Source organism: Pseudonaja textilis, chromosome 1 (assembly GCF_049901715.1).
Source record: "Pseudonaja textilis isolate UNSWEBS1 chromosome 1, rPseTex1.2, whole genome shotgun sequence".
Taxonomy (NCBI): Eukaryota; Metazoa; Chordata; class Lepidosauria; order Squamata; family Elapidae; genus Pseudonaja; species Pseudonaja textilis.
Window position 1 is genome coordinate 253116305 of NC_141990.1, and position 144179 is coordinate 253260483.

General features: G+C 37.9%; 1 long non-coding RNA gene across 1 annotated transcript; it reads right to left on the reverse strand.

Moving 5' to 3' along the window:
• Positions 1 to 23970: 23970 nt before the first annotated feature.
• LOC148128152 (uncharacterized) lies at positions 23971 to 84010 on the reverse strand. Its single transcript, XR_015741379.1, has 4 exons — positions 83915 to 84010; positions 81827 to 81939; positions 42890 to 42983; positions 23971 to 23990 (listed from the first exon to the last, which is right to left on the reverse strand). It is a non-coding gene; the product is annotated as an uncharacterized LOC148128152 (long non-coding RNA).
• Between the last annotated feature and the right edge of the window lie 60169 nt (positions 84011 to 144179).

The following is a 144179-nucleotide window of genomic DNA, read 5'->3' on the forward strand; positions in this document are numbered from 1 at the left end:
CTCTACTGTGGGACTTCCATATACAGACTGACAAAGTTTTGGAATGCAATACCCTGGATATCACGATTGTGGAGAAGAAAAAAGTGTGGATTGTTGACATTGCTATACCTGGTGACAGTAGAATGGATGAGAAACAACTTGAAAAAATCACCAGATATCAGGTCTTGAAAATCGGACTGCAGAGCCTCTGGCATAAACCAATGCAGGTAGTTCCAGTGGTACTCGGCACACTGGGTGCTGTGCCTAAAGACCTAAGCAAACACTTAAAAACAATTGGCACTGACAAAACCACCATTGGTCAGTTGCAGAAGGCCACCTTACTGGGATCTGCTCTCATAATCTACTGATACATCACACAGTCCTAAACACTTGGGAAGGGTGATTTGTGATATGAAACCCAGCATAGTTATCTTGTTTGCTGTGTATACTGTCATTTTTGGTGTGAATAATAATAATAATAATAATAATAATAATAATAATAATAGTAGTAGTAGTAGTAGTAGTAGTAGTAGTAGTAGTAGTAATAGAATGACTGTGGCAAAGGCAAGCAAGGATTGTACCAATAGTAATAGGCACTTTGGGTACAATCCCAAAACAACTGGAGAACCATTGGCATTGACAAATTTGCCATTAGTCAATTGCAAAAGGCAGCTTTACTTGGACAGTTTCCATCCTGCGATTATATCTTTAACACCATCAAACATCTAGATCTGCCTATCCCAGGTCCTTGATAAGGACTCGATAGGTAGATAAAAATGCCAAGTCCAGTCTGAATATCTGGCTGACTGTGCAATGATCATCATCATCAACAACAATAATGATTGCAAACTCCTCACATTACTCTGAATTATGTTTCATTTGATTGATATTTAAGTTGATGTGACTTTCAGCATTTAAAAACTTGCCTTTCTGTCATATGAACAACTTTTGGAAATATTTTGGGGTTACATCTAAGCTCTACAGAAGCCTCTTATAGTCCCGATCATAAATTTAAGCACTCTTTCTTAATGAGACAAAAGAAAGACTAACTTCATAGCATTAATACATGATAATTTGAAAATAAATTATGGTGGATTCAGTGCGTGATAAATCTGTGTTGGCTAAAATCTTGGGTTTGATCATGTTCTTGGTATAGTGAAGAAGTAACAAAATAGCACTGAAATGGAATATTTGAATGGCCACCTGGAACACTCCTCCATAGGAACCTCCAAGCATTCTACAGAGTTTGTGTCTTTCAAAAGTATGATTTACATCAGAAAAAGGGAGAGAGAGGAAGTAGTCAGAAAATCTGGCAGGTTTGTAATTGAAAAATAATATGATCTGTAAAATCCTGTAAACATTTGTTCATAGCTTGTATAAATAATTAGTTATCCCTATAATTGTCTTTTGGTAGCTGGGTAAATAGAATTTACTTTGTTTGAGTGGGGATATTTGAAGCAACAGAGACTCTCTTTTCTGCACCCACAAGTCCTTCATTTTGGCATAGACATGAGACATCCTGTGTGATGTCAACAAGTGCATTTGGCTCTCCAAGGCCTTTTCCCAAGGTGAGGATTAGAAAGCATCAAATGCTGTCGGAGAGAGAAGGAAATCTCATGTAATGCTTTTGTTCTGCTAACAGCTATGTAAAGAGCTGCCTGGGAGTTTTGGAATGGAATCTGTCATCACTTTAATCCTGCTCTAGAAAATTGTGATGGAGACAGCACAAAGGATGATGTCATGAACAGACCCACAAGAGAACTGATCCCCCACCATCACTGTTGTCTTCCAATCAAGTTTTGTCTTTTTCAAATTCCAGCTTCTAATTGGTTAGGCTATAGATTGGCATCTTGGCTTCCCCTCCCATCCAGCTGTGTTAATATCTGCAACCCAGATATACGAGCAGTAAAGCTAATACAGAAGGGAGCCTGTTCAGTGCTATCCACAGACTTCAGAGGCATTTTTGTGCACTCTGTCTTTGGCATCATGCGCAGGAAATTCCTCTCTGGTCTGTACAATGCAATAAACAAGCCTCCTGTGTATCAGTTTAAGCTTTTAGCACTTCCATTTCATCCTAGGGAGAGCAATAAATCTGCAAAGAATATGTCCATTTGCTTTTTCAGTGTCTTGATACATCCCTATGTGAAGTCAGAATGCATTCGGCACCTGTTGCTGTGCAAGGCCTTAAAACCTGACAATTACTGATGATATATGTATATCTAAACCATGATAGCTAAGTTTTGAGGTTTGCTGATTGAGGATATACTGTACATGTGATATTAAAGCTGAACATAAGACTGAGAAATCAGAAATCTTGGGTTTTGATTTTATTATATAACCAACCTATCTCTGCAAATATTTTGTTCAATATCCATTGACTCTACGGACTTTTCATTTATTCTCGAGGTGGGAGTGGAGAGTTTATTACGGTGTTTGTATGTTGCTGTTCCAAATGTGTTTCAAACTAAACAGTATTTCCTTTCCTGATATGAATGGTATTCCTTGCATGTATGGGCAGAGAGATGTTATTAGGGAAAACGGCATCTTGATTCTATCGATAAAAGGGATTAAAGAAAAAACTGTAAAACAAACAGCTACAACAATGCAAGCAATCTTTTGCTGCTGGGAACAGCAAAAGATTGCTTGCATACTTTTCTGGGGGAGGAGAATTAGGGAAGAGGAAAAGAAATTCTGTTTGTGTTGATGTTTCTTAAGACATTTCAAATGCAAAGGAACTGAAAAGCAAAGGAGTGGAGTCTGAATATGCACAAACTGCCTATGGTTATTTAATTTTAAATGTTTGTGTATAATCACAGATGTTACAAGAGATTATAAAGAACTAAGAGATGGAGAGCAACTGCAAATCACAACTGCAATACTACGGTTGATCAAAAATTCAGGCCTTTCTCTTTTTTTCATGGTTATAGGTTTTAAAAAAAGATAGAGTGTTAATTGATAAAGAAACCAAAATAGAAAATTAGAAAACAAAAAGGAATTGGAAAGGAATAAAAGTAAAAGATCAGAAAAGAAAAGAAAAAAGTAAAGAAAATAGGAAAAGAATCACTCACAACTTTCTTTGGTATAGATGTAAGAATATACCAAACTCTTATTCTAAATTTACCATTTGTTTATTTTATCTCAACACTCCATATAATAACCATCAATTTCCAAAATCATTTTTTTTAGTTTCTTGCAAAAAAGCTCATTAATGTTTTTGAAGTAGAAAAAAAATAGGTTTCAAGCACCTCTTACTTTTCCTATAATTATGATGTTACTTAGTTTTTGGTGTGTGGCTTATGTTAATATATTATGTTAAATTAAATAATAAATAAATAATAATTTCACTGTGTGCTTACTAAGCAGCGATTGTAATTTCACACAACAGGGCCTTCCATATAGTTCCTGCTCTGCTGGTCTTTGTTATCCTGACCTCTTAGTCTCTTATCCTAAATTATCATTCCACTCTGAAATCATGTGAGCCAAAGTTATTTTTGGTTTAGTATTTGGGTTTGCTTCTGTTGCCATAAAAACATCGACTGATTATTTTAAGCCATACTAACAACTTTTGGTACATCTTATCTTGGGCAGTAAGTTTTGTGAAACTTACTGCCCAAAATAAGATGTACCAGTAAGATGTATTCAAAACTATGGGCTGAAAATGGTAAGCGCACCCCCAGTTATTATCCCCATTTCTGCTCTTTTTTGCTGCTATTATGCTGATTAGCTCTGAGATAGTGGAAAGAGGAAAGCAGATTTAAAAAAAACACCACAAACCTTTTAGCTATTTGGTACAGTTAATCAAGAAGAAGCAAATATATTATAGACCAGTGGTTCTCAACCTTTTCTGCACCATGGCCCCTCTTTAAATACCTTTTGTGGCCATGGACTATGGGCCATAGACTCCTCCAAGACTTTATTCAAGATTTAAATCATAACATTTATTCTTCATGGAGCACCTGTGATGAAATTGTGCCCTGCCCCCAGAGACCTGGGGACCACAGGCTGAGAACCACTGTCATAGACAATTGTATATAGCATACACCAGCTAGACTTGCTTTGATCTGAAGGCAAGGAACCATCTCTTCTGGTGATGTTATAAACTAAATAGCAATAGCACTTAGTGGTTTACAGAGTCAGCATATTGACCCCAACAATCTGAGTCCTCATTTTACTGATCTGAGTCAATCTTGAGCTGATCAAGATCGAACTCCCGGCAGGTGGCAGAATTAACCAGCAATGCTGCATTCTAACCATTATGCCACCATGAGTCTTAGCATGGTATGGTTTATACTCTGAAATAGGCTTATTATGGGTTGAAAACAAAAAGTAGATGGTGAAAAAGACAAACACTTTTGCAAATTAAGTCATGTATTTCCAGTTTTAGAAACAGTGTCAACATGTCTTGTGTTGAACAATTGTGATGTCCATGTTTACTCTGATTGCAATGCACACCTTGCAATTTTTGGGGGCTAATTGAGGAAGACAAAAACAAATGGATCCCTCTCAGATCTGCTCCTGCATTGGGTTTTTTTTGGGGGGACACCAAATAATGTGAAGAAATGTGTATATTTCCAATAAGTCTGTTTCATCAAGTCTTAAAAAATGGCCCCATAGAAACCCCTGTCAAAAGTGTCTTTCAGGCTAGTGTATGGAAACCAAGTTGGGAGCCAGGAGAAGAAGTACGCCTTCAGTAGCTGGAAAGAAAACTCTTTGCATTGCCCAGAAGTAACTCGACCCTTCCTTCAAAATGGTTTCTTCCTGGGATGCGCTTTAAGATAGGCAATACTGAATCTCTCTGTATGTTTGAAAAAATATTGTGGGCAAAAAATGATAGTTAAAAGGGCCCACTGTTTTGAATATTAGACCAGTCTTCAAATATTTGAAAGCTCCAACCTTTAATAATCCTGCCAGTTGTTTATGGTCCCTCTAATTATTTGCTGAAAAACTCTGTCAATAGCAGATATTTTTCTTAAACAGCATTACAGTAATTCCCTTTTTTTTTTTTTGGGCTTTGGCTTTCTACATGGATGAAATCCCTTCCACCCACCTCCTCTCTCTCCCAGCCTTCCTCCCAGGGAGACACTGCAGGAGTAAGGCAAAGTCGTTCACTGGGAATTCTCAAGAGGACAATGATTAAGTGGGGGGAATAAATCACTAGAGACCCAACACACAATTTAAAAGCTCTAGCCACCAGTGGTGGCCCCAAAAGGTGCAGGTATTAGTGACAGAAAGCAGGAGGTGTTTGGCATTCCAGAGGCCTGCTCAGGGCACAGAGGTTTGTTTATATTTCTATTCCACTGACTCCTGTGAAATGCCCTCTGTCTGAACAAGGAACACACATCGAGCTTGGGAAAGCATGTCTGGTATTTCTTGAACCTTCAGTGTTCTGATGTTCGAAAAGGTAATTTGTGGTGAGAATTACATGGGATTACAGCGTCACAAGTCCAGGCACTGTTGCTCCAATCAACGTTCTATAATTACACTGTGATCATTATTACCATCCTTTTGGCAGCAGGGGATTAAGGTGTCCTAAAAGGTTGGGAGGTGGAATCAATTCTCTGTCCTCTCCCCCTGTTTCCCTCTCCTGAAGTTGCACAGATCGTCAGGATATCTGACACCCATCTTTTAAGGAACGGCTTTGATGTGGTATAAGAAGAAACATGTGTCTAGAAAGACACATGTTGGGAATTGTGATTAAAAAAGATTTGAAAAGTTATATAAAATGTTATAGTAATCTATGTTTCTAATTTCTATTTACTATTTTTTGATAATAGCACCAGAAATTTATACAGATGTACATGCAATATGAAAATAATACTCATTGAACAGCTACATAATTAGAAATGTTCAGTTAGAAATTATCAAAATATACTGTTTTCTAATCTAGACTATATACATGCTTGTTCTGAAGCTCATGGGATTTTTGACTTAATTACCCATCTGAGATGATTTTGGCACACATGCAAAAGAAGCCTTCCCTGGACAAAAATAATCACAATTAACATGGAATTCTGAAGATCACCTTACCATGTAGATATCAATGTATAGTATATATTCATCTATTGAATTATTTCCAACAAAGAAGAGGGCAATAGGAAGATATATTCTACTAACAGTTGTGAAAAAGGTAGCAGAATAGTAACCAGAAGCCAGTGTAAAGCATCTAACCCATCTAGAATCACCTTGCAGCAAAGGGGGAAGCAAACACATTTAATAAATAACAACAACAACAACTTTGAGTTGTTGGACTTGACATGTATGCAAGGCTGCTGACAGGATTTTTTTCAAGTGGTAGAAACATTGACTAATTGCATGGCATCATTGGACACTATGATGCACTATAACAAGCACTTTGTATGTATAGATTTCTTTCTGATTTTGGTTGTAAACAAAAATTATTGCATAGCATCGGGTATACAAAGGCTTTCTCCTATATGGTCTAAGGATGGGAATATTGTTTCCTGCATACAAATTATAATTTGATGCAACAGTGAACTACAGAACTGAATGAAAGCAATGTATAAATTGTTTCTCATGATGAGAGAAAGCCATTCTCTTCCCTATCATGTGTTCATATGTTTCATTTAATTTGCAAACCTCCAGTAATGTTATCTATCAAAAAGATTTTATAAATTGGCTTTGATTTATCTGCTGACATGACCACAGCTCTTCCCATGACTTTCGGGATTCAAAATAAAAGCATTTTAAAATAAAGTGCAATTCCCAGTCAGAGGAAAAATGCCAGTCCTGTTATAGATAGGGCCAAGGAAACCCACCCATATTTCCCTCTGCTAGTACATGATGACGGAGGCAGTATGCAGGAGATGTGCCTTATTATATATTGTGGCAGTGGTCCACTGGAATGGGATCCTTTCAGAGATCCATGTGGTGCCCACCCAGTTGGCATTCCAGAAGGCCCTGAAGCTGTGGTTTTATCCTAGGTTTTATCTACATATTTGTGTCAAGAAACTGTATCCCTGGCTTGCATTATTTCATTTTTATTGAAATAAAAATTATTTACATTTTTACAATTATTACATTGAGAGATGACTAGAGTTGATTTCGAGTTTGGCAGTCCCTAAATTGAAGTAAGTAAGTAAGTAAGCAAGCAAGCAAGCAAGCAAGCAAGCAAGCAAGCAAGCAAGCAAGCAAGCAAGTAGAGATCTACTGATGCAATACAGAACATCTGCCGCCAGTCTGAATAAACAATACTAGCTTGATGATCCAATGGTCATGCTCAATACAAATGTAAGTTTCTCTATTAATATCTTCGTATCTTAGAATTAAGTCTCCCCTAAGTATCACTGATATGGACCCCTTTTGCATAGCAACATAGTGGGTCATGTTAGACTAATACACTTCAAAAGACAACTACAATACTTCTTTAGGAAAAAGTAACTGATACTGTATAGTAACATCCAATGATAGAGGTGGATGTTACTTGTAAAGAGGAGACTCATTAAAAAAGGTAGTTGAAAGGAATTTTGACAGTGGAAGTCTGATAAGGACCTTTATTCAACTTGCAAGAATTTCAACTAGAGTGATGGTATCCAGATGTATGCTTTTCCAGATGTGAAGACTTCCAATTACTGCCTGTTTTCTGTTCTCTCGACATTGAAGGGGGAAAGTAAAGGGAACAAGGTGCTTTCCATAGCATTGGCTTTTTTTTAAAAAAAAAAAACTTTCTTCCCTTAGTATTTATTCTAAATATTTTGAAAGCTTTGACAATTAGTGAGCCATTCTGAATGTCTTGGACCTGGAAGGAGTCATAGTTTCTTCACAATTGCAGAATGCTCTGAGTATATAAAAAGCAGACAAAATGAAATGATAGATAAAGCTGTTGACTTCTACACATTTTTTCTATATTCTTGGGAACTGAACTTATGATGCCATCAAAATGGCCTGAAAGTTGTGCAGTTGATTATATTTTAATAAAAGATATCATAGTATCTTTCTGAGCATCAATTCGATGTTCATGACATACGAGTTGTACTAGTAAAGCAGCTAAGTATCCTATTCATAAGAGAAGGAGGATCTTTTTAAAATGAGTGGACTCTTCACCCTTAAGTATTACTTAATGTTTCAGTAAAGAAATTTATAGTGACAAGTTTTTTGGGCAAAAATAATCTAAATTACCCACAGCAGGTGGCAGCAACTGGCTAATTTGTGTGATCTAGAAATAAGGTAAGGGGTGGATCTGGTTAGTTTTGGGGATGGAAAACGTACTATCAGGAAATCCAAGGTCTGTAGGTCAGATGGAGGGAGTTTGTATGTGTAAAAAGTAATTCGGAAAGAAAGAAATGACATATCATTTTCATATTGCTGCTAATAAAACTACAGGGATATATCCATCTAATTACTGGAACTCAAGCTTGATTGGGGGGAGACTTAAAAAAGTATTATCTGAATTATATATTGATATGCCAGGAGAAGCCAACTTTAACTACTTCTATAATTATAACCAGGCATGCCACTGCTTTTTTTTTTTTTTAGAATAGTGGAGAGATAAAAATATAGTTTTGGAAAAAACAAAGGAGTAGTCTTCTTCTTCTTCTTCTTCTTCTTCTTCTTCTTCTTCTTCTTCTTCTTCTTCTTCTTCTTCTTCTTCTTCTTCTTCTTCTTCTTCTTCTTCTTCTTCCTCTTCCTCTTCCTCTTCCTCTTCCTCTCTTCCTCCTCTTCTTCTCCTCCTCCTCCTCCTCCTCCTCCTCTCCTTCCCTCCTCCTCCTCCTCCTCCTCCTCCTCCTCCTCCTCCTCCTCCTTCCTTTCTTCTCCTTCTCCCCCCCTCCATTCCCCCCTCATTCCTGGGAGAGACTATGTAATGATACATTTAAGCCTGATGGTAGATTATGATTGGGAAAACTGTAGATTTGAAAAGGAATTGGTGATATTGGTTTTAAAAGCACAAAAAACTGAGATAGATGCATCTGAAGAAACATGGGAATGATCTGTTGTCCCTTTTCCAGGTTGGCACTCCTGACCTTACAAATCCGAAATGCAGTCTTTCAGGGCAGAGGGCATGACACTCACACAAATTTGTGTCCCAGCAGTCTTTCCCTTTAGAACACAAGTGCACATGGTACATCCCTGTAGCAAACTGAAGTGTGAGATACAGTACAGACCCACATGTTCTGGCACTGTTATTGATAAAAGCCTGTGGACATACAAGGTCAACAGGAGCCTGGAAATAGAGCAGGGTCATTGCTTAAGGAGGGAGGGAGAAACTCCTAATAGTGCCATTTAATTTAGTTGCCATCAACCCTAAGTAGACAACAAACAGGAAATAGTATCTCTAAAGCATGACATGAAATAGTATTGCTGTCACCTTGGATAAGGAAATCCAACATTTTTAGAAGCGGCTGCTGATTTAAACAGCCTGTGGGGTCAAACTCTGCTTCCTATAGTCCTTTGATAATTCTGCTGATAGGGATGCCTGCGCTATAAATACCCTCAATCAATATATCTCTCCTGCTGCTGAAAGCAGACATGTTCACATATCACAGCAGATGGGAAGGGAGCAAATAATATTTGTCTTGCCTTTCAAATTGATTTCCTGTTGGGGCAAGGCAGAGTGTGTCCATATGTTAATCAGATCACTCAGAGAGATAGCAGAGTTCAGGTCAACAGCCCACCACTCGACATGCAAGAAAAGCAAGAAGAAAAGCTTTTCATGATCCAAAAGGGATCAGAGAAAGGGAAAAATATATAAATGGGCCAAAGTGATGTTCTGGACTAAGGGAGGGCTATCATGGAAGACAGTGAAGAATGTAGAACTGCAAGGGCAACTTACACACTTCAGTCTTTGGGAAGGTCAAAAGTTTGATGGAATTCATTGTGACTTTGAAACAACCACTATCTCAGACCAATTTTAGAAATCTATGTTTTTCCTTTTTTAAAAAAGGCTATATTTTGTAAGATATTGAATGCCAATAAGCTGAATGTTCTGCTGTCTTTACTTCATTGCAAAGAAGACATGATGATGTCTAATTTGTTATTGAAAGACCTCACTGTTTCTGGTGGGGCAATGATCATTATAGTCCACTGTTAGGGGTCCACCAGTGCTGATACCTTGGATTGGAACCTCTCTTTTATTGATGTCTGCATATATGGCAGAAAGAGATATTAGCAATGCCATGATTAGGGGAAAAATGATGTTTTGCTCCAGTGCAATGTTACACTGAGACATTGTGCGATATGTCGCAATGAAAGGTAGCTCCTACACAGCTGTTCCACCTTATAATAAAAGGATTGCCATTATGGTTTTGAAAGTAAAACTATTGGTAAATCTGGTCACCGCTTGCAATCTGGTTTTCAGATGTCTAGTGCACCATATTTGGCTAGCTCTATCAGGAAGAACCCAAGTTCAGATCTTGCTCCATCTATACATAAATACTAATATAGAGGTTATAATTATAGCCCCCTTAGCTTTAAGGAGAAGGTACTGGCAAATCACTTTTCAAAAACGTTGCCAGGAAAACTGTGTGGATCGGTCCATATAATTATCAAGAGTAAAGACTGACTTGGAAAACTTACCAATATTGACCTATTGTACAGGTAATGCGTATACATATGAATACTTATATTGTATATAAAAATGTTAAATATCATACTAGTCAGTCAGTATCAGAGGTGGTATTCAGCAGGTTCTGACCAGTTCTGGAGAACCAGTGGCTGAAATTTTGAGTTGTTTGGAGAACTGGCAAATACCACCTCTGACTGGCCCTGTCCCCATCTATTCTCTGCCTCCTGAATCCCATCTGATTGGCTGGATCTTCTTTTGTTGCCCTGCACAGGAGAATGGAGCTGGAAAGCAGGTTAGTTGGGTGAGGAGGGAATGGAGATTTTGCAGTAACCTTCCCCTGGAGTGGGATGGGAATGGAGATTTTACAGTATCTTTCCCCTGCCAAGCCCACCAAGCACGCCCACCAAGCCACGCCATGCCCACCAAGCCATGCCCACAGAACCAGTAGTACATTTTTTTTGAATCCCATGACTTAGTATATATTTCTCTGTCTGATTTTATGAAGCCATGTTAATGCTATGCATTAGATAAACCTTCATCAACCAAGTACACTCCAGGTATATGGTATATTCAGGAAAGGTTTCCTGGACTTTAGGTGAATCTGGAGAGCAACCATCCAAGGAGATATGGCAGCCCCTGGCTTTAGAAGAGGAGATGGAAGTCCCATTTCCTCAAGTGATTTCTCTATTAGCAGCGTAGCTGATTTGTGTAATGTAGTTTGTGACTTTCTATTGCATAGTCTTCAAAACATTTACCTGATTGATCAGAATCCCCAAATTTGTCTGGAGAAGTCAAGATTAATAGAAATCTAATTTTCTGTTGAAAAATCATCTGGAAGCATTGTTCTATTTTGTTCACAACATTTACATTTATGAGCATCCCAGAACAAATTTTAAATAACATAGTATCTTTCCATTAATACAGAGCAAACTAGTGCAGAATGGAGTAATTGATTTAACAATATTCTGGTTGGAATTCCTTAATGGGGGGAGGGGGAGGCAAGGGATAGTTAACTATTTATAGTTAAGCCATTCAACTATAAGTAGCTGTGAATTTAGCTTGCAATTGCATAATATATCCCACAGGGTTGTTAAATACACATTAGTTAGGTACAAAGCCCTATTTTCATTCTTCTTGGTGACTACATTTAAATAGCTGATATATACAATTCCGTAGGTTGTCAAAAGTCAAAGGTCTGGTAGCACCTTTTCAGACTAACAAATCTGATTAAAGGGTTTGTAGTTATCCTCCTATAATGTCCATAGGTTGAGTATCTCAACATAGATGTGTATATTTTCTTGCTGTCTTATGCAAAGTGTCGAAATATGAGAGAAAACGGGTTTTTCTGCTCCTCAGGCTAGTTGCAATGACTGAAAAATTTCTTATGGCTGTATTGTCATGAGATAAGGTAACACAGATTGATTGAACGGACAATGCTGAAAAAATATGTCTCCTGAATAATTCTCCCCTAGTTCACTGTTTAGTGGGAGAAAAATTCTTGTCTTATAGTACTGTATATAATATAACACAGCCTTTCCAAACTTGGTGCCAAGCAGATTTGTTGAACTTCAACTACATTAATTTCCAGCTAGCATGACCAATTTGGGATTTCTCAGGGTATAAAAATATGACATAGGTACAATTTCCAGACTTTCTCCCTCCCGTGCATAGTTGCTTGTTTTGATACTCTAAAAATAAAGCACCAAATGATTTGAAATATACAAATGATACCATTTGGGAGATGACAATAAAGACTTAGAAAGGCTCATTATGAAAGCAAAAAGAAAAATAGAAAAGAACAATCTAGGTTAATGTTGAATATTAAAAAGACAAATAAGCATGATAGTGAAGAAATGATGATGCAGTTTTGTTTTCTTGGGTTTAATAATAGATACAGTAAAGATGGACATGCTGGAGAAATAAAGAATTTATTACTCTTGAGAGATAAGGTTCCTGGAAGTACAAATCTTGACAAGATTGTATAGAATTAAGAATTTCTATGACAACAAAGATCAGAACACTGAAAATAATTGATTTTCACTGGCAATATGAACAAGAGAAGTAAGGTAGATTCCTTCAAATTATGGATTTAGAAACAGTTACTAACACTAACCATGGACTGGAAGAGGAACCATTTGTCTGGCCCTGGGTTAAAATAAGATTGACTACTCCTTTATAATGGGAGTGGATCATGGACTAGAAAGAATGATTATAGTTTGCAAGAAAGGAGAGACATTCGATAAGAAGGATAGATATGATAGGAAAAAAGAGAGAGGCTGCAAGGTCATTGGTGTTAGGAGAAGGGACAAACTGAAATGATGGGGTTTTGTCCATACAGTTGTTAAAAGGTCAGATTTGGCTCAAGGACACTTAACTGTGACCAAAACCAAAAAATCTGAGAATTAAAATCTGACATGTTTGGAGGTCATCAGGTTTTCTCCTTTCTTCATAATATTAAAGAGAGAGAGGGGGGGGGGGAGGAAGGGAGGGAGAGAGAGACACACACAGAGAGAGAGAGAGACAGAGACAGAGACAGAGACAGAGACAGAGAGAAACAGAGAAAGAGACAGAGAGAGAGAGCTTGTGACTCCAAATCAGTGATGAGTTGTGTGGGAAAGCACCATTCAGAATGGGGATATGCACTATTATTTTGCAGGGATAAAATATCACACACACTGCTGAAATTCATCCATGCGTTTCCCATGGTGCACGGGTATGGTTGCTATAAGATCCGCAAATCAGCTTTCAGCGGCAAGAAAATGACTGAGAATGAGCAAGAAAGGGAGCACCTGCTTGTCATCTGTGGGAAATTTCTAAAAAAAAATGTATTCTGTTCCCAGGGTAATTTGTCTGACTAGCTCTAATAAAGCAGGATAGCCTCAAGAAAAGATACATGGAATTCAAGCACAGTAGGACGTTCCCAAGTGAGCGTGTTTTTGGGAGAATATTTTTTCTGGTGGACATTCTTTCTCAGATAATATGTATTGATGCAATGGGGTTATACCAAGGGCATATTTGCATTACAGGAAATCCCTTTACTGTTTTGTGTCATTTTGGAGCACAAGCGTTATAGCACATTTTTCTGTATGCGCCAGTTCTTTGCATTTTAATACACATTTTCCCACTTATATACAGTGAGCACGTTTTCATTGTGTTGGATTTCTCTTGGGATGAGACTGACCCAAGGGAGCGGTACAAAATTAGCTGCATAAAATAAGCACAAGGAGAAAAAAACTGAATGGTGAACAATATTTTCATCAGGCCAAATGTGAAGTTAGTGTCATGGGATTTCAGGCCACATATATTTCTGTTAGAATGAAAGATGAAGTAATCCTTCCCAAACACATACATGTTTAAATAAAAGTTGGTTCAAAAGTAGTTCCCCAGAGGAATTTATCAGAGAGGGAAAGATAAGGGTATCAGGAATTGCAAGATCTCTCTGTGTTTGTGATGGGTGATAGTCATTTTTTTTAAAAAAACCATGGGTAATAGTCTTTTTAAAGAAGAAGCCCACCAAGGCGAGATATTCACTTCTGAAGAAGGGAGCGTGAAGAATGTTTTCTTCTAGCAGAGCCTTAATATAATCAATAAGATCTACCCATATTTTGATATGTTCCTAAATTCTTGATTGTCCTTTCTGCCTTCCTCTTGGATTTGATTGGCTGATTTCTCCTTCACAGGCTTGATGTCATAGTTTGCACAAACACTTTAACTTAGCGGCAATTTGTAACAGAGCTATTCAATCATAATATTCCATTATTTTGCAGTGTGAAAACGTTGTTGAACAGTATGCTCAAATGAATGAGATTATAGTAATGCTTTGCATGATAGGAATTTTAATGCTGTCCTAATCCCATTATAAGAACTAATGTTCCAAGGAGCCAAAAGCAGCATGGATATCAAGCATTATCCCTCAGCCAGCTATCAATTCTAGAATTCATATCTTCTTTGTATTCACAATAATGAAATCCATGAGAAAGTACATTTGAGATTCTCTGGATCAACAATCCTGTAGAATTTGGAGCCTCTCAAATGATGCTGACCTACAATTTTCAGCAGCCCAAATCAACCTGGACAATGATGAGTGCTAACTAGGAATGTAAGGCTAACAAAATCTGGATGGCTGCAAGTTTTCCATCTGTGATCTAGACTTTAGTTTAATTCACTATGCAGGACAAAATTTATAGTGAGAGACACCAAATCAGTATTCTGACAGATGTGTATCCATCCTTTCCTTAATAATTCTTGATAATTAAATAAATTAAAGAAGATAATTACATCTTCTTCATCACATTTTAATCAATATTTGAAGAGTGTAACCACTCTTCACCTTAATCTTCTCTTCTTTATATTAAACAAATACACTTATTTCAATCATTCCCCACATTTTCCCTACGATACTGTTTGATGTTTTTCATATTCACTCAATTTCTTTCATTGCCTGTCTTTTTAAAATTTACATTCTTTTCATGCAATTGAAAATTTAGTTTGTTTTTTCATAGTTGCTTTGTTCTGCCGGGTTGTATTCTATTTCTGCATGACTAAGGCACGTATCCCTTTTTTATATATACGGTTCCCAAGCTATGTCTTCTGTATCTTATTCTTCGGGTCTTCAATTTTTTTTGTATCCATGGAAAAGACATCATATTTCTTTCTATGGTAGTTCATTTATAATTGAATTATTCAAAGAACTCCAGTGGTTTAATATTCAAACTCTTAATACTGTTCTGATATTTTTTGCCATGCAATTGGTCTTCTGTCAAGTAAAGGTAATATTTGAAGCATTATTCATTTGTTGCTTTATTTCTGTGATGATATTCTTAAGATGCATCTTGGTAGACACTCAGATGTTTAAATTCTAAAATAAGAAATTGAATAAATAAGGTTGCTCCAAACATGGCATTATCAATTCACTTCCTGAAATTCTAGATTCATTTTTTTTTTGATCTGATAAAATTCATTGAAGGACTAAATCTGTCTTGTTTTACATGCACAGTTTGAAATACCACTTCCAGCACTGTTGAGTGTCTGCTAATACACTTACAAGTACTGGGGCATACATCATTCTCATCAGACAGAAGAATGGCACTTCTCTGCTTGTTATCTGCTACTCATCCTACTCCACTGCCCTGCTGTAGATCTGGTTGTTTGAAAAAAGGAAATTGCAATAATCCAATTATGCTCAGATAATTCTTCCTGGAGCATTATTTCAAAATGTTCAGGTACTGATATTTATCAATTGCTAAAAAAGGATGCATAATGTTGGGACAGGAACCTCACTGTATGGGAGTTGAGAAGTTCCTGCTGTCCACAATCACTGCTATATATCTTAGTTGATGTAAAAAGAGACTGCCAGGGAGATGGACTTAATATTTTATTTACAGCTTCAAGGTTAAGAACAGTGTTCTGAACTGAGGAAAATGGAAGCCAATGTAAATATATTAAGATATATTCCAGGAATCTCTTGCTAGAGTTAATATAATATTAGCAACACTCCTGACCACTTATAGTTTTGGAACCCTATAAATGTTATATATTATCATAACTAAATGTGTATAGTTTTAACAAATAACACTTTGCGAAGAGGAAATATGTAATTAGTGATAATTGTTAAAATATTGCAAGAAGAATGAATTTTATTGATCCTCCTCGATGAAATTAAGTCTGTTGTCATTAATCACTGATCAGAAAGCAGAAACCACATACTTCAGGGCATGTAAAGTAGCTCGGTAATGGATTAAGAAAAAAATACTATTAGTAAAGAAAATAGAAGAGGAAAACAGTGGATAAGAGGATTGGATGGGATCATATAAGTTATTGGAATGTTTTGGAAGTGTTAAGAGGCAGGTAGAGATGATGAACATTAGTTCATGTAATCATCAGTCTGACTCTGTGGCAATGAATAACCAAAGTAACTAAAAAGCATTGGAACCCTATACCCAAGATGGCAAACCTATGGCACGAGTGCCAGAGGTGGCACGCAGGGCCCTCTCTGTGGGCACGCGACCCATTGTCCCAGTTCAGCTCTGCCGTGAATGCGTGCATGTACCTCCTGCTGGAAAGCTAATTTTCAAGTCTCTGCAGTGCATGCGCGGTGGGCATGGTGCATGTGGGGATGGGCTGTATGCATGCACAGGGGATGGTGCGCCTCTTCTGGGGTGGAATGCATGCATGGGGACACATTCATATTGCATATTTTGGGGATGCACATGCGCACTTTGGGCACTAATTGTTGAAAGGGTTAACTATCACTGCCCTATACCCTTATTATTGGTATTAGATTATATGATTTGTTTCAGTTTCCAAATTAGCTAAAACTAATATTTTATGCATTGCCTACTCAGAAGTATGTCCAACAAATTTCATGGAATTAAACCTCTCAGATAAATATATGATTACCATTCAGGAGAAATACATTTAGTAAATATCTGTAGACTAAAAGGCAGTCTTGTCTACTGCAATTACCTGGGTGTACAGAAGCATCAGCAGATCCTTCACTGTCACCACCAATAAGTGTATTTCAGGATAAAGGTAGTTGGGATGTTAATTGCAAAAAGGCACATTTTAAATATATAATTGCCCAAGATACCTGCATAGAGGTGGGAAATAGGTTTGGAAATGGGTTCCTGGTGCAAATAGTAGACTGGAAACGTGGGTAAATAGTGAATAAAGTCTGGGTATATGCATATGTGTTTCTGCATTTCTTTCATGTGACATCTCCTTGTTTGTGTTTATGGTGCATTGGGAAGAAAAGGATAGGCTGAATAGACTCTGTTTTGATGATCAAGAAAGAGGAAACTTAGAACAGAAGTTTCTGAGTTGCTGCCTTACCATCTCTCCCATCACGATGCATTGTGGAACTAATTTTCTGGAATTCCATAAAAAATCTGGATCTGTCTCATTGTTCAACTCCACTTTTCTTCTGGTGGTTTTTCCCAGAATGCTAAATTTGATCCTCTTCTATTCTGTTTTGGATAGTTGTCCTAATGATGGATAGATCTATTTTCCCTAACATTCTGTTGGATAGAAAAGAACAAAAATACCAGCTTACCCTAGTCTACCAGTTGCATGTTTTCCTGGACTAAGAGGTACTAAAGATTTCTTAGATTAGATTATCATGGATTAGAATATCATAATTCATTTTAAATGGGTTTGCCTTTGAAGATAATCAGGATCTGTAGCTGGCATGGAATGTTGTACCTGCTTGCTGACCAGCATCAACTAATTTAGCAGAGTAACATCAATTTTCCAGGAATTGTACTGATTGCCAGTAGGTTCTCTGGCCCAATTGTTTTATAGCTTGGGGTCCTGTTATCTCTGATACTGTTTTCTTCTATATAAATAAGGTCCAAAATTCTCATCAAGGATGTACCTTAACATCTTAATCCAGACCAAATTGCAAAAGTTCTAGATAGTTAATAGAATATCAAATTATCTTTCTTTGAAATGACACTCATACAACCCACATACATAAGGAATGGAGACCTTCCTGAAGTTTTTATGGTGCGGGATCTAAAATAACTTATCTGAAAAATGTATTAATGTGATATATGTAGTTAGCTGAGTAATTATAGTGATGTAAAAAAGCTAGAAAAAAATTGAGCTCAAATTGTTGAGTGATTCAGAGGATTTTAAAGATTTTAAAGATTCAGTTGAATCCATAACTTTCCAATTATTTCCTGGGACTGATGGATAAACATTTAGGAAAGCCCCGTGGAACACTTTTTTATATGTGATAACTACAGGAAGATTATTTATGCACAAAGATTTGGCAATTCTCAGAATGGAGGAATGGTTGATAAAGATGACTTTCTAAAATGTCTTATTTGTTAGATTGAAGAAAAGATAATATCTACATTTATTGGTGATTGGAAACTCCTTATGAACATTTTGTGTAAAAAAGAAAAACATGAATTTGTGATTTATGGTTTTAATATTTAGATAAGATAGATTATAGAAAGAGATCATCATGATGTAATTTTATTTATTTATTTATTGAATTTATATTGCTGCCTATTCACCCTTGGGACTCAAGTTAGCTTACAGAATATAAAACCACATTTAATACAATAAAACTAACAAAAAGAATCAAATAAATTAATATAGTACAATATAACAAAATCACCTCCATCTCCCATGTCCCGGCAACAGCAGATCACCTGAACCGTTTAATGGGCTCTACCCTCCTCTGAGTTCCCCAGGCCTGCTGGCAGAACCAGGTCTTCAGCACCTTCCAGAAGAGTATTAGTGTGGGGGCCATTCTAATCTCTGAGGGAATGATCCAGAGAGAGGGAGCCCCCACAGAGAAGGCTCTTCTGGGTCCCACTAGGTGTATCTCCCTCAGGGATGGGACCCATAGCATTCCCTGCCTCCTCGCTTTGATAGGTTGGGTAGATGTGACTGGCAAGAGAAAGTCCCTCAGATAATTTTAGAGAGAGAAGTTAAAACATAATTGTACCTGTAAGTGCTATGAAGAAGAGAAGTTACTTCTCTTTATTTTTCTTTATATCCTTTTTTCCTCTACCTTTCTTGTATTTTTTCTTCTTGCATTTTTAGCTTTTCTTTATTCTTTCTATTTCTTATTTTTCATTCTATTTTTGTTTGTATCCAGTCTTACCATTATTGTTAAAACTTTTAATTCAATTATATGTATAATTACATTATTATAACAGCATAATTATGACAGTGCTTATTTGGTTAGATGTTACACTGATATTGAGACACCAATACTTTCTAAATATTATCAAAAGGCTTTTCAAAAATCTAATATTAATCAAATATTATTATTTGATTTTTTTAAAATCTCAAGTTTATCAGCACAGATTCTAAGTCACAAAACAATGTCATAATTGGTGTGAATTTCTTTGGAAAGATGTGATGTTGAAATATGATAACAAATCTGTCTTTGATTCATTTTTTTAGTTTAAATTCAAGGCTAATTCCCCCATAAATGTGACTTTTAAATATTTTAAAAATATTTTAAACTCCTTGATATAAAGGATACTATTTTAATCAGCCTCTGCAAGGAATAAATAGTGCCATATGTTCCTTCACATCCATTTGCCAGTAGTTGATCATGATGTTATAATGGCTGGCACACTTAACCAGATATTCAGACTGGATGTGGCATTATTGAGTCCTTCCAATAGAATCTGGAATAGGAACAGAGGTGGTATTCAGCAGGTTCTGACCAGTTCTGGAGAACTGGTAGCGGACATTTTGAGTAGTTCAGAGAACCAGCAGAACTCTAACTGGCCCCACCCCATCTATTCTCTGCCTCCCAAGTCCCAGCTGATTGGCTGGGTCTTCTTTTGTTGTCCTGCACAGGAGAATGGAGCTGGAAAGCAGGTTAGCGGGGTGGGAAGGCAATGGGATTTTCCAGTAACCTTCCCCCAGAAGTGGGGTGGAGATTTTGCAGTATCCTTTCCCTACCTTGCCCACCAAGCCATGCCACACCCACCAAGCAGCGCCCACAGAACTGTAAAATTTTTTGAATCCGACCACTGGATAGGAAGATGTTGCTATTTAATAATATTAAAAAATATTATTGCAGGATGTAACTGTAACTGTGTGTTGTTGGCAAACACGTTATGAGTCTGTAGTTTCCAGGTGCATTTTCTTTCTCCTTCTGAATTAGGAATGTCCTTCTAGTTAGCCATTTTTCATTTTCTGGTGTTTCCAAATCCCTACTCATCTGGTCTGGCAAGTCAGCTTTAGATTTGTCAATGCTAATATAACAATAACCACAATCCATCTGATCTAGGAGCCCTTTTGTTTTTGACCTTCTCTAATTGCTTTTGGATCAACTCCTCAAATATTCTAATATATTCCATACTGAGTACCTTTATTGAATTTTCAGCTTGCTTGAAATTATTTTCTATTGTTGCAATTCCTATTGTTTTCTCACAAATTTTCACAAAGCTTAGGAAGTTGCAACATACATCAGCCAGTTTGTTTGGACCAATGATTCCATTGGAATAATTTTAACAGCTTCATTAATATTTTTCATTATTTTAGCCAAGGTTTTCTTATTAATTTGATTTAATTTTGGCAAACATTCTTTCAGCTTCTTTAATTTGGTCCTTGATTTTCCAACCTAGTCCTTGATTAACAAATAGCGCTTGCAGTTCTTTAGCAACTTCAATTTCTTCTCCCTGTTTTTCATTAAAAATGAATATTGGCTGTTATTATTATATGATGTGAAATCACAGCTGCCAGTTCTTTAGCTGGTATTGGCCTTCATATGTATCATGTACTTCCCAAAAACCTAATGTCTAATGTATTGGTATGATATATGCGTGGATCCAAGTGTGGCCTTTTGTAATGGACAGATGGAAATATTGTCATGATGCAGATTTTCTAAGTGTCGTCCAATATTTTTTTTGAATGGTTTATTCTTTGGTATTATTATTGTCATCTCTTTTATTCATTAAACATGAAACTCAGTCAACTGAACATTTAAAAATGTATCACAAATATCATAATTATTAAATAATTATTATTATTGTGATGCATTTTTTTAATCATCGCCACTGTGGTGGGTTCCCTGTTACCCCTCCACTTCACTCCATATGAGTTAAGAGAAGCACTAGTGGCAGATTGCCTGCAGGACAATACAAACTCTCATGTAGCATAGTTGTTTGTTCAGGCACAAACAATAGAGACATGTTGTCATTACCATTTGCCAGAAACTCAAGGCTTTTGCTCTCCCCCACAGTCCCACTTTTCTTCTTCTCTCCTTTAGTGCCCACAACAAAGGATACATTCCCCCCCCCCCACCTCCCATTGAATTGATCTGTGGTGTGGCAGTGTCATTTAGAGGAGAAATTATTGGAGGCAGAGTGGATTGTAACAATGGGGGCCTTGTGCCAGACACATGATGGATCAGTGAGGGCTGTTGGTAGCTTTAAGGAATACAACAGCTCTCTGGCAGGTGCTCTCTTTGTTTACAGACCCCAGTCTTAGACAGTTTTCACAGATGAGTTCATGTCATTTTGCTCAGGCTCTTTTGCATGACATTCTGTGATTGTGACATTGGTCAAGTGTCCAACCCATCTTTTCTGGTACCCCACTAGAGCCCCTTCTGTAACACAACCCTTTCTTGCTGAGATATCTCACTGGCCATATGGCCCCAAGCTAGAGTAACTTTTGAAGGAAACATAATAACATAATGTTTATTCTGCTAATAGAGGTTTGACAGACCCCACTGATTCTGATGTTGCTACTTTAAAGCATTATTCAGAAAAGCCATTAAAGCTTATTGAGAGAACATTTATTTATGAGTGTTATTTCCCTCTTTTTTTGGCCTTATACAGAATTTTTGCTGATCAAGTAAGAGCTATCTTTGAATACAGCACTTACAGTTTTGTTTTATTTTTACATCTATGAATATACAGAGTATTTAATTATAAGTTAGTTGTTAAAGAAAACTCTTTATTATCAGACTAATATTGGAGATATTGTTTAATTAGACATCAAGATTGACAAAAAGGTATGTATTGCTTGATTTAATACTGCTTTAGGTCTTAATAGTGACACAATAAACATATATTTTACTCATTGTTTCGCTCTAGTTTTCTTGCTTTCCTCTGAACAAAATCAAGAGTACAGGTAGTCCTCAACTTACAACAGTTCATTCAATAACTGTTTGAAGTCATAATGATACAGAAAAAAATGACTCATGGCCATTTTTCATGCTTATGACCGTTGCAGCATCCCTATAGTCACGTGATTTACATTTGTATGCTGTACATCCACCTCACATTTATGATGGTTGCAGTGTCCTGAGGTCATGTGATCACCTTTTGCAACCTTCTGACAAGCAAAGTCAATGGGGAAACCAGAGTCATGTAACAACCGTGTTACAATTGAGCAACTGCATTGATTCACTTAACAAATCAAGAAAAGTTGTAAAATGGGGCAAAACTCACTTTAAAAAATTCTCACTTAGCAGCATAAACGTTGGGTTCAATTGTGGTCATAAATAGAGGACTATCTATATGCTTTTACAAATATTTGTTGGCAAATATATTATACAGAAGCCAGCCAGTTTAAACTGAGTGGAGATTATCCATTTCCAATAAGGATGTATGGACATTTAATGTAATCTGGTGAAAATGAAAACTGTTGAAATGCAATTATTATTTAAACTGTATCTTTTCCAAGGTAGTCTATATCTTAGGGTACATTTGCAGGTTTCAAGAAGGCTTCGCCATAACAAATACCTACGCCAAAAAACTCTTAGTGCAAAGCTGTAGTTTTGTTGTTGTTTTAAATCAGAATGTTTGAGTTCCATAGGGTGAATTTCTACACAAATGATTCAAACCAGGTTACTGTTAAAAAACTGGTGATGTAGTTAATTGTCCAAATTTTATGGCAAGTTACAGCATGCTTAGTTTAATAGCAAATAAAGAGGCAGGGACCATGTTCAAGTATCAGTAGGCTCATATGTGGCCAATAAGCCAAGGACAAGATCTGGTTGCTCTTAAACATACTTATTTAATATTAAAATCAAGCTTCATTTATTTAATTCTAACTTTATATCAGTCCATTTTGCCGTGACTCAATAAAACCATTTACCAGATTGAGGGAAACAAATATTTTCCCTGTGAATTTTGGCAACAATAATTCCAAGCATCCTACAACTGCCTCTGAAGTCAGTACAACATGAAATATTAGTCCTCTTCCATCAGCAAGGAGTTGCTTTTCTTGAAGTGCGGTGTGATGCATATCTCTTTATATAACTTTCACAGAAGGCTAGTTCAAGCATGGCAGAAGCAGATTAAAGAACTGAAATTTGGTTCCCAGTTTCCCTGATACAATGCCTGGAAAGTAGCTTACATGTGTATTGACAGGAAGCACAGCTAGTTGGTTTTGACTTGGTTGGCAGACATAAATTGTTCCCGTAGCACTATTGGTACAAGTCCACATTCCTGCTGCTGCGGCTCTGAAGATCAGGCCTTAGAGGAAAGGAATATACACCACCAAAATATTTGAAACATATATAAGAATAAAAGATTTGAAAGGCTGAGCACTGGGTAAAACGTAGGATGATTTAATGACTCCAAAAGTGTTCCAAGTGCAGCTGGATTTGACAAATGCAGTTCAGGAGTTTCCCCCTCCAAATTACAATAATTGTGTAGAAGACTGATGTTACATTAGTGCTAAAACAGTGTCATCTGTAACTGTATTAGCCCTGGCCAATGAACTGTAAAGACCATACTGAGAGTTTGTTTAGATTTTTTGCAAACAGCCATGTTTGTAATGCTTTTAATTATAATATATCCTTGCATAATTAGGACCTGTCACATGAAAAATACAGAGAAATCCAATGATTCAATGGTGAAGCCCCCTCCTCAAGGGGTAAAATGGAGGTACATGGCTAGGGCTAGTTATATTCCATACACATGGAAATTTGCTTGGATTGCTTAATTAGAGCAATAAGATGGTGAACACCTGGTTGGGTGGTCAGGCTCTGATTCATCTCCAGGATCTGAAAGGATCAAAATAGGGAAGAGCATGAAATGAGGTTTATTGACATTTGGCCCAGATAAGCACATTTTTCACTGAAAAGTAAAGCATCAGTCCTAACCCTCTATTATATGCATTGGGCTGAAATGTTGACAATCCCGTCTCTGTTCAGACAGCTATTTGGGACCATTGCCCTGCCACAGGAATATGAAACACAACATTTGAAGGGTTGTCTTTACAGCAGGGGAAGGAAAGGAGTCAAATCATCTCAATTGGCTTATTTTGGCTAAAAGCTGACATGGACCAAGGAGTAAAAAGACAAGGGGAAGAAAACCCCTAGTTAACTGCCATAACCAGCACATAACCATAACCATTGTAGTTTACACAAACCAGATGATTGAAAGCATCCTTATTGTTCCCGACACTGTTGTGTAGATTGCGTGAATACAATTCAAATTGCAACCTTCCTCAATATAATCTAGAAAGGCAGACTGTAAAAGTGCAACTTTCTGTATGAAAAAAACTCCCCTAACATGAAACATTGCTTCTTTTGTTCCTGAGTTTTGCTAAATCTTGTTTGATTATATTTTTAAATTTTGTAGACCCTTCTCTTGACAATCTATTGCTTATTTAAGAATTATGGGCTGATGGAAACAATGAAATATGAAAGTCAAATCTTTATTAGAAATTGGACCAACATTCCTTCTACATTTGTTACTAACCTGTTTTTAGGTAAAATAATAATAAAGATTTTGTCTATGGCCCTGTCAGAGCTTGAGTCCATGAAGGAAGACGAGCTGGAGCTGGGGCAGATGGAGGTCGAGGGGGCAGTTTCATTGGCTTTGGAGGAACGTGGGAGGAGCGGGATGAGGCCTGGGGTGGCTTGCCAGCAGGGAAGAACAGCGGCAGGACAACTGAGAGAGAGGGGAACAGAGGGCAGGTAGTGGTGATGAGAAGTGACAGAGTTCAGATAATGAGCAAGGACTGTCCCTTCCTGATCCCCGAACAGGGAGAATGGAGAGGAGGCAGGAGCAATGCAGGCCAACCTGAAGACTCAGGAGGAGAGCACCCCGTCCCTCTTCACAAGGCACGCCTGGGGACTGAGACTTAAAGAGGTGCTGTGGGGAGGGGGGTTTGTCGGGAACAAGCACTGAATTCGTGGAGTTTTGTGTGCCGTTGCTGACGTTTGGATTTTGCTGGACTTCTTGCCTTCTTGCTGCTTTGTTTCTTTGCCTTGCTGGACTTCCTGCCTTGAAGCCATTGTGCTAAGAGTGTTTTGCTGGACTATTCACAGTCAGAGGCTTATTTTACCTATGTAGTTGTAGGGTTGGCTAACACAATCATATACATGAGGAACAGAATAGTAAAATAATTTTATGAGCAGATTTCCATGTGCTTTAGATGGATAATAACTAAGGGAACCATCCCTCCCCAATAAATTATGGATTGTGGAATTAAAAACCATTTCAATCACAAAGATCCTTGGCCAGGCAAATTTTCATTTACCTGTGTTGGAATGTATTGGATCATGAGTACATACTTGATCATTTCAAGTCTGCATATTAAAAAGAACTGATACCTTCAAATTAATCCTAATACTTTTTACACTACTGTGGAACTTTTTTACTTCCACTTCACAGTTATTAATTTTATGGCAAGAATCAAAAGCAGAGGAATCAAGCGGTGGGTGTGTGAATTAGTGAAAAGTGTTGCAGTTTTGCCAGTTTTGCATGACTATGTTGTACATATAAAAAGTCTATGCCATTAAGGTCTTCTATGCCTAATACCATGGGGACGTCATCACTTGAGATTTTCAAGAAGAGATTGGACTGCCATTTGTCAGAAATGGTGTAGGTACTCCCGCTTGGGCGGGGGGTTGGACTAGATGACCTACAAGGTCCCTTCCAACTCTTGATTATCTGTTATCTGTTACCACTTGAAGTTCCATGGCACCTTTTAAAACCCTAACCAGTATAATATAACATAATAATTTGCAATACTACATTGGCTGGTAAATCTAACCAGTCACCTTTCTAAGGCACCTAGAATGTGTTTCTCATATTATCTGCTCCATGCTGTCTTGGTTTGTAGGAGAACAAGGAACATCACTTAACTTGCAGATAAAAATAGAATACATTGTACACCATCTTTGCTCTTTGGAACCCTCTTTTTTAAGGATACCCCACCCCCGCTTTTTTTGCCCCAGCTATATTTGACAAGTTTGCTTTCAGCAGATATGACAGGCACTGGTGGGGGTCACTGGCCCAATTCCACATTTCCACATTTGGCTTGCTCTGGGTTCACTGGCCTGAACTAATATCTCCAAAGGAGGTTGTATTACTGAACATTGTGAGGTGTTTTTTTTTATAAAAAAACACATTAAACATGCATTGGTGGTTCCCCTCTGCTTATCTGACAGCTGTAGAAAAATAAAGAAAATTCGGTTTGAACTTTTAACAAGCAGGGGTTTAATTTATGTCCAGTACTTTTGTTCCCCGTTTTCTTTTCCATTTACCAATTGCGAAGCTTAGGAGAGTTAATAATATGGAGAGATTTCTATTTTATGTGTCCACGTGCCTTCCTGCGCCCGTGTCCAAGGGACAGAGCCAATGCTACAGAAAGGAAAAGAGTTTTCAGATGGAAATTTGATTAAACAATACAATCATCTGTCTCACAATCTGTTTTTATATCTATCTATCTATCTATCTATCTATCTATCTATCTATCTATCTATCTATCTATCTATCTATCTAGAAAATGTTTTTTTTCTTTTTAGAGAGTTATATACACAATACACAAAGGGTGAGAGATCTCATGAATGCTAAGGGAAAGGGTTTGGCATCTTCTGCCTTTCTTCTTCTTGTTGTTCTTTCTGTGTAAGTTAAGACCAAAAACTCCAATACAATCAGAAAACACAGATGTTGCTTGGAGCATATTTGATGACTTTTTGAAATAATTGAGAACAATGACTTTTATTTTCAGTGCAACAATAGGGGCTCAGGACAGACAAATTGAGCAAGACACCAGAGAGCCACCCGCCCTCATTTGCCTGCTTTGATGGTTTTTGTTTTTCCTTATGGTGGAGAAAAAGCATTTTAGAAGAAAGCTGCAATTATAAATGGAAAATCTTTTTTCCCCCCTTTAGTTGTATATTTCACTGGATCCTATTGCTTTTAAACTCTTAAAATCAAGTTGGAATTGAGAAACAGAAGAGTGCTCTAATAAAACTAAGTGGGTTGGAAAAAATTCAGAGCGAGATTGCATATTTAGGTTCCACTGATTTCAACAAGAAAGAGCCACTGGTGGCTGCCTGCAATTTGGCAGTTCAAATCTCACCAGGCTTAAGGTTGACTCAGCCTTCCCTCCTTCCTACGTTGTTAAAATGAGGACCCAGATTGTTGAGGGCAATATGCTGACTGTAAACTGTTTAGAGAGAACTGTAAAGGAGTGTAAAGCGGTATATAAGTCTAAGTGCTATTGCTATAACCCAGTCCTGAGAATGCCAACAAAGAAATAAACCTCTTTAAGCTCATTGTGATAAGGCACTTCCAAACATGCCCTGATTTTGTTTTTATTCCACCTTAAAATTGATCAGGGCTATTTTAACTATATGCAGACACCATAATGCAGAAATATAGGCATGCTTAAATATTTGCAAGGCTGTGGAGCTCACAGAGATAGGCAATCAATACTTATTCTTGGCCAAGTGTTAATAATGTAGAAGTAGAAACCAAGCTGTGCATTCTTGTCAACGAAGAATTATTGCCTTTTCCTGACCCCTTGGTTTCATACCTAAAGATGTCTCTCCATCACTATTAAACAAACAGTAATAAATTGCTAGCATAATGGTATTTTTATAACATTCCAATTTTTTGCTAGTAACTTACTGAGATTCGTTTAGGAAAGTCATAATATTTTAGGGCATCTCAAGAGCTTGGGGGGTGGGTTTAGATGACCCAACCATCCTTTCCAACAAGAAAAAAAATCATCTTTTTTGACATGCAAGGAAACAAATTATTGCTACTTCTGCAGAGAATCAGTCACTGGCAGGAAACACTGGAAATTATCACGATAGTAAAAACTCAATGATTACATTATGGTCAGTGGGGGCTTGCTTTAACCCATAGTTATGACAAGGCCTCTCCTTTGGAGGAGTCATTATCCTGTTAGTGTACTAAGACACTATTGCAAGAAACCAAGAAACAAATTATCTGAAAATCCCGCTCTGAACAATTTATAGATATGAATTTCAAAAACAAAAAAAGGAAGAGAGAGAGAGAGAAGGAAGGAAGGAAGGAAAGAAAGAAGGAAGGAAAGAAGGAAGCTATAGAATTTTCCCATATCCTTGAAAGAAATATTGTGATGTTTCAGTGTATTCAAAGAGGTGGAAAACATGAGCCATGAATCTTGGGCTAACACTTCTGGATGTATGTTGGCATATGTTTTCTATTTCATGTGATGAGTTCTTTTATGAAGCAGAGATACTCACACATCAGGGTTAGTTAATGTCATGCATTGAGAAGGAGTAGAAAGTTGTGCTTTTCTCTAGACTACAGTACTAATGGTGTGGATTGTCTTCAAAGAGGCCAGGAGCAGTAGTGAACAAGAAGTAGCTTGCTCAGAAAGGGTCCATTGAAGACATATTACCCAAGACCTTGAAACATCTGCAGCTGGCACTGTAACAAATGATGGCAGAATCTCTAATCAGAGCGGTTTTCCTTCCTTCCTGGCTGTCTGCCTTCCTTCCGTAAAATATTTAATTTTAGTTCATTTTAGCACTGTTAATGTGTACACTTTGTTGCAGCTGGACAAAAATATTTGCTCAAGTTAATGTTCCTCTTACAGAGATACACTTTATTAAAATAAATATATTTATTTATATTTAAATAAATTTAAATATAAATTTAATTTGTACTCATTATTTTTGGTTATGAGCAAGGGGGATACAATTTGATTTCTTATTTTGGTTGTCTATTTTAAAGGCTAAATGTTGTAAATTATATCTTTCTCTGTGGATGGATCGCTAGTTTAAAAATAAATTATGTAAAAATTAAATGAATCTGCATTCTGAAAAAAAAGGAATATGATTTCATCCTTCCTTACACTGTATTCTTATGGTGATAAAGAAAATGGGAGTTATAGTTCAACACACTCAGAGGTACTGAGCTGGAAATGCTATTAAACAGTTCACTTGTTTTTCTACATAACTACTCTAGTATGTGTGAACTATGTATGATGCTATTTGGGATTTAGGGAGGGATTACACAAAAGCCAGAATATATGAATTGATTGGCCTCTTGTTTTCCTTTAGTCTACAACCATATGTGGCTGCTTACCAAATGCACAGTTTAACATGCAACAGCTTTTTTCCAGATTTCAGTTTCTTTTTACTTTTTCTGTAGTCAAAGATTATTCATTCCCAGCCACCTGTTTGGCCTTGTAGTCTTCTCCTCCTCCATCTTTACAACACAAAAGAGTTCCAGAGCCATGAGAGAATAACAAAAGGTAATCAATCCACTCAACTGCCTTAATGACTCTCTGGGTACCATTAATGTGAAGCTCTTAACTTCCCTGTGGGTGATTGTCACACTGATCTCATTGCATTCATGGCTGCCCATTACTTTATTATCATTTATTCATTAGGCTGGCATGATCCAACCCTTAACTTCTACAATAAGAATCAGGAAGGCACAGCTTGTCAGTTTGCTGCGACTTGAAATTGTCTGGTCTATTGAAATGCTAAATTTTACAATTTATACTATTATCTGAACAAAGACAAGACTCTCTTCTCTCTCTCTCTGTCTCTCTCTCTCTCTCCTATCTATCTATCTATCTATCTATCTATCTATCTATCTATCTATCTATCTATCTATCTATCTATCTATCTATCTATCATTCTCCATCCTTCCTTCCTCCCATCCATCTATCCATCCATCCATCCCTAGAGAACAATTTAATAACAAGGGATTTTCATCAAAATGTTATGATATGGATCTTTTACTAGTCCTTCTACTCTACCCCCAAAGTGTTGCTTTTTCAGCCAAAATAATCTATTTTTTCTAAAGTTTTTGTTTGTTTGCTAGCAAAAAAAAATGGTTTCCTCAAGACTGGTGATATTTTCTTCTTGCACAAATGGCATTTGTCTACATAAGCACACAGAGGATTGCATTTGTAATGTTTATAAGTAGGACTCAGCAGTAAAATGTAGCAATGTGACCCTCAAGTTCTCAAACAAAACTTTTAACCCTCATTGTTATTTTAGATTCCTCTATATTTTCCTTTTCTTTTGGAGGAAATCTTCAAATTCTACCCCAGAAAATACAACTGAGTGTCCTAAGAACTAGAGATAATGGATATTACTGTAGTATATGGTATCCCAAGAAGAATAACAATAAACATACAGATTTTCACTGAAAGAAGAACATTTTCACTGTTTTTAAAGCAAAACTGTTAGCTGGAATAAAAATTTGGTACTTTCTGTGTTTTTATCTCTCTTTTAATTTACTTCTATCAGAGATAAAGGGTATTGGGGTCTTCTTTAACTTTCTTCCAGTTCCATCTCAATTGTGCTTTACTGTCCACTGTCCTACCAAGAAGATTTATTCATTAACACTTTACCCATTGTAGAAACAAACAAGAAGATGAAGGATTTGGTCAACCATCCTACAATTAACCAATCAGCATGGATCATTTAATAGGCCCAACTTTTATTCCTGATAGAAATAACAAAAAAGAGGAGATATGAGTGCCAAGCAGCTTCCAATTATCTGATCTTAATAGAGTTCGGTAAACAATAATTAAAATGGTAGCTACTTGGTATTTATTGATGAAAATTTGGTTCATCAGAGTGGTCTTCCCAGAGATGGCCTTGGGTAGCTATGCAGTGATGCCACTTGCTATGCCAATATCAAGCTTGAAAAGTATTCTTTTCTATTATGCCTTAGCTTTTTTCTACCCAGGAGACATACTTTGAATCTTGGGAGTATGACATGGGCACTCTCATAAAATGGCTGCCATAATGAAAGAGATAAAATTACTCAAGGCAGTCTCAAACTACCAATTTACCAGGGGACAAACAATCAAGATACTTTGGAAGTTTTGAGGTGGAAAGAGTTGCAAAGGAAGCACTGGGCTGCAATTGTAAATGATGTTTATTTTTTAAAGAATATTAAAAGGTATCAAAGGAGATGTTGTTAATTTTATCTTTTGAAGTGCAGAAAAAATGATGTTTGGTTGTAAATTTAAGAAAGCTTTCAGCAACAAGAAAGTTTCGTAGCAAAATATGTAGCTAGGGTAAGAATCTCTAGATTCATTCTGGCTGCTCAGTTAATGATCATAGTTAATAAACACCATTCTTTTGTCTCTCCCATATAAAATTATCATTCTACACACTTAGCAATAAATGCAGCAGAAGCAACTTATTAGCATGAGACTTGTTTCTTACTGTAGCAAATGTTGCTTTAATATATTACTAGGAAATGGGAGCAAACATCCCTGATAGTATACATTTTTTTCTTTTCTTTTTTCTTTTGGCAAAGTAAATGGGAAATCATATGATAATGTAAAGTTAACAGATGGGAAAATTGGGGGACAGTTAAAGGATTAACAAAGAAAACAAAAAAGAAATGACAGAAGCAAAACAGAGAAACTCTGGCAAGGAACAGATTTCAGAAGACATTTGCCAAATACACACTTTTGTTTTTCATGGTGAGACATATGTAACTTGATTTTCTCTCTGTTTTGGATGAGAATGTGAACACATGCTGGGCATTAATAAATCTTTTTGCAGTCACAATAGGCAAATACCAAACTTGATGTACATTTGCTCAGTTGATTGAAATTCTTTTTGATGCTTAAAAATAAATATTAGCCGGGCGATTAGGGATTCATGACTAGGGAACTGTTCCAAAGCACATAAACCAAAGTTCATACCAATAGAAGAAGGGTTCCCTGCACTCCTTTCTTCTATAATCATCAAAGGTTGAGGAACTTCTGAGAACTTTGAAGGACGTGGGGCGTTTCTGTGTGTTTCTGTGTGAACTGCTAAGGAAGACAGATTGCCAGAACTCGAGTCCGTATGTGGATGGAGGAACAATTTAGTATGCAAGCCAGGGGAATTGCCAAGTTTGGTCAGTTCATCAAACCTATTTTCCAGTAGCAGCTTCTAGGTGGCTCCGGATCCTTATTAGCAGAAAAGGGATTATACCTTCTTTTCCTCTTCTTCCTAGGCTCCAGCAATGGTGTGCTGATGTGTGAAAGCTTATTATGTCTTTGTTCATACTAAGTTATCTAATTGATGACTACCAGTACAATCACAATTCTGCATATTGATATCAAAGATTATGCTCCACTGATTCACTCACTATGGTTTGCTGCTGGATTGCATGGATTAAACAAAGGGTTTTAATTAGAATGGTGTTCGATTAAAGATTTGAGCAGTCTTGCAAGAATGAGAATGTGACAGCATTTTATAAACTAATATTCCTCCAGAAGCTCACTATCTCCCTTTCTAAAAGAATATATGGCTTACTGGTTAGATAAATGGGTTGGAAACTCTTTCTCAAAGTTTTAGATATCTCTTTAGATGAACAGATCCTCCTTTTGGTGGTTGGATAAAATAGCATTCTTCCAGCTAAGACTGCAAGCAAAGATTGATAAAGAAAAAAAGGAGAAGGAGATTACATTATTTGAAATGTAAAGATGGCGAAAGTCTTATTTGCTTTCAAGAGGCTTGTGTATATTAGCAAATTAGCTCTATACCCGTGCTTCTCTATGAAACTATGTGATCAGGCTTAGTTTTGGGGGTGGAAAATAAGGGGGAAAATGTGCCTCTGCCTACCAGCATCCATCGGTATTCATCTGGCTAGCCTCCTGTCAGTGGGTGAGAGACATGGAAACTGAAACAGTATTTGCTGTATGAGCAAGAAGGAGCAAGGAGCCTGGGAGTGGCTTAGCTCTACTCTTCTGTACTAAAGCTGGTTACTGCTGTGAAACTAAAACTGAAACTCCTCTCCTCTGCTTGTCTTTTGCATTTGGAACAGATTTCTTTTCAGGTGGGGAGGGGAAGTAGAACTCCTTAGCATCAGAGCATGTTATTATTAATATACGAAATATCAATGCTCTGATGGTCATTTCAAAAAATCCTTTCTTAGTGAGCACGTAGAGGAGCCAAGATTTTGGTCAAAACTCTATACTTCAGTTGTTAGAAGACACCTTGTATTTTTGAGCTAAACAATGTACCATTGAATGATGAAGAGGTCTGTTTTAATTTTTTGCTCACAGTTTGTAATGTTTCCATTGGCCCTTCCTTTGGAGAGAGAGAGAGAGAGAGAGAGAGAGAGAGAGAGAGAGAGAGATACACGAATAACAGAGTTGGAAGGTACCCTTGAGGTCTTCTAGTCCTATCCCCCCGCTCAAGCAGGATACCCTATGCCATTTCAGACAAATAGCTGCCCAATCTCTTCTTAAAAATCTCCAGTGTTGAAGCACCCACAACAGTGGTGGGATTCACATGTTTTTACTACTGGTTCTGTGGGCATGGCTTGGTGGGTGTGGCAGGGGAAGGATACTGTAAAATCTCCAGTCAGAGGTGGTATTTGTCAGTCCTCTGAACTACCCAAAATTTCCGCTACCACTTCTCCAGAACTGGTCAGAACCTGCTGAATACCACCTCTGGCCCACAATTTCTGGAGGCAAGTCGTTCCACTGATTAATAGTTCTAACTGTCAGGAAATTTCTCCTTAGTTGTAGGTTGGTTCCCTCTTTGACTAATTTCCATCAATTGCTTCTTATCCTACCTACATATTTTTGACATATTTTGATATTGATTCTAGTTTTACTTCACTGTATTACAACCTGAGAAGCACAAAAATGGGATGAAAGTATATGAATAAACCAGTAAACAAATGGATACTCAAAAGTGAAAGGCATGCAGTATGATAGGACCTACATGATTCAGGGACATGCTATTTGAAGGACCATCTATCCTCCATTACATCAAGTGATTGATTTGATTTTATTGCTGCTGCCATGGGTAGTGGTGGGGGGCATTTTATGGTTTTTTTTTATGTTGTGGATTTTTTTTAATGTTGTAAGCCACTCAGAATCACCTGAGTGGCTTACAACCTGTGCGTAAGTTGGGTGACCATATAAATTTCCGCAATAAATAAAATAAGTGAATAAAATAAAATCTATAAACTTTTTATACTTCCTATTAGGAGAAAACATGAAAAACCAAACTAACCAAAACTAATATAAGTTTTCACAGCACAAAGCCATGAAAATTATAATGATAGATTGAAGCATTTAGGTGCCCTTCACAGTGTGCTTTAATGAGCTTGGCATGTTTTTGAAGTACAGATCTTGCCAAACTGTTGTTCTCTTGTTCTTATATACATAATCACATAGCTATAGCTAAATCAAGTAATAAGGTCAAATACAAATAACCCCATAGAAACTTCAGAGCTTTCCTATTGTACAGTCACATTTCTCTTAGCTCTGCAGCAAGATAATTTGCTAATTTTGGGCCTGCGTTTAATGCCACAGAATTAAAACAATGATAGCATGGAAAATATAAAAGGCATCTTGAGAATTGAGTTTATATTTAAATTTAGACTTCTCAGGATGCAGTGATGAAGAATAAGGGTGGAAATACTTTTGAAGAATACTGTGCTAAAACTGAAGGGCTCTGAGCCATGGATTAAAAATAAAACAGAAATGAAAACCTACTGCTTTCAGTCTTCCATATTTCTTCAGTGTCTGAATGTGCATTTTTTAAATACTTCTGGAGACTCTGTGTATTTTGAATGGCAATTTATTATCTGTGGGAAAGTACAAGTCCATAGCCTAGCTTAAACCACTTTTGCACCAAATGAAAATAACAAAAAATATTAATTTGGTAAAAAGGCCCAAACGTCTAGATGAGGGATGAGTGGAAAAGTGACAGATGAGCTGGCAAAGGGATGAAGGCTGGAGAGAATGAAGGTCTTTCCTACCATTATTAAAAATTATAAAGCAGCTAGAAAATGTCCATAGCTTAAAACATGTTAGTATGCAGGAGAGCTTCAGAAATCAAGTACTTTGCCAGCCCTGTTTCTTATCGGAGGCTGCTTTGTTTTGCCAACCCTATCCCTATTTTGCCTCTTCTTTCCATTCACCATAAAATCTTGCATCATGCATTTCCTGAGGCAGAAAAAAGGTCAGGCCCACGGTGATGTCTGCCTACCATGCTTGGCCTTCTGTTCTCTCAGATTAGGTGATGTGAGGAGCTAAGGTCAGATCAGAACAGCATGTATTGGCCATTTCAGGCTAACGTGGGTGTGCTCCCTCCTGTGCAGTGCTCTGTTAGCTTTGTGTACTCTGTCTAAAGAGCTGAACAGCACTGTGTGAAATGTAAAGAAAGCTACTTGCTGCTGTTTGAAACAGCATAACTGGGAAATAGTGTAATGATGAACTGGCGTTAATAGGAAAATTGTGCAATAGGGAAATATTGTACCAAGTAGAATATCCTAACAAGTTTAAGTAGCTAACACTGAAACAACATGGCTTAGCCCCTCCCTCATTGCCGCCAGAATAAAACCCAAAGGAATCTGGAAGTTGGTATTGCCTATCTAAACAGAGGGGAAGAAACCTCAGGGAGAGCCTCGCCTAATTATACCTACCTTTTGTCATTATATAACTCCAAACATCCAGCTTTTTGTTTTCTGTAGCTAGGAACTGATGTAGCTTTTTGCTGTCTCACATGTCTTAGTTTGTGTCCAAATTAGATCATTTCTCATTCTCCACAAATCAGTGAAAAACCCTCATTTCTTCTTTTTAAGTTTGGTGCACAAGGAAAGAGAGGCAGAGGCTGTCAGAAAGGTTAACAGGACTTATTGGCTACAATGTAACCCAGCCGGGCGTATCGCCACTAACTCGGCAGCCGGCTGACAGGCGACAGTTGAGCCAGTTTATAGTGAGCTATCAAGAGGGCTCAGCCAATCAGTGATGGTTCTGGTTCCCGCTCAAGCAGTGGACCAGAGTGAAGACTGTCACTGGATATAACATTCCTCCCCCCTGGAATTGCGCATGCGTAGTGCTCCAGGTAGGTGGGTTGCCGCCTCACTCTCTTGGATCTTCTTAGTCTGGCCAGAGTCACTGACGGGGGATGATCGGCTGCAGTGCTGGCATCTTCCATCGGGACCAATGTTGGCTCTCTCCCCTGGGTGGCCTCTGAGGGTGACCAGTTGGTTTCATTGGGCAGCAGGCAAGCTTCAGCCACTGGTGGTGCATCTGGCTCAGGTAAGTCCCTTGTGCGTGACTGCTGTTCGGGTGTTGGCCTGTTGTCCTTGGTCAGTTCTTCGATCCCTGTGGCATTGGTGTTGTCTTGGGCTGGACCTGCAGGAGTATTCCAATGACTCCTTAGCTGGTCCATGTGTCGGCGCCATAGTCTCCCATCAGCCATCCGCTCCCTATAGGACTTGGGGCCTGTTATTCTCTCCACCCAGCCTGGCAACCATAGGGGATTGCCGGCATAGTTGCAGCCATAGACTGGGTTGCTTAGTCTAAATTCCCGTGTTTTGCTACTGGAATCCAGAGATGTGCTAGGAGCATAGGCTGGGTGGAGTCTGTCCAGGGTCATTCTCAACCTCCTGCCCATTAGCAGTTCAGCTGGGGATAGATTAGTCTGAGCATTTGGGGTGGTGTGCTGTGTTAGGTGGTATAAGGCAATTTTAGAAAACCAATTCCTCCCAGTCATCCTCCCCAGGGCTTCCTTGGCTGATATTACAGCTCTCTCAGCCCTCCCATTAGCAGCAGGGTGGAAAGGGGAGATTAAGGCATGCCTGATTCCCCTTTGGGACAGGAATAGTTCGAAGGGAGAGGAGGTAAACTGTGGGGCATTTTCTGATACCAGGATGTCAGGATACCCATGGGTCCCAAACAAAGCAACCAGAACGCCAGACACTTCTTCAGTTGTGGTGGACTTTAGGAGAGCTAGCTCGACCCATTTTGAGTAGGAGTCCACTACCACTAAAAAGGTTTTTCCCTGCACCGGGCCTGCTATGTCAATGTGGACTCTAGACCATGGAGACTTCGTGTCTTCCCATTCGCTGGTGGCAGCAGGAGGAGGAGCAGGTCTTGATAACTGACATGCCTGACAGCCCTGCACCTTCCTGGTGACTGCCTCATCGAGACCCGGCCACCAGACATAACTTCATGCTAGGGCCTTCATCCTAGTGATGCCCGGGTGCCCTTCATGCAATACAGCTATGATCCGGGGCTTCAGGTCTCGAGGAATGACCACCCTGTTTCCCCACAACAAGCAGCCTTTCAGTACACTCAGTTCCAGGTGGCGTGCTTTGAAAGGGCGGAGATCCACCAAGACAGGGTCTCTGGGCCACCCCCTTCTAACCCAGTCCAAAACTTTATTCAATTGAGGGTCTTTGGAGGAAAAATGGGCAATGTCATTGGCATTCAAAGGCAATTGCAGATCCCCAATTAGGAAAATGGCTGTTGTAGGTGCGGGGTCATCAACCAAAATGGGTAAGGGGCATCTGCTTAAAGCATCAGCGTGGGCTACTTGCTTCCCAGGTCTGTAAAGCAATTTGAAATTATAAGCAGACAAAAAAATAGTCCATCTTGTCATTCTGGGTGACATAATTTGGGGGCTGGGTTTGTCACCAGCCAGTATACCTAGGAGAGGCTTGTGGTCAGTAATGAGCTTGAAATGGTGGCCGTATAAGTACTCATGGAATTTTTTGACTGAAGCCACAGCAGCAAGGGCCTCCTTGTCAATTTGTGCATAGTTTTGTTCTGTTTTAGACAGTGTTCTGGAAAAATAAGCAATAGGGGCTTCCTGGCCATTAGGCAGTCTGTGGCCTAAGACTGCCCCAATGCCGAAAGGAGAGGCATCACAAACGAGCACTAAAGGAAGGGCTTTGTTAAATTGCATTAATACAGAATCTGAAGTGAGTAGGGCTTTAACAGCCTTGAAAGAGGCCTGTTCATTTGGTCCCCAAGTCCAAGTAGCGGTAGAGTCCAAAAGCCTATGTAATGGTTCAGCTATAGTGGCCTTGTGAGGTAAGAATGAACTGTAAAAGTTAAGTAAGCCTAAAAAGGCTTGCAGCTCTGTCTTATTTGTAGGAGCTGGAGCATCCTGGATGACTTTAACTTTGGATTCAATGGGGTGAATCCCTGCAGAATCAATATGATAGCCCCAAAAGTCAATTTGGGAAGTGGCAAAAATGCATTTTTCCTGTTTAGTTTGAGTCCAGTATCTTTAAAACATTGCAGAACTCTTTGTAAGTGCTGTAAATGTTCTTGTGCACTATCTGAGGCAATGAGAATGTCATCAAAATAGGGGATGACTCCTGGTATGTTGTAAAGTAAGTGCTCCATTATTGATTGGAAAATGCCAGGGGCCACACTAACACCAAATTGGAGAGGTTTGTATTTAAAAGTGCCCCTGTGCGTTATGATGGTTTGTGCTTCTGCTGTCTGGTCATCTACAGGGAACTGTTGGTAAGCCTGTGTCATGTCAAGCTTTGTAAAAATGGAGCTTTTGCCCAAGGCATGTAGTAGGTGTTGTATGATGGGTACTGGGTACGCATTGGGTTATAGACCTCTGTTTATGGTCGATTTATAGTCCGAACAAAGGAAAATTGAACCATCTTGTTTCAGAGGTATTACTATGGGTGTTTCCCATTTGGAGAAATCAATGGGTTCTAGAACCCCTTGGGCTAATAGCTGGGCATCCACTTTTGCACGTAGGGCTAATGGGATACTCTGCAGCTTGAGCCTTATCGGAGCCACCCTGTGGGTCTAAATTTAGGGTAATGGGTGTGCCATTATAGCAGCCAAGCTTATCATCGAAAACTGCTGAAAAGTTTATAAGCAGTTGTTCTCAATTGGAAGTATAGATGGAATTGATGCCAGTTACTTGCAGCCCTAGGGAATTGAACCAATCTTGCCCTAATAAGCTTGGCAGGTACCCATTATTGATTACCAGAGGTAAAAGTCCATTAAAATGATGGAATTGAATGTGGAACTTGCCTGTCCCGATGACTGGAATAGTCTGGCCCTGGTAGTCCCTCAAGGCCAACTTGCAGGGTGTCAGCTGTTGCTTGGTGATGTCTGGAACCAGTTGCTTCAGAGTGTCCCAGGACAGGATGGAGAGGGAGGAGCCAGTGTCCACCTCCATGTGGCATGGCTTTCCTTCTAAAAGAAGATCAACATTAATTTTATTAATATTAAAGCATTGTGGTAGTGACTCAGCTCTGGGATATGCTTTGGTAACTGCAAAGCAATCTTCCTTGAATCTGAAAGCTTTTGTCTGTGTTTGGTTGCGGGGTGGCTGATTCAGATTTCTGGTGGCTTGGCAAATTCTTGCCAAGTGCCCCTTCCTCTGGTACTTCAGGCAGATCATGTTTCTGAAGCGACAGGTGGCTCTTGGATGGTTTCCCCCACAGCTGAGGCAGATGACTTGTGGCGTGCTTGGTCTTCTCTCAGCTGGGTTGCCTTTTCTTTGGGGTGTCAGAGGCACTCTTAGACGGTCCACTTCTTCTTCCCCCTGGAAGTTCTTGGCTTCGAATGTGTCTTCATAGTGGACTGCTGCATTTGCCTTGACACCTGGGAGGCTGCCTGAGTTTTGGAGTTCAGCCACAGATAGATTTGACAGTTCTGCAGCTTGAGCCTCTTCGATCACTTGCTTCAGGTTAAAGTCTGCTTTTGCTAAGAGGTGCCTCTCTAGTCAGAGGTCTCTTACCCCACAGACCAGCTGATTCAGTAGCATGTTGTCAAATTGGTTTCTGAATCCGCAGTGCAGGGCAGCCGATCTGAGTGCCACCATGTACTCGCTGACGGATTCTCCCTCTGCTTGGGTTCTCCTCCAAAATGCATGGCGGCGGGTGATGTGGGATGGTCTGGAAGCCTAGTGATTGCTGAGGACCTCCTGCAGTTCTTCCCAGAAAGCTTTCACCATTTGTGGAGCCAGTAGGGCAGTGGTGGTGTCGAAGACCATAGCTCTGCAGAAGCTTAAGAAATAAGCTTTCGTTCTGTTTGCAGGGATATCTGTCAGGTTGGCGGCATCCATCATGCACTCAAAATGATTGATATACAATGTCCATGTTTCTGAAGCGGGGTGGAATGGTGGGAAGTTGGGAGGTGCTGCCACCATCTGGGGTTAGCTTAGTGGCAGCCTTGTTAACCTTACTAGTGCTTCAGCTCTGTGACTCTTCAGCTCTCTTTGTTGCCTCAGAAAATGCCTCATTTCGCTAACATCTCACCTTCATCGCCAGTTTAAAGTTTGGCGCACAAGGAAAGAGAGGCAGAGGCTGTCAGAAAGGTTAACAGGCTTTATTGGCCACAATGTAACCCAGCCGGGCGTACCGCCGCTAACTCGGCAGTCGGCTGACAAGTGACAGCTGAGCCAGTTTGAAAGCTCCCTTTTATAGCGAGCTGTCAAGAGGGCTCAGCCAATCAGCAATGGCTCTGGTTTCCATTCAAGCAGCGGACCAGAGTGAAGACTGTTGCTGGATATAACACTTCTATTTGTGGATTTTAGAATACTTGATGTCCTCACAGCTCGTTCTGATCTTTGCACAGCTAGATCAGAGGGTTCAGTTCTTCAGGTTCAAAATGAGTTTCTTTTGATAATTCATTTTTTAAACAGCTCTTTAACCTGATGGAAATTTTTAAAGCTGTTGGAGGACCTGTGCTGATCAGTTTCACTCTATGAAACAAATTTACTCAGAAGTTTATTCCACCTTAAACCATCTGAGTTTACTTTTAAAAGATGCATAATATGCACACACACACACACACACACACACACACACATGTATATATTTCATAAAGTATTCTTTCTAGACATGCATGTTTACGTTTTTTAAAAACCTCAAAATATCCAGTTTTAAAGCATTTTGCCCTCAGATGTATATTTTTATATGTATTTATTCTTTTTAGTCCATCAACTTCTTTTGGAGCACTCATCACTTTTAAAAATGCTCCTGGAAGTAGAAGATGTCTAGTCATCAAAGTCTTCTCCATATCTTGGGCTGTGATTGCCCTTATGCTGCATGTTAGTGGGAAGTAACAGTAAGTCCCTCATCACTATAGCATATTTTCTAGCTATGGTGAGTAAAAGGTCTGTGTGGAGCTATTATAGCATGTGAATGCTGTAGACAAGGGTTAGGCAATCTGGAATTTTAATTACATATTTGGATGCACTGACAAAATGTCAGTTATGGAAGACTTGCCTATTCATAAACCACATTATGTCATGATAGTCACTTGATTATCAGAAAGTGAACTAGCTCTTTCCAGCTCCTCTTCCCTGCTGCTAAATCTCAACTCAATGGAACCTTTATAGCGTTCAAAGGAAAATGTAATCCTTGAAACTGGGTGTTGTTTTCTAAAATGCCAGTTGCCCAATTAATTAATTAATTAATTGCAAGATTCCCCCCCTAAAAAGTCAGATGGTTTAAAGAATTTAGTATGTATTAAGGGAGCAGCTTGATGGCATATTTGATGCTTATAGTTAGCTATCCTGCTGAGTTTATAAATATCAATAAACTCAGTTGTGACACTGCATGGATAGAATAATGTGCATGTTGAGTTCAGGGTAGTAAGGTTGTAATTCTTAAGCCTTGGAATTAAGTAGAGCTTCCCACTTAATGCAACTCAGTGAGAAGATTGGCATTTAGCCAATTTTAGGTTTTAAATGGTTGATCATTTTCCATAATTTTTCCATAACATACAGCATTGGGAAAACTTTGGATAGTCTAGATGGCTGTAATTGTTTTTATTTTTATTGACTGTATCTTTAGAGATGCACATTTTTGGGGGGGAAATACTTGAATGACTTTACCACTTCAGTAAACCATTTGTGGTCTGAAACTAGATTACAATGCTGTGTATCAGTAGCAGCAAAGAGGAATATTGTCAGGTAAATGTTTTTAGGAATACAGTTTGTGGTTTTATATACAGATATCAGAAAGTATGTCTCTTTGCTGATACACAATCAGCCTCCAGGAAATGATGCTTGTATATTAAATGACTCAGAGTGAAAGCAAATTGATACAAATAATAAAAAGCAGAGCTTGCTACTGTATAAAACATTGACATCAACAGGGTTGATACTGGTTCCAAGTGACAAAGATTTAACAGGGTCTAAATTTCTCAAACATGTGTAATTTGCGGAACTAAGGAGACCCACAGTAGACTGTGATGCTGAGGAATACCACTCTGACAAAATGTGAGAAATTCTGCTAGATTATTTCCAGTTTTGAGAATGTTGTGCTTTGCAGTCTTTTAATTATTTACTGCACAGGCACTTTCTCATGGGGATGGACTTTGTTTACATTCTTCTCTTCCAGGGTGGGCTCTTCAGCCAAAACAACTATCAGTCAGCAAAAGGGAAAAAGCCCATAGCCTGTCCTTGACATGCCCAGTTGGGGCAGGGGAGGAGCACAGCTGGGGAATGAAACCATTTCCTCTGATTTTGTTCTGCAATGAGCTGCTAAACATGAGCCACCAATAGCAGCCAAGCTAGGACAGAACTGCACTCTGTGAAAACACAGTGTCCTGCCATCTTTAAGAAAATATGACTATGACTTCCTGCAGAGTGAATTAAAAAGGACGTGACCTCTGGCTGTTCATTCTATGGGTAGGAGTAATGCCAAAAATATCCTTGGAGCTTGATTTAAAAATAAAACCTAAAGCTAAAGATGTAATTAATGTCTAAAAACATCATATATACTCACACAAATACATGCCTACACACATATCACATTCTTCCCTTTCAGGATAAGCAATATTATGAATGTGTACTAATGAGCCAAATAAATTAAAGACAAGATAGGAATCCAAATTAAAACATCTCAGACAGATGGACATCCAAGTGTCTGTTTGGATTCGCCCACTAAAAAGCACCCCACTGCTTACCGGCTCTATGCTCAAGCTGCCTCTTCTAGTAGGAAGTTTCATTTTGACATCTGCCTTTCTGTGATTTAAATTCATTATTTTGTAGTCTTGTACTCTGGAATGATAGAAAACAAGTCTTGACCTTCTGTGTGATATCTTTTTAGGCATTTTTTCTCAAGGATAACTTTTTCCAATCACTTCAAATTCTTCCTTTAGGGTTTAATTTTTAACCCTGTAAGTATCATTACTGATCATTTCTGAATATATTTCAATTTGTGTGGCTCCTTTTTAAAACATGTTTGGAACTGGACAAAATGCGTGGAGTTTGACCAACATAGATATAAATGGAACTATTTCTTCCAGAATGTTGGAAATTAATCTTAATGTAGATTATAACTGTGTTTCGTTTTTTCCCCTCCACTTTATACTGTTGACTCATACTCAATATGCAATCAACCAGTATTCCAATATATTTTCCACAAACATTATTACTAAGCTATGCTAGACCTGTGCATTTGATTTCCATTTCTAAACAAACTTTCATTCTGTTATTTTTAGTCCACTTTCTTAATTAAAAAAAGTTGTTTTGAATGTTATTTCCAGTCTTTAGAACACCAAACAATTCATCTATCTGACATTAGTTATTCCATCCAATTTTTGCCACCTGCAGATTTGATAAGCAATTTTTCACCTCTTAAATCATTCATAAAAACATTGGAGAATACAAGATTAATCTTGTGGATTTCACTTAATCCTTCAGATTTAAGAGGAATCATTGATGAACATGACTTTTGAGCTTCTAATTGTCAAGAATTCTAGTAATGTTCTATCTTGTTTATAAGAGTGTAATGCTTTGCTGAAATACTAATAGTTTATTCAAGGTATACCCTGCCCAGCTTTCAGAGATTGGGTGGTTTGTCTTAAAATTAAGACAAGTTACTTTTACACCATCCCCACAATCTACTAATCCCCCAAGTGAGACCAGGTGAACTTGTCAAGACCTGATGCTTACTTTTGATAATTGCACAAAAATGGTTTGATTATCTGATATAGAATCTTTCCAGATCTCGATGCCAAACTGACTGCTGTAATTTCATGGATTCTCTGTCTCCACTTTTTGAAAATAGGCACATTTGTCTTCTTTCAGTAGTAGGTACCTTACACATTCCACAAAAATAATGTAATAAATTTCAGTTAGACCATCAGTAAATTTCTTTAGCACCCTAGATTCCAACCTAGATCTGGATATTCAAAATAATATGCTATGTGACCAATATTTCTATTAAATTCATGTTTCAATTCTACCCTTGTTTTTCCCAATTTCCTGGTGAAATACTTTTTTTGTTGGAAACCCTGAAACAGAAGAGTGGCTGAGTACTTTGGTTTTCTTTTGTTAACTGCTAGAATTTTGTTCTGAGAATTTTGAGCAACTGATATACTAATACTTTTCCGAGGCATTCTTTTTTTGGTCAATTTTTTTATTTTTTTAACAACAAACATAAACAAACACAAACATAAAACAAATGAAACCATCTTTCCATTGTACAGTGTGTCAGTTGGTACATATCTTCTGTACACAATATCAACAGTCTTTCCCCTCTACATTTAAATTATAATTCATATTATATCAGCTATGCCTATTATATTATATTGTTATTAACACCTTATCAGACTTTAATTATAAATTCACATCATTCTTTTTGAGCAAATCCCAACTATTACATGACCTAATATGTAATATCATTTGTTTCATTATAATCAATTATAACATATCATTACCTTATCTTGTCATTACTATTATGTCATATGTATATTATAATATATTTTATTTCCCTATTTTCTTATCTAGCCATTGATAAAATAAATCCCAGATTTTATAATATTCTTTATCTTCTTGTTTTCTGAGGCATTCTTGATGCTCTGAGCTTGCTTATTTTCTTGCAGAGATTTCATTACCCTAACATCATTGGTGCTAGTAATGAGTGCTATTTGCTGTCAGTTTATATTCTAGTTATTTGCCTGTCTGTGTAGGTGGGGATGGTCTTAGGGATTCTTTGGTTGGGCTGTTTACTGACAGCTCTTTGGCAGTTTCTTGATTGGGGTATTGCTTACTTGATTGTTGGTCTGAAGTTAACCTTGGAGTTAATCTATGCTGATTATTGGTGGAGAGGTGCTGAAGTCTTTTTCTCTTTTGGGCTGCTTGTACATAGTCTACAGATGTTGTCAATGTCTACGTGTCTATTGATAGCTGATTTGTTAGAGTGCCATCAGAATCCCATAGAATTTCTAGAGGCTTCTAGAAATTCTCTGGCATTTTTGGACTTCACCTGCTCTGTCACATTTTCCCAATTGAAACTATGGTTAAATCTGTCTCTATGTTATGAAATTAAAGAAGTTTTGTCATGTCTTCAGACTGGCAGTTGGTGTTCATGGAAGCATTCTGCCAGTCTTCTGCTCCTTTTCTTTTGCTTTTGGAAACATCTTTCAGATCTTCTTGAAATCACTTTTTTTAAGTCACTGATTTTAATTTACCTATGTGCTCTTACCATAGCACCACTTGGATTTTGAAGCCTACTGCAACTTCTATATTACTATTGCATCTGTTTCTTTTGAAGAAATAATATTTCTCAGTTGCTATATTCCAATTATGGGAGTTATGTCACCAGGTCTCTATTATGTCTATTAATTTGTATATATCTTCCTGTATTCATAAATCAAGATACTGGTGATTTTATTTCTTTTTCATACTTTCATATTTCTTTTTTCATGCATTTTTGTATAGACAATAAGGGCCATGTGCCAATGTTCTTTATGTTTTTTCATTGTTTCACAAGACTCATTATAAAAACATTTTTGCCTTTTCCTATAATGTACAAGCCCCTTGTGCTGTCCAGACAGTATATAGTTAATTGGGAATTGGGATAGTTAATTGGGAATTGGGAGATGTCCCCTTAAGGGAATCCATCATGGGAAATGTAGTTCATGTCATGTGGTCACATCTGTAATCCTGATTGGTCACTGAACTGACCCTTGGTTGGGTTGGGGGAGTTTCCTTTACTCTTGCTCAGACCCCAGCATTGTGCGGGTGTCTCATCCTTTGGTCCATCATTATGGGATGAAGATAACTGTATTTTTACTTTTCTATCTTTTAACTGCTGGCTAGAACACTCCCATATAAGATTGTTACTTCAGAGTTTTGCTTCCAGCACCTATAGGATTCAGATGAAAGCCTTTCTGATCAGGCTTGTCATGTTCAGGCAAACCATAATTTTATAAGATCTTGTGAAGTGCAGCTATTCTTGTGACAATGGCCTATTATCCAGATAACCCTGCCCATGGTCATTTGCAGGGTTCTCTTTATTTTTCTCATTGTCTTGAATGGATGTAAGGATAGATAAAAACACCAGTTGAGCCTACAGAGATTTCAGTTTGCTTCTGAGACTCCAGAAGAAGAAGAAGAAGAAGAAGAAGAAGAAGAAGAAGAAGAAGAAGAAGAAGAAGAAGAAGAAGAAGAAGAAGAAGAAGAAGAAGAAGAAGAAGAAGAAGAAGAAGAAGAAGAAGAAGAAGAAGAAGAAGAAGAAGAAGAAGAAGAAGAAGAAGAAAAAACGTGATGGAACAGGAGACAGAGTGATGGATCTCACTCTGTCTCCTGGTGAGTTCAACATCTATGCAGTTATTTCCAGGATCATTTGTCCCTGTATGAATTAATAAAAAGGGATATTTGATAAGTAGATTTAGATACATTTTCAACGGTTTTGTTTACTTCATCTTGTGAAGTATACAATGGCAAATTGTACACTTCACAAGATGAGTCCTATTGTTATGTTTATTTTATTTCTTCATACTAGTGAATGACCAGTTAATACACCACTTCCCTTCATCTTCTTGCAAGGAATAACTATAATCTCTTTGCCTTTTAGAGATCTACCACTCTGTCTCCTCTTCCATCATGCTCCTTCTTCTGCGGTCTCAGAATCAATTTCCTTTTTTGAAGAATCAAGACTATTTCTGAATTTCAGAGATACTTTATCATATTCTGCATTTCCTGCTGCTGGATGTCAGTCTTGCCCATTGGGTCTATTCTTTCATTGGATTGTTTTTCTTACAGAAATTTGTTTTTTGTTTCATTTTTAAGCACATGGCACTTAGATTAGAGGAATCTTCACCAATTTACATGATTGGAAGTACAATAACTTGCTTCTCCAGGTCTCTGATAACTGCTGTCAGGTTGCACTTGCTGCAAATATATGCGTATATGTTCTGAAGCAGGAACATAGGTATGCAATAACTACTGTAAATCATAAAGCAAACTCTAATCCATTCTTTCCATTTTTGCTGCTGAAGGTACTGTTGGAAGAGTGGATCCATTCTCATTCTGAATCAACGCTCCTGCTCATAGATTAGCCATGATTGGTTTAGGTGGAATATAGGCGACGGTCTCTCAGTGTTAGCATTACTCTTCCTTAAATCTCTAGATGGCTGAAAACTGGGTACCATAGGAGAAGCAAAGCCTGGGGGTGGAGACAAGAGAGGAATCAGTCTGAACTCATTACATTGCTACAAGCAATCCAAGTCCACCATTCCTTGAATTCTGTTAACTCTTATCTAGCACCAACTTAGTGCTGGCCATTAGTTGACTTGATTCTTGTGCATAAGTATGAGCAATTCATCCTCTTAACTGGAACTTAATGTGTGGTTCTGATTCTTCATACCTTATACAAACTCCAGGGCACATAAATGAGCAATCATTATACCCATTTTTAGAGCACTCCAAATTCAATAAGCAATGTAAGAATACCATTTCACTTTAGTTTAAGACAGCAGTAGCCAAATCCAAACCTATTTCAGCAGTCCTTTTCCTGTGGCAGCAGCCAATTAAGAATTCAGGATTTCAGACTTGCTTTATTCCAAATGAGTTTTAAATAGAAAATAAAAATGTTCTGTTTCAATAGACCTTGTATAGATGCAACATTGTTCTGACATAGATTTTATGAATATTCTGCTTTATTCAGCAGTTTTATTACATTATTTATTCAAATATAGTAAATTAATTTAAACCATGCTTTATTTCTCCTTGATAGTTTATATGAAGTACTTCTTGAGAGTTGGAGTCCATATTTCAACTTTAGCTAGAACAGTAAAGCAAAAATTTTAGTAGCTTCTGTAAACTACTAAAGCTTGAACTTACAGAGATCCAGCTTCTTTTGGTGCTATTTATTTAATAGTTTTATTTTCCCTGACATGTTTAATGTTGTACAGTTTATATAGCATTTTATATTTTTCTGTGTTATTTGCTTCCCTGGGAGTTTATTGACTTCAAGCTGTGGAAAATAGAGCAACTAAACAAACAAATCAAAGACTTAAAAATCTTAAGATGGGAAAAATTACAGGTGATGAAATGTTGACCTGTATTAAATGGGTGACCTTAAGTTTTAGCCAGTCATACTGGAAGCATACAGTTGAGTGAATAAATCGCTGCTCATTGGTTGTGATTAACAGAGGCTGTCTTATCTTTGAGAACTTAATGGAAATAGAAGCATAGTGCTTCTTCCATGATGGACCTATATTAGCTCTCATGTACTGGATTTTTGTTTTGTTCTACAGTGGGTGAGATGTGTTTAATTTATTGTAGGAAACTCGTAAATATGCAGGATCTTTTAAGGGCCTGTTACAATAGATGTGAAGCACTTATTTAATCTCATTGAAGGGAGATGAGATTTACTAGCTGAGCCAGACATGATTTTTGTTCAGGAGTCATACTGGAGTACATCGAAGCTTAAAGGGCTTTTTAGAGAAACTGAGGCGAAACAAAAGAAGTAAATTTTGAGAAAGGACTTTGTCAAGAAGGTTTAGATGTTAAGCAGAAAGAAAAAGCATGGTAACTTGATTAAAATAAATGTTAGGGTTTTGCCAAAGTGCTGCCAATCCTGCAAGACATGCTAATGAAGCATTTTAAATGCAAGCTCTGGGTAGAGAAAAAGGGCAATTTTGCAACAACAGGGTTAGGAAATCAAAAAAGGTATGTGACAAAACAGGAGAAAAATGACAAAGGATGGTTGTAAGATCCTTTTCCTCTGGCTCTGAACATGTTTTAGGTGTACTGTTAGTTGCGTTGTATGACCTAGATTGCTTCCTGATTAAGAACTGATGACCAGAAGCAAACGTGTTGGCCATGGAGATGTTATATGGAGAGAAGAGGGAGAAAAAAAAAAAGAAAGTTAGTTCCCTATAGTGACAGCAGAGCACAGTTTGAATGAACTTAACCTGGGCTTCCGGGGGTATACAATATGTTTTTAAGCTCAGGGGCCTAGCACTTGAGCTCAAATGGAATCTTGTCTTTCAGGAACAATTAAAACAAAAGCAAGGAAAAGAGGGTGGGGGGGGGGTAGGGTTGCCAACCATCTGTGACCCATCAACCTGCCACTATACAGGCTGCCTCCTTTGAGATTTAATTTATTCATTTTCTTCTAGATTGTGCCCCAATTGACCTTGTCAGTGTATAAGCTTCCCCCTCCCCCCAAACTCAAATGTATTAAATATATATAATTTTTAACTACAGGCATGGTTATAGCTTGCCTGGTCCCAATATTATAGAACCTGGTCTATTATCTCAGATGTGTATATTGCTGGTGAAGTTGTGAATGGAAAACAAAAGCTATTAATACAGCTGGAACTGGTTTCGAAGCGGGTCATCCTGCTAACTACCTCATGTTTCAATTCTCCCCGTGCATGAAGAAGTCAAGTCACATGGGGGCTTTGTGAATAAAACCTTGGATGGTGTGCTTTGTTCTACCTGCCCCTATGGCTTTCTAAGACCTCCCCAGTTATGAGAATTGGGACTGAACTCATCTCTTTAATTTTAATGGGACTTCATTTAGGTATGGATGTATGGATAATGCATGCATGCATTACATTCAAGGCAGAGTATATGCTTCTTGCCTACACCCTTTTTAAACTCACAACCCTCAGGGATAATTTGGAATGAACTTCTCTCAGCTTTCTTGCTTCTCTACTTCACCAGTGTTGCTACTAGCTAAATAAAATTTACTTAATTGCCTTATGGTTGTCACTTTGGCATCCACACACAATTAACCTGTGGATTCATTACCACAGGACATAGTGACAGTTATTACACTAGTGAGCTATAAAGGAAGAGTGGGTAAGTTCACGGACAAAAGGTCTTTCAAGGGCCATCAATCTTGAGGGCTTCATGTTGTCTCTGGGTTGAGGTTAGCTTGGTTTCAAATACCAGTTTCAAGGAACAACACTTACAAAAGGGTTTTGCTCTGTCTCTTGCTTACGAGCACCTCAGAGACATCTGGTTGGCATTTATAAAAAAATCATGGTAGTCTAGCAAGGCTACTCTCATGTTCTTACACCTGTGGAAAATTAACATGAGAGTGCATAGCTTTCTAAAGGGCAGATAAATTATGAGCTGAATCTGGATTGCCCCACAAATGGTTGGAATTTCCAGATCTGAAATTTTAATTTTAGCTTCCTTTCATCTAAAAACTGCATTCAGCTGCATTTCCTATAGTTGGCTTTCATACTGGTTATGGCCTATAGCTGTTTTATTATGTCAGACATTATCCTTTAAAAAGGTTTATGATGGCACATGCTTGCTCTGTTTATACACGTTACAGAATGTATATGGTATGTGGCTATAATTAGCTTTTCCTTGCTATAGCAATATTTCTTCCTTGAGTTTAAAAAAATGGCACGTTGCAGGAGGTTAAAAACAAAGAAATGGAAACTAGATGGCAGTAAAGTCTCTCCTTGATCAGCCTTGGTGATGACTCATGCTTTTGAAAGGAATTTCAAAGGCTATATAACTTTGCATAAATTTTGCATGAGGACTTATGCACTTTAAAAAAAAAGTCAGAGGACCAAAAGTTCATGTTGATTTATTTACTTAGACAAAATCTTACAAAGAGTTCTCCTTCGACAAACTGCAAGAAGGAGTAATAGGATCGGAAATGCAAATCCCAAGAGAATGAAGAAATATAGCTAGAATAATTTAAACAAAACCTCTGAATGCTTAAAACAGTAAGGATTTATTTTCAGCACCCCAGGGGAAGGGAATGGCCCTTCCAGATGAGAATAGGAATATAGAGTTTGAGGGGTTGCATACCTCTGGGTTAACTGTACTATATTTGTTTTATGAAATCCTGGGTCATCAAGTGGCCATTTTGAGAGGAGGAATTGTTACTTGGAACATTTCCATTAGTGCTTCTGTATATTTCAGGAAAATATAGGAACCCTTCTCCAGCAGTCACTAACAGATCAAATTGATCACATTTTTCTCACCAATTCCAAAGAGGGAGGGTATTACAAGAAACATTTCACAAGAAGAGTTCTCCACTCCTCTACTCATTGCAGAATACCTTATGCCACCAGACTTGAAATTCTAAACCTAGAAAACCTAGAACTACGCTGCCTTTGGTCTGATCTAAGTATAGTATATAAAATCAAATATTGCAATGAATACTTCAGCTTCAACCATAACAATACAAGAGCACACAATAGATACAAACTCAAGGTAAACTGCACTAAACTTGATTGCAGGAAATATGACTTCAGCAACAGAGTGGTCAATGTCTGGAATACTCTACCTGACTCTGTGGTTTCTTCCCCCAACCCCAAAAACTTTAGCCTTAGACTGTCTACTATTGACCTCACCACTTTCCTAAGAGGTCTGTAGGGGGCGTGCATAAGTGCACCAACGTGCCTACCATCCCTGTCCTATTGTTTCTTTTTATTTTTCTTATATGTATCAATTTCATGTATTCATAACTATGTTTATACTTATACCTATTATCTTGTAAGCAATTGACAAATCAATCAATCAAACAAACAAACAAACAAAACAAAATAAAATAAAATAAAATAAAATATGATAGAATGAAAGTCGTTCGGTTACAATAACTTTTGGATAGTTTATCTTCACATTGTTAAATAGGCATTCCAACAGTTTGTTAAACTTCTTTCTTTTGTTTGGAAGACTGTTTAATAGGTATAGAGTGGAGAAATACTGCATTGTCTATTTGATATGATCTTATTATAGGTCAGATGAGTCCCTCCTGGACATACTAGAGATATGTAGCTATCAGAATTAGAACAGATGTTGCATTATGAAAGGTCTCCAAAGTGGGGTTTAACCCAGAGTTTTCTTATTTAGAATAACACATACTGAATGTTTTTTTTTAAAGGAGAGTATTTAATGTTTGAACACAATGGATGCCCTTTGAAGGCATTTGGATAACATAGTGGGGGCCCTTGGTTCTGTCTCCTCTGTTTCCTTTATTGGAGCTATGTATGTATAGTATCATCATCATCAGTTATGTCATTATGACATACCCATATCATATGGAATTTATCAAGATCCATATGAATGCTCATCCTCCCATAGTATAGATATCATAATCTATCAAAATTCCCGGATACATCACATTGGGCCAACAAGGCAGTTGCAATACAAATGAATAGAGCAATACCCCCTACCAGTTTGAGGAGGAAAGTAAAACACGTTGAGACTACAATTACAAAGTTATTACCTTAACCTGTTGCACTTTAAAATTTACTACTTTCATAGCAGGCAATACTGCAATATGAAAAAATTAAAATAATGGAAATTGGTAAATGCATACCCCTCTTTTCTGCAGGGATATCCACATGAGTACTTTAACAACTAAAGTGCAAAGAAGGTCGGTTTTAGAAGGCTATGGAAGTGCTTATGTAAAAGGAGCTCCTGGACTAACCCATTGCTACCAGTAATTTTTGCACTAGCAAGAAACAGAATCAGTAGGGTCATACTGGGTGGGAAATTTATAATAAAGTTTCCAGAAATATAAATTCAGACTTGAGCATGCCACCCATGGGAAAATGGAGACTTAAGAGATGTTAAAGAGATCTCATAGAGACATAAATGCAGGGAGATGGTATAATCTCTCATGCCTTTTGTATTTGTGTTATGAATTACTCACAAATACATAAAGGGCAAAATGGTTGTCATGATATCACAACACATTTAGCCACTTTAATGAAACCTTCAGTTGCTGTGGACACCCATGAATGTGTAAAGTTGCAAATTTGACTTATGTAGCAAAGAAGTCACAGCTTTCAGCTAAATGGTTGAATTCATCACTTGGATGAATTCATCACTTGCTTTCTGTCTTGATTAGTAGACAATAGCCAATACTTGATTTATGAAGAAATATGCACATTTTATACAAGCATGCTCAATGGTTGAAAAACAGCACAACTGCACAATAAGCAAATATGCAAAATCCGGACAAACATTTTCTTTTGTATAAAACAGAAATGCATAGCATTGCTGTACTATTTATCTATGCCGCTTAATCAGGGAGAAATCCTACCCACACTTTTACAATCAAAGAATGGAGTAATAAATAGTTTACCAATACTTTATATCACCCAATGATACCCTTAAACCCTCTGACATATGCTAGCTGTAATCAACCTATATTGCTTAATGGCAGGGGCAATTTCAAAATGGCCTGCAATTTATGATGGTATCTAATCTCCTTCACAACCTGTGATTCTGGTTTCACTTTCCTTTGAAATAATTGCAAGGTCACCTTTGATATTATTATTATGTATGGTTCAAATTCATCAGTCCCAACATTCTGCTTTCAGTTTTGCAGAATCTTGGCCCTGGACTTGAATGCAAAGCAACATCAGCAGCAGACTGACAGTTTTTCAACAAACACAGATTTTATTTTATTTTTAAATCCAATCCTAGTATTACTTCCAAAATTTAAAAAGCTACTTGACTAAAACACAATAATAATGTTTTGAGATATTGAAGAAAAAAGGGAGATGTAATAGTTAATAAATATAAATTAGCAGCCATTGAGTTGAAACCAGTTGGTGATATGTGTTCCCCATATAATCATGAGATACATTAATAATTATGGAAATGTGAATAAGTTTTAACAATCAAATGATTAAATGAGGGGGCATGTTGGCTCAGTGGTAAAAGTACTGAGCTTGTCAGCTTAAAAGCTGACAGATTAGGCTCAAGATCCAGTGATGGGGTAAACTCCTGTTACTTGCCCCAGTTCCTACCTAGCATACCAATGCGACTAGATAAATGGGTACACTTCCGTCGGAAGGTAACAGCATTCCATGCACTTCAGCATATAATCATGCTGGCCACATGATCACAGAAGGGTTTTGGGGCAATGCTGGCTCCCTCAGCTAAGAAACAGAGATGAGCACCACTCCATGGGGTTGAACACAACTGGATAAGGAAACATTTACTTTTATCCTTCCCTTTATGATTAAATGGGCAAAAAAATAATATTATATTGGAGCAATGGGAAATACTGTATGTGGACTAATGGATTAAAAATCTCACTGAATAAATTTTTGAAAGGGTTTTTTAAAAAAATAAAATGATGTATAAGGGAATATCAACTAAATGTTGGAAATGTAATAAATGTGAAGGTTTCTTTTATCATCATTGGTGAAGATGTAATAATGCCAAGAGGCATTGGGATTAGGTTGTGACCTGATTAGAAAAATATCAAAAATGGATCTAAAATTTTCTTTTAGATATCATAGATAAGCAACTTGAAAGAAGACATCTGACTTTGTTTTTACATGTGACAATGGTGGTGAGACTTTTATATGCACAGAGATGGAAAGATACACAAAAATTCACAAAAAGTCCCACAATTGAAGAGTAGATCGTGAAATTGTTAGAAGTGACAGAGGTGGCTAAATTGACTACTTTGATGAAAGTTAAACTTTATCTACTTTTGTTTTTACTTGGAGACCATTTTTGGATGTCTTGCTTAAGAAAAATACAATTGAAATTTTGATTTTAGGATTTGATGATTAGATTTGGTATGAATAGAGAAATATTGTGCATTTTAATTGTCATTACTATATATGTATTTTGCATATTTTTAAAGTTTATATTTCAGCTTAGAATAAGTTGTCATTTTGTTATATAGTTTAGTGTTTTGGGTATTGTTTAGTTGATTGTTGTTTATATCATATTTGTGTTTTAATTTAGAGTAAGAAATTTTATTATATATTTGTGTCTGTACTGAAGAAAATTGGAAGTCACTTTTTTGTATCTTTTTCTCCCTTTTTTGTTGTCATTTTTTAAACTTTCTTCCCTTTTGATTCCCTTCCCATTTTTAAACCTTTTCTTTTTTGTTCTTTTGTATTTTATCTTTCTTTAAAACTTAATATTTTTTAAAAAAGAAAGTGTGAATAAGATTGTCAGGACCTAACTATCTTTCTAAAAGTTTCTGCAGAAATTGGGTATGGCCAGTCTAGAGAAAAGAAGGACCAGGGGTGACATGATAACAGTATTCCAGTATTTGAGGAGCTGTCACAGAGAGGAGGGGGACAACCTATTTTCCAAAGCATGTGAAGGCAAGGAAAGAAACAATGGAGGGAAATTAATCAAGGAGAGACGCAACTTGGAATTAAGGAGAAATTTCCTAACAGTAAGGACAATTAACCAGTGGAACAGCTTCCCTTCAGAAGTTACATCACTGGAGGGGTTTTAAGAAAAGATTGGACAACCACCTATCTGAATTGGATAGGATCGCCGCCTTGATCAGGGGCTGGATCAGAAGACCTACAAGGTCCCTTCCAGGTCTATTCTGATTGACAGAAGGAAAAGTCATTTTTATTCCTTGTGTATTTTAAATACACAATTTTAAAAATTTAATGTGATTGATCAAAAGTTAACCTTATTGAAAAGCCATACCAGATGCTCATATAAACTCACATTCACTTATTATTTAGTATATAATTATTTTTATTATTCAATGTCTATGGAGATTCTCAGTCATCCAGGTCATATTGTCCTAAAGGTACTTTTTTCAAGAGACAAGTGGACTTTGTTTTTCTTTGAAGATGTCTCGCTTCTCATCCAAGAAGCTTTTTCAGCTATGACTGGATGGAGGGGAGTGGAAACTGACGTACTCCTCCATTTGTGGAAAGAGACCTATCTACAGAGTAAGACTATTGTAGAGATTCCAACCTCTTTTGACACTGACAACTTCAAGTTCTATCATCATCAGCTTCAGATGGATGATGATGATGATCATATTGATGATAATATCCATTCATTTGTGTTTGACTCTTGGCGATTCTGTGGGCCAGGTCCATCCATGTCTTCCGATCTTGCACTACTTCTTTGAGTTTTTATATGCTCTGGGCGGTACCAGCTTTGATGGTGTCTATCATATCTTTGGCTGCTTAGTTTGCTTTTACCTCAAACCTTCCGTTGGGATAGCAAGCAAAATGATATGTCTCAAGATATACCTCAAGGTGGTTTAGGTGAGATGATAAATCTACTAGACCACAATCTTATTATCATGATATACTCTGTAAAAGGAATTGCAGGACATTTTTAAAATACAGGAAATAAAGACAATTGATTGAAAGAAAACATCATTCACTTTCCAGTTGAACCTCTGCTACAATGGATTTTTCTTAAATTCTGATCTATTGTACTTATGTTTTATTCATTTCAAAATGGGGAGTTAAACATATAGTTAAATTTTTCCTATTAAACTAGGCTCATGAGCCATGCCAACTAAATAATACTTGCAAATCATGCCAACTAAATATTCACAAATATATATTGCTTTGTGAGCATAATTTAGTTGGCATGAATGTACATATATAATCTCTAATAATATGATCTTTAATGAGTACACATATAATCTCTTCTTAGAAGTAGAATCTACATTATGTGAACTTGCCTACATATTATTGCTTCCTTCTTCAATGCATTTCCAGCAGACCTTTGATTCATAGATGCATTTACAGCCTTTGTGAGACCTTTGTATGGCTTGGTATTTAATATCATAGGCTGAAAGCCTGAAACCTCTTATTTTCTCCTGTTGCGCTGAAATCCGAGGCCATAATTTTTAAGCAGGAAGCTTTTCTTAAATGACAGGAGGAAAATCACACTTGTAGAACCAGATTGCTTTATTTTATTATTTGCTCTTCCTAGATAGTTAGGTTTTGCTTTTCAAACCACCACCACTAGAAAAGATGTAGGGTGGACACAGAAAGAAGGAGAAACAGACGTACACATTTTATCTTTACAAACCTTCTGTCTGGGTGAATGGCTAAGTCCTAAAGAAGCAACCTGGACTGCATAAGTAGGAGGATAGAATATCAGCAAAAGAAAGAGATATTATTACTCAGTGTGATATTGGTTGGGCCCCATCTGGAGTGATTTGGTGCGATCCCCATGGAAAACCTGTTAAAAGAACTTTGAAGTCCTTTGGGACAGGTGCTTAGGGTAAAATTGCAATGGCCCTTCTGAAAACCTTATCCTCTGAAAAGACTGTACAGAAGCACACGTTCAGGGATAAAGAAAAGGTAAATGGGGATGTATTGATAGATCTGTGGCTAGTTTGCAGTAGATACCTAAAAGTTGAATGTAAAAAGAAAGTAGGTCTACCATAACTGGCATTGTTCTTACATCTCAAGTTTAGTGAGTCTCATCTATAAAATAGAAAGCCTAATTTCTGAGAAGATCACTCATTTGGGAAGAGGAGAAATCTAGTCTTTATTTCCAAAATAATAATAAAAAGAATTTCAATATGTATATGTTATCCATCCTGGTTTCTGTGAAAAGAAAAGTAGACAAACTGACAAATAGTCTGAGCCAAAAATAAATGAACCATGATATGAATTTTGTTGATGTATTTAGATCTAAAAATGTGTCATTAATCAAACCTGTTAATTAACTCTCCTCAATCAAGTTCAAGATAATTAAATTGCCACAGTAAATAAATAACAGTATTTTTTTCAAAGTTGGAAACATATTTCATTATATAAAGTCCAGTTCCTGAAGTGTGGGCAAAACTGTACAAAGGGAGAAAATAAATTCACAAGTAAGCATAACCATTTCATACATATCTAAATGAGTAAAAAAGACATCACAGACATTGCCATGAAGTACAAATGAAGTATCAAGAATGAAGTACTTCACAACTCTCATTACAATTAAACACAATGATTTTTGAAATATCAAGTTCATATGCATTGGCCAGACACTGTGCCATTTAAAATGAATTATGGGAGATAGAGAGTATGATTATTGTGGCAGCTCTCATGTTATAACAATTCAGGTTAATATATGGAGCGATATGACATTTATTGAAATTGTATTTAGAAACTGTATCTCTGTCCATGATCAAAAATCAGAAATAAGTTTAATATTTAATTTATTTAAAAGAGTTATACGGCCTTCCATCATAACAGACACAACTCTGATGGGATTTCAGTTTTTACTTATACCTATTATCTGGTAAGCAATTGACGAAAATAAATAAATACAAATAAATAAATGTATGCATGGGATAGAAACTTTCACATGTTGCTCCCTATCCTGTGATAATGACATTTCCATCCTCCTTGCCCAAGCCAGGCAAAAAAAATGGAAAAACAAGTTTGTCTGATGATTCCCTCCAAGTTGAACTTCCAATGGTTGAATTAGGTTCCTCTCTTGTGGAAGTCATTCTTTTAATTTCCGGTGTTGAAACCATTTGGCAGATGTTGTGCTTTATTCAGTACTGAAGCAAGAATACACAGCATATCATACATAGGAAGTGCATGAAATATATGACTGTGACTGTAATCACTTCTGGTTTAGGGGAGTTGTTTCAGGACCAAATCTATTGTGTCCAAAGATTTTCTTCCTGGTTATTCCACTATTCCTTTGCTAATCATGGCCTTGCTCTCATGGGAGAAAAGTTCTTGTCGAAGCAATCATTGAGTATGTTTTTATCTAGAAAAAAATAATGTAAATTCCTGCCTATGATGTGCATTCTGTAAAATTAAAAATTCAAATAGTTATAGAGCAGTTATAGAGCTGGGGGCCAGATCCAGCCTGCAGGGTGCCTAGATCTGACCTACGGGGCCAGCATGGAAACAATGAAGGACCAGCCCATGGCACCTCTGCCAGCAAAAAGTTCATGGAGGCCATGTGCGGCCCTCGCAAGCTCCATTTTAGCCTCCAGAGGGTTGCAGGAGGTAGTCGCAGCTGGAAATAGAGCTCACAAGGACTGTTCCAAGCTCCATTTTTACTGGCAGAGGGTTTCAGGATGCCATTGCAGCCTGAAACGGAGCTTGGGAGCCATTTTTGCTGGCAGAGTGCTTGGGCCACCACAGGTATCTCCAACACGAATGATGTTGAGCTGGCCATGCCCACCCCAGCCACACCCACCCTGGCCCCCCAAGGTCAAACACAACCCTGATGCAGCCCTCAATGAAAACAAGTTTGACGCCCCTGTTATAGAGGGCTTATTTTCTCTCTTAAAGAAATAAATAAATAAAAACCCTGTATTGAATGGTGGGTATAAACAGATTGTATTAATGTCAATCATGGTTAGAGAGCAGATAATCTGTTCAAAAGGAAAACTCTAGTTGTTTTTCAGTTCCAGTGTTTTAGGGTGGTGGCTCATTTTGTCATTGAGTACTTCTTCAAAAATGCTCTGTTTGAAAGTAGACATTTATGTCTCTGTAAGTATTTTTTGTGTTAGTAACTCAAAGGATACTATAATCTTTATCTTAGCAGCGCCTAAATCAGATAGAAGTCACAATCAGTTGCACTGAGTCTGCTTTATTGTAATGCTATATTGACAGAATCTTGCAAGTCTGAAAATACTTTCCCTACTGTCTCCTTTACAGCCTAGCAAACTAGGCTCTTCTGAGCCCCTTTCCTCTTCCATTATCATGCTGTGAGTTATACTATCTCTTATCTGATCCTTCCCTTGGCAGGATCTCCTTATGCAGTCTCCCAAGGTCTTCCCACATTCCATTATTCTACTATAAATGTGCATAGCAGGACAACAGATGTATAACAAAGGCAATTAAGCAGTGCCTTAAGAATTTCCAATAGGTTTGAAGTTCTCTCTCCCCAAACTCCTGCAAAAGAGAGGCAGTTGGGTCTAGTGGTTAAGGCACCAGATTAGAAAGCAAAAGATCATGAGTTCAAGTCCTACCATGAATGCCAGCTAGGTGACCTTGGGCCAGTCATTCTCTCTCAGCCCATCTCACCTCACAGGGTTATTGTTGAGGGGAAAATGGGAGGAAGATGTGTTGGATATGTTTCCCACCTTGAATTATTTGTAAAAGTAATAAAGGTGGAATAAAAATAAATAAATAAAACAAATAAAAATTTCTAAATCCTTGATGCCTTTATGGACTTACCAGAAATCTAAACCAAATTACTGCCCCCAAATTAAGGAGGGCCTGAACCTAAGAACAATTTAATGTGCTTCCATCATTAGTTTTAGGGTGGAGTTACAAGGGCATCTTATCTGAATCTAGACTTTGCCCATGTGGGGAAGGGGTCTTAAAATCACACATTGGTCCAATTATTTTTGGCCCTATGATTCCAAGAGACATTCTAGGGTAAATCCTTTGAGTTCATATCTGTTGTTTCCATAGTGGGACTCACTGTAAGAAAAATTAAAGCAGAAGAAATAAATCTCAAGACAAGTCTGAAAGCAGAGGACTGTATAAGAAGTGAACTATATAAAAGCCTGGTAGAAGATGGTAGAGGACAGGAAGGCCTGGAGGAATGTTGTCCATGGGGTTGCGATAGGTGGGACACGACTTTGCAACTAGCAACAACATATAAAAGCCTTCCTTTGAACTCTTCACTGTCTCCTACATCAGCAATTCATTGCTCAGCAAAAGGAAACTGAGCCAAGCAAATTAATCATAGAATCTTAAGTGGAATAGCTATCACAATGAAGTAGTCTATGATCAGATCAGAGCAATATTTACTATCTTAAAGGATAATTAAGACCCAGTGCTCTCTCTCTCTCTCTCTTCTTATCTTATGGCCTTCAATCTTCCAATATCTTCATTATTAACTTAATTAACTTTGTTATGAGCTCTTGAGCATTTTCTAAAAATTCAATACCCCAATTTATAAGGAATTATATATCTATAAAAGAAAAGGAGCACAATAATCAGCAAGTGCAGTAGCTGCAGTTGCTAAACTTAATAATCACTAGAGACCCTTATGTATCTGGCTTGTCTAGTTACTCCATTAGTAGACAACTCAAACTCCGACATTTATAATATAAGTTGGAAAATATATCAAGTTTAATTCATGTTGTGAGCTTTAGTATTGCGATGTACTGATACATTATTTTCAAAAATAAGATTTCATTTAATACATTCACAAGTCAATATAGTTTTTATATCCAGAGCCGTGGTGGTGCACTGGTTAGAATGCAGTACTGCAGGCTACGTCTGCTGACCGCCGGCTGCCAGAAGTTTGGCAGTTTGAATGTCACCAGCTCAAAGTTGACTCAGCCTTCCATCCTTCTGAGGTCAGTAAAATGAGGACCCAGATTGTTGAGGGTAATATGCTGCTCTGTAAACTGCTTAAAGAGGGCTATAAAGCACTGTGAAGCAGTATATAAGTCTAAATGCTATTGCTATAATGCTAGTATTTGACAGAAGAATAACAAAATCTCATTTATTATTTAAAATAGAACTCCATGATTCATATTTAATACTTTATCATTAGAAAGATCTGTCTTGACTTGAATATATTAAAGAAAATCTTACTTTTGTAAATAGTATTTCATTCAATGTGATTTTTCTGTGGATTTCTTTGTTCAAATGGTCCATTAAGTCTTGTTTGTTTCTGGCCAGTTTTTAAATTAATTATATTCTGAATATTTTTTCTTGTCATTTAAGCATGTGATGAATCACCTTCAACAAATTTTATTTTTTTTCTATCAGTAATAGAAAATGGAAAACTTTAGGCAGATCCATATATCAAAAGCATTTATTACAACAAATCTAATATATGAGCAACTCTTTTACAACATATCTCTTTTGCTTAGCTTAATTGGAAACATTTTCTGTTTACTCAGAATTAAGCACTGAACTTAAGGGACTTTGGAATCGACATGTAGAGAATTTAGAAATTATTTGGTTCATATTTCTAAGGGAAACATGGTTTTATTTTGAATATACAATATAATTGGGCTGCAAATATACTCAACTTGCATGATTTTGTTAAGTTGGCAATGTAAAATGGGTATTTAAAAAAGTATGTATAAAAATTCATATTTTAGGAGAAACGTGTTCAATTTAAAAATGAACAGCATGGAATGGCCTCAAGACTAAATACGCAAACCTAACATCTACTAGAAATGCATATAAAAATGTCTTCCACAATATAAATTGCATTGCCCACTTAGACGGCATAAAAGAATGAATTTCTGGTATTTCTGTATATCACTATATCTCACAATGTCATTCCCAGAGTATCCTATGGTAGATGAAAAACAGGCTAGAAAACTTCTACCTTATTTTAAATGTGAGGACGCACCTGACCAAAACATTTTTGGAATCTGAAGGGCTAGAGATTTGTATTGCTTTCCCACAACAATGTTCTTAAGAACTGGATAATGATAATATTACATTACTGTAGACTTTGTTCTTGGGTTTCTGTTATTAAATGTATATATAGTGTTGTAAAAATGATTTTCCATGATCATTTTCAATATATTTGAACTGGTTGAACTTGCGTTCAGTAACTGTTTTTCTCTATCATAGAGATAAGAAAACAACTCAAGGAAATTCGGGCAGGAGTGGCATTGTTGTAAAATTTTCCAAAGGACATCCTTGGAAAACATTATGTTTCAAGCAGATCAATTCTATTTCTATTAAGCTAAAAAATGTCCAGGATAAGTAACGGAACAAACATGTTATCCAAGGGGATAGGAGTTCACTTTCCTTCTTCTGTAATTCTAATAAAAACCTTATCTTACAGTGAGAGATTTGGATAGATATTGCTGGACAGGATTTTGAAATCCTCTCCTCTTCCTCTTCCATTGTTACGTTTTTCTTCACAATATGGTTCTGCAGACACTTTTGCATTGGGTACTGGAAGAGGAAACATTTCCTTGTACTCAGGAAGGTATTTATAGTCATGGAGTTGTCATTGTCCATGTAGTCAAAGACTATGAATTATTGTATTCCACGTTGTGTTTTCTAATGGTAATGTTTGACTGTGAAAACTGGGTACTGAGAAAAACTCAAAGAAGACAAATGTCTTGAATTGTGGATTTGGAAACAGCTGCTAAGACTACAAGTAGGCATCACTTTGGTGGGAAGGTAAGAGCATTCCGTGTTTCGCTGTAAGCTTTGCACTGTGGCATGATGCCATGCTGGCCACATGACTGCAGAAAAGATTTTGGATAGCTCTGGCTCAATGCCTTAAAACAACGGAGATGACCACCATCCCCTAAAGTTGGATACAATTAGCAGAATAAAGCTAATCCTTTTTCTTTTGGTAAGACTACCATGGACAGAAAAAAAAGAGGCAACCAATCACTCTTTGCAGCAATGATCAGTAATCAGAAATGTACATGTGTTGATACATGATGGGCGTACATGATAGACAAGGGGAAAAAAGAAGTGTGCTTGGCAATATTGAATGAAGTAGAAGAAGGGGAAGAGTAGTGTTGATGGCTGGGATTAAGGACATTCCTGAAATACCATTGGAAGAAGTAAAGTTCAAGATGGGTTGAGTTAGCAAACATTTGTCATACAGTAATCAAGAGTCAAGCTTGACTAACTATTTCAAGGGAATGGCCTGATTATTCAGCATATGCCTATTATGAAAAGCTTCTAGCTATGTTATCTTCTATCTATTGATTCCATGCTGTATAGAATGCTTAGCATTGTGTACTAAGTGATGCTCATTTTTGCATTTTTTTCTCCACCTGAAGGCCATGGTAGATAGATTGGCTCCTATTGTATCACATCATACCTCCTTTGAATAGTGATATGAGACAGAATTGTGAATGCCTAGGGTACATGTGGATGAAGAAGAGACATCATTTGTCAGAATAAAACATCTTGGAAACAGTGAAAAACCTTTCCTTTCTGTTCCCTTGATGTTCTCTCTGTCCATATTGTACACACGTTTATGAATGCATATCATAGAGCTTTTCCTTGATATAATCCATGGTTTCTGAACCATGACTAATATTGTAGGCACCAAACAGTATCAGGAGGGTTTTAATGCACATTGGATCTGGAGAAAATTACAGGTGTGAGTATTGTGCGTAATCATTGCCAGAAATAATTACTACTGACAGCTCTAAAATTACATCTCGCCTACAATGCCTGAAATCTGAAGATTTGGTATATATATATATATATATATTTTATAGACAAAATGGGACATATTTTGGTCAAACATTGAAATCTATGGCATATGCTAAATAAATAAATAACTTAAATATCCATTGTTCTTTTCATTGCTCCTGGGAATTAAAACATATACCTTTGTGAAATGGAACAGAAGATAGAGAAGGCTTAGCAAATCTGAACACTATAAAAGAACAAGCTGTGTTTAATTAACTACATAAACCACATATTTCTGGACTTATATTTTCATTGATTAGTAAAAAAATTAAATGATTTCGGTCATCATTATTGCTTTTCATTTACCTGAATGGACAAAGAATTTGTGTGTTAAAACAAAGTTGTGTTGGAGGGAAATAAGTAACTGACTCCATACTATGTTTTATTTGCCTATGTGGATGAAATATCCTGAAGATTCAGATGAGTAAATGAAATTCATTCTCATTCATGTATTCATTCACTTATCCATCCATCCATCCATCCATCCATTCATATAGCTGCCCATTTAATATGGGACTTTGAAATATACCCAATTAAAAACAACAACCAACAACTGAAAAATAATCAAATATAAGACAACATATTTTGCCAGGAGCAATTCAAGCAAACAGAAATAAATCAAGATGAATTCATAGAAATTGTGTTCCAGCCAGATTTTCAGAGACTTTAGAAAGGCAGACACAGAACTGAGGCCATTTGGATCTCAGGGAAAATGCTAGTCCATAAAATGGCCACAGCAATGGAAAACTGATGTTTCCTGTTTAACCAGATGATACTGCTTAAAAGTTGATCCTGTCAGTAAGACAGAAGTAATTGGAGATGGACAGCCATATAATCAGGCCCTCTATCACGAAGGCTGTTATATATGATAATCAACATCTTTAATAGCACCCAGAAGCTTACCGGTAACCAATGAAGCTCTCAAAGAAATGGTTTTACATAGGGACCATGAACTGAACCCATAAGTACCTAGGCTGCTGCATTCTGGTTCCGCTTTTGTTTCTGAGTGGTTTTCAAGAATAACCTGATGTTCAGTATGTTGTGGCAATCCATAGAAGTGACCAAGTTGTAAGTGATGGTGAGTCAGCCAATCCAAAAATGTATGCCATTGATGCACAACATGAACTTGTACAAAGGTTCTTCAAACCATAGCTGCCATGTTCTCTTGCTGTATCTTGGAGAACCTCCTCACTTTCACCCCATTTGTGTCTATTTGTGTCACAAACCAAGTTTTAAAATTTCTAGATCCAAGCTTCCCTCAAATCTACAGCTGCTCAGTCTTGCTAGATTGAATTTGAGCCTATTATCCCTGATTCAGACACTCATAGCGTCCACTCATTGAGATAGAACTTCAGCATTGTGACTTGATCTATGAGATATGTAACTAGATGTCAGTAGCACACTGACGATACTTAACCTCATGTCAAATGGTTATTTCATGCAGTAGTCTCATACAAATGTTAAACAGAATCAGGAAGAGAATCAAACCCTGAGGCTTCAGATGACCAAAGACCAGAAATGTTTCCCACAATCAACACTGATTGGAACGGGCTCTTGAGAAGGTAGAAGAAACTCTGAACCATTGTGCCATCCACTCTCACTTCTGACAGAGCTAGCACCAAAGTGACAAATGGAAAAATATGATTTAAGTTCAAAACAAGAAAAAGGCCTGCATTAAAAGACTCTCCCTAATTCATAAGAGTGTAATTGGGTTGGGGGGGAACAGACTTTATTACTATTGTATAAACTTAATGAAGGTTTCAAGCCATGTTCTATAATATTCTGTTACTAAACACAATATTAATTAATGTAATTTTAGCTTTCATGTGTAGTTCATCTTTTTGGCCTACATAGTGGGGCTGACAGTATCAAATGCCAACAAAAAATCAAGGAAGGCCAGCATGGATGCATCACGTCCATTCCAGTCCCACCATAAATCATTTATAAATGAAATCAATGCTATCTTAGTACTCTGTCCATGCCTGAAACCTGACGGATTTCATTCACAACTCTTCAAAAAAGGCCTGGCCTCAGCACTTTCTGAAGGTTGGCAGAGCCTGACCATCTTCTCAAAAAGCTCTCAGAGTAAAACTTTAAAGATAGGACATATATTGCTTATTAACAGTCTAACATTCTTGAGAACCAATGTCTGCTTAAGCATATGCACACACACGCACACACACACACCATGCTTAAGAACAAATTCATCACTGCTTGTACCCAACCCAACATCACCCTCTGGAAGGCCTTAATCAACCAAGTAGAGCCTGGATCTAATGAATAGTTCTCAATTCCAAGGACCATGTAGACTTTTTAAAGAGGAACAGGCCCAAATATTTCCCAGATAACATTTCTAGACTGTACCTCAACCAATTTAAGTACAATTCAGAGTAAATTCAAGCAATGTAATCCAATAGATACCTTAAATAATCATCACAACAATACTTTAAATTATCTTTATTCCTCCCTAAGAGGGACCTGGTCATCTTATACAAGACCATATAGTACAGGGGTGTCAAACTCGCATCGTCATGGCATTGTCACATGATGTATCATGACTTTTCCCCCTACTGTCAAACTGTACAAGAGAATCAGAAGCAATAGCAGTGGAAGAACTATTATATTTTGCTCTTTTATTACTAAAGTTAAACTTTAAATATGTGCCCGATTTTTATTTTATTTATTTACTTGTTTTGTCAACCAACTCAACCAAGTGACTCTGAATGGCTTACAGTTCTAAGATTTGCTCTTTGTGTTTGTCTAGGCAACTCTTCTGCTATCAGTTGGTGTTTTTTTAGAATCACAACAAAGGGGTGGAAGCGTCATTAAAATAATTTTAAGAGATTGTGAAAAGGGACATTTAGCCACTTCTGTTGCTGTTGTCTTCAGCTTATATCCTATCTTTTCTTCAGCTAGTATTCCATCATCCATTTCAACCTTCCCCATCTTGATGACCTCTACGCATGCTAGCTGAGAATTCTAGTCCTAAAGTATATGAGAGGTCTTCAAAGAAAGACTGATAATCATCTGTTAGAGATGGTCTAGTTTAGGGCTATCAAACTTGTGGCCCAGATGCATCACACGCTGGCCATGCCCGCGCCCAGTTTAGCGAAGAGGGAAAAAGTCCTGATACATCACGTGATGCTGATGTGACAACATGAGTTTGACACCCCTGCCCTAGATCCTCTTGGACATTTTACATAGACACTAAATTTCCAGTATGAATTAAAATTGAAACAGTGACTCTGAATCCTGCCAATAATCAACATTACAATTTTTCTGATTTTATCCTTTCCAGTATGTGCTAGGATTTAGATTTCTAAGACACAAAGACTAATGAATTGGGAGGAGACAGATAGCTTTTCCAGGTGTTTTTAAATGTGCTGAGCTAATAAAGGATTTCCAGACTAAATACAAATCAGGTTGTAGGGAGTCTGGATATCGGTACTTGAAGAGGCTGGATACAGGAGATTCTGGCACACCAGCAGTGTCTGTAAATAAGTTGCTTTATTCATTCTGGAACTTATAGTGAAGCGTGAAGATAATGGTGCTAGTTGAACTCCTGAATATAGTTATGATATGATTACATGAGTCTCCCAAATACTTAACCTGAGACATTCCACTGTTCCTATTAATTTTCTTCCTGGAACCAGAAAGAGTTTAATTGAAATTGCCTTTTGGGATTTTTGAAGACAAGGTTACACCCCAGTAAGAATTGGGAGTACAGTACATCCTAGGGTTCAATTCCAGTATTTTAACTGAAACAAGTTTTGACATGGTTGTATTACTAAGCTGGAAAGAGAAAAAGAGACTCATTTATGAAAACATGCAGTGTATGAAGTGTTCCTGATGCTTAGCGATGAGGAAGTAATTTAGTTGTCTCCAAAGCAAAACAATATAGAAGACTTGACATATAAGCCCACAGCACGGAAGACTTAGGGAGTTTTTACAAGAACATTAAAATAATATTAAAAACTTCCATGCTTAGAATTGAGGAAGCAGCTATAATTGAGAATACATGTCATCTATGGCCTGAAAATGGATTTGCCTTTTTTCTCCTTTGTACATATCTTGTGATGCTGATTTTAGCTGGCTTTAACCTATGTAATACTTAATATTGATTTATTCTTCTACATACTGTTAGTTAAAAACAGAGAGACAGCACTCTGTCAATAGAAAAATAGAAAATTGTCTTCAATTGTACATCTACCCAAGTTTGTTTTATACTTTTCTCTGCCACGTACCTCAGCAAGTACACTATTTCTACTACATTGTTGCAGGATGGCTAGGGTAATGTGAGAATTGTAGGCCAGAGTATTTTGGAACATGTCAAGTTGATGAAAGCTGGTCTAGCTAGACAGCAAATGTGATCCAAGGTATCAAACTCTAATTGGACGTGAAAGAGACAAACCTGGAAAATATTGTTTCTGTTGCTGAACAGTTCTAGGGCAAGCTTTTGGGGAAGTGTTAATATTTCTTTTAACATTTCCAAGCAACTCCAGACATTTGATTTGCTAAGTCTTAAAAGTCTGCATTTATATTTAGTAGAAATGTTTCTATACTTCTCAGAGAGGTGGTTTTCTGTCTCTCTCACTCTCTCTCTCTCACACACACACACACGCACAACATAATATATAACAACAAAATGTATATGATAGATGTAACAACCAGTGTAGTTGGCATCCTTTCCCCTGCTGAGGATTAATTAATATTTACCTTTAATTTACCTTTAATTTAAATTTTCCTTTCCAGATGACAGAAACAAAGATACAACATTTTTGGGGGTGGAATGGGGAGTTCTGCAGGACCATTGTTGAAAAGACTTTCTCCAAAATTTTGTTAATGGTGAAAACCAGGCCAGTGATGCTAATCTTAAGGCATAGAGAGGTCACGGACAAAGATAGTCTTTAACTTGGCTTTAGGACTTTGAAAGCCAACAACAAATTAGTCTGGCAACAGCAAATTGATGAGACTTACAAGTTTGATATGGGCAGTTATTGTTATAGTGATATTACAATAAGGAAATAAACAGGTAACCAGGAAGATGAATTAATATAATGGGCTAGAGTCATCAAACAAATTACCTTATTCATCCAGGATGCAGTGGTTTAATTTTCAATTGATTTGAAGTTTAGATTAAAACTTGAGGTTGAATAAAGAATGTGGAAATCAATTAACTTGAGATCTATTAGACAATAAGTGACCATACATACCATTTTGGAACATTATTTTTGTGTTGCATAGGTCAGGTTCTTTTGGCTGAATTCCTTCTGCAGAGGTCTATAACTTACCATGGCCAACTTGCCATGCCATCTTATTGCAGCCAACTCACCAGAGGACAACTTGCCATGGCCAACTCACTGTGGGACAAGAGTGACATTAATATCAAAGAAATGATGGAATAGAATCATTAAAGAAAGGATGCAAAAGGACAGAATGAAATGTGAATGAAAAAAAGCAAAATAATTGTTTATTTATTTTAAATAATTAAATTGAATTATTCAATTGCCTGTGGCGAGTTGTCCTACGGTAAGGTGGTCATGGTGAGTTGGCTGTGATGGTTTTGCCGTGGTGAGTTGAACATGGCAAGTTGGCCGCAGCGAGTTGGCTGTGGCAAGTTGTCCCATTCTGTTCTGCAGGGTAATGCAATATTTGACATCCTAATGATTTCAGTGGGGCTTTTTCATGCTCTCAATGAACTATTGTAATTTTGAACTTATGTTCTGTCCTTAAGGATAAATGTATATCAAAAGATAATGGTAGCAGCAGAAAGTAGAAACAGAGAGAGATTCAAAGCTACAAAAACAGTGTTCTGTTATATTCTTTCCTTTTTTTCAGATGCAGTACGTGAATCATTATGAAGACTCAGGAAAAATATAAGGTCCTGGAAGCATGATCCTTCACTTCTTAATATTTGGTTTTCATTAATGCTTTCAGTGTTGTCTCCTTGATCCACTCTAAGATTAGAAATGCATAATATTCTCTCCTCTTTAGCTTACGGATGCTCTTTATTGCAGTATTTCCTTTTAGTAACTTAGTCCACATGTTGGATATCCCCTGTTTTAAGCTGCTCTGTCTCAACTCACTTTGTGTTCCCAATTTTCCTAATTTTAGAGTTACATCTGTTAATGCTTGGCCCTATATACTATTTTTTTTCTTTCTGGTTTCCATCGAATCATGGAAATTACAGATGGAGAAATATCAATAAGTCACACTGATTCCATCTAGCCTTAAGACAATTTCCCCTTTCTTCACTTGTTCCTTGCTCCTTTATTCCTTTACTCTTATATGTGATCCTTGCCTGCATTTAATCACAAGCCTTTATTCCTTTGCTTTTGCTACATTTTAATTTCCATTCTAAATCAATCAAGTTTCAGTAATGACCATTGCATCCATCAACTTGGAAAAGTAGTATGATTAAAGTTAAGAAATAATTTCACAAACATTTTCAGATCTTTATTACGATATTGTCCTAGCCCTTTCTTTGGTAGCAGTAAATTTTACTGGTTTTTATTTTTTATTCTTACAGTCACTTTTGGTCACTGTGAATATTCCTCTTGCCTGCTATTAATTATTTCCCCTACACAAAGCCTTCACATATAGAGAGCCAGCTTGGTGCTTTTTGCCTTACCTTAGGCATAGAATCAACTGGGTAGCCAGTTGTTATCTCTCTCTCTCACCTTAGGAAACAGGCAATGGCAAACTACTTCTGAAGAACCTTGCCAAGAAAACTGTAGGGATTAGTCTAGGAAGTCTCCAGGAATCAACAAAGGCTCCAAACAACAGCAACAAAACCTCTACATATAGAGGCAGAATACTCTTTGAATATTGTATGTATAGATAACCAATAATTTTAGCAAAAATATATCACATTTCCTGCATTCCATCACTATAGCTATATCCCTCTCTCCCATTTAAGTTCAGCTGACATCCTGATATAACCTGATCACAGAATTGACCAAACTGTATAAAATCATCATCATTCACTGGAAGGAATTTATGGGCTATGTCTTATTGTTATGGCTTATTTGATTCCTATATTGGTGATTTTTAAAACTTATATTTTAAGTAATATAAAATAGTAGGAAACAAAGTTAAAACTATAAAACATAGCGGTGAAAAGGGGCTACAAGTAACATGAAAAAATAAATATCAGCAATTAAACCACATAAAAGAATTATAAACGTGATGAAAGGAGAAACCATTCCACAACAATCCCACATAAAAATCACTAAAATAGTATTAACATGTTCAGAAAGGCTGAGGGATTAAAAGAACTAAATCTGGTGCTGAAAGATCATTCTGATAGCTACCAGGAAGTACATCTTGGAACAGACCTCCACGAACAATGGCAGGAGCCCCATAAAAAAGGACCTTTTGATTCCCTTTCTCATTTGAGGGTCACAATAGTAAAGAACCTTTGCATTTCTCTAATAGCAAGAAGGTGATGTAAACCCTCAAAAGTCAAAACGCTAAGTTGCACTCAGAGATGCCTCTGAAATCACTGCTGATTTCTTCCAATAAAGATGATACAAAACTCTGCTCACACAGCTTTTGAAAGCAATGATATTTTTGTCATGAAAGAGACTGACAGAAAAACACATTAATGCAGAGTTATGAAATTGGAGTTTTTGATTCGGAAAAGATGAGATTACATGCGATTCCTGAATTGTATCTTCTGCAATACCAGCTGATTCATTTCTTAATGTAATTCAAGGTGTCTGCTGCCACCTCTATTAACTCTCTACATTTACCTGTTCATTCTTTTCAGTTAATTGCCTGTATGTATACAGATGGTATTTTAGGATAAATCGATCAGTAAAAGTCTATGCAGATTCTCATTCATCCAGATCATGGTTGTCCCAAAGGTGCTTTCCAATGGCAACTGGACTTTCTTTGTTTTTCCTTGAAGACATTTCTCTTCTCATCCAAGAACCTGTCAGAATTGAAGACACTTCTTGGATGAGAAGCGAAATTTCTTCAAGTCTAGTTTCCTTTTGAAAAAGCATCTTTGGGACAACTTTATCACTAGTTGCGAGCATCAGTATTATTGTAAATAACATACATACAGATTGTCAGGGTTCCAAGTAATAGACCCATAGCAAGGAAAACTCCGAGGCAGGTAGATTCCTCAAAGAATAGCTTTATTGGATATATCATATTGGCACAGATCTGATGAAAACTGACTCTGAAGGTTCCCACGGTTTTCACTTAATTAAAAGTAAAAGTTTGTCACTTTCTCCAAACAATCAGTCACATAATCCAATCACAACATTATATGGTTGCCTGATGACATCACTCCGCCTATCTCCAACCAGTTGTGAGAACGTCCTTGATTCCCAAGAGAAAGTATTTTGTTTTGGCTACAAAATCCCAGCTATCTAAAATCTCCACTCCCTATCCCTCAGTTCCAGTATGGCAACACTGAAGCTGTCAAGATGACTTCAGTCAGGTCAGCTTCAGGGTTGACGCAGATATTGTTTAAATATGTATACAATGAGAGAGCATAATCTGTTTGACTTTTCCAATAACTGTTTTTTTTTCTTTGTTTCTCACTCATAGCTATTACTTGGACGGGCAGAGAAAATCTGCTTTTATAACCAGTCAAAATAACCAAGCATTTAAAAAATATTCCAAGTATTTGTTTCCCATCCTTTCATTTTTTTTTGTTTGAGACTTTTCCAGGAACAGGAATATTGTTAAGGAAATCCCCTCCAATATTTCTGCTAATAAGAAAATAAAATCCGATCCTTTAAATGCTAGAATATAAATTGATAATCCTTGTTTTCTTCTTTCTGATATCAGTAATGTTAAAGTGCAACTATGCTGCTTTCCAAGATGGTAGTAACTACAAGTGACATGCTCAGACTCTGTGATTACATTTTTTGTTGGAAAGAATTGCAGTGATACAAGAAAATGTTAAAACTAAAATAGTTACAAATATCAATGTTCGAATACAGTAAAAATAAAACAAAATTTTAAAAAGTTATGATATTGATGTAGTTACTTACCAAGCACATCTAAATTATATTAAAGTAACCAAAGTATCTTTACAATCTCTAAGGCATATCACAACTTTTGAGCAGCCCTAATGTTTGGTAATTGAAAGTTGAAAAATTTGACAAGCCAATACTATAATATAGGATCTACAATACCCCTGAATAGATAAATCGCTATTATGAGTGCTGAATGAAAATTCTCTCCTTATTTGTTTTTTTCCAATTTAGATGATCATCTAAAGTCATCATGAAATTTTGCTGAGGAGCAAAATTTTGCTGAGGAGCAAAATTCTCATTTATTTCTCTTCATTCTTGCCTGTTTTGGATGCAATTTTGACTTACCAGAATTCCCTACAAGTTCCTGAATGTTCGGCTTGGAATAATCTAGATTCTAGCTCATTTCTTTTGCACAGAAATACAGTTATGTATATAAATGAGAAGATAGAACCAGCTAGAAAAAAATGGGAAGAGAGGGACAATAGAGGAGAAGGAGACATTGAAGGAAGACTTGAGTGAAGATCTTAGCCTTTATTTACCAAAAGAACCTTGCCAGTAGGCATTTGTTGCTGTATCTGAGTACCAGAATTCACATCAAAGACCTTGCATTTAATTCTTGTGAAAACTATAGGGGGAAAGCTAACACCTGCCCGCATTACACCTGGCTGGTTCAGCTTCTGCTTATCAGCAGTGTGCTTTTTATAAGCAGAGTGTTATATAAAACACACAAAACTGTGTTTCCTTTGACTTTGCATTGGGAAGTATTTCTGGATTTTCCAGCAATGTCTAACAGAAGGGTGTGAAAGCTTGGCCGGATGACATAAGCCAAATTTTCCATGCAGGGCTCTAAGGGGAAAAAATAAGTAAAAGTATAAAGCTAGCTCTTAGATGCAAATACCAACAGACTGCTAAGCCATTATTTGCATAAACATAAAGGCTGATCATGTCTTTTCTCCTCCGGAGAAAGAAAAATAGGCCCAATTTAAAAACAGATGGCTTATAAAACAATTCAAAGAAATTGGGTAAAGTCACTTAAGAAACCTTCATCTGTCATCAGCAACACTATTGCCCACTGCTTGCAAAATTCATTGAACAAGGGACAAAAGCCTGAAAACAAGCAACAGCTTGGAGAGGCTGGGCTATTTGGAGAGGAGGACTAAATGGGGTGTGGATCTTTTCAATACTGCAAGAAGCAGCCACAGCTGATTGCTGATGCCATGTGGTCGCTGGCTGTTCAGTGCTCTGCCTGCAGCAGTCTGAGAAGGAAAGGTCTTGGTGGGCATCACTTTTAGGTTCTGTTTGAGATCTCCCTAAAATGACTCTTAGAAACATCTCAAGGGGAAAACAAATAAGCAAGGAGTAAACAAATAACCAAATATCTGCTGTTTTTAAAAATTGCATTGGGCAATTTTTCATGCTGGAACCCTCAGGTGTTGATAGCCCCTAATTTGGTCAACAAAACTGAGTTTCACAATAAATGCCTTGGGACAAATGCACTGGACCAAATCAATGTACTGTGTTTCAATGGAAGCTACTAAACTGAGGGCAGGGGGCTAGACTGAGGATCACGATGGCATAAAGTTTGAATATTAATTTAAAGGAGAGTAATAAAATTCTTTTTCTAACTAATGATGATATTTCCCTTTTGTTGTATTGTGTTCTATTTTTATATTGAAGGATAATAGCAATAGCACTTAGACTTTACAGTACTCTCTGGGTGGTTTACAATGTCAGCAATGCATATTGTCTCCAATAATCATTTTAACAACCTCGAAAGGATGGGAGATCTTGTCAGGATCGAACTACAAACTGTGGGCAGAGTTTGTCTGCAATACTGCATTCTGTGCCATCAGGGCTCCTAAGATTGTCAATAGCTACTGGTTATGTTATTTTTGGTAAGTATGCAAAACCTGTAGCCTCAAAGACACAAATAGTATTAAAGGCATTGGGTATGTTCTTCAAATTCCTCCAGTTTGACAAGGAGTAACATTACTGATTATAGGTCTGAAGAGTAATTGCATAAATTAAGTTATCTTAAATGAAGTGTAAATGAAAACCAATGGGACTCATTTGTTTTAGGAATACAGGTTGTCCTCCCTTAATGACCACAATTGGGAGCCACAACTACGATGCTAAGTGACATGGCCATTAAATGAGACACCCAGTGACTGCAACAGGATTATGATCTCACTTCTGTCATGGTTGCTAAGTGACTCACCACAGGTCATAGAGTGAGACATCATATGATTGCAGCTTGAGATTTTACCATTGGCTTCTCCATTGACTCTGTTTATGGGAAGCTGTGCAGTGCAGCATGTTGAGACAGCTGTAAACATTTGTAAGAGCCATGGTGGTGCAGTGGTTAGAATGCAGTATTGCAGGCTACTTCTGTCAACTGCTGGCTACCTATAGTTAAGCAGTTCAAATCTCACCAGGGTCAAAGCTAACTCAGCCTTCCATCCTTCCAAGGTTGGTAAAATGAGGACCCAGATTGTTGGGGGCCATATACTGAATATGTAAACCACTTAGAGAGGGCTGTAAAGCACAATGAAGCGGGATATAAGTCTAAGTGCAATTGCTATTATTGGTTGCAAAGCATCCAAAAATCAATAATATGAGTACAGGGATGCTGTGACAGTTGTAAATATGAGGATTGGTCATAAACTTTTTCAGCGCCATTGCAACTTCATCCTAACAGTCACTAAACAGGGCAATTATTAAATGGGGACTAACTTGATGGCCTTGGCAATCTAGTCAAAGGCCAAATAGGGTTCTAGGTCCAGGAAATGAGTGTGGTTTGGGACTACAAGAGAACAAATCTCTTCCACTCACACATTTGTTCATGGTTTAGGTAGGTGTTGGAGGTTTTTAAAAAGAGATTGGACAATGATTTGTCTGAAATAGTATAGGGTTTCTTGCTTGAGCAAGGGGTTGGACTAGAAGACCTCCAAAATCCCTTCCAATTCTTTTATTCTGCTACTCTGTTATTCTGTTTAATCAGTCTGTGAATCTGCAAAAGGAAAGCCCATCTGAATTGCGACTCTAGCCTGTAGGTGGGAAGAATTTGCTTCTACTACAATCCCAATCCAGATGGAAGCCTTCGATTTGTTTTTCCAAAGGAAGCACACTTTGAAATGAATGGCTCCTTTCATGAGATGTAAATGGAAGACACAGGGAAATTGGTGATGTGATCACAACTATAAAATGTGGAGGAATAGTTAAAGTCTCCTGTAATTCACACTAGCATCACAGGAAGAAGGTGATAGCAAATCATGCCATTAAAAAAAAAACCAAGAAAACGGCATACATGTACTTATTTAGTTACTAAGAGTAGTGCACAGCTTGTTAGAATCTTTACCTTTTTAGGGAGGGGGTGCTGGAAGAATTTAAAGTAACATGTTACTTGACTTTTAGTGTTTCACCCAGGTTTCTTGAAAATTTCTCTCTCGTTTTTAAAACTGAATCTATGCTGCTGCTTCTGGATATTTCCTTAGAGTGGAGACCTTTGCACTGAAATGTTGGGGAATGAGTTCTATGACTCCTTTCTTCCCCCTTCAGACTTGTCCAAACGAATCACTCATCCCACACAAGAGCATCTATTATGACAGTTTTAACAAAGTATCAAAAGAAAGACATCTCTTTCAAAGGCAGCCTTCTCTTGCCCTGCATATTTCTAAACTCTGTTCTTCTCTTCCTCCTCCTGGAAAATGATAGAGATTAATTTATGGTTTGTGGAGATCATGTGATCCTACACTGATCCAAGGAAAGGGGGCACATTCCCACCAACAAGAAAACCAAGGAGCTCATCTTTAGGATTTGTAATCCATTGAATAGGAATATAGGGTACCTTACTGGATCAGGGAGGTTGTGACATACAGGTAGCCTTGCATGCTCTAATCTGTTGTTCTAATGCTTGCTAGTGATGGTTTCTGGAGTTTAACATGATACCACTTCAAATAAAGGAAATCCTCACACAGAAACATTTTTGGAAGTTCTTCAGATCAACATGAAGTTCTTCAAATCAATCGTCAATTTTTGGAAAGGTTTCCTCCCTTGCAAACTGGGGTCTCTCCCTCTCCTTTCTCTTCCTTCCTTCTTTTCAATTTTTTTCTTTGCTATTTAACAGTGTGTTTTAATTTTATATTTATTTTTAGCTTGATTTTAATTGTTACCCATTGCTCTTGCTCTATTTCACATTTCTCCACCCATCTGCAACTTCCCCGGCTGCTTCTGCTTCCTGATCTAAAAGAAAGCACCATAATTAAGAAGCTTTCCCTTATGATTTCTTCACTTGGAATATAATTGGTGTGTGTGTGTATGTGTGTATGTGTGTATGTGTGTGTGTGTGCACAGGAAATAGGGTGGCTGCAGAATGATGCCACCATAAAACACAAGGTTCTTCATTCCTTATTTAAGATGATTGCAGGAATTCTGCATCATCCTTGGGAGAATTTCAAAAAATAATTTCTTTTCCATGAGATTCAAGAACAAGGTTGGACCAAATAAAGAAAAAATGTTCTAGCACAGCACTACTTTAAATATGGGACTATCCTCAGCAAAGTTGATCCCAGGAACAACATTACTTTACATGGTATATACCAGGAGTCTCCAACCTTGACCAACTTTACGACTTGTGGACTTCAACTCCCAGAATTCCTCAGCCAGCTTGCACTGACTGAGGAATTCTGGGAGTTGAAGTCCAGAAGTTGTAAAGTTGCCAGGGTTGGAGATCCCTGGTATATAGGCTATATTTGTTTTACAGTCACACAGAAGCTATTAATGGCATAAGTTTGATATTTTAATGAAGGCTGTTCTTGTTCTGCTCTCCTTTAGCCTTAGAATGTATATTTGTTCTCATAGTCATGAGCCAAGTTTTCATATTTTGTAAGGTATGTTCATTCTCTTTATTTTTTGAGACTGCTTCAACCTTAGCATTCATCAGTGATTTCCTCTCAAAATGATGGAAATGGAAACACCAACAATTCTTAGCTAATAATAGAAATAACATTGTTTTAAGAGTTCCAATTTTAAAAGAAATGTATTAATAGGTTTTTCATCAGTGTCAGCGCTTTTATTTCAAAGGTTCTGCTTTATTGTTTAATGTACTGTATGACTCACAGGAAAAGTATTAATCTTTTCAAAATCTTGAGGATTAGAACATAATCATGTATTTGTACAAAATCTCCAAAGCCAAACCTGAAATCTAAACTCATTTGGGACATAATTTTGTGGGCAGTTGGAAATAAAACTTTGAACAGAATGTTTCTGCTTAATTCCTGGTTGTAAATTCCAAGCCCAATAATTTATTTTGAAGAGAAAAGAAATGTGATTTGTTAGTACACAGTGCAAAAAACATGAATAGAAAGTGAAAATTTGATGGCACTTGTGAAAGTGATGTCCCACAGAGTGCTAGGCATAGTCAAAATTGTAGGCAGTGGAATGAGATCTTGCTACAAATTTTCTTCCATGGCTTTAAACTATGGAGGCATTCAGAGAAGATGGAAAAGAAAGAAGCGAATAGGGTGTGTGTTGTCTCTGTCTGTGTGTCTCTTTTTGTGTATGTGGCAGCATGTGTGTCTGATATTTCTGTATGTGTGTATTTGTGAACATGTATGTGGAAGAGATTATTTCTGAATATAAATCCAAACTTCGTAAAGTGAGCTGGCCAATTACTTTTCAATGTTTTCCAGGGGAAAGCTGTCAAGCAGACAAGATGCCTGGAGAACAACTATTAATCACAGCTCAATAGCCCAGCAGGATTTTTTTTCTCCTCCTCTTCCTCTTCCTCCTCCTTAAAAAAAAAAAAGACTGTCCATTTTAACACAGTTCTCTAGTCATGCTGAATGAATCTAGTGTATTTATACATTGCCAGTTTGAAGGCATGAGAACACAACCGTGCCATTTTCACTTCTGCCTTGAGAAAGATTGTTATTGATCATACTATTTTTTGTTCATACTGATAAAATTTTCAGTGGGTTGTAGATATACATAACGGCTTTTCTTATAATAAATCCAATGCCAACTTAATATGGTGTCTGATAGGAAATAATGGAGCACTGATGCTTCTTTGACTTTGGCAAGTCTCAAAACTAGAAAAGGAATGAAGGAATGAAGGCAGGAAGGCAGGAAGGAAGGCTTATCCACTCTAGATATAAAAGTTTCCACTTATGATCTGCTAAGCCATGGCTGGCAATCCAGATTTGTAATTCAATTAGTTTTCTGGTTTATACATAATCATAGGAGACCTGGAGATAAGTCCAAGAGCAAAGGAGGAAGGAAAGAAGAAGTAGGAATATGCAGTCCTTGGTCTAATAAATCATGATTAGTCTTCTTCAGCAAGGCTCAAAGGTCACATTTTGTCATTTTGGAAATCAGTGTCTCACAAACCATACTTAACTAGCCAGATAAAATGATCACACTTATGTTGATTCCTCTGTCAAGGGAGTTTTTGGAAGATGGGCAATAACTGAATGAGACTGAAATGAATTGGAGGAAGTATCCAAAATCTATTAGGATAATATCAAGTGTACAGGAAGTATGTGTTAAACCTGGGATGGGGACTGAATGGGGGCAGGAAGAGATTTAGACTGGTTCCTTCTCCCCCCACCTCCTTGAGGTTTATGAGGGAGGGAAAAGAAAACTCAGGCAGATTTGCAAGACTCTTGTTATTTCTGTGTACTTTAATAAAGTACATTTCTGATCATCTTGTGTAATCACTTTCCTGAATTACTTACTTTGTAGGGCTGATACTAGCATACTAATCTCTAACTTATAAAGAGGCAGAGGTGGCATTCGGCAGGTTTTGACCAGTTTGGTTTTGGGGGATAGACTTAACTGGACTGTTCGTGTGGCATATATTTTGATTTCTATAATGCTTAAAAGATGCTAATAGCATCAATGGTGGGATTTAAACAATTTAACAACTGGTTCTCTGCCCTAATGATTTCTTCCAACAACCAGTTCACCAAACTGCTCAGAAAGTTAACAATCGGTTCTCCTGAAGTGGTACGAACTGGCTGAATCCCACCACTGAATAGCATGTAATCTTGGTTTATTATTAGATAATTTGAAATATATATTCAGTTATGAATAGTCAAATCCCAAAGTGATTTTGTGAGCCTGCTGAACTTCTACCTGAACTTAAAGTTGGTGGGAATGAAACGCGAGATCTGGCGAGATCTATTTATTCCAAAGCTTGTTTTTTTGGTGGGTGGGCATCTATTTAATCTGTATTTAGTTTCATGAGTTAAAATGTACAAATATTATTATATGTGCAATAATAAAATAGAATATTGAAAATTTTCCTTTAAAAAGCCAAATAATAACAGCACAAAAATACTTACAAACATAGACACACACACACATGTAGATATATGTAAACATATATACACACATACACATATGTTTACATATACATATATACTGTATTTACATATACATACACTTGTACACACACTCTAACATAGAAATACTTGCTTTTGTGCACAAACTGCTTTTAAAACTATGTGAAGGAGGCTCAAATTTGTCTTATAAGGGTGAAAATCAACTTGACTACTTTAGTGAATACCTTTCCTAGAAAGGAAGATTCAACAGTGTTGCTTCCTGTGTATCTACAAGGAGATTCACAAAAGCTATCTGCTTTTTTTCAATAAGAAATTGTTAACATATCCTGTCACCTTCTTTACATTGAACATTTAAACTTTGTTCCTTACATAGGCTGTATGTTAACTAATGACCATGCTTAACTGCTTGTGCCAACCAAAGTACTTCTTAGTCAAAGATTTTGCCACAAAATGAGAACCTGAGCTGAGGTCAGAAACACCCTGCAAAAATCATTTGGATTTTTGCAAGGTGTTTAGAATCTCAACCTCATTTTGGTCCTCATTTTGTGCCAGATTGGCTCTCTAATTTGGAGCATCTTTATAGCACCAAGCAGCAATGCTGACTATGGTGCCATTTTTGAGGGTTTGTTCTTAAAGTTTGTTTACTTGGGAGACCTTTCAGTTTCAACGAATGGATTGTCAGCAGAAGGTAGGACCAGTTCTTGGCATACTACATGCAGAATCTCATCTACAGCATGAATCTTAGTATTTTTTTTTTCATGCTTCCTGGAGTCCTGCTCTATGCTGGGGCTGTGCACTTTACAAATATTTTTTTAACAATATTTTTTTAAAAATATTTTGTGGTAAGTTTGATATTGTTAGTTTTTGGTTATCAAGGATCATGTTTGTTTCATTATGTATATTTTATTTATTTTTGTAGCCATTCATCTCACACATGTAATTCATATACACTGTACTTTCAGTGTCTTTTTGAAATGGGATGTCAATAACTGTATACATTCTAACTGTGTAAGCACATCTAACAACTTAAATAATTGCACACAGTTTATTTTAGATCTTTTCTGTAATAATTCCTAGCATTCCATTTGTCTGCCTCTTTGCTACAATAGAATATGGTATACTGTGAGCTTAGTTGCCATGGGGAAAGGAAAACTTTCTTTTTTTAATTGCTAACTAATTAGAAAAATCAAAAGTAAAGAGTTATCAGTACTTCATTGAGGAGAAATAAGAAGTGTATACATCCTTTGCAATTAGTGCTTCCTAAATTATTTTTATTTAGGGATAAGTGTTTGCCAACTGGTATCTCCTTGTAATCCTTAGTGTTCTTCAAAGGTGGTTGTTTCCCTGCAGATGTTTAATTACTGACTAGGTAACATCATCAATGCTAGTGAGAATAGGATTTACTCCTTATTTATATATAGTACCTTGCTCAGTCAATGTTGGTGGGGGTGTGGTTTTCTCCTTGGTAGATCCTTGATTCTTCTTCTTGTTGTTGTGCCATATCCATCATTGGACGTTGATGATTAGGTTGGTGATCCTATTTTTATCAACAACCGCATGAAATCCTTGATTAGGGTATGGTAATAATGTTATATAAAATGGTGGTATGACTACACCTGAAGTACCATGTATACTTCTGACCACCATACTTGAAAAAGAGCTGGGAAGAATTGTAGATGGGGCTTAAAAATCTTTTTCACAAGAAAATACTAGAATATTTTGCACTTCTTAGAAAAAAATCGATTGAATGGGATCATAATTTAAATATATAAAATGAAGCATCCAGTGAAATTAATTGAGATAAATTCTAAAACAGGCAAAAGTAGGGATATGCTGAGCTTGTATACGGTCAATACAAGTCATTCTCTGTCTCTATTCCACATTGATTATACTGCATGAAGACTACTTCATTCAGTTTTGGAACGATCCTTTAAGAAGTACATTGACCAAAGAGAATGTGTTCAAAGGAGAGCAGGCAAGTTGGATATGGAATATTAAAAGAAAAAAAAACTTAGTTGGAAGCACTGGGTGTATATACCCTGGAGAAGAGAGAATGAGGAGATATCCAATAGAACCGGATCAAATTTTTCCAAGAAATAATTTTGAAGGTGAAATTCCAACATCTTTCTGCACTCTATATGTACCTAATCAGAAATCCAATTGATAGCAATCCATCTTTTTAAAAAAAATCATTTTCTTAGTAATAGGCCAAGATATAAGATGATCTGCTTCACTGATCAAAATATAGCTCAATTTTTTTTTTATTTCCAACAATGCATTATTTTGAAATTATAGCTTGTATTTATAAAGGACAGAAAACAAAGTATCTTTTTGCATTTTTATGATTGTACAAGGAGACAAATTAAAATTTTGACTATTATGTGACCTTATAGTCATGAAAAATTTTCCTTTTCTTGAAAAAGTATCTTTTGTTCAGTAATAAGAAGCAAACCTATTTGGATCACTTCTCTTTCTGACCTGAGGCCGTGTCCATAGCATTATCTAGAGCAGTGTTTCTCAACCATTGCAACTTTAGGATATATGGGCTCAACTCCCAAAATTCACACACACATTCATAAAATTGTAAAGGTTTAGAAATACTTGTCTATAACAATGTTATAGACAAGTATTTCTAATATATCAAAACAGAAGAGCTGATATTCAATGGGAAAAGAGACTAGTCTATAGGTCTGATACTTCAGCAATAGCTTGAAGTAAAGGGCTGCCCATTTTCATCTGAAATCACATTCCTTCCAAACGTGCTAATTCTGGTGCATAATTATGGGCAAATGCTCCATATCATAGCTGGGACTGGGCTCAGGAAATGAAACTAGTTTCTCAAACCTTAGAAAATCACTGGGCCAGGGCAGAGCTGAATTAAATTGTTTTGCTTCCCTGTAATTTCCCTGCTTAGGTATTCACCTGTTGTTCACTTCACCAACGTACTCTCCTTTCCTTCCATTCATTCATTTTTCATTCTTGCTGTTCCAGTGACAGTACAAGTAGGAGAACAATGAGGTATTTCTCCTCCTCTACTTTGAAAGGTTCTTGGCTTGATGTAGAGACCAGGTGTACTGGCATATGTTGTTTTCCCAGCATTACTGATAGCTGCTACTGTCTTCATCCCTTTCTGTCAGATTGTACCTGACTTCAGCTCAAAGCTGTAGTGACTTTTAAGTTACGAGCACAATGTTCTAGGTGTGTTGGCTTCTCCGTTCCCTTTGGGCTTGAAACCACAATGGGAAAAAGCCTTCACCTGAAGTAGTGAATATGCCAAAAACCCATGACCTGAACTTAAGCCACTATATTATAAATTGTAATTGTGTGTGGAAATGACCTTGGGAGACAGAAGGAACAGCTGCAAACCAGACAATAGTCAGACAAGCAACACCTGAATCATCAAATGGAATAGGGGCATGGCAAACATCTTTGAAGAGACTCTTCCTAGTTCCTTGGACTGTAAAGGCAAGAGGCGAGAGGTGCACTTTCAGACTAAATTCTGTTACTCTTACCTTACAATAAAGTTAGAGCTTGTAGTTTGGTGTGTGTTTCTTGTCTGGACTGCCTCTCAAGGTTAACATCAATCTTGCAGGCCTGAAAATATAGCTCTTCAATCCCAAGCTTGTTTTCAATTCAATTCAATGTTTACTGTCGAACAGCTTTTCTTGAAGCCGCAGTGCCTTCAAATTAATTACCATTTCCTTAGCAAGAGGTAGCACCAACTGGTTGTTCCTCTTTATTTCACCACAGCAAGAAGAGTCTCTCCCTTGCCTTGAATAATTTCTGTGGACTTTCCAAACCCATGTCATCAGAACCTGCACTGTTTGATGATGACTTTGCTAATTCAGATCAAGGAGAACAATCCATAAGACGAATGCCCTTTCCTTGCAGGCATTTCTTCATGTCTTCTTCCACAGAATGTTTCAGGAAAGAATTGAAACACACGATTCTTTCCTACAGTATGACATTTGACATTCAGTTCATATTTCAGTGAAAACCTTTTCATGTTATGTGGCAGTTTATCTTAGAACTATATATTTTACTTCCAACAAGTTTATTTTTTTTTTCCAGGAGGTAATCTATCAGGCTTTGTAAGCACATTCTCTCTCAAGCTATTAACAGGGAAGCTGGTGGACAGCCTCCTTTGCATGGCATTGGATACTTCTAAATCTCCCATTTGACTGCCATTTGTCAGCCTGGGATCTCATTGACTGAAACCTGTCAAGCAATTTAACATGATGTATATGACCCATTTAGATCATAATACATTTATCACCTGGCTTGGATCAAAGCGCAGCGCAGCTTCAAGGGCATCAGCTCAATTGTGAAGCAAGAAACTGACTTTATCTGTTCTTTATGATGTATCTTTTGCTTTTATAGCTGGCATTCTTGTGTTTTTTTTCCTTTGCAGGAAATTATATAGCATCCAAACGTTCCCATGATTTCTTTCCTTGTTGGCAAGTCATAGCACAAAAACTAGTCATACTTTTATATTCACCTATGGCCAAGCTTTTGCTTTCAAAGATCATTCAAATGTGTAGTACAAATGGCTGATTGTTTCTCAGTGTTTGCAAGCTATGCTGCTGACTTAACATAGACAAACAAAAGCCCCTATCTTTATTCTTTCATTGAGGTTTTTTTATGACTTTACTTCAATTCTACAACTAATATCACAAATTATCATATATGTACAATGTATGTATGTATGTATGTATGTATATATGTATGTATGTATAACTCTCAAAAGCTTCCATGGACTGAATGAACAGAATCCATTCTTAGCTTCAAAACAGCACAGAGAAATAGTCTTCTACAAAGTGGAAAAATGGCCAAAATACAGGAGTCTTGTCTAAATATGAACCTGTACACCACAAGTGTTCCTTATCCATTTATTGGTAAATGCATTAATAACCAAAGGAAACATCACACAGTTTGGTTTTACACTTTGCTCAATGTACATTAAAGCATTCCATTTATTCTCATGCATGAACTGCTTTATCATGTACTGCTGCTAAAACATTTAGCAACCTATCTTTAACTCTATATTCATACTGTTATGTCCTGAGGACTCAAGGAGTTCTCACTCAGGTCCACTCACTTTGTGTGGGCGTTATTCCCCCATTCCCATTGGTCGGTTCTCCCCAGCAGCCAGCTATAAAAGCAGGCTGCGGGGTCCAACTGGCTGCTGATTGCTGCGAGCCAGTTCCAGGCTTGGCAAGCACGGTCAGCCCTTTATTTGTAAAATAAAGTACTGTTGCACTCATGCTCTGGTTCAGCCTCTCATTGCTCAAACTTAACACTGGCGACGAGGATGGGATGGCTACCAGAAGCACCTTGCAACCGCTGAGTCACTAGCCACCGATCTACAGCCCAGAGAGAGCGATCGGCTGGCGACAAGGGAAACGCTGATCCGCAGCCAGAGAGAGCGGTCAGCTAGCGAAACGAGCGATCAAAAAGAGCAAACGCAGATCCGCAGCCAGAGAAAGCGGTCTGAGTCAAATAGTTAGAAGCGTCTGTAGCCGCTTGTTAGCCTCGCTACGGGGAAAGTGAAGCGCTGCGAGCCGCAGCCGCTCTGCATTTGGCGCGAAATTCAAACGGTGTCATTTGAATTTCGAGCCAGTAGGAATCACAGCACAGCGCTGTAGAGAGTCACTAACGCCCACTTTTTGGCGCGAATCAAGACACCTCCAACGGCTAGCAGCCAACGTGGTAACCCAGAGAGAGAGAAGAGAGGGTAGCAAAAACCTCTCCAGAGCTGATATCACTAGTAACTCACGAGCGTTCGTAGTCCCAGAGAGATTTTTCCGCAGGTAGCCCAGCCGTTCCAGCACCATGAGTTCCAATCCAGTATTCCCGGGCGTTTAAACCAGACGAAGAGAAGTGGGAATCGTGATAAGAACCGTTTCAATCATTACATCGATGCGGTCGGCCTGTCGGATGCGGGAGAGCATCGGAAAAAATCCTATTTCCTAATCTACTGCGGAGCCACCGTTTATACCGCTGCAGCACTCGTGGCGCCAAGAGAATTAAAAACGTTCCGTGGTCCGGAGTTGCTTGAGATCCTCACAAACCACTACGCTCCCAGGCCTTCACAAATCGCCAGGAGGTTCACGCCCGAATGAGGAAGCAATCAAGTAAGGAGACCATCAACCAATATATGGCCGCCCTCAGAACAGCAGCCCTGCACTGCGGGTTTGGAACATACCTGGAGGACATGCTCCTCGATCAGTTGGTTTGTGGGGTCAAGGATCTCAACCTACAGAGGCGACTGCTAGCTAAAAAGACCTCAACCTCGTGCAAGCGGTAGAGGAGGCCCTAGCAGCCGAGCTAGCAACGAACTCAGCCACCAAATTCAGGGCCCAAGCGCCAAGCTAGCAGCGTTCCCAGTCCATTCAAGAGGTGGAAGCGGAGGAAGGCCACAACGATGAGAACGATGTCCATCGCCTCACCAATGACAGACGGTCGAGGTAGGGGCCAAACAAGAATACACTGTCCACCCAAGCACATCACCCTGTGCCTAGCTTGTGGGGGATCACATCAAAGGGCCACCTGCAAGTTTAAAGGAGCCGTTTGCAACAACAGTCATAAGAGGGGGCACATTGCGAGAGAGTCTGCCAAGCCCCCAAAGCGCTGCACAAAGACCCCGTCCTCACACTCGGGACCACAGAGGCAAGTTTTAAACTGTCGCACGCACCGCCTTGCCAGGCGTACTTGCCACTCTGTTAGTAAAATTTCTCTCTCCGTTTCCCTAGAAGGTAAACCGTGCCACATGGAGGTTGACACAGGGTCAGCGCTCTCAATAATCTCGTGGAACACCCTCAAGAGACTCCACCCCAGCCTATCTACTACCCGGCTTCAGAGATGCCAGTTCGGTCTGAAGGACGACCAGGGGAAGGCCATTCCCGTGATCGGCAGAGGCAAGTTCTTTGTCAGTTTTAGAGCTTTTAAAGGCCACCTACCTCTAGTGGTAGTTAACGGCAATCTACCCACCTTATTGGGGCTCGATTGGTTTCCCCACCTCGGCCTAGGGTTAACAGGAGTCCATGCTGTCTCAACCTCAGACACTGACTCCTTATTCGCTGACTACGCAGATGTGTTCAGCAAGGAGCTGGGGTGTTATAATGGAACCCCATCTCGTTCACCGTTGACCCCCAGGCAGTCCCAATCAGATTAAAACCACGTAGAGTTCCATTTGCTATTCGACCAAAACTAGACGCTGAATTGGATAAACTACTAAAACAAGGGTCATTGAGCCAACAGATTTCGCCAAGTGGGAGACGCCCATTGTCACACCCTCAAAAAGATGGTAGCCTGAGAATTTGCTCGGACTACAAGACAACAATCAATAAATATTTACAAGTTAGCGCCTACCCCGTGCCCGTCATTCAGCACTTATTGCACACATTCGAACCGGGCAGTATTTTTGCTAAATTGGACATGTCTCAAGCATATCAACAGTTCCCTGTTGATAACCAAACAGCGGAACTTCAGACCATCGTCACTCACAGGGGTGCCTTCCGATGCAAGCGTCTCCAATTTGGCGTAAGTGTTGCCCCGGGTATTTTTCAATCCCTCATGGAGCGGATTTTACAGGGCCTCCCTGGTGTAGTACCCTACTTGACGACATCTTGGTCTCGGCCAGGGACAGACCCCAACTCTTCCAGAGAGTGCGAGCAGTGTTAGAGAGGTTCAGACAGCATGGCCTCAAGTTAAAAAAAGAAAATGCGCCATTGCCACTAGACAGGTGGACTTTCTGGGTTATAAAATTGACGCCTCTGGCATTCACCCCTGGAGTCCAAGGTCAGGCGATCCACGAAGCTCCCACACCGACCTCCAAAACAGAGCTACAAGCTTTCTTGGGACTCCTAAACTTTTATGCATCCTTTTGCCCCATAAAGCCTCAGTAGCCGAACCCCTACACAGATTACTAGACAAAAAGTCACCGTGGCACTGGGGGCACAAAGAAGACCAGGCGTTTAACGCAGCGTCAAATCACTACTTACGTCAGAGGCAGTGCTCATCCAATTCGACCCCAACCTTCCTTTAGTACTGGCAGCAGACGCGTCCCCTTTGGAATTGGGCGGTCCTTAGTCACCGACTTGCCAATGGCGCTGAGGCCCCCATCGCCTTTTTTCTCCAGGACGCCTCGGCCACGGAGCGAAATTACAGCCAAATAGACAAGGAAGCCCTAGCAGCTGTTGCAGCCGTGAAAAAGTTTCACGAATTCCTTTTGGCCACTTCTTCGAACTGGTCACCGACCATAAGCCCTCCTGGGCCTACTGGCGGCGACAAACAGACACCTCAAGTCCTCTCCCCTCGGATGACAAGGTGGACACTTTTCCTAGCGGCCTACTCATACAAACTTATCCACCGCCCGGGCAAAACTCTATCCCACGCTGGACGCGCTCAGTCGCTGCCCCTTACCCGCTCCGGCTGAAGACCCAGCTCCTGTCAATGCCATTTTTGAAATCACCCAGTTGGACCTGCCCATCACCGCCTTGACATCGCTGCCAAAACCAAGGCAGACCAAACGCTCGCCCAGGTGCTCGACTGGGTGAGGAGGGGGTGGCCGGGAGGCAACGTTGATAACAAATTCGCACCCTTTAAGACTAGCATGCTGGAGCTGTCCAGTTTGCAGGGTTGTCTACTGTGGGGCACTCGAGTGGTCATTCCGACCTCGCTGCGTACCGAGTCCTGGAGCGTACACGAGGGACACCCGGCATTGTGAGAATGAAGGCGTTGGCACGCAGCTACGTGTGGTGGCCGGGTCTAGACGAGGACATTGTCAATTGGGTAAGTTCCTGCAGCATTTGCCAGGAATCCCGTCCTGCTCCCCCATCGCCACCCCCTACCAGATGGGAGCGCCAGCGCCCTTGGTCTAGAATCCATATCGATCTGGCCGGCCCGTGCATGGAAAGATGTTCCTAGTGGTCGTGGACGCTTATTCCAAGTGGATAGGCGTGGCGCAGCTATCCACGACCACCACACTAGCAATCACCAACGTGTTAACGCGCCTGTTCGTTACACATGGACTACCCGACTCCTTGGTCTCCGATAATGGCCCACAGTTCGCATCAGTAGAATTCAGCCGTTTTGCAGCCAACCTAGGCATTCGCCACATTTTCACAGCCCCATTTCACCCTGCGAGTAATGGGTTGGCTGAAAGGGCCGTCAGGACCACCAAAGAGGCCCTCGCTAGGTTTGGCAGAGATGACTGGCACCACAAACTCTCACGGTTCCTGATGAGCCAGCACTCAACCCCCTGTGCAGTCACCAATAAGTCCCCAGCGGAACTTCTGATGGGCCGGCGCCTGAGGACTGTATTAGATAGACTGCACCCACAATACTGCCCTGACTCTCCCTCGCTTCCACTTCGGGGGTTAGACATTTTATGTTACAGGAGCCGATATTCGCAAGGAATTTCGCTGGGGACCCACTTTGGATTCCGGGCGAGGTCATCGCGTCACGGGCCGAGATCGTATAGAGTCAGGCTGGAGGATAGTCGCGTCTGGAGGAGACACATAGACCAACTCAGAAGGCGCCTCAGCAACCTCGCAAACAAGAATCCAGAGTCTCCAGTCGAAGGGGAACCGTCCCATCCGCCACCCAGCCACACCGCACCCAGTGACCAGTCTGCACCAGCGGTTGTTCCGGTCAGCCCAAACTCGGACAACAGCGCCCAGAGAGTTGACCAACCGGATCCAACCCACGAGAGTTTGACTCAGAAACCAACCCGGTGGTTTCCGAGGATGCCCAGTCCAGAGAGAGTGTTGGCGACACTATGCCAGCTCAACCGTCACAGACTGATACCGAACAGTCAGACAATGTTCCCGAGTTGCGCCGCTCCGGGCGCCAACACAAACCCCATCTACCTCAAGGACTATGCGTGTTCGCATCTGGGGGAAGGGGTGTTATGTCCTGAGGACTCAAGGAGTTCTCACTCAGGTCCACTCACTTTGTGTGGGCGTTATTCCCCCATTCCCATTGGTCGGTTCTCCCCAGCAGCCAGCTATAAAAGCAGGCTGCGGGGTCCAACTGGCTGCTGATTGCTGCGAGCCAGTTCCAGGCTTGGCAAGCACGGTCAGCCCTTTATTTGTAAAATAAAGTACTGTTGCACTCATGCTCTGGTTCAGCCTCTCATTGCTCAAACTTAACACATACAAACATTCCACAATTCCACCTTATTCATTTTATCATGCATTTTGTCTAAATCGGGGTATGAAACTCAACACCCACAGACCGAATCTGGCCTGTGGGGTGCCTAGATAGGGCCCATGGGGCCTCCCTAAAAACAGCGAAGGACTAGCCCTCAATGCCTCTGCCAGCAGGGCCCTCTGAGCTCTTTTTCGCTGGCAGAGGGTTAGCAAAATAAACTAAAAGCAAAACAAAACAAAACAAAAAGAGATTGCATTTGAGCATCCAAGAAGGGACAGAAAAAGAGAAAGGGAAAGAGGAGAGACAAAGAAAAAGAAGGAAAGATGGGAAGGAAGAAGAAAGGAGAAGGAATAGGGAAGAAAAAAAGAGAAGGAAGGAAGGAAGGACCCCCAGCCCTGCCCAGGCCACCACAAGTTCCCTCAACATAAGTGACATTGAGCTGGTCATGCCCACCAAGGTCAAACACAACCCTGATTGGCCCTCAGTGAAATCAAGTTTGACATTCCTGCTCTAAATCAATAAGTATTTACTGTGCAACAGTTTTTCTTGCATTCACATTTCTCAATGACCTGATCTTTTTCTCCCTAGAGTCACCTGTGATACCACCAAAAGATTATATTTTACCATCCTTGTATCGTTCACCTTTGACTTCATTTAATTCAGCAATAAGAAAATACAACTATAATCTGAATACTATTAACTGAATGAAATATATATTCATCCTGAATCCTAATTTCCGAGGTCAAGTTTTATTTTTTAAACTTCAGTAGGGGCAATTATTTTAGATAATTCAGCAGAGATTGCATTGCATTACTATGGCATTATGGTATTTAAAACCTTACCGCCTGTTACTTATTTCTGAATAACTAACTGATAAGATTGTTACAAAGAATACACCCTTCCTTATTTATGATATGGATGCAAATATTTTTATAGAAAAAAAAATCTGTTAATGTGTATTAGTCATCTTATGTGTTGCCATGGCTGTGTTTTATTTAGTTTTGAAGCAGAAGTTCAAGAGTTTATGATTTGAAGTGAAAGCCAAACACTTAATTTTTACGAAAAAAAAAAATCCCCCCAAAGAATGCATCTTAAGTGCATACATAGTAAATACAACAGAATTATGACTATGCTATTTAATGGAAATTTCCCTGATTTTGAGCACATATTATCTTATCATAAAATTGCCACTTCTAATTCACAAACACAGCAAGTGGAGAAAGCATGACTTTGAAGAAGATATGAAGAGAGAGTTCTCGCAACCACTGATAATTTTTGTGTAGACTGGATGAGGCAGTGGCATTCTGGTGGAAAAATACCAGGAGAAAAGTACGCAAGTGGAAATACTCAAGTTTGATGGAGGGATCAAATCAAGTTGGAGGATAAAAATGTAAGGGAAATGTAATTCTATGGAGTCATCATGTCCAACGAATCATATTGAATGAGATTTTTCTGAGACTCAAACTTAGCTTGGCCAAGCTTGGCCATTGAGTGATGTTGGTATGCATATATGCATGAATAAATCAAGCTTTATAGCCCACTTAGAGAGGGCCGAAAAGCACTGTGAAGTGCTATATTAGTGCTATTGCTATTGCTATTTTAGTTAGAGTGTGAACAATAAAAATGGCAAATTTGCATTCATTTCAATGTGTCTCAGTGTCTGAATAAAAGAATAACAAGTAGCACCAAAGGCCTTTCTGGCCCTCAATATGTCAGTAGAATCCACTGCTTTGATGAAAGGCCTTTCTCTCCTGGTTTCAGTTAGCTTTCTGTCTTAGTGTCATTTGTGATCAAGCAATGGTCATAATCCTTGGAATGTTGTTGAGTATTTGAATGAATGCATTTTAACATTTCATGTTTTTAATATTGATAGAGCTACAGGTAGGACAAGTTACTTGCTCACAATTGAAAGAGTCCTCTTAAAGATGCCATTTGCTAAAATTTATATATGGATAGGGATGGAATAATTAATACATCCAGAATGATTTATTCTATCTCTAGGTTCAAGGCTTCTTTGTAAATGTAATTAAACTCAGTATCTTGCGGTAGCCATCTCTTTAAAAAAATATTCCCTCTCCCCTTGAGGTGGTGTGATCGACTACAGTGAAGTAGCGGTTTCCAAAAAAAGGAAGGGGGACATTTCAAGGAGCTGGAGATGAGACAAGCTTGGTCAGAGAAAGAGGAAGTTGTGTAGGTGACTCACCCACTAGACTCTCTCAGGGTAGGATTACAGTAATGTAGGTTTAGTCTGGCAAAATACTGTCTATATGCAGGGGTGGGATCCAACAGGTTTAACTACCAGTTCAGTTATTTACGATGTGCTTCCCTGAACGCTACGTGTGCATGAAAATCTTCGTCAGCTTGCTGCCTGGACAGCTGAGCAGCACTGTGTGCAGGGAAGCAGCATTTGAAAAAGCACTTTTTTTCCTGCTTTTTCAACTGCAGCTGTGCCTCGAATGGCAGCTGAGGTTGAAAAAGCAGGAAATAAAGGTCAGGTAAGAGCCCAGGTGGGTGAGTGGGCCAAAACAGCAGCAGACATAGAACCAGTTCTATGTCTGCTGCTCTTCAGAGCTACCAGTTCTACAGAGGTGGACAGAACCGGTAGAATCCTGGGGTGAGCAAATAAAGAACAGGCTGGAATTTTCTATGTCCTTCTTGGGCTGGGCCCTGAATAATATAACTTTCTGCTATGATTAAAGCTATTGATTTAATATATGAACTTTTTTCTCTTCCCAATAAAATTTATACAGTAATTCAAGTTTTAACATTTTAATATCCCAAAATATGGATATTTAACATAGTTTGGAAAATGTGGGGAATGATTTCCCTTTTTTGACATAAAACACAAGAATAAATTTGAAAGCTAACGTTCTAGATTTTCAAATATTTGTTTGACTACCAATCAACAGTCAAAAGTTTAGTTTCATGGGGAAAACATTATTCCATATTACTGTGCCCCCCCAACACTCAAATAAAATATTTTCTGAAGTCTCCTAGTTTATTGAATCTGAGATCAAAGAGAAACAAGGTGGTGTAAATTTCCTCAATTTGATAAAATGTTAAGATAATGAACTGAAATTGAACTTATATGTTAGTTTATTAAGCCTTTTATTATCATACACTGTACTTATGATATTCAACTGAAAACATATTAAGATAATTGCTGTATTTATGAGCAATAAAAAGTCCACATGCATTCTTTTAGTAACTGCTTTCAACAGCCCATCTTAATATAAATAAAAGTTGAAACAGCTGAAATATCTAACTTCCTTATATCAGCAACCATACACAAAAGTTGTATTATTACTGGCTTCTCCTAGCCTTATTAGTGATTTGATAGAATTGGATTTCAGCCCATTTAACTGCTGGGTAGAAATGCATTGCATAGTGGTAAAGGCATCTGCTTTCTTTAGTTCAAAGTATCTGCTATGCTTTGTTTGATTTAAAGTTACAAGGGAAAAGTTTTAGTTATTCATGTCCTTGTCATTTTGGAATCAGTGGACTTCAGTTATAGGCTCCTTTTTATGGCTCTGTCAATGAATTGTAGCAAAAACACCTGGGTGGTTGTGTCAAATGAGTTGGCATTTAATTAATAAAACTAGATCTAACTTCATAGTTTTGAAGAAGTACATTCACCAATTTCCACCTACTTTTCCAAAGAAGAAAAAGTATGAATAGATGAGTCACCACCATTCTGATTAGGATAGCCAAAGGAAGCACTAGACATGTACAAATATTTAATTTGCTTCTACTACCTTAGCCTACACCTGGTGGATTTAAGCAAACAGAGAACTATGCTAGTCATAAAGAAACATGGACTGCTGTTCCTTGTTATGCAATATAAAGAATTTCATGGTGTCTTTGGGCAAAGAACATGATACATTTTTACATATATTCTTGCAAAGATTCCAGTTTATTTATATATTTTATTTCATTTTATTTATTTATTACATTGCTCATCTCAAATACACGACTTTGGATGACTAACAATTAAACAATTATATTAAAAACAATATAGCAAACAACAACAACAACCCCACAAATTGCAACCCCCCAAAACCAACCAGCAGCAATACTAGTAATCATTTATAATAGTTAATACAGCCAAGAAACAGGCTCATCCACATAATCCAGGCCCAGTTTAATTTAATAGCAAATGCAACTGTTTAAGGCCTTGTGAAAAACAAATAGGGTTCAGGAGACTCTGATCTCTAGGGAGATGATGTTACAGAGGTTGGGTACCTCTGCAGAAAAGACTTTCTTCCTAGATCCTGCAGATGGCACTGCATGATGGATGGGATTTAGAATATGCCTCATCAGTTCTAATAGGCTAGGTAAAAAGGCACGTATATCATGAACAAAACACCACCACCACACAATATCATTATTATAAAATAATAATTCTCCCTTGAAAAAAAACATTGAAAAAGCTTCAGATCATCTCTAGAAAAACAGAGTGGCTCTATGTTCTAGATCCTGTGATTCCATTTCTTGTTTTGGTTGGGATTGCGCTGCTGGAACATTACATAATTTGAGGGGCCTCCTGGACTCACAGCTCCTGCACAAAGATCACATGGCAATCATGGCCAGGAGGGTCTTTGCACAGATTCTTGTTAAATCTGAATTGTTCCTGGCCCGGACCTGGAGATTTGGCTGATAGTCACTCATTACTGAAACACGATCTATGTGGGATTGCCCTTAAAGAGTATTTAGAATGAAAAATGAAAACTACATAGGCAGTTATGGGGACGTGTCATTCAGTGCAAAGAGTCTTCTGTTTCACAAGCTGCACTGGTAGTCAGAATGTTACCAGGTATAAGTCAAAGTGCTGGTACTTACCTTTAGAGCCCTTCGTGTTTTGAGAAAGTTCAGAGTTTTGACAAAAAAAAAGTCCAGAAACAGTTTCCAAGGAGAAACAAAACTAAATAAGTTCTTTTGTTTAATTAAAGCAATTAATTATGCCATCTCTGTTAACTTTAACACCTTTACCAACCACTCTTCCATTGTGGGTCTCCCCGTTTTTGTGCATTTTTCAGATATTTCTAAGGAAGAAGGATTTTTGTTTCCTTTTTATGTATAAGATATATGTAAGGGTTTTCTTTCCTTCTTTGTCTATTTATTGGATTTTGATGCTGCCTGACTCCAAAAAGACTCAGGTCAGCTTATAATATTTAAAATGTATAATTTAAAAACATGACATGGCCTGAATAAACTGCATTTTATTTTTTTAAATTTTTATTTATTTGATTTGTCAATCGCTTACCAGATAATAGATATAAGTATAAACATGAGTAAGAATACAGGAAATAGGTTTGAATAAATGTGAACAATAGGACAGGGATGGTAGGCATGATTGTGCACTTATGCACGCCCCTTACAGACCTCTTAGGAATGGGGTGAGGTCAATAGTGGATAGTTTGAAGTTAAAGGAGTGGGAGATAGAGGATGTAACAACAGAGTCAGGTAGTGCATTCCAGGCATTGACCACTCTGTTGTTGAAGTCGTACTTTCTGCAATCAAGTTTGGAGTGGTTTACATTGAGTTTGTATCTGTTGTGTGCTCTTGTATCGTTGAGGTTGAAACTGAAGTAGTCATTGACTAGTAGGACATTGTAGCAGATAATTTTGTGTGCTACGCTTAAGTCCAACCATAGTTCAAGGATGTCCAAGCCCAAAATCTCAAGCCTGGTGATATTGGGTATTTTGTTGCGAGCAGAGTAGTGTAGTACTCTTTTCGTGAAAGACTTCTGGACTCGCTCAATTGTATTAATGCCCGATATAAAATGCAGATTCCAGACTGATGAGCTATATTCTAGTATTGGTCTAGCAAAAGTTTTGTATGCTCTAGTTAGCAATTCAATATTTCCGGAGGAGAAGCTTTGTAAGATTAGATTTCAACTCTTAATGCCTTTTGGCAATGCTGTTACAGTGAGCTCTGGTGCTTAGGTCATTTGATAAGAGTACTCCAAGGTCCTTGACAGAGTGAGGATTGTCAACGAAGTCATATCTGCCTAGTTTGTATTTAGTGCACTGATTTTTTTTTTTTTTTACCAATGTGTAGGACAGAGCATTTGTTGGTCGAGATTTGGAGTTGCCAATTGTTTTACCATTCAGACACATAATCAAGGTCGCTTTGAAGGACAGTAGCATTGTCAGTGGTGTTGAATAGTTTTACGTCATCCGTGAAGAGGATGCAGTTGCTTATAAGGTGATCGCAAAGGTCATTTATATAGAGTATAAAGAATGTGGTCCTAGAACGCTGCCTTGGGGGACACCACTGTTAACTGGAGCAGGGTTTGATATAGCACTCCCTATTTTTACTATTTGTTGCCTGTTTGACAGGAACGCAGTAATCCACTTATGAAGGGATCTGGAAATGGCACAAGAGTTTAGTTTTAACAGTAATTTGTCATGTACCACAGAATCAAAGGCTTTGCAGAAGTCTATGTAAATTGTGTCTATTGCTTTACTCTGGTCGAGTAGAGTAGTCCATATGTTTTTGCAGCGTAGGAGTTGAAGATTGCAGGGTAATTTTTTCCTGAAACCAAATTATTCTTTGGAGAGAAGGTTGTTTGACTCTAAGTGAAGGGTGATGAATTGGTTAATGATTGATTCCATTACTTTGCATATGACATAATACAGTGAGATTGGTCTGTAGTTTTCAACTAAGTTGAGATCACCTTTTTTGAAGATAGGGACAACCATAGCTAAGGCCCATAGGTTCGGTAAGGAGCTGGTTCTGAATGATATATCATATACACTGCTCAAAAAAATAAAGGGAACACTTAAACAAAACAATGTAACTACAAGTCAGTCACACTTCTGTGAAATCAGACTGTCCACTTAGGTAGCAACACTGATTGACAATCAATTTCACATGCTGTTGTGCAAATGGAATAGACAACAGGTGGAAAGCATAGGCAGTTAGCAAGACATCCCCAATAAAGGAGTGGTTCTGCAGGTGGTGACCACAGACCACTTCTCAGTTCCTATGCTTTCTGTCTGATGGTTTGGTCACTTTTGAATTCTGGCAGTGCTTTCACTCTTGTGGTAGCATGAGACGGAGTCTACAACCCACACAAGTGGCTCAGGTAGTGCAGCTCATTCAGGATGACACATCAATGCGAGCTGTGGCAAGAAGGTTTGCTGTGTCTGTCAGCATAGTGTCCAGAGCTTGGAGGCACTACCAGGAGACAGGCCAGTACATCAGGAGACATGGAGGAGGCCGTAGGAGGGCAACAACCCAGCATCAGGACCATTACCTCCGCCTTTGTGCAAGGAGGGACTGGAGGAGCACTGCCAGAGCTCTGCAAAATTACCTCCAGCAGGCCACAAATATGCATGTGGCTACTCAAATGTTCAGAAACAGACTCCAGGAGGGTAGTATGATGGCCCAACATCCACAGGTGGGGGTTGTGCTTACAGCCCAACACCATGCAGGACGTTTGGCATTTGCCAGAGTGATTGGCAAATTCACCACTGGCACCCTGTGCTCTTCACAGATGAAAACAGGTTCACACTGAGCACATGTGACAGATGTGACAGGGTCTGGAGACACCATGGAGAATGTTCTACTGCCTGCAACATCCTCCAGCATGACCGGTTTGACAGTGGGTCAGTAATGGTGTGGGGTGGCATTTCTTTAGGGGCCACACAGCCCTCCATTTGCTCGCCAGAGGTAGCCTGACTGCCATTAGGTACTGAGATGAGATCCTCAGACCCCTTGTGAGACCATATGCTGGTGCGGTTGGCCCTAGGTTCCTCCTAATGCAAGACAATGCTAGACCTCATGTGGCTGGAGTGTGTCAGCAGTTCCTGCAAGATGAAGGCATTGATGCTATGGACTGGCCCGCCCATTCACCAGACCTGAATCCAATTGAGCACATCTGAGATATCATGTCTCGCTCCATCCACCAATGCCATGTTGCACCACAGACTGTCCAGGAGTTGGAGGATGCTTTAGTCCAGGTGTGGGAGGAGATCCCTCAGGAGACCATCCGCCACCTCATCAGGAGCATGCCCAGCTGTTGTAGGCACGTGGAGGCCACACACACTACTGAGCCTCATTTTGACTTGTTTTAAGGACATTACATCAAAGTTGGATCAGCCTGTAGTGTTTTTTTCCACTTTAATTTTGAGTGTAATTCCAAATCCAGACCTCCATGGGTTGCTAAATTTGATTTCCATTGATAATTTGTGTGTGATTTTGTTGTCAGCACATTCAACTATGTAATGAACAAAGTATTTAAGAAGAATATTTCATTCATTCAGATCTAGGATGTCTTTATTTTTTTGAGCAGTGTATAATGCTTAGGGTTCCGCTATGACAGAGCTCTTTAAAGAAGTACACACATAATCCATAGGGGCCAATAGATAGGGATGGTTTAGGTTACGGAGTGCCTTTTCTACATCTTATGCATCTTATTCAATATATAATATTCAAGTAGTGATGTAATGGGAGCTTCATACACACATATACTCTAACTCCAAAGAATTAGTGACAATACAACTTTAGTTGACTAAAAATAAGAAAACCTATCTCCAAACTTTTTATTTTCTGCAGTTTCTTGAATTGGAGAAAAGGTCAGTATGTCTTCTTGCCCATCTACTTATTAACACAAAAATGAAGATTGCCAAAACCCACTTGATACCAGTGTCTTCCTAATGTGAACAAAAATGTGAACTTTTTAAAAAATGCAGTTACTAAATGCTAAGCTGCATTGTTGGCAAAATAACACAGTTCTCATTTCTATGATTTTACTGTTTGTTTCTGCCTCTATTGGCATCATGGAAGCTGCTGTAAAGAACTGGTCATTCTGTCGTAGTAATTTTTTTTGACATTTCTTAGAACAAAATGAAATGTTTCCAATGTATTATCTATGACTAAAGGACAGCATTAGCATTATTCATCTAGACATTTCTCTTTAGCAAAAAAGCTAGCCTTTCTTCAAACCCAAATAATCAAAAGGGCAAACAGATAAAAAAGGATGGAATGAAGAAAAATTAAAAACATCTTCAAGATTTTGAAGCCCCCATCATGGCTAGAGATAGATTGCTTAAGTCCTTCTGAAATCAATGGGATTTAAAGATAAGACTCAAGGACAGCTGGGAAAATAAAGAACAGAAAGCATAACTAGAACGTTTATGCAGAGTAGCAGCCAATCTATAACTCTTGTAGTGGACAGAGAAAAGAAATAGATTTTCCTAAGGCTCTACATTAGGAAAGAAATCTGAAAGCATATCTGATGGGCTGTTCTATGGTCTATTTTCCAACCCTGACCTTCTGCTTTAAACTTTTTCCAAAAGTAAATGACAATTCTTTTTCTTCTTCTTTTTTAAATAGGGAAGGCAGTCTAATTTCTTGTACCATTTTTGCTCCTTTTTTCTGAACCATTCCCAAACTGATTTCTCCCCCGCAAGTAAGAATCGTTCATCCATCCATCCACTTTTTAGGCTTCCCAGCTTGAATGAAATGCTTAGCAAATCGATCAACTTTGAACTCTGGATATATTTTGCCCTTTTAATTGTTAATGGTATTATGATTGGATTAACAATACATTTATTTCTAGGGTTTATTTTCTAAATAAAAAAATATTTTGCCTTATTTTCCCACTGCTATTGTAAATGTGACAGGGACTTAGTAATTTTCAACATTTATATAATCTAAAAAGCCTAAAGTTTGGTCCTGTCCCTCAAAATATCATCCATGATTGAAAGAAAACATCTAGAAAGATTATCTCTCTTTTCTTCTCCATCACTCTTCTTTTCCAATATGCAGCTCAATGTCATCAGATCACCTGAGTAGTGCAAATGGATGTGGAGCCTTCTTGGAACTGTTGAAAGGACTGGACTGGGGACATAAATAAACCTCCAGGTGGCCTTAAGACTTCTTTAAAAGAATGTAAATGACCAGCTGTCTGCAAGGAATATAAATCCTTCCATTCCCCACCATCCAATCACAGCTGAAGAAGCGTCTTGGATGAGAAGTGACATATCTTCAAAGAAAAACAAGAATGTCCAGTTGCCTCTTGAAAAAAGTACTTTTGGGATAGCTATGACCTGAATGACTGAGAATCTCCACAGACATGCAACCCAATGATAGTTGTATTTATAAATCTAGTCATTCTCCTTTTTGTGGTTGGCTAGATTCATCTTCATTAACAGCAATGATTTAGACACATTATAGAATGGATGATTTCCCTGTTGTCATTAGATTGGTCTTTTTTATAATTACTTTTAGCCTCATTTTTCATTGGGCCCAAATTTATTCCCCAATCTCCAGATCATTTGCATTTTCAGCTATCAGAGTAGTGTCCTCAGTATAGTACAGGCTATCAAACTTTTTCTTTCAATTTTAGAACTACCCTTGTTCTAAAATAAGAGAAGTGCTTTTATTAAAGTCTGGGGTCTCCTTAAGCAATTTTTTGTATGTGCTTGAAATAGAAAAAAATGAACTGATGATTTATGGCCTTGTTGATTAAAAAAAGTTGAATATGAGAAAAAGGGAATTATAACTTTAAGAAATGGCTTTATTCTAAAATCCATTTGTACAATGGGTCTTGTTCCAATGGGTCTTGTTCCAAAATCCATTTGTACAATGGGTCTTGACAATAATTTTACAATAAATGTGAACAATTCCTTGCTTATTGTAGAATATATTCTTTTGAATTATGTATCAGTGGCAAGGTAAATAGCTCAATGAAAAAGTAAATGGATGCTAATGTTCTTATGAATATAAAGTTGGTATTACAAATATGACTGAGTACCTACTATCTAACAGGAGTGTCAAACTGGTGGCCTCAGGGACAGATGCATCACATGCAGGCCATGCCCATCACAACTCCACGGAGGGAAAAACATCACGAAATGTCACATGACAGCAATGTGATGTGGCGAGTTCGACACCTGTGATCTCTTAGTTATATAATAATCTAAAAAACTTACCTTTGTGTAATTCCAAATTCTTTAAACCCTTAATTATAAAACATATTAGTCAAGTGTTTGAAGCATATTTTATATATAATGCAATCCGTGTAAAATAAACTATATTCATTTATATATTATCTCATTTTCCCTTTATTTATTATATTTTGTTCAAGAAAAACATATTATTATTTCTTCTTCTTCTTCTTCTTCTTCTTCTTCTTCTTCTTCTTCTTCTTCTTCTTCTTCTTCTTCTTCTTCTTCTTCTTCTTCTTCTTCTTCTTCTTCTTCTTCTTCTTCTTCTCCTTCTCCTTCTCCTTCTCCTTCTCCTTCTTTTTCTTCTCACAGCAACAACAACCCTGTGAGTTAGGTTAGGATATGAGAAGGTTAGTCCAAAATCTGTGGCTGAACATAGATTAAAGTTTTACCAGACCTAATCTGATACCTTAATCACTATACTATCCTTGATTTTTTTCATTCTTGCAAATTGAAAACATATATCCTGTATGCATAGCTTTTTAATCTGTTCTTTCCTTTTCAGTGAGAGCTATATTAGGATTCTACAAGTTTCTCCTTGCATTATTAAAAAGGGACAGATGGTTTGATCTTTTGATCTTTTGCTTATGGGTCTTTGGATCTAGCAGTTGCCTTGACAACTGAATATTTTTTCTCAAGTAATTTAAAACAAAAAACCTGCAGCAGCAAAAGCAAATGGTATAATATCCCAGTCTGGAATGAGCAATTCTTAAAATATGTTACATTTGGTAATTAGCTACTGTTCAGAGAGTTAACATGTGTGGTATGAGAAGGATAATAAAAACCAGAAAATTGTTGATTCCATTGGTAGGACATTTGATAAATATTTCTAATACTTTTGGGTGCCAGACAAAATGCCAGAAGAAAATGAAAGCTACTAAATGAGAATGGTAGCAAATACCACACAATAAACTTTTTATAATTGTTTTAAGTCAAACTATATAAACTACAATGAAGGAGAGGGTGAGTGAAGAGCAATATTCCTTGAAATTACAATCCTTTAACCCTTTTATTTATATCATCAAATTGATTTTTAAATGGTTAAATCAACTGTTACTTAAAGAAAAGCAAGGTAAAAACCCTATATTGATTGGTGTATTAATTGTTAAGTAATTACTCCTTTTCTTCTAAAAAATTATTGCTAATTCCTTAATTTTATTGCATTCACATTTCAGTTGGTATTGATAGATTTGGGATGTTTGCATTATTTATTGTTTTGGTAATACAATTTCAAAATATAAAACATTTATATGCAGAAAAAAAGAAAATACCAAAACTAATTTGAAAGTAAGATACTGAAAACTTTTTAAACATGAGAAGTTAACACAGTGTTAAGTTAAACTCTTCACTAAAAAGCTGAGCAGAAGAAAAATGATACTTTAAAAGGAAATGTTTTGAGTGAGATAGTTCACAAGTGATTAAGGATAGGTGCCCAATGATCAAATCTCCAGCACTTACTAAAACTTCCCCATGACCAAACAGAAAAACTTCCTTGCAGTCATGTCTTGCACCAGAGATTATTCCAAGTGGAAGGAATGTGTAGTGAAAGCAAAGTCTAGCTTGAAGCTTGAGTAAAATTAGCTATATTCTACTTTCTTACTTTTCTCTTTGATCTGCTTCCTTCCACTGTTCACAATTCAAAGGGCATTCTACAAACACTTCCAGTATCTTATTAAGGGAATGACTGTCCAAAAATATATTTATTCTATCATAAATCAGCAAATGTTTGAGATATGACAAGATTTATAAGAAGGTATGTGTGAATGAGAGGGTGCTCTCCTACTTCACACTAGGCATAGTCCATACAAGTGGATCTTTTCATAATTAGCTCATTGTTTAAAACTGTTTGAAGACCTTTTGAAAACATGGGAGGAAATACTTTGTTGTGCTTCAGTGTTTTGTCTGTTTTCTTGTCTGTCTCATTTTGCCCACCTCCTATCCTTTAGCATCTGCATAGATACAATCTAAAATATTTCCTAGATAGCCATTTTCCTTTGTCATTATGGACATTAATATTATAAGGCTTACATTTCATAATAAGGGAAGAATTCAAAGTATTTTCCTGGACCAGCTAATTTAAATTCTCTCTCTTTCTCGGCATGCCTGCAGATCTGTAGCACTTGCACGTAATTTGATAAAACTAGTGTGGCATTCTGAAATTCAGCTTTCTCTGTAAAACCTCAATATAATGATCTGCTCCAGTTCTTAAATACTTTCTCATGCTCCTACTTCCTCTTTTCATGGTTTCTCCCACATGGAATTCCTTGTGAAGGTATTTTAAATAGTTATGTAATGGCCCACTTGTGCAGTAAAAAAAAGCCAGTTCACAGGCTGTACTTGGTATGTTTACCTGTCACCTATAAAGAGACTTTCATTCAAAAGAAATTGCCATTGTTTCTTTGTCTTCCCATGGGAAAGCTTCAGTTTGGAAACCAGTCAATAAATGCAAGGTATGTAAAGTGAAGTGTAAAGACCATGACTGATATTTGCCAAAACCTTTGTTTACAGAGAATAGTTTCCAGTCATGTTATCTCTTTCAGATAAAAAGCTCGGAGATTTAAAAACATTTTTTCTGGGACCCAGGACTTGATTTCTTGACAACCCAAGCTATTGTTAGTCTCCCTTATTTGTTGTATCAGAGTTCTCAATTTCCTCCTAGATTCCAGCAGGGCCTTGAAAAGGATATCAGGGACACACCTTAGTTAATGCATTATAACATGCCAGTTTGGCTATTCGGAATAAGAATAATGACTGAGCTTGCACAGGCATGTACAAATGGGGGAAATGTCACTCTGTGATGGGACTGTTCACCAAGAAAGTCGGTGGAATCAAGGTTATGAGTTGGAGCTGTTGGGCAATAACCTCCTGAGCATTTTCATTGGAAGTAATTTATAAAGAAATCAAGGGTGGTGGTTTCTAGGCAAATGTGCATAGGATTAAGTTGTTGGAAAATAAAGATGAATATAATATTATTGTGTGTATTCCAGCCAAAACTAAATCCTCCCAGTATTTAAGTTTCTGCTTCAGTTGCTTATTCTCCCCCACCCAAAAAGGCCCCAAACCATGCTGTCTACAATTATATTTCCTCCAATTAGCAATAGCACTTAAAATTATATATTACTTCACAGTGCTTTACAGCCCTCTCTAAGCGGTTTACAGAGTCAGCATATTGCCCCAACAATCTGGGCCCTCATTTTACCCACTTTGGAAGGATGGAAGGCTGAGTCAACCTTGATATGATGAGAATCAAAGTGCCAAATTACAGGCAACCGGGAGTCAGCAGAAGTAGCCTGAAGCACTGCATTCTAACCACTGTGCCACCGGGGCTCGTATTTCTGAGGTCTGTCCTTTTCTTTTTCTGTATTCTTTTTCTGATTGTTCACAGATTAGTTACTACCCTTCCTGCTTTGATATAAAATGTCCTGGAGTCTTTTCTGGGTTCCTGTACTGACTATTCACCATGACAAGTGGATGGTTTGAATCTGAGGAGAAATAGTTGCATGTTTTGTATGTTTCTAAACTATACCATGCCTAATTTAGGCCTAGGCCACATATTTTCATCAATTTCCCATCTGAAAATGGCATAAAATTGTAGTTTCCAGCTGTCACAATTAGAAGGGGCTTTTAGGGCAGCAAAAATATTGTGTTGGGATACATACAACCTCATACCTAGAATTTGCTATCCTACTGTTCACAGTAAAAATATTTTCTGCTCTGAAATTTGGACTATTTCGTGTCCATGCTGCTCATCTAGGCCACTTTCATCCTCCTTTTCCTTGACAAAGACAGTCTGTATCTTTTAAATTGTCTATGTCATTCTAGACAAGATTTACTCTATACTTTTTATTAATTTGTGCAGGTGAAGAATCCTTCAGCCCTAATGACAAAATTAAAGATAATAATCAAAATTAGGATTTTGCTTGGCCAAAATGAATGTGTGCAAGATTTGTTTCATTACTGGTAAGAAGAAAACAAGGGCTATTTCCCACTCTTCCCGATTATTTTAGAAGCTTCAGGATTTGCTCTCCTTTGGGATGGATTAGAACAAGAAAGGTGACCCCAGGGCTTTCTTATGTGGAAGTTAGATATGATATTGGACTCACCAACTTATTTTCTATGTGATACATACTATGAGCCATCTAGTTGTCTATTAGAATAGATGAGAAAGGTCTGTTATAAACATAAAGACATTCAGTAAAGTTATGGTTCAGTTCAGGGTCGATATCATCAAATTGCCAGCAAGTCTCACTTATATGTGTCCATTATGGGCTTCTTAGGAGGATAGAATCTCTGATTAGGTATTGTGTGCTATTAGGGTCTGGATGAAGAAAAATAGGCCCAAGTACAACATAAAGTGCTGTTTGTCCTAAAACTTCTCATTAACTTTTAAAGTAATAATTTTTACTAGACACAGCAGATTCATAACTTAAAGATCCTCTTGGACTCCTGGACAAAAAGACCCTGATTAGCTGGAAGCTGTGATGAGAATATCTTTGCCCATCTTTCATTGGGTTACCCATTGGGATCTTAACTACAAGAAGATGCTCTGAGAATGGCTGCTAATATCCTAGCAGTTGTTTGATTATATTATTTTGCTATACATTGGGCTGTCCTTCAAGGTCATCCAGAGCTACAGATAATAAATTATATTTATTTAGTGTATGGCAAATGCATGGACTTATAGTGGCTCAAATGTTAATGTCTAGTCCACCCAGCCATTCAAGCTAGTAAAGCTAGCTTGTGAAGCTAGTTAAGAATGTGGGAGACGTGAACTTACTTGTCAGTCATAATGCTGCCACACTATATAATTGTGATTTTGAGTGCAGTTCTGGTGCACTCTTCAATATATATTACTTGGAATATATAAGATACTGTATTAGATGAGCCCAGACTTTTAGATTCTAATCTAAATGGTAAAGTAATACTTACTAAGGCTCTTTAACTACCAAGAGATTAAGTGGAATGGAGTCTGCTGGCATTGAGTCTCAGTGGATGTTGTCTCCCATGGAACAAGTTACCCCACAAAACAAGGCTGTTTTTCAATCTCATGACTTTCTAGAAGCTGGTTTAAACTGGCTTTTCTGTGGGTCCTTTAGAGATTAGCTGTGGAGCTCCCAACATTCACATTGATCTAATTTTTTAGTCATTAGGAAATTTTGAGTTATTTATTATAGTTAAAATTATTGTTTTATTTTATTTTTACTATCTGTAATAACCAACAATGCCTCTGGAATAAGGCAGCATTAAATAAATAAATGTTGAAAATTTTATTCCCAGAACATTGTAGTAATTTGCACTATGTATAAAATTTAAACCCCCATTTTATTCAGTAGTCTTTCACAGTAGACTTATATTTGTTCAGGGCCCTCATTACCAAAGTCTTTAACAACAGGACTAGGCTGCAGGCCAAAATTGTCCTCAAACAAATATACATGGCTTTTTAAAGGTTAAGGAAATAGTTCCTTGTTCCTCTTAAAAATGTTAATGCCTGCTACCTTCCGAATCATGAAAGCTTCAACTTGACAGATGAGGGATTTAGGAAATCAGCCAGCATTGAATGGCAGTGTCTGAGCAAGCATAAACTTCATCACCGGTACCCACGCCAGGAGAAATAATAAAACCTAGCACACAGGAAACTTTTCTTTTAAAGTGACAAACAAGCAAATATAAAAGATACATACAAGGAAATTCTATGCACATTCTTGTGCAGTACTGAAATATTTTGCCAAGCAGAGTAAATATGACAGATGTCGGTTCTCAAGGAAAAGTTTCAAAAGCAGGTATCTAGACAGAAATGAAGGAAGACAAGATTCCTTTGAGAAAAGCCCCAAGGGCCTTTTCCCATGTTTTGCAGTTTGCCTTCTTCTAGATGACCTCTAGAGCAGAATCTTGTCAAGAAACAAAGGAAGTATATAAACAAGAGAGGCTCCTTCTGGTGTGGTGGCTTTCTAGCCAATAGCTAAAATTTAACTAGCAATTATTTCCTTCACCTTATTCTTATCAGGAACTGAGCTGCTAAATTTTGTGCTGTTGCAGTTTCTAAATTGGCTTCAAAGATAGACTTCTCTATTCAACTTCTGTACAGTAAACCAACTTGTACCCAAATGCTTTTTTGCTATGTTCCCCCAAAGACGCTCTGATCCTATATAGGCATAAAATACAAAAAGACTCTAATTTAAGCTCTAAAATAAATCCAATGTACTTTGAGTGGGAAATCAGCAAAATAATAATACTCAATGGGTGGATAAAAAAGTCAAATGAAGTCTGAACATCTGACTGACTGCAATGAACTATAGTAATAATAACAACAATAATCCTAAACTATTTTTTAAAAAGAAAATCCTAAGATTTGGAATTCTATTTTGGATGCGTGACATTCATTTTATATCTTTCATAAACCTGCCCATCCACAGTCTTTCTTACATTTTGTCCAAAATATTAATTTTATTCTGATCTAAAGATTAAACACTGAATAATTCATTCATGGCAAGTTGAAAAGAATATTATTGTTGTATTATGAAGCATTATTACGTCTTTGCTTTTGCTTACATTCCTGTGCATTAAAAGTTGGAAAGGAAATTTGAAAAGATTGCAAAGGTAACTATTATTCCTTTGCATTATTTGCAAAGATGGCTACTATTTCTTGAAAGCCGGCAGACTATAGGTGCTTCCACATGAAGCTTTTATCGTGCATTTGCAACCTCAATCGCAAAACTGGACAAGAGATCCAGATAGTAGCATTCTCCACTGACAACATCTCACTCTTTTCTCATCACATTCCTCACAATCTGTCTTTTCAGAGAATCTCTTTTAAGAGAGTTAGGCTGACAAGAGATGCACAAAGCCCTTTGATTGGTACTGGTGGGTTTGGCCATCTGGAAATACTAACATCTTTAAAAGAATAATATTTAAAATTTATTATAGATTTCTGTCATGCTGAGATACCTCAGGCTACACTACATATTACATACAAATGGGTAGAGCCAATCCCTGTTATCTTTTCTGCAACTTTGGGGGAAGGCTCTAGCAAAATAATTTTGAACCTATAATTTACTTAACTGTGCAGTAAGGATGTACAAATCAGAGAATGACACGTATTTTATTATTTTGTTATTTGATTTACATAGATAGAAGAGACAGGGGGGAGGGAGGGAGGGAGGGAGGGAGATTGATTTCTGGACAAAATCAAATTACTTTGATATATGTTTAAAGTAGTTGGCATTGTTATGGCAAAATGACCATGTATTCAAAGCTTGGTGATCTCTGCACAGACTGCTAATTTGCACAAAACCTTATGGAATAAACATAATATTGCAAAGCCAATCTAGGAAGTTATATAGAAGAGAAGCAGTTTTTATAAATCTGTGGAGTAGAATAAAAAAGGAAATAAGAATCCTTAATATTTTTCTGAGTTTTCAAAAATAAGTGTTCCCCTTGCTCCCTGCCTCAAAGAAAGATAAATGTTAGGCAGATTTTGCACCTGCCAACTTTAATCCAACCTTGGATTGTCTGGGAATAAAAATCCTAATTTCACTTGCAACATGAGCCATGTCAAATTGTTTTGCAGTCTTACTTAGCAATGTCTTCTCTCTCATTATTCATTTAACTGATACAGATGTAAAAGGGTTATATAATGCTATACAAATAATTTTTATCTAAAGATGCTCTTAGATTGCTAGTTTTGTCATCAGAAATAAATATCTAACTCATATTTAACAAAATTACTTTCCTCCTAAATTTTATATGTATGATAACTGCCCAAATAACGATTTTGTTGTTAAACAGAAAAGAAATGCCATAAAAATTGGTGTTTAAGACCTGATTTTCTAAATATAATCCATGGTTTCATATTTTTTGTCATACATAGCATTTATAAGTGTTGATTCTACATGGATTTTTTTTATTAATAGCCACTTTGTAATCTGGTAAAGCTGCATAGGACAAAGAGGAGTTGATATTTCTGTATGAGATTAATATTATTGATCAATTGATCATTGATTTGTTTATGATGAAACATTAAGAGAAGTAATGAAGGATGTAAAGATGACAAGATATCCTGAATATGAGAGAGACTATTTTTGGTAGTAAAAAAGTGGGTTTGAGGAAAAAATGTACACTGATGGAAAATGAAGACAGTACAAATAAAACAACTGCAAAAAAACAAAACAAAACAAATCCTATACACAGATAGTCCTCAGACAATGGCAGCAGTTGGGACAGGAAATGCCATTGCTAAACAATATGTTCATAAAGTGCAATGTCATGTGATTCCATTGCTTAATGACAGAAATTCTGGCAGTCATGGTTACCATCACTGAGGACCACACTGGACATCAGGTGGTTGCATGTTCTGATTTCCTGCTGGTTTCCCCATTGACTTTGCTTGTGGAAATCAGTAGGATATAAGTTGTATTCATTTGGCTGTGGCTTGCTGCAATATTATAATACGAATCAGCCAGTGAGTGCTTGGATCGTCACCATATGACAATGGCCAGAACTCTGAAGACCAATTGTAGGTACCTCTCATTCAGAGCTGTTGCAAGTCTGAATAGTTACTAAACAAGTGGTTGTAACTCGAGGGCCACCTGTAAGATATTATAGTTAACTTTGAACAGAATTAATGGAAAGTGAAAGAAATGAAAAAAGATGTAGAAACTGAATAGAACAGAATAAAAGAATTACGTCAAAGAGTATGGCAGTTAGCCCTAGTGGGAAATGTAGAAAAGGATGCTTGATAGAAATGTGAAGTGAAAGAGCTGTGGATGAAGATGATTAACATGTGGATGAAAGAAAAGGTAGCAAAAGTGATGGAGAAACTTCAAGAGGATACTTTTTAAAAGTGTACCTGGGAAGATAATTGGCAAAAATCTGATTGGAAAGATACAAAAGATGAAAAAGAAAATTTGGGAGGTGCAGTGTTGTTTGATTATGTATCGTTAAGTTCTTGTGCCTATGTAGTCACTAAGATTCAACAATAACTTGATGGCACATAATCAATCAATCAATAGGGTTTTATACCAGAAAGGGAATGCTGAACAGATTTTGTGTCCTATCATTAAAATTAAGATAAAATGTATGTTCTTTTATCCCTTTGAGGCACTTGTACAGCAACTTCAGAGGAATGAAAGATTGGTTTATTTGGTAATCCTTCACTTAGGATCTTTTCAAATTGTCATACTGTTGTGGAGCAGCGGAGAAACGAGGCTGAACCAGAGTGAAACGTAAAAGGCTTTATTGCAATGAATAAAGGGTTGCTGCGTCTGCCTTCTCGCTAGGCAGGCTAGCTGGCGGCAACGGAGCTGGCACTGCTCGACAGCCGCCTTTTATAGCCGGCTGTCAAACGGTGCCAGCCAATGGGAGCGGCTGGTGCTCCCGCTCAAACAGCGGACCTGGTTGGGGACTCCAACCAGTCCCAAAGACATAACACTCCTTTCCCCCAGCTGGGAGCATGCGTAGTCCTTCAGGTAAGTTGGTTGTCTGCGCTGGCGGCCAGAACGTCGCAACCCGGGCAAGCTGCTGGCTGGCGTCAAGTCCTTGCCCCCGGGAATCGTCTCGGAGGTTGTTGGGAAATGGGTTCGGTCAGGTGTGGTGCTCTGTGAATTAAGTAAGTCCCCATGTTCGGGCTGACCTTGGCGAGTCGCTTGGTCCGGCCGGCAGACAGGTTCGCTTGGCTGTTGGTTCGGTGTCCCTTGTTGACAGCTCGGGCCCTCCAGCAAACTCTCCTGGTCGATGGGGTAGATCGGATCCTGCAGGGAGCTCCCGTCTGGGTAGGCTGGTACCGGCAGGGAGTCCTCGGTGCTAGGAGGTTGGGCTGGGTTGGTATCAGTTGTGCTTCTCCATCGCCTTCTGAGCTGGTCCACGTACCTACGCCACAGGCGTCCATCTTCCAGGAGGACCCTGTAGGATCTAGGACCTGTGACTGACACAACTTGACCTGGTACCCACAGAGGATCCCCTGCATAATTCCTGGCGTACACCAGGTCATGCAAGGCAAAGTCCCTGACCAAACTGTCAGATCCTAAAGGGGTGTCCGGGCAATAGTGGGGTGCAACCTGTCCAGGGTGGTCCTAAGGCGTCTCCCCATCAAGAGCTCGGCAGGGGATTTATTTGTAGCGGTGCATGGCGTCGTATGTTGGCTCAGGAGGTAACGTGACAGTTTGGAATGCCAGTTTTCCTGGCCAAACCTGGCAAGTGCCTCTTTTGCTGACCTGACTGCCCTCTCAGCCATCCCATTACTAGCGGGGTGAAAGGGGGCTGTAAGGATGTGTCTGATGCCCAAGTTGGCAACGTACATGCTAAACTCACATGACGTGAACTGGGGGCCATTGTCAGACACCAGTGTGTCAGGGAGCCCATGGGTAACGAAGAAGCGGGTCAGGGCCTTAACAATTGCTTGAGTGGTTGTCGAGGGTAGTAGGGCCAAGTCTATCCATTTGGAATAAGAGTCTACTACAACCAAGAAGGTCCTGCCATGTACTGGTCCAGCCAGGTCGATGTGCAGGCGAGACCAAGGACCACTAGCACTCTCCCACTTGGTAGGCGTGGCTGCTGGTGGGGCAGCCCTGGTTTCTTGGCAAGGTTGGCATGAGCTTACCCAGTTGAAGATTTGGGCATCCATGCCGGGCCACCAAACGTAGCTGCGGGCCAGAGCCTTCATCCTTACGATGCCCGGGTGGCCCTCGTGAAGTACCTTCAGGATGGGTACACGAAGAGAGGCTGGGATGACTACCCTTGTCCCCCACAACAGACATCCTTGTAGTTTCGACAATTCCTGCTTACGGGTTTTGAAAGGAGCAAAGTCAGCGGTGTATTGTGTTTCCGGCCACCCCCTTCCCACCCAGTCCATAACTTGGGCAATTATTCTGTCTTTTTTTGAGTGCGCAGCAATGTCCTCGGCTGTAACAGGCAATTTAAGTTCGTTAACTTCAAAAATGGCATGAACAGGTGCTGGGTCTTCGACTGGGACTGGTAGGGGGCAGCGACTAAGGGCATCGGCGTGACTCAAGTTTTTTCCAGGGCGATGCACCAACTTGAATGAATAAGCGGCCAGGAACAAAGTCCACCTGGTCATTCTAGGTGATAGTACCTGTGGGGTTTGCTTATCCCCTGATAACAGCCCCAGGAGTGGTTTATGGTTGGTTATAAGTTCAAAATGGTGCCCAAACAAAAATTCATGAAACTTTTTTACTGCAGCTACTGCAGCCAAGGCCTCCTTATCAATTTGGCTGTAGTTCCTTTCTGCAGTAGAGAAGGTCCTAGAGAAGAAAGCAATTGGTGCCTCGGAACCGTTGGGAAGCCTGTGCTCAGAACAGCCCCAATCCCGAAGGGGGATGCATCAGCAGCTAGGACTAGGGGAAGTCGTTGATCAAATTGGATTAAGACTGCATCAGATGTGAATAAGGATTTGACTGACTTGAAGGCATGGGCTTCTTTGGGTCCCCAATGCCAGGGGGATTCTTTGTCTAACAGTCTGTGTAAGGGTTCAGCAATAGATGCTTTGTGCGGGAGAAATGAGGCGTAAAAGTTTAGTAGCCCCAGAAAGGCTTGGAGCTCCGTCTTGTTAGTTGGTGTAGGCGCCTCATGGATAGCCTTTACTTTGGATTCGACTGGGTGAATGCCAGAGGCATCTATCCTATACCCCAGAAAGTCCACTTGCCTAGTGGCGATGGCGCACTTCTCCCTTTTAAGTTTGAGGCCATGCTGCCTAAACTTCTCTAGGACTGCTCTGACCCTCTGTATGAGCTGAGGTCGGTCAATTGCTGAGACTAAAATGTCATCGAAGTAAGGGACAACCCCTGGGAGACCTTGGAGAATCCTTTCCATGAGGGATTGGAATATACCCGGGGCTACACTTACGTCGAATTGGAGGCGTTTGCACTTGAATGCCCCTCTATGTGTGACTATGGTTTGTAACTCAGCTGTCTGATCATCCACAGGGAACTGTTGGTATGCCTGGGACATATCTAATTTGGCAAAGATGGTGCCGGGTTCGAAGGTGTGTAACAGGTGTTGAATAACAGGGACAGGGTAGGCGCTGACCTGTAGATAACGATTGAGGGTGGTCTTATAGTCTGCGCAGATTCTTAAACTGCCATCTTTCTTGAGTGGGGTGACTATGGGGGTCTCCCATTTGGCAAAGTCAGTTGGTTCTAACACCCCTTGCTTTAGTAACTTATCTAATTCTAAATCTAACTTGGGACGGATGGCGAAAGGCACTCTGCGTGGCTTAAGGCGAAGAGGAATTGCCTGGGGGTCCACAGAGAAGGAGATGGGGGTGCCAGAATAACAACCCAGCTCGCTGCTAAAAACATCAGAGTAATCTGAGAATAGGGCGTCTCACGTCAGAAGTTGAGACAGCATGGATCCCAGTTACACTAAGGCCGAGGAGGGAACCAATCTAGCCCCAACAGACTGGGAGGGCACCATTAACAACCACCAAAGGCAAACGGCCTTTAAAGGCTTGGAATTGAACTAAAAACTTGCCTTTCCGAGGACAGGAATGTTCTTGCCCTGGTAGTCCCGCAGTGTCAGGTGGCATCTCTGCAGCTTCTTCTTTGCCAATCTGGGATGAATCTTCTTTAGGGTTTCCCAGGAGATGATTGAAAGTGCAGATCCCGTGTCTACTTCCATCCTGCAGGGCTTACCTTCTAAAGAAACAGAAATACTGATTTTATTAGGAGTCTGGGAAGTTTGGTTAGTGTGGTAGCAGGTATAGCAGTCCTCCACTTGCCTTTGGAAAGTATTAGGTGGTGGAGGTCTTTGAGGAAAGGTTCGCCCTGCTTGGCAGATTCTAGCGAGGTGGCCTTTCTTTTGACAATTCAGGCAGGTGGCGTTCTTAAACCTGCAGGATGCCCTAGAGTGGGAGCCCACGCAAGCTAGGCAAATGGGAGGTTGCTTGGGGGCGAAGTTGTTTCTCTGTCCTGCTCCTACCTGTGAAGGCTTTTGTTGCTTAAGGCGGTTAATGTCTGTTGAGTCTATGGGGTCTTCTTCAAGGAAAACTTCCTCTGAATGGATGGTGGAAGTGCTGGGTTTTACAGGAGTTCCTTGAATTTCAGCTGCTGGTTGGGCAGAGATCTCAGCAGCTTGGGCTTCCTCCACGGCTAAAGCTAGGTTTAAGTCCTTTTTTGCTAGCAAACGTCTTTGAAGCCTAAGGTCTCTAACCCCACAGACGATCTGGTCTAATAACATGTCTTCTAGGTAGTCTCTGAAACCACACTGTAAGGCAGCTGTCCTCAGAGCTGCCACATACTCATTAATTGACTCTCCCTCAGCCTGTTTTCTGGTTCGGAAAGCATATCTCCTGGCTATCTGGGATGGCTTAGGTGAGTAGTGGTTGGAGAGGATCTCTTGGAGTTCATCCCACGGAATGCTCCTGATAGCGCGAGGAGCAACTAGTGCTGTAGCAGTGTCAAAAACCACAGCCCCACAGTAGCTGAGGAAATAGGATTTTTTTCCTGTGCTCAGCAGCATCTGCTAAACCGATGGCATCGAGGAAGTAGCTGAAACGGTTTTTGTATGAGTCTCACGTTTCCTCGGCTGGCTTGAATGGCGGGAATGTCGGATTGGCATTCATTTTGGAAACAGCAGGGCTCGTCCCTTCAGTCTTGATTCAAAATTCGCGCTCTTAGAAGAGCGCTTGCGGCTGCGCTTATCAGGCGGTGTCTGTCTCTCCGGCTACGGAGGCTTTTTTGAATTTCGCGCCCTTTGTGAGCGCCGGCGGCTGCGGCTTCAGCGCCCGTGACTTCGCTCTAGTGACTACAGCTCAAACCCGGAGGCTTTTTGAATTTCGCGCTCTTTGTGAGCATCGGCGGCTTCAGCTCAAACAGCGGACCTGGTTGGGGACTCCAACCAGTCCCAAAGACATAACACATACTTTAAAGAAGTTGCTTGCTTGCTTGCTATTGTAAGTTAAGGTAAGTTAGGCTTTAAGAAAGAGATGGGTTAGCCTTCTGAATATCATTTGATAGAGAATCAATATCACTAAGCTTCATAGGACTTATTTCTGAGTAGAAGATATATTTATGTGTGTAGGTAAGATATAGATATTTGGACAGGTCTAATCATACCATAATACATGAACTGTTTGTATAACGCAGAATAGCCAAACAAATACAGAATTTGGATGTATCTCCTTTTATCCTACCAGGAAAAAAGAACTGTATTCCTTCCCTCCTGACTCCTGATTCATGATTATGGTGTGTGTGTACGTGTAAAAACATGTGTCTTATGTACAAAATATAAAAAAAATCTGGGGCTTCAATAGATCTGCCATCAATACATTTTCCCTTCCTTCCCACAATTCCAAAATAAGTTCCTATGTTTCACCATGTGTCTACAGAATTCTGTTTCATCCAATACATTTCTTACTCCACCTATGCAACCAGCCCATCCATCAGGAAATATTAACAATATAATGTGCAATTTCCCTCAAATTTTGTAATCTTATCTATTGCCTGTGTTAGCCTTTGCTTCTAGTTATATTTATTATCATTGATGTAATAGCCTTTTATATCAAGAGTTTTTAAATCCGACAATATACATTTCAATATATTGTCTGTTTAATATATTCTCTTTTTACATATAACTTTATTAAGATTTTAATCAATAAAAATAAAAAGTAATATTAAGTATAATGAAAGGAAAGAAGAAAAGAACGAAAGAAAAACGAAGCCAAAAGTGAAGGAAAAAAAATGTAAAGAACCAGGTTCTGATTTCTTTGCAGCTATTATAAGTACATGTTTACCTCTTAGTCTATGTTTATAACTTTCATTTTTTTCTACAATCTTTTTTTTTCTGATAATTAAAACTATGCATCATAGGGGACCTAATAAGGGGTTCCAAGGTGGCAATAAATTTAGATGATGTCTCTGCTCAAAACGCTGTTTTGCCATCTCAGCAACTTCCATCATCTTCACTATCCATTCCACTATTGTGAGTAATATAAAATATTTCCATTTACTTGTCTTTTAGTATGCATACTGTACCCACTTAATACAGTTTCACTATTATTATTTTGCCCCTGAGTCATCATTAATTGTATTGTATTAACAATTTGATAGATTGCAATTAATGTTATTTTAATTGATCAGCAAGGATTATTTACTTATTTGTTTGTGTTTTAGGGTTCTATTCATAGGACAACATAAAGTAATTTATAAAATGGTAACAATGATACTAGAAATAAATAATTAAAAAAACTGTATTGAGGAAAGCTCTATGCATAAATCCAGCAATATCACATTTTAATCTCATTGACATAAATAACAACTTAGTTGGACTCATAAAAACATCACTAAAGGCTGGCTAGCTGAATTGAACATGCATTTTCTAGGACATCAATTCAGCTATACGAAGGTAAGTTTCCTTTAAGTCAAGTTCAACTCCTACTAGCTTCCTTGTGAAGTTTCATTCCAGTCTTCTGGGCAACACTATGGAAGTGTTTTACTATTGTCTTTTCCTGGCATGATGCTTTGACTTCCCAGTGTAGTCAGCTGAAATTCTCTGGCTTTCTGAGTCAGAGAATTCTTTGATTTCTCCTGAGCCTAGACAAAATGATATCATTTTGCTAGAAACTTATTCTTAGTTAAGTGAATGATTTGCTAATTTTATACTAAATTATTCTTTCTTAACACAATTAAGATATTCATTCATTCATTCAATTTATACAGCTGCCCATCTCACATTTTGGCAAACAATACAAATAAAACAACAAAAACATAAATTATTAGATGTTGATTTTTAATTGTACCTTTTCTCATGGTTGATTTCTGTATCAGAATATCCCTTTTCTGCTATATTTATTTGTCAAGCTATTGCTCAAAAAATGATAGCTGCAGCTGCCAAAAGGACACAAATGCTTCAATAAAAATATTTGAAAACAAATGTTCAACTTTCTCTGCTGTTCTACCTGAATCTCTTCCTCTTCCTATGGATCAATAAGGGAGGATATAATACGTGACATGTGGTGTGAGAAAAAAATCAAAATACTTTCTTTCTTCAGAGACAATACAAAGTATGGGTGTAAGGATAAATTTGGAAACAGATCTCATCTTGGTGAAATTATATCACAGTTCCTTCGTGGTAATTTATTTGTGGCAACTGCTTCCAACAACCTCTTATATATCTTAAGGGACAGACTTTTCTAGTTTGCTACTATTTTGTTATCTAAAGCCATTTTTATTCCCATCCCAATAACTCTACGAAGGGGGTGGGGTGGGGGAGGTAGGCATTCTTACATAATTAAAATCCTTAACAACATGAAACAAAGCAATCCAACCAAATCTTATAGTGATCACATTCCTTACCTCCCACTAAACTCCCACATCTGGGAGTGGACCAAAATAACACATAAAGACATACCTTCATGTCCCAAGGTGGACATCATAATCATGTTTATTTTCATTCCAAGGAAGCATGAACATTTTTACATTATGTCTGCCTGAGAATTCCTGGTGGCATGGTGGTGTTGAGAGGGAGCGGAATTACTTACAAGCTTGTAATTCTGCTATGGGCCAATGGCAACATAGCAAGCATCCTTTCTCCCCAGTATCCAGGAGGAAGTATTTTGTCATAAGTGGCAAAAAGCAGAAAATGGTCAGTCCAGCAAGCCTATGATCCTGTGAAGGTTGCACATATAGAAACTACTTGTTGCTGGCCTTCAGGGAGCTCTTGAACGGTAACCTAGATGTAATAGTTTCCAGCCATTAAGGAATCTTACATTCAAATTTGTTTTGTTACCCTGGGTTGCAGTGGTTGGCTTTTATTCATGCTGTCCCTTGTGTGCCCAAAGGAATGAGATATTATATGCTTTGCCTCTTATTCATATTCATATGAAACTATATTCAAATGGATAATGTGAGTAATTTTAAGCATGCCTACCCCCACCAATGTGCAAATTAACATAACCATGCAGTTTTTATACTGTAAAAAGCATAGAGAGATTTCCTTTGCTTTGCTACTGCCTCTCAATTGCTTCCTGTTCTTTTCATCTCTTAGAGGATTTGTTACATAAGGTAAATTCAAGTCACACTTCATGAGGAGTGAGGACTCTCAGCAAGACCTTTGAACAGGTTTGCCTTGGATGGGCAAAGCCATGTAGCACTTCAAAGGCGATCATCAGTATCTTTGAATTCTTTTTGGAAACCAACGCAGCTCATGTAATATTGATGCTATATGATGGTCCCTTCTCTCCCTGAGATACTTGAAATTTCTCTCTCAAGACAAATATAGAATATTTTAAAATATAGAAATCTTTCAATCCCTCTGAATTCGATCCTCATCTTAATCATGCATTATCTGCTTAGATTGGCTTGATAGGAAAGCCTACCTACAGTACTCCTAATCGTAAACAAAATCTGTACATCAACCATTATACTGACAACATCTACATAATAAATAGAAATATCCTTGGGGTCCTTTAAGAAAACTAATTGCATAAATGACAGTTTCATGGCAATATATGAGGTATAATAGAGAAATTAATCAAAGGTTTTAATAAAGGGAGAGCCACACCCAATTTAGGAATTATTCTCATATGAAACATAAATGCTGTATATATCATTAATCCTAGCATTGTTGAATAGCTAAGTACTTGCATTCAATTTCTCTGCAATATTGCAAAGCTTTCATATCTCAGATATTACTTTCATAACCAGTTTTTTAGTATTTCAGTTGTTATAATAAAATTGTGTAACATAGTTATTAATTCCCCCATGCTAAAAGCCTATTAACTTAATCTCTGTTTCAAATACAATAAATATTGCAGTATAATATATATTGTTGATACATTGCACTGAAATTATATTATACATGTCAATGTGCCCTCTTTCTTTCCTTGAAATGGCAGTTTCTTTCACAATGAAGTTGACATTATAAAACACACATACACATACACACCTGTAACATAAATTAAATTTGATTGTGACTACTAGTCCAGATAATTTGAATGGAAATAACTGAATATGTGCTTGGGCTTTTGGGGAATATATAGCAGAAAACTCTAAAACATAATTATATATATAGTGGAAACTGCTGCTTATTATTTACCAGTGCCAGGTAAAGACACATTTTAGGGTCTGTTCAAAGTGCAGAATTCACACACTGTTTCTCTTTAATAGACCAAACAAGATGGAAAGCTAATTATCTAAGTCAAGAATGGAAAACTGGAGGCCACAAGGGCTAGTGAAGAGAGACTAGAAACAGCTACCAGAGAACCCAACAGAGAAGATGACAACAGTAGGAATATTCTATTCTTGCAGCAATTCCAAGGAATGCCCAAAATGAAACCATTTCAGTCGGATCTATGAACTTTTATCTGGGGAGCCTTAATACTGCATTCAGATATGTATGCTAAACTCAAAATTCATAGCACCTCAGATGCTTCAGAATATAAATAATATATCCATCTACATTATCCTTTTTGTTCATTCTCTTAACTGTGTTAAAGAAATCTTGGTTTTAATAATTTACCCAATTTTATTCCTGTTAGGTGATCTGGATGGACTACGTACATATTATTTCCCATTATCCAATACATTGCAGAAGGACACCAGTGCCTCCACTAACAAGAAATTGTTGGCAGGATTAAAAAAAAAAGATTATATGTATTAAAAAAAAGCAAACTACTTTTCTATGTGATTGATACATACACTGTTTTGCAATTCATATTTAAAAGGTTGAGATCAAAAAGACTGTTGAATGATATGATTCTCTCACACCCATTGATCCATTAGGTACATTTGACAATGTTTATGGAAGCAAAAATACACACAGTAAGTGTACTCATGTGCTATCATATCCATGAAATTCTTTTTTTAAAAAAATCAGGTTTTCAACAGCATTTACAGAATTGAGGAGTTACATGGGAACATGAAACTCCCTGTTAATGTATTAACTGTCCTCAAAGGTATACGTAAATCCTTTGTAAATTAGCCTTTGATTTACAAGTGTGAATCAAAAATAAGCATTATTTTAATACCGTATAAGCATATTAGTGCTTGTCTTATAAAAATGGATTTTTACTTAAAAAAAAAAATTCAATTTTGTTTTGTCATGTACTGCAAAATGCACAGACATATTGCAACTATAATTAAACATAGAAAAAAAACAGATTAGTTGATATAATGCAATTGGAAGTTTCATAAAATTATTTAGTTCCAAAATCAATAGATTATTACAGCCATTTTGAAAGGCTTGATTTATGTAATTATACAGACAACACATCCCAGTTTATAGATAAAAGAACTGATTTTTTTGGTCTTCCCAGATATCTAAGCAATTATAACATTAAACTCATGAAGCACAGTTTTTGCCTGCAGACACAGATCAACTAGAAGTTGGCAGCTGGAAAATTGATGATACTTCCAACCTCAAAGGAAACTAATATGTGAAAAGTTGGACACAAATTAGTGGTAGAGAAATGGTAGCTGACATTACAAATTTGGAAATTTATGCTTGGCATATTAAGAGAGCTGTCTGTCCCTTGCGTGTAAATGTGTACAAATCAAATGTTTCTCTATATAAAATAAAAAACACGAGAAATTGCTTGCACATTGGCTTATTTAGTCAGTATTTTCCATTGAGTAGCAAAAGTTGTGCAAGATTCTAGGTGGACCCTTTTCTCCAGCCCTCTGAAGTGCTATTAGAGGCTTAGTAATTATAGAAAAAGCTTTTCGTCATGAATCACAAAAGTAAAGGTCTTGCCTTCAGCTTTGTAATACTTGACAGCTATATTAAAAATATTACTTGTAATCATTCATGCCTTATTCTGGTTAGATTACTGCAAAACACACTCTATACAGGGTTGCATTAAAAATTATCAGGAAGCTTGTTTCTCTTAGCATTATAAGAGATTGTTGTGCCTCTTATAATCGCCTTCATCGTATCCCAGACATTTTGTTTCGTGGTTTCTCCGTTATCATTTTCTTTAATAAAAAAAATCAATTCCTCCTTTAATTTATTAATATATTCTTTCTCTCTTATTAATTGAGTGTTTAAGGTCCATCTTTTCTTTGGTTTTGCCCTGCCCTTCCATATTACCTGTATTGGATTATGGTCTGCCCATTCATTAGGCAAAATTTCCACTTCTTTTGTCTCATTTGCTATCTCTCCACTCATCCATGCCATATCAATCCGTGTCCATGTTTGGTGGGGATTTGAATAAAATGTAAATTGTCTTTTTTCAGGATGTAATCTTCTCCATATATCTGTCAAATTTAGCTCTTTCATCATTTCCCTACAAATCTTGGGGAGCTCTCTCTTCCCCTTTTTATTCTTCCCGGCATTACTGTGATCCTTTTGGAAATCAGCAATGGAGTTGAAGTCCCCTACCATACAAATATTTCTTTTTTGCAATTCAACCAATTTTCCATATAGGTGTTTAAAAAACTCTTTTTGGTCTCCATTTGGGGCATATATTACTACTAAAAGAATTGGAATATCATTAATCCAGATCTGCAAACCCAGAGTCCTTCCTTCTAAGTCCGACCATATTAGCTCAGATTTCAAATCCTCTTTCACATATACTGCGATTCCCTTCTTTTTCTCCTCATCTGCTGGTGTGGTAAATAATTTTCCTAATTTCGGGCATTCTAAATATTTTTCATCCTTCTTCTTTATATGGGTTTCTTGCAGGCACGTTATATCTGCATTATGTTTAATTAATTTAGATAATATCCTTTTTCTCTTAATTGTTGAATTTAAACCATTTATGTTTATTGATAATAATTTTTTTTCTTCTCCCATCTATTTAGCTTTGTTTTGCTCTTTGTCGTGTAACAATTCCTCTCTCTTCTTGCGCTTGTATTGATGTAGTTCCTTCTGTCTTTTGTTGTGGATGGGTATTTTCTTGGTTTCCTACCGTTCCAGTTCTATTTTTATGTCCACTGTATTCTTCTTGAAACTTTGTGTCCAATTTCTCCCTACTACTTTGCTCCTGTGGGCCCACCATCCGTTCGTAAAAATCCTGGGCTTTTTCCATAGTATCTATTTTGATTTTCCTCTCTTTCCACGACACTAACATTCCTTCTGGAATAAGCCATTTAAATGTGATTCTTTTTTTATTTAAATATGCTGCCAGAAATTTATAGTCACGCCTTTGTTCCCTTATTCTCCTCGGTATCTGTTTAAGAATCACAATTTCTTTCTCTTTGTAGGTTATAGTTTTATCTCTTGAGGTTCTATATATCATGTCTTGAACACATCTTCTAGTGAATCGTATATGTACTTCCCTAGAACAATTGTGGCGTCTTGCATAATTTGTATTGACCCGGTAGACTTCATCAAACTCTTTTTGAATTTCATCTTTATCCATCTTCAATAAACCGGCCAGTATTTCTGCCATCAAGTATTCCAAGTCTTCTTCTTTTGATTCTGTCACATTTTGGAATCTTAGGTAAGTTGCTGCCTTGTCCATTTCTAGGAGGACAAGGGAGTCCTCCATTTCTTTGCTCATGCTTTTGAGATCTTCATCCACCCTTTCTAATTCCCTTTCTGTTCGTTCGGTTCTTTTCTCTACTTCTTTTATTATAACTTCGTTTTTCTCCAAGGCCTGCTGCAACACCCCCACTTTATCCTCTACTTTGGAAATGTCCGCTTTCATTTCTGTCTTTAGTTTCCCCATTTCTTCCTTCAATTCATTGATATCTGCCCTTGTTTCACTGTGGTTTTTAATCATTGTTTCTTGCAATCTTGTCAATGAGTCCTGTAAAGTTAGGAACATTGCTTGGATATTCGCATTCGAGATGCTAGTTGACTTCTCTGTTGGTAGTGTTTCCTCTATTGTTTTTTGTGCCATGGAGAATTAAGGAGCTAGAAACCCTTCTACAAAATAACCCAAAAGAATCCAAACTGCAAATTCAGATAAGTATAGTCAAACACAAACTGAATTTAATTGATCAAGAGAAAATGACTATGAATTTGAACTTAACTAGACAAATCTATTTTGAACATGCCAACAAGCCAGGAAGATGGCTATCTTATAAATTGAAAAAAAAGAAAGAGAAGAGACTGATATACCAGTTAATAGATAGCAAAGGAGATACATACCAGGAAATAGAACAGAAAAAAGAAATCATTCATAAATACTTTGAAGATTTATACAAAAGAGAGGATGTCAGTGAAGATAGAATAAGGAATTATCTAGATGAAGTAAAGGATAAGGCAATTGGGGAAGAAATGGCTGAACTATTAAATAAAGACATTACTGAATCGGAATTGAAATCAGCAATAGAGAGCCAGAAAAATAATAAAACCCGGCCCAGACGGGATCCCAGGGAGCTGTACAAGGCGATAGCAGATCAAATCGGACCACTTATGGTGGAAGTTTTTAATGACGTTTTACTAGCAGCTAGGATGCCGGACTCATGGAGGGGGCACTGATCTCGCTGATCCCGAAGGAGGATACAGATCCCAGATATATAAACAATTACAGGCCGATTTCACTCTTAAATACTGATTATAAAATATTCACTTCTATTATAGCAAACAGATTAAAAAGATTGCTAAACTTGTATATACATGAAGATCAAAATGGATTCCTTCCAACTAGGCAAATAAAGAATAATCTAAGAATAGTATTAGACGTACTAGAATTTTATGAAGCCCACCCAGAGAGACAAGTAGCACTTATGTTTCTAGATGCAGAAAAAGCTTTCGATAATTTGAATTGGCAATTTTTAATTCAAAAATTTATAATTTGAATCTGGGTACCAAATTTGAAAATATTATAACAACTATATATGACACACAACAAGCTAATATAATAGTGAATGGGGAATGCACCCGCCAATAAAGATAGAAAAGGAGTGAGACAGGGTTGCCCACTCTCTCCCCTGCTCTTCATATTAGCATTAGAGACATTATTAACACGAATTAGGCGGAATTCAGATATAAAGGGATTAACAGTTAAGAAAGAGGAATATAAATTGCAAGCGTTTATGGATTACATGATTTTCTTCCTTGAAGAACCAAAAGACAGGGGACCAAAATTGATGAGTGAATTAGAGAAATTTGGAGCAGTAGCGGGACTTAAAATAAACAAAAAAAAAACCAAATTAATGACCAAAAACCTAACAGAAAAACAGAAAATAGAACTAGAAGAAATAATGCAGATACAAGTGACAAAGAAAGTGAAATATTTAGGAATTTGGCTAACCCCACACTGTAAGACACTTAAAGAAAACAATTATGATAAACTGATACATCAGGTAAAGAAAGATTTAGAAACGTGGGGGAAACTTCAAATTTCACTACTAGGCCGAATTGCTACTATTAAAATGAATATTCTCCCTAAATTTTTGTATTTATTCCAAACGATCCCAATTAAATTACATAAAAAGTTTTTGAAGAACTCAATAGAACAACCCTGAAATTTATTTGGCAAGGAAAAAACCCAGAATAAATGTAAAAGCAATGCAGGATATGAAGAGCAGGGGAGGGTTAGCATTTCCAAACTGGGAGTTATACCATATGGCCACCTCATTAGTTTGGTTGAAGGATTGGGTGAGTTTAACCAATAAAAGAATACTATTTCTAGAAGGCCATGATTTACAAAGGGGGTGGCACGCCTTTCTATGGGACGTAGGGAAAACCAGTCAAAAATATTTCCATAGACATTTAATTAGAGACGCACTATTAACAATTTGGAGGAAAATAAGGAAAAACATTATACAAAAGTACCAGTATGGATTTCAACAATGGAGGCAATGATTCACCCAAACAATTTGGAGCTTACCAAAATGATTAAATATAAAGACTTATTAGACCCACAAGGAAATCTGAAACCGAGGCTGGATCTTCAAGAGCAAGGACATAAAATTGATCAATGGGTTTATCTTCAGATTCAAAGCAGATATAAACAAGACAAAAAAGAATTCGAATTAATAACAAACTGCAACAGTTAGATAAAATTTTATTAGGATCAAATAAAAAAAACATAACAAAATTTTATAACTACTTATTAGAAACAGAACTAGAAGAAGAAATCGTAAAAGGAAATATGATTGCTTGGAGTAAGAACGTAGGGCGCAGCATCACATTAGCGGAATGGGAGAAAGTTTGGGGCAGAAACAATAAGATTACCAAATCGGCAGCATACAAGGAAAATCTTTATAAAATGTTTTATAGATGGCATCTCCCCCTTCGAGGTTAGCGAAGATGCACCCCAACATGAGTCCGCATTGCTGGAAGTGTAGGAAAAAGAAGGAACCTTTTTCCATATGTGGTGGTCCTGTGCAGAAACCCAAAAGTATTGGAAGAAAATCAAAACTTGGTTGGAAGAAATCACCAAAGAGCAGATCGAATACAAACCAGAGTCCTTCCTACTAGGGATTTTTGATAAGCAAATTTCCAAAAAAACCAAATACATAACAATACACATTTTAACAGCGGCCAGATTAGCCTTCGCTCAACATTGGAAACAACACCAAATTCCATCAGAAGAAATGATTATTGAAAAATCTCAAAATGCGCAGAAATGGATAAATTGACTTTGGCGCTAAAAAACAAAGACACTTCACTATACTATGACAGCTGGAATTGTTGGTATAATTGGATTGACCAAAGATAAATAATATATTATAAGGCATAAAAGAAAAGTATCAATACATAACAACGAGGTAGCGATATAAGTTAAAAACAGGTGTGGTTATATGACACAAGTTAAGGTGATGAAAACAAAAGAAGATCTTGCAAACTGTTAAAATAAGAATACTTTTAATCCTGTAACCTCTTTCTTTCTTTCTTTTCTTAAAATTCTTTCCCTCTCTTCCTCTTCTCTTTTCTTTCTTTTCTTTCCTTCTTTCTTTTGCTTATTTGTGTATGTATTGTGACTGGTTTTAATTGTAAAAATTAATAAACTATATTTAAAAAAAAAAAATTATCAGGAAGCTGTCATTGTTCCAGAATGTAGTGATGTGCATGATTTTGGATGCCATGAAGTTTGCTCATGTTATATTACTATTGCTTGAGCTTCAATGGCTTCCAAATGCAATTTCTGGATGCAATTTAAGGTGCTGGTTGTCACCTTTAAGACACAGCATGGCACAGGGCCGGGTTATTTGCAGGACTGCCTCTCCCTGAGGTTATCTGCCCATCCCATTTGTTTAGATAGTGTAGGTGCACTTCAGGTGTCTCTCTTCAAATGTTGTCACCTAGTGAATTCTCACCTACTCCTTTGGAATAGCCTACTGCCTGAGATTCTGGGGGTCTCTAAACTTTTAGCTATCCCCCCAAAATTGGGTTAGAATGAGATTGGACAGGAGGGTCAACTGTAGGGATGTTTGGCATGTTGGTGGGATGAAAGGTTCAATTGTTTATCTTGCTACTTTAATTGGTTGCTGTAAGTGACCTAGGATCATTGTATGAGACAGGTGACATATATTGTCAGACCGCTATACACATGCATGCCAGTATAATATGTTTATATTTCTTTGGTCAACTCATAGTTTAGCACAAATGTTTGAGATCACATCTGTTGACATTTAACATCATGTTTTGATTACATCGCTGGGAGGAAGTGATTGACTTAACTGATTTTTAATGGTGACCACTATGGGCAATTTTCTCATTCAATGCAAAAAAAAAAAACCCAGTAACTGGGGAGAATATACATTTGTACATGCTACTTATATTGCTGAATAAAACATAAAACAGTTAAAGAATCAAATGACATGGTTTTGTATTTCACAACTCTTCCATATCTCTGGGTATTTTCTCATAAGTGAGATATAGAACATCCAAGATGCAAACTCTGTATTTCATCCATGATTTATTGCTACACCAAAGATCCCTCAGTTCAAATATGCTACAAATATTCTCTTCTATCTTTCCCTTTTAAATGATAAACCCTAACATTGCTCAAAGGCTTTTATCATGGTGTGTGTGTGTGTGAGAGAGACAGAGACAGAGACAGAGAGAAAGAGAGAAAACAGTACTTCAGTCATCATATCCCAGCCTATTTCTATAAATGTGCAATGCAAATCATGTACATTAGAAAGGGATGAGTTTTGATTATATGGTTTTAATCTTAACATTACTGACCTGCATTATGGATGTCCCTTCTTGCTATGTTCTGCCTCCAGTTTTAAGCTTGAACAATTGCTTGGTGTTTGAAATGGGTTATTACAACCTTACTATAGGTGTTGAAATTCCAACCGTGTGAATCATGCTATTCTGACCAATATGCTATTCCAGCCATTCTGGAAGTGGTCTAAACTCAAAATTAGTTGTTTTGACCTCTGGATGCTTCTGGAATGCTCAGAATAGCACCAGGAAATTTCTGGTAAGGTCAGAACAGCTGTTTCAAATTCAGAATATTTGCACTTACTATCCTGTTTCTGTGTGAATTTGATACTTAAAAAAAAACTTCATGCAGATTTAATTATTCCCCACACACATTCTGTCTGTCGGTCCACCCATCCACCCATCCATCTATAAAATTCTGAAAGTATATTTTTGTTTGTTTTGTAAGTTAGTTCCCATACATTTAAATCTATAAAAAGTACGTATATTAGTACATTTTTGGGATTATTGGGATGGATGCATGGCAAGGCCAGGCGCGCTGCACCTCCGCCGGCCGGGAGCAGGTAAAATGAATGGAGAAGGGTGCCTGCACGATGGAGGGTGGGAGTGAAGGGGGGAGGCGGGGGGAAGGATGCCCTGTCAGTGCAAAGTGGATGAGTGGGTGTGTGAGCGGGAGCATGCAGGCCCGTGCACGGGAACGGCCGGCAGTGGTGGTGGTGGGGAAGCAGCACTGGGTTTTTTTCCCCAAGCTGGGAAAATTGGGGAGAGGGTAGGTGGGTGGGGGAAAAACAGAACAGGCTTGCATCCTTTCCCCAGTTGCAATCCGGATTAAGGAGTCTTCCTGCACCCACCCACCCACCCACCCACCCACTGGGACACACACACCTGCAGCCTTCTGTAACTTGGTAAAGGGCATATGTGCATGGAGGCACAATTGGAGTTAGGGGGTGTGGGTGTGGGAGAAATGGCTTGCACCCTTTCCCTGATGCTCCACTCGGACTTGCTTGGGCAGGTCCCTCTGGTGCAGCGGGCTCAATGGGGTGGACCTGCAGGGCCAGCACCTAGAACACGACAGTGGCGGCTTGTTTGAAAAGTAGAGCAAAGCCAGAGGTCAGTAATTTTTGCTGCAAAGAAGCACAAAAGCTTCTGGGCTGTGCACAAGAAGGGACACACATGTCAATGCAATTCAGCAAAGTAAAATAAAGAAATACAAATAAAACAAATCAACAAGAATTGGCAAAGCATCTCTGATTAGAGTCTATTCACTACTAGAATCTAATCAGAGATGCTTTGCCGATTCTAGTCCAATGATGTGCTCCAGCAGGGTTAGAAGGGAGTGTGTGAGTGTGCATGGCTGTCAAAAATCCCAAAACAGGTCAAGTAGCTATGGGGAGGCCAGTCATAAATTAGAACACTTGTTAAACAACTGACCATTAAGTAAGGATCATTTGTATTTGGTTTGCCAATCACCTGACCATGCCCACCCAGTCACATGACCACCAAACCACACCTATCCAGTCATGTGACCAGCAAGCCATGCCATAGAAATTTGAATCCCACCTCTGGGTGAGGGGGACTGAGGATGAGTTTGTAGCACCAAAGGGGCTACAAAAAAGTTTGGGAACTACTGGTCTGCACTGGGCATTGTTTACTCAGACATGAACGGCACATTTGCAACAGCCTGGTGATTTATATCAGATGGTGTCACCATCCTATGAATGCATTCTCCAATAGTTTCCACCATCTACATACATATTGTCTGGACCAGTCTAATGTACTTTGGATTCCAACGCAGTTATGATACCTAAATACAAAGCCACTGAAAAGCAGTGTACTTTTGTTTAAAAGCAAGGTTCATTTATCATTTGATAACTTGAATAAACCATAATTGGCAGAGTTTGCTCAACATGTTAAGTTTTTAAGCCATAGATTGCATATACAATGGCTGATGTTCATACCATGCTAAGTTAGCTAAAGCAATAAACAACCACATTATGGTTTACCCACATGGGGTGCCATCACAGCTGATGTATATAGAATTAGCTTGCTAAAGCAGAATATACCCATGTTAACCCCTCTAAGCTGTCTGAGGATTTGCTTTAAAACAAATCACTGTATAGGAATGTAGACGAATAAGGCTTCTGAAGCTTTGGTATTTTACTTGATTTTGCTAATCTAGTGGCTCCATTAGACTGTAGTATTTGAGACATAAAATCTCAAAAGACCTATATGTCACCTATAAGAGAATTTTAAAAAATGCATGGCTTAAAATAAGCAATTGCATAACAAATCTTTCCATTTTTATTTGGCACCATTGCTTTTTCAAGCTTTTGTATTTATAATTATAATAAGCACACTCTGTTTTGATTTCCAAGAAGACCTATTTCTTTGGATGTGATCTTTCAAAAAAGTCCCACTGCAAATAATACAACCTCATAGACACACACGTTAATATCTTATATTATATCCCTAATACAGTGGAAGGCACATGAACATTGTTAAAGTTAATTATACATAATTCTGCCTTTAGGTGGTGCCATTGTGTCTTTTAAACCAAGACTGAATAATCTGGTCATAAGGTTGGTTTTAAACCGGGAGCAAGAGTCCACACATTTCTTTTTAATCTTTCCAGATTTGTGAAAGTCCACAGATATATAAAGGATATATTGTAATTTATTTCTTGGTCATATTAGAGATAACGAGAAATAAATTATGATCAATGTAGGGAGGGAGAGGGGAATTACTTTTGAATAGGTATTTTACTGTCATCTAAAATGTCCACATCAACATGCTGATCTTTCATGATAGAACCATAATATTAAAAAGATCTTATATAAATTTTGATATAATATAGGAAGTTATTAGCATTCATGTTTAAAAAACGTTGGGATATTCGAATTTAAGAAAAATATTCAGTTTGACAAGGAGTTCAGATTTGTAAATAACTCTACCAAATGCCTTGGACAATTTTCCCAATAGGCTTTATTTAATTCATTGATTGATTGCATACTATCAAGTCAGTATTGATTAGTAATCACATAGATTGACTTTTTCCAGGATGTTCTGTTCCCAATCTGTTCCTCCAGGTGTTCCAGCAGCTTACCCATCACCACGCCAATCAAGTCCAACCAGCTCATCTTGCTGGTATTTCTCCTCCTCTCATTCTTTCTATCTTTCTCAATGTTACAGATTTTTCAAGACAACTAGATTTTTGCATAACGTGTCAAAAACATGATAATCTGTGTCTGGCCACTTGTGTCTTGGAAGAGAACTCTGAAATATTTTGTTCTATGATCCATTTACTTGCTTTCTTGGTTATTCATAATATATTCAGGAATTTTATCCAACACCAAACTCCAAAAGCATTGTCCTCTTTTTAGCATGCTTCTGCAAAATGAAAGTCTATGGAAATAAAAGCCCAACTTTCATTTCCATAGAGTGTCCCAGTTAAAACCATAGCATATGTGATTCTAATTTTTGTAGGTACAAAAACCTCATGGCATCTGAATATCTTATCCAATGTCTTCAGTACTATCTTAGCCTACTAGTTCTGTAGTCTACTAGTTCTGTAGTGCATTTCTTTACTGCTGGTTGATTTACTGTTGATAGTAGATTCTGAACTGCAGAAGCTATTTAGCACTTCAATATCTTCCTTATCAATTTGAAGAATTGCTGTTTGGTCTTCTTTAGATTTAATCATGCTTCAATAGTAGTTCCAATCTGGAGACCTTCTTTTTCATTACTTTCCAGTAGAAGGTTTCTCATGAGGACAATGAGATGTTTTGGGGCTCTCTTACTAAGGACATGGTTGACACTATCAAAGGCTTTCTATAATCAGTGAAGAAAATATTTGGAAGAAGGGGATATTCTCTGGCTATCTCAATTATCTATCATGCATCAATAATAATATCTCTTGTTCTTCAGCCTTTTCTAAAACCTCATGTTATCTTCTTTTCTGTGTAATCTTACCTGTATTGGTTGATTCTAAGCTTTATTTTGTACAATGGTTTAGACATTTTGTAAATCCCCTTTCTTAGATCCAAAATCCAGATTTGCTGGCATGATTCCATTAGAAAATTTACTGTTCATCATCTTTCTGAGGATATTCCATCAATTCCTGTCACCTTCAAACTTGATGATAGGCATGCTAGCATTGTTTTCTATTAATAGTGATTCTTGACGTATCTACTGTATATAATTTCATTTTATTTCTATCATCTTTGCCTGAACATCTTGGAATTAGCATCTGTCCTCAGCTATCTTTTACAATACCAATTTGAATCTTCTTTATGAGTTCAAAAATGTTTTGAAATATTTTCTTTGTTTTTTTTTAAATATCAATTTACATCTTTGATATCTTTACCAGTATCAAAGGTATTTGCCTCTTGTACCTTCCTGAGATCATTGGGAGGCTTTTGCCTTTCTCTTCTCTTCTCTTCTCTTCTCTTCTCTTCTCTTCTCTTCTCTTCTCTTCTCTTCATTAACTTCACAAGAAGAGAAATTAACATCCAGCTTGCTATCTTGTATTTCTTGAACTTCGTCAGGCCCTTTTCATATTCATCTTTAATAATTTATTTGATCTGATTCATAGTTTCCCTATTTTCAGTTAATGAGATTCAGAATTTCAAAGGGATTACTGATGTTCAGTTGAAAATGGTGATTACATCCCCAACATCATATTGAAGAAACTGGTTGACTGTTGAAGAATGAAAATATACACTGGTTGATTATGTAGAAGAGAGCCAAAAATAAGCACTGATGCAGATTAAAAAGATAAATCCAATCAATGACTTACAACTGGAACATTAAAAAAAAGAAACTGAAGGCTTGATTTTGGCTAGTCAACAGCAACTCTTTGAACTAATGCAATCAAGGCAGAATCAAACATATTAATATGATTCAAAGTGCAGATTCTGCAAAGAAGCAGAATTACATTGTTTGACGTACCAACAATGACATAACACAGTTGCTAAAGTTAATAAATAGAACATTTGTAAAAATTATCATGTGCAAGTAATGAAAAATTGGTGGAAACACAGCATTGAAAAATAGCTGAAAATGAGCAGGTGAAAATATTGTGGGATTTCCAAATACAAACTGATGGAGTTCTGGCACACAATTCACCAGATTTAACTGTGGTTGAATAGAAGAAATTGTGGATAATTCATGTGGCAATACCAAGAGACAGTCGAATAAAAGACAAAGAATTGGAGAAGACTACAATGTGTCAACACATGAAAAACAAAGTTGAAAGATTATGACATAATCTTGCATGATATTTAGAAAATCTATGCATAGACAAAATTTCCATCTGTCAATTACAAAAGGCCACATTGCTTGGATCTGCAAATATATTATGCTGCTACATTGTATCCTAATTTCTTGAGAAGAACTGGATGTGTATGAAGACTAATGCCAAACTGGCAGCTGTGTGATTTTCTATTGTTCTATGTGGTAATAATGATGAATTTAAACTGTATGGGAAAACTCCATCTAAAATGATGGCATATTTGTAAGAAATACCACTTAATTTCAAGTAAGAACTGCTGGAACCACAAAAAGAAAAATAATAGAAAAAGAAGCAACTATTTTTGCTTCTACAAATCTGCTCACTTAGTAACAAAACACAAGTGGATAAAAAAAAAAGTTTATTTTTCCAGTGATTTTTTTTCACCATGCTTGGTTTCTGGTGTAAGGTTTTGGTACTAATTTGCAGAAAGCTTACTGAGCTAAGATTACTGAAAATAAAGAAATAGCACCCTTTCTTACATTTAATATTTAAAGATTAATTTCTAGATAGGCATCCTAGCTTCCTGAATGATGAGCATTGTAAATGAGTTCCCTATACTAATATAGGATTGTTGGTTTATTTTTTTTTAAAAAAATTGCTGCTTCTTTTTGAGTTCTTTTCTTTGTTCTTTGAGGTGCTTTTATTGATATTATTTTTTTCAATTTTTTACTCAGTTTTCATTTTTCTTTACTATTTCATGCTTTTATTATTTAAAGAAAAGCTTTGTCTCATTTAAATGAAAGTTTATTCCTCTTATTTTTATTTAACCTGCAAAATGCTGAATTTTCTATGTGCAGCTTTTTCACTTATGTCATCTTTACTTAGTTCCTGTAAAGTGAGAGGCCTTAGATGTTCTTTCAAGAGAAGACAGATCTGAAAACTGGGCAATGCAAAACTTGAAAAGGGTTTCATTTTGGGGGGGAAACATATCCTCCTATATGAGAAACATTTTATCTATCAAATGTGTTGATTTGTTTTATACATACTTACATATATATATATATATATATATATATATATATCCACAAGCACACCACACACACACACACACACACACACACACACACACCACACACACACACACACACACCAGTGAGAACTCAGTCTATGCCAGGGAAGTATGATTAACAAATCTTAAAAATATGTAGTGAACAATGGAACAATTGATCCAGAAGGCCATTTTCCAACAAAATGGTTGTGGTTAGTGTTTACTCTAAGAATGTACTCTTTAAAAATCCAGACGGGATTAATTTCCAAATGGATTCTTTTTACTATCAGTATCATGATTCTTAGATTATCACATAGAAAAATGGGAATATTTATTCTGGCGTAACATTATTATAAGAGAAAAGTCATTTAATTTTTCATGATGATACTCAAGTTCATTTGTAAATTATCCATTTTATAAAACAGAAGGTTGGATTTGAAGGAATATATATATATATGTGGATCTTTGGTTGTTCGGGTTTTCTCCGAATCAGAATCAGAATCACTCTGAGAAGCAAGAGCCGAAGACAGAAGCCTGAAGATGATGAATGAGACTTCATCGAAACGTTGCCTAGATACTTCAATCTTACGCGGGAGAAAACCCGAACAACCAAAGATCCACATACAAATACCCGAGAACCTCAGAAAACAAATATATATATATATATATATATATATATATATATATATATATATATATATATATATATATATATATATATATATATATATATATATTCTGTCTCACCTTTCCAAGGAAGATGAAGAGTTCAAAAATCCGACAAATACAGGCAGGCAAGAAGATTCAGTATTTACAGGGTTAATTCCTTTATACAGACAATGCTCTTGGCATTATAACCAACGCTGCCTGCCAAGTCCGACAAGATAACCAGAATGATTAATCACTAAAGTTTTCAACGCAGACCACAAAACACACCGGAGCCTGACAGAAAGTAACACTTTGTCCCGTACGGAGTTTTCAGAGAAAACACACCCACTTTTATCCCCTGTGGGGTGTGTCTCAATAATTCATCTCACTCTCTGATTCGCCCACGCCTCCTGGGTTGCAGCTCACACTTCTTCCTGCGACGCTGCCTCGGATCAAGCCAACCTTCGTCTACTTGATTCCCTGTCAGAGGCTGCTCCGATATGCCCTCCTCCTCCTGCTTAGTCTCAGGCTGTCCCTCTCGGTTATCTGCTGAAACCTGAGGTATTACTAGGGAGGAAGGCATTCCCAATTCCTCCTCATCTTCCGAGTCCTCTTCCTCTAACAATGCAGGCTCAGGAGCCTCTGAGCCTCTGAGAAGCACAGAGCTGAAGACACAAGCCTGAAGATGATGAATGAGACTTCATCGAAATGTTGCCTAGATACTTCCAATTCTACGCGGGAGAAAACCCGAATAACCAAAGATCCACATACAAATTCCTCAGAATATATCTATCTATCTCTCTATCTCTCTATCTATCTATCTATCTATCTATCTATCTATCTATCTATACACATACATACACACACACACACACATACACATACATACATACATACATACATACATACATACATGGCATTCGGCTTTGTTCAGGTATTTTCCCATGTCATTGTAGTTGTGCTTTTAAAGTGTAGCAACGTTTCGGCAGAATCTCATCTGCCATCATCAGGCTTCTGTATAGTGTTCATCCAGCTTCTGTATAGTGTTCATCTGTATAGCCGTCCATTTACTTGGAGCCAAGCTGCACTAAAAGCCTCCAATATAGGAACACAATGTTGCCAGCCAATCAAGACACACAAAAAAAGCCACAAAGCAGACAGAAGATACACCAATCAAGCAGAACACAGCAAACTCCAAAACCAATAAACACAGACCAAGACTCCCAACCAATCAGGATGAAGAAAAAACCATTCTGGCACAGCAGTAGGCTAGCCGCAAATTTAAAACTGAAACAACTGTAAAAGTCTGACTCATAGACGAACACAATACAGATGCCTGATGATGGCTGACTCACAGACGAACACAATACAGAAGCCTGATGATGGCAGATGAGATTCTGCCGAAATGTTGCTACAACTTTAAAAGCACAACTACAATGACGTGGGAAAATACCCGAACAAAGCTGAATAACATGTATGTATGTATGTATGTATGTATGTATGTATGTATGTATGTATGTATATGGTATTCAGCTTTGTTCAGGTATTTTCCCACGTCATTATAGTTGTGCTTTTATATATATATATAAACTTAATGGTTTTAGGAATATTTTAAGGCATATGTTCAACCTAATAATATGCATATGGTTGTGGAAAAAGAAATGTTAAAAAGGCTTTTGAGTAGATATGCAGGACAAATTGCCTGGAATTATGAAATGTATGCTAAATATTAACTTAATTGCATATAAAGTCTTGATCTCGAATATGTAATGAATAAAGTGAAGATTGCAGAAACATGGAGAAAAAAACTGGTAATTTTTTGGCTTCTTTGTTGAAACCACAGTAGTAATATGATGGTTTTGCTCTATGAAAGATAATCAAAGCAGATTTATAATATGATTTTTTAAACAAAGAAATAGATTTTATACAGGAACAAGGTGCTACATATTTGTCTAACAGCACCTTTATTCCTTAAACTGGAAGCAGGAAAAGTTTCTGATTTACAAGTCTGTATTTCTGAGTGTTTTTCCAGCTTCCTTTAATTTTGAAGGAATTAATTTTGATTGGTAAATATTCTGTTGATTGTGCGAGCTATCATCCAATTTCCTTATTAATTGTAATACAAAACTTTTATAATATCTGTGCCTTGGTCATAACAAAGTAATTCTGATCATTGATCCTGTACAAGACACATAAGCCTTAAGGAATGTAATGCCCATTACCAGCTGATATTTACACACACAAACATATATCTATGGGAAGGTGGGGGGAGCGAGAATTGGCAGTGATGATTTTGTTGATTTTGTTTTGTTGATTTTGTTGGTGCAGAAAAGGCCTTTGATATGATACAATTAAAATATTTAGAGCAACTTCTGGCAAATGCTCATTTCCTTCTTCTTTTGATTAATTGGATTACTGTGTGGAACTTTAATCTTTAATTAGGTTTTATTCACAATGGAATTATTTCTCTACTTGTCGAACCATGTCTGAAACCTGTCAAGAATGCCCTCTATTTACTGTAACGTTGATACAGAAATCATTGGAGTAATGTTAAGGTATATATCAATTACTTGTAAGAATTATTGATAGGAATTAGATAGCAAGAGGTATTCTAGGAGTTGAAGTCCACACATGTTACAGTTTGCCAAGGTAGGTCTATTCCTTGATTATCCAGCAATTTTTAGCTTTCTTGTTGTATATATTATTGCCAAATAATCTACTAAATGTTAGCCACATGTTAAATCTATATTAGTATAACACATCTTAAAAACCCATTTACCTGAAGCCATGTTGTGCATATAAAGACAGACAGGCAACTCTACAAAGGCTTCCATACAAAGTTTCTTTATTGCCACAAGGCATTCTCAAGGTATAACTCACAGTTATGTCGAGATTCATCTAATGTCCAACTCTTTGCACAGATGACTTCATAGTGTAAAATTATAGTGATCTTTCATCCCATAATGATGGAGCAGAGAGGCTGAAACACCAGCACAATGCTGGAGTCTGAGCAAGAATAAAGGAAACTCCCCAACCAAGCAAGGGTCAATTCAGTGACCAGTCAAGACTACAGATGTGACCACATGACATGAACTACATTTCCCATGATGCATTAACTACATTTACCATGAAGCATTCCCTTAAGGGGACAGCTCCTAATTCTAACTTAACTATCTCAATTCCCAATTACCTATATACTGTAAGACAGAATACATGTCACTTCCAAGTGGAGATGACTAATAATAATAAAGAAGTATAAAAAGAGGGTATTGCTGGTCTTCAGATACTATTGCTTATATTATATAAACTGCCCAAGTTTAAATTAAATACTCTATTGTTCTCCTGCCAACATTCCATACACAGATATAGGTAGGTAACTGTTATCACCAAATCCATATAACATTGTTTATTGCTAAGGGCTGTTACTCATTAGAGGACAATGTTGAAGATGGTCTCCATTTATGTTGTGCATTTGTAATCAACTGCCCTCCACTGATTTAAATGCCAATAGTTTAATCAAATTCTGACATCCTACATTATCTTGCAATATCATATCATTCGATCTATTCATTGTGGTAGTCACAGAATAGAACCGTGATGGTGAACCTATGGCACGTGTGCCACAGGTAGCATGCAGAGCTGTTTGTGCTGGCATGCGAGCTGCAGACAAACTTACCTCATTGCGGATGTGCACACCTCACAGCTGATTTTTGGCCAGTTTGAGGCCTCTTTTGGCCTCCCAAAGGCTTGAGGAAGGCTTCTACAGGCTTGTACAAGCTTTGTAGACCAAAATCTAGCCCCGTTTCATCACTTCCAGTATTTTCAGAAAAACAGGAAGTGATGAAAGGGTGCTAGATTTCGGCCTACAAAGCTTGTACAAGCCTAAAGAAGCCTTTCTCAAGCCTTTGGGAAGCTGAAAAAGGCCTCAAAGTGGCAAAAAATCGTCTGTGAAGCACAGTACAGGTAAGGGGTGGGTGGGGGGTGGGGTGGGTAGGGGGGATTGCACGCACAAGCATAGAGTGCTGGCATGCGTGCAGGTGGGGGGGTGTGCATTGCCTTCCGGGTGCCGGCACGTGAGAGTGAGCGTGCAAGCGGATGCACAATTTTTGGCACAGGAGCCCAATTTTTGGCACAGGAGTCCACAGAAGAATATAAAGTAGCTACTGCAGATGTTGATCCATGATCCAGCTGCTCTACCTGAAACAATCTTATGAAAGATTTATGGAAAATCAGCTGCCTTCAGTTTTAAAGTTTAACTGTGAAGAATGTTTAGAGGAGATGTTATATCTGCTCCAATGTTTGAATATTCCTTGGATTCAGAGCCTGTATGCAAAACATTTAATAAATTTGGGGGGGAGGGAAATAGGAAGCAATCAAAACACGGATGTCTTCCAGAATTTAGCAGAAATCTTTTTAAGAAATTCAAAAAAGAAATCAACACATGTCTGACCTTAATTCCATAGTTGTGAGTCATAGCCAACATATGATTGAGTATTCACACACTTCACCTGAGCAGGCAATTTGATATACAGTGAGTGAGCAAACCATATAATGCAGAACCATCATTTGGCAGCAGCAGTTTCAGGTAAATGATCTGTGGTGGCACAGTGGTTAAGAGTGCAGTGGTGCAGGCTACTTTTGTTGACTGATAGCTGCCTGCAATTTGCCAGTTCAAATCTTACCAGGCTCAAGGTTGACCCAGCCTTTCATCCTTCCAAAGTGGGTAAAATTAGGACCCAAATTATTGGGGGCAATATGCTGACTCTGCAAACCACTTAGAGAGGGCTGTAAAGCACTCTAAAGCAGTATATAAGTCTAAATGCTATTGCTAAATATCATTTGTGAATTATTTGAACCACATACATTTCTGTGTTATAGAAAACATTTTGTTCCTTAATTCCTCCATTGCTATGGTTTCAGACCACATTTTATCATATATAGTAAGCATAACGTATTTGGGCAAAGTGTTTCAAAATTATGGAGCTTTAAATGAAAATCTCAGAACAGTAAATTGAGGAGAATATACAAAATAAATGGGGTGGATGTGGTGGCTCAGTGGTTAAGATGCTGGACTTGTTGGCTAGGAAACCAACAGCTCAGGTTCAAGGCCTGAGCACTACGTGACATGGGGGACTACGTGGGGTAAGTTCTCATCTTTTCCCCAGCTCCTGCCAACCTAGCAGTTCAAAAGCATGCAAATGCAAGTAGATAAATAGGTACCACCAGGGTAGAAAGGGGAGATGAGCATCTCCCCTTATAGTTGGCAACAACTAATGGAGTAAAAACTGCAAGAACTTTGTCACCTTTATTTTATACAAATTAAGGATATGAAAAGAGTCAAGGTGAGTCAAGGAAATGCTGAGCTGAATTTTGTTTTAAAGTGTCAGTAAGACTCCCTTGTTGCCTTTACTTTGCTCATACTCTCACAATTGCAATCTACACAAATGAAACCTAGAAACAGGTGGAAGTAAATGACATTGCATGTCTGAAAACTGCCCAAAGATTGACTCCTCTAGAATAATATATTGAGTGTATTCAACATGACGGCTGTGGTAAAAAGCAATTGGAAGAGGCTGTTGAAAGGAGTATATGATCAATAAGAAGGCAGGAGTGTATTAGAAAAGAGCTAAGGAAAGGAGAAAGAAGAAAAAGAGAAAGGAAGGTTAAAAGCTTACTTCTCCAAATAGTTATAATCAGGAGTTAATAATGAATAATCAATTTTATTTATGATTAAAAGCCCCAAAATCTAATTACAAATAAAATCTTTACTTAACATTAGGTAAAAGAGTTTAACAAATAAGATATAATATTACATAATACACTTAAAATCCCAGCTCACTGATCTGTTTCTAAAAAATTGTTTGTATAGGGACATCTTTAAAAAGCTTGACTGTTGCCCCTATAATTTTAGGATTGAAACCTGCAAATTTGTAATTTGAAGTTATGGTATTAGAACTATGGCGTGCATAAGTGCACCAAAACGTGCCTACCGTCCCCATCCTATTATTTCTTTTTTTTTCTTATTTGTATCCATTTCATGTATTTATAACCATGTTTATACTTATACCTGTTATCTAATAATTGTTTGACAAAACAAATAAAATAAATAAATAAATAAACTATGGTTTATACATTCTGCTTCAAAATAAGTATTTGTCTTCGTTTGTGTTTGTGTGATACATGTTACGTTACCTTCATAATGTGCTGAGAAATTCTAAGATCTCACTCTGCTTGCTGGATTTAATATGAATAATTATGCATATAAGGAGAAATCTGATTATTCTTTATATATGGCTTGGAGAGGCACATTAAAAGAAATCAGGCTGCATTTTAGAAACTGAATGATCTACGTAATGACCTCAAAGGGTCAGAAATTTGCAGATCATTTCTGGAATGCCGCAAAACAGTGGACCTTAAATGATAAAACCTGTGCACTGGGAAGTATGTCAAATCAACTGGGTCTTGTTTGTGAGTACACATACTACGAACAAGATAAATGACCCCATTCAACCCCCAAAGCATATTTTAAGGAGTTCAGGGAACTGAATCACGATAACCTGCAGTGAGTGCAAGCTGAACAGCTATGATGACTTTCAGCAGGTATGTGCAGGTGTTCTTCTGTAGCTGCGTCTGAAGAGTCAAGTACGTGTTAGTAGACATAGCACAGATCTGGTATTCCATCCAAAGACTTGGGGAGGAGGAACTGAGGGAAGAGAATAGAAGCCAATTGAGCAGAGAAGTCATTTTATCAATCATATTTGATTCTGTTCTCGTTTTCTTAAAGCTTTGATGTGTCATATAAAACTGATACTCTGGATGTTTTCCAGACTCTTAACTTTCCACTCTGAAAAGGCTTTGGACTAGCTGCTGAAGGTATGTGTTTGCAATTATACATTTAAAAATCTTTCCCCCCTTTTTGAGCTAACATTCTTTCACTGTTACCACACACTTCTGCTATTTTGTTTTCCTTCTCCCTGGCACAGAAGTCCTTATTGCATTGCTTTGTGCCCTCAAGCCTTGTAGGTTCAAAATCCTTTGATACCGTTGTATCAAAATAGTCTCACTAAAGCTAATGTAACCTGGGCCTGAGTGGACTTAATTGGGGGGGGGGGGAATGACAAAGTTGAACAAGACAGAATACAGAACAATCCAGCAACTATAGACATAGATACACATATGTACAGATAATTTATGTAATTAAAAATAGGTTGTAAAAAGGGATTACTCCCACCGCCTCCCCTAAACATTGAAGTTAGTTTTGTAGCTTATGGTATTTTGTGTCTTTTGGTGTGTGACACTGTGCAGATAACCTTGTCTTGGATCCAGATGTCTATCAGGCAGTTACCCTACCATTCAACTGTTTCTCAAGTATTTTTGTACACTGTTGCTCCAATCATGATTATTCTGCTAAACAACCCTTTGTCAGACTGGCCAAACCATGGGTTTTGATGGGAGGAAAATGCACAGGGAAACTCATTCCCAAGTACCAATATTCAAATTTAAATTGATTTCACAGCTGTTATCAGCATTAATAATTGGGCAGCTGTGCTGTATGCATATAACAGAGTCTTAGCATATAAAGACAAATTACACCAACATACAAACACATTGTGTAACTCAGTGGCCCCCAACTTTTTTTGTGCCACGGCCTGGTACCGGCATAACAAAATGATCCACGGCCCGGTACCGGCATCAGCACGCATGGCAAGGCGAGCCGAGCAACCGGCCAGCCAGCTGTCCCCTGCTTCTCCCCGCCACCTTCAACTCCTCCTTTGTACCTTTGTCGATGGGCTTCGGGACGGCTTCGGGACAGTCGCTCGGCTCGCCTTGCCTTGGGTGCTGAAAGAATCCTCGCACGTTAGTTTTGTTCGAAGCTGCCCCCCCCCCTTCGATGAAACTAAGGCGCGAGGATTCCTTCAGGACCCAAACGCCGCTTTCCAACCGGAAAAGCTCACCGGAAGCACTTTCTCATCAAAACAAGATGGTGGCGCCCAGCAAACCGGCGGCCCGGTAGAAAATGTTCCACGGACCGGTGGTTGGGGACCCCTGGTGTAATTGGTATGTCTCTCTGAACTGCTTCCTTCTTGATGATTGAGAGATCATAGGACACTTTCATTCTCCAGCATCTTCAGTTTAAGGGCTAAATAAGTCATAAGACATCTTCTCAGACACAGGATAGGTATTACTAGACAGACTAGACAGTGTTGAAACAAATGGACAAAGTATTATCTCTCTCTTCCTCAGAAGACTTAAAAGCATGTAGTTTCTATAGCTGCAAAAGTTGAGTAAGGACATCGGTTTTTTTCATCTTCTGCACTGTAGAGTTTGATTATAGTGGAGAATCTCTGTGAGCTCTACTCATGTTATGCATATTCTGAGATGGTACATCATAGGAGACAATAATTCCCTATTTTTGAGGATCACGTGAGACCTAATTTCTTCCTTTTACAAGCATGGTTTAAAGACTTTGAAAATCAACCTGCAGTGAAACCTAAAGTAAAATAGGTCTCCCTTTTCCTTCTTTTCTTTTTTTTTGAAATACACACTATCAAGATATCACTAATTTGATACACATGTTTTTGATAACACACCCCTAATTTTCAGAATATTTATTATTAGATATACGAGGTAGTTATAGGCACTTATTCAAAGGATGTTTTCATGATGTTTCCACAAAGTGACAAAAAAACCCCATCATCATTAGTCACATCACATCAATTTTTATCTTCAATTTTTTTTTTTACTCTGGTTTTGGTTAATAAAAAAGTAATTTTCTACCCATATTGTGTGAACAATGTTGTTTGGTAATATTCCTAATATATATTTGCACTAAAAGATCTTATCCGTGTAATTAATATATTGTACGGCAATTTTTCCCATCTTCGTTGTAAAATTCTTGCGCTGATTTTGAGTATTCTGCATTACCAATAATACTAATATTATTAAAAAATTTAAAAATGGGAACTAATATTTTATTGAAAACACTAACTTAGAAATGTATTTTAAAGCAGAAGAGTTTTGTGAAATTTCCCCAGTCTTTTCTTCTGGGGTAGCCCATGCCCCCTGAGATGATGCTAGTCAAATTCAGTGAGAAACTAGGAATCATCAGTAATTCACTTTTGTAGCTTTTTCCTTTGGAATTTGGGGTATTTTTACTCCCCTCGCTCTCAAAAATAAATAGGAAAAAGGAAACATTTGTTTTTTTTCCTAGTGACTACATTATATCATAGCCCTCCCTCTCCACCCATCCCTTAATAAAACAGGATGGATGAGTGGGGAGAGGAAATCATAGTTAGTTATCTTCTTAGCTGTGAGAAGAATCTGCCTAGGGAAGAGGCAGAGGTATTGTATCTCTTTTTCTCATGCATATTCCTGAGAATAGTTATAGATCAACTCGACATGTGTGGTTGCCTGCTTGAAGAGCTGCAGTGAAATAAGTGGAAGTCTTTTGACATCTTGTTTTCCTGATGAATATCTTATGGATTGCTCAGAAGTTATATGATCCATTGCTTTGTTAAACATTCATAGGCGTTCCTTTATTCTTGATTGCTGGAACTACATCACTCTCTTGACTAATTGTTTCTTTTGTTTATGTTTATATGGAGGAGGCTGCCCCACCATCCTGTTAGGAGGTGAAAAAAACCAACCCCAAACTATCTTGCTCTGTACGCTGATGTTGTATTTTCTTAAGTTATGGCAGTAGCACGAGTTTAGTAAAG